The sequence below is a fragment of the Hippopotamus amphibius genome, chromosome 4, assembly GCF_030028045.1.
Source record: "Hippopotamus amphibius kiboko isolate mHipAmp2 chromosome 4, mHipAmp2.hap2, whole genome shotgun sequence".
In the NCBI taxonomy this organism is placed as follows: Eukaryota; Metazoa; Chordata; class Mammalia; order Artiodactyla; family Hippopotamidae; genus Hippopotamus; species Hippopotamus amphibius.
The window spans coordinates 175,474,062-175,596,504 of NC_080189.1; the positions used below are offsets into that span (position 1 = coordinate 175,474,062).

Sequence of the window (122,443 nt, forward strand, 5' to 3'; positions counted from 1 at the left end):
TCTCTTGCTCTGCAGACCAAAATGTTCAACTCCTTATGGGGTATCTCCCCAAGTCCATTTCCTCTCCTGTCCTAACACCAAGATAGAGTAATTAGTTCACTCCCTGTGAACTAATAAAAAAGTCAAAAGGATTCCACTCTAGTGGTGGTTTTGGTTTGGGGTTTTAAAGGGTGCTGGTTTGTGGTTCCTTTTTTTAATAGAAATAGTTCATTATGTTTGATGGTAAAATGTGTTCTCATACTATGCTCTGTAGGTTGGCGGTCTAGGGCTAACTAGAATGGCAGCTCTCTCTTTAACGTACCAGAGATTCAAGCTCCTTCCATCTTGTTGCTTGGCAATCTCTAGACTTTCCTCTGCCTGGTCCAAAATGGCACGCCACAACCACACCCACAATTCAGGAAGTGGGATAGAAATTGAAAGCCACACCTAGATGCAAGGGGTGCTGGGAGATGTAGTCTATGTTCTGAGAGATCACAAACCTACTTACCTAAAAATCTGGAGTTCTCAGGCTTTCCTGGTGGCACAGTGGTTAAGAATCCACCTGTCAATGCAGAGGACACGGGTTCAAGCCCTGGTCCGCGAAGATCCCACATGCCACGGAGCAGTTAAGCCTGCGCACCAGGCCTGTGCTCTAGAGCCCGTTCTCTGCCTCAACAATGAGAAGCCTGTGCACTGCAGTGAAGAGTAATCCCTGCAATGAAGAGTAATCCCCGCTCCCCGCAGCTAGAGAAAGCCAGCGCACAGCAATGAAGACCCAATGTAGCCAATAAATTAATTTAAAAAATAAAATAAAAATAAACATCTGGAGTTCTCTTCCTGTGAAAGCAGGGAATGGACATCAGAGGACAAGCGGCAACCTCTGCCAGAAACCCTTAGGAACATCAACTGAATGCTCCATTTCTCTACTTTCTTTTCCCATCTTTACTTCCACAGTGAAGATATTTCTGCATTGCCATTTATGCTGCAAATATTTTCCTCAGTTTGTCTTTTGCCTTTTAATCTTGTTTATGACACTTTTGGAAACACATACATTTTTGCATTCTTACCTATTTAGGTGACTTAATCCCATCCTTCACGGTTTCTGCCCTCATTGTCACGCTTACGTTAAACATATAATGAGCTTTAAAAGTATTGGTTCTGTTTCTCTGGAGAAGCCTGACAAATACAGGACCCTCAGCAAGTTTTGAACCTTGCTGAGCTTCAAGTTGTCAGCTATAGAATAGGAGCAAAAATGTATCATGGGGTTGTAAAGGAGATGGTATTTATAAAGCACCTAGCAGGTGCCAAGGCACAGTAAGCTCTCAGCAAAGGTTAGCTCCCTCGCTCTCTGCTCTCTCGCCCTCTCTTTACATTGAGGCACTGATTGGTCAACAGTGCAAGTAGGTGGGCATGAGCCAAGGAAGGGCATAACACTGGTCAATTACCAGAGCCCCAAATGGCTGTTTTTGACCATCTTGTTTTATACTTGTTTTTTGTAGGGAGGATTGGCTGACCTCTTCACACTGCCCTGGCCAGAGGTCCCTCCTAATATTCTTATTGTCTATTCTTAAATGTTTAAAATATTTCACACACACACACACACACACACACACACACACACACTAAAGGATGACTGCAGGGGTCAAATTACTTTTCATCAACTGAAACTAATGTCTGAGGGGAAAAAAAAGTGAAAAGACATAAAAATGGAAGTATTAATTTCTCAAGTAGCAATTCTGTGGAGAATGGATGTTTACCATCATCAATATTTTTCAATACAGGAGCTGCAGTTGGCAAGTGCAGTCCTAGAGGGAGCGACACAGTTTGAATGCCTGTATTCGGACTACTCTAGTAGTAAATTTGCATGAGGCCCTGCAAATGCCTTAGAGAGATGACTGAAATGATTCCACAAGTTTTCAAAGACTATACATTTCATATAAGTTTTCAAAAATAAAAAATTACCTCATTAGTCTACAACTTGTAACTTTATCACCACCATCCCCTTTTTATTCGGGGAGAGTGCCTGAAAACCCCTTTTATAATGGGATTAACGTGTTAACTCCCAGATAACACCGTGGTTCTTTAAATACAGCTAAAGAGAAGGAGCTGCATGGGAAACCTGAGCAAATGTATGTTACTTTCTTTCCAACTCTTTTCTTTAAATGAAATCACGACTGTCTTCACCACCTGGAATGGCCCTTGCCCTTTGGGAAATGTATGCACTTTAAATTCACACCCATTTACCCATGGGTCCAGAAGGGCTTGGGACTGATTCATGAAAACTTCTCACAATATGATGTCCTTCATCATCTAAAATGCCTCATATTTTACAAAATAGAACAATGTATCTTACATTTTTAACAGTCCAAGTATATCTAGAAAACTTCACCAAACGCTTAAGTTACATGAAGTTCACAAATATTTTCAATCACTGAGATTTAATTTTTGAGGGTCACAAACAGTTCACTGAAGTCTAAGAATGCCTGAGGTGAAAAGGAGAGTACTCTTGTAAAAAAAAAGTCACAGCTGAAAATGATCATGGTCAAAATATCATAATAGTGCAAATTATTAATGTCTTAACCCAAGAAGGGCTAAGAGACGGATGCACATTAATAGCCAAGGCAGAAAACCAACTAAGGGTTCAAATGTTTGCCTTAAGTGATCCATTTTTAACATTCTTAATTTTTCTCTATCTCCAAAACAAATACTGTTGTAATTACAATGGATTAATAATTTACTGGATGTATTAAATTATGATAATAACATGCTGTAAAACTCTCAGATATATCATATGTTCACATGACCTAAATCCCAAGGACAGGAAAACAAGGTTCAGGTTAGTAATAATTTGTATTCCACTAGAATTGGTTAGGGCAAGAACAGTTTTTTATGTGACATTTAATTTGCTAGCTGCCTTCCTTCTAGGATGCTCCAATGTTACTTCCCTTGAGATGTGTTTAACAATCACTGCCCCCCCTACCCCGCCCATCTGTCTGCCAGGCCCAAGTCAGGGCCTTCAAGCACTTGGCATGTGCCCACATGCACTGCTCTAGTATCTGGACAAGCATCTCTCTCTCCCATTTGACTGAATCCCTCAAGCCTTAGACCCTCCTCTCCCTCATTTGTAGCAGATAAAGCTCCCTGCCAACCTCACAGAAGAAAACTCTGTTTTCCTCCACCTAAATCCACCTGCTACCTGCATCTCCCCCCTCGTCTATCACTCCTGTCCTAGTAGGAGTCCTCCCTGAGGCCAATCCCTCCATCTGTGTTTGGACTCTATCAGCAACCCGTCTCAGGAACTCCACTCTTCAGCCTCCATCTAAATTGTCCTTCCCACAAGCATTCACACGTGCTCAAGTCTCCTAGCTTACAACTCCCTCCACCCGACTTTCCTCTCCTACTATCCTTTTTCCCCTTCACAACCTGATTTCTCAGAAGAGTTCTCTATAAGCACCATCACCACTTGCTCAGCACCTACTTCACATGGCTTTTGCTCCCACCATTCCACCAACACTTCTCTAAGTCAAAGCCAACAACTTCCTGAGCCAGTTCCTAAATCCAACCGATTCTTCTTAAAACTCATCCCACCAGAGCAGCAAGTACTTCATGCACTTGACCTCTCCTTACCTTCTTGAAACAACACTTGGATTCAGTAACAGCCCCAACCCTGACATTCTTATTTACTTTTTGGCAGTAATTATCACAACTTCTAGCATCTGTGTAGAACAACAGACTTTATAAAGCATTTCTGCAAGTGGTACATTTATTCATTTAATAAATACTATGATTGAATGGGTCATTTGATCCTTATAACCCATAGGTTTAATAGGTGTGAGTTATTTCAAAGGCAAGAAAAATCAATCCCATAGTCAAAGTAATTTTGCTAAAGGTCATATCAAAAGGTTCAAAATCTGTGCTCCAATCCATCTCTCAACTTTAAAACCCACGTTCCTTCCAGTCCTACCACGCAAACAGTTAAAAATACATAAGTTCCAATCTAAGAAAAAGTAAATATATAACTGATTGTTTTGCAGAAAAACCAAGAGCCCAATGATGCATACTGTCACCTCTGCAGAAAAAAAGTGCTGGCTAAAACCTCTCAGATCTTCTTTTCACACATAATCTTGAGCACCTATTAAACTGTTCATACTTGACATTTCCAAGGCTCAAACAGTATCCTAACAGCAGACATCCGGTGAACACTTGAAGATATTAGGTTCAGTAGTTCATCAACTGCTGCTATAAACAACATGTGTAAGTCATTTCTCCCCCTTCTAAAGAAAAAGTCAGCAGCTGTTTGCTAAAAAAAATTTTTTTTTTATTGTGGATGAAGACATTGCCAACTTAAATATATCATTTTTATTTGGAATAGTTTTTTGCCTTGCAGTACTCCTGAGAAAATCAGAAATGCATCCACTTTAGCTCTATAAAACACAACCCAATGTTAAGTTTGGGCTGCAAATATCCCACAATATATTTCCCTAAAAGTCAAAAGACAACTTATTGGTTTTAAGTAGAGAAAACCTTAATAAGTTAAAAAGTAAAGACTGGCAAAATAATCACAAAAGTCAGATCATTAAAAGTACCATTATTTTTTCCATAGGAATATATGTTATACTTACTTGATATTTACAAAATTAAAGATAAATTTTTGTTAAGGGAAGACGTTTTAAATACCTTGATGCATGAAAAACTTCACTAGCCTTAAAAATCAAATTTAAATGCCTTAAGTTTGACACATAATAGCTCTTTATCAATAATTCTTATTACTCTCTTGTCCCTGAAGCATAGTTGGGTTTTTTCCCACCTACTGATCAGAGAAGTATTTTGACTCTTTTTCCCCCCTTTCAATTACCCATTAAAAGGTTAAAATAAACTAGAGGCTTTATTTGGGGGTGATATTTAATATTTAATTGGATGGTTTTAAGAAAGTCATTCCTCATTCCCCATGTTTTTGTTGTCTAGTTTTGTTTTTGTTTTTTCTTCTAACACAATAATGGCAGGAACTAAAACTCAACCATCAGATACAGTATTATACTAAAATCAAATCCAATGGCTAGATGAATTTTCTACAATATAGCAGTTGAAAATCATTAGGTGAAAAACTGTGGCAGCTATGGCAAAATACAATCACAGTTTTAGTTAGTTTACAGGGAAGTAAACAGTAAAATTACTGTAGTTAAAATACTGCAGTAAAAATTAGTGTTTGCAATGTCCAACTGCTAACATTAGAATTACACGCTTCATCACTGTATGGTTACTAAGAAGATTTCCTTGAGCAGATGGTTCATCTCTGACACAACTTAGTTTCAGAAAAGTAGAGGAGTTACGTCTGGCCTAGATCAACAAACACTTAGTATGCATACCAGTGAGCTATAGTTTCGATGATGATACAGCTGAAACATTAGTTACTACAGCTTTAGGACAAGGTCACATACTTTCTAAAATAGCAGCCATGTAGGGTCATGTTGGGATGTTTAGGTATGCAATCCACTCCTAACAGCTTTCTAACTTAGGTTAAACTATGGGGTGAGGGGGGACAGGCTGTTTGGAGCAGGGAAGAAAATACTGAAAATGTCATAAAAGGCATTTAAAATATGATGACATGCTACTTATAGCCACTATGCAACTCCTTTTCAGATTAAAAGAGGAATTTCCTTTCCCTGTTATATTTCTTCAAAATGAAGGATCACGTTGTCTTTTTTTTTTTTAACTCATAAACTTTTATTTCAGGTGCTCCACACTGAAATGAAAATTCAATGGCAAGCAGCAGAAAATTTAGGATGGTCAGTGAAAGTATCTATGAAAGAATCTTATAAAACCTAAAAGTAATAATTTCATAGAGAAACAATAATAACGGGCAAAACAGACAGAAGGCAGTATGATAGTTCTAACATAGAACTTGTATGACAACTGCCTTCAAAGTACACTAAATAAAGAATGGCAATATAAATAAATTAGCTAAGGAGACGGGGTGTTCTGAAGCAGCAATGTCTAAGTTTCTCAATTTTTAAGAAAAACAAGTTTACCCATCAACACATAAAGATTTCCACTATTCTAAATACAGTACAAAGTACACAGTTAATCACAGCAAAATTTATAAACAACCAAATTTAGCCCCGATCAGAGCTGGACCTATTTACATATTTTGATTAGTATCATTTGCACGTTTCCTTATTATACAGATGTTTCTATTTTAAAAGCATACTGAAATTTACAAAATTTGCAAAGAAATGTCTTTAAATGTACAACTTCAACAACTAATACAAACATGAACATCCTGATGTAATTAAATTCCAAGTCAGGATTTTTATGAGGGGTTTATAAAAAAAAATTAAAGGAATACTCCCTTACCGTTAAGTTCCAAACACCTGGTGCTGGTGTTGCTGAAGTGATTTCACTACCCTCAATGACTGTGAGGATGAGGACAGACAACTCTGGGGTGGCCGTACCTCTCATGCCAATACCCCAGACAGAGGCAGGCGGTGTCGTGTCTAGTGATATTGCTAATTGTAGTTATGTAAATGCAGTTGTACAATTTAACACTTAGATGAAAGTTGTGAGTAGATGTGTGGAAACATTCAGTTTTAAGATGATGTCTTTAAAGAGACATCCTAGCTCTTAAAATGAAACCATATAGTCACAGTATGTACTCAACAGTAAAAAGGAACAAGTGTCTGATATACTCAGCGACTCAGAAGGATCTCAAGGGAATTATGCTGAGGGAAAAAAGCCAATCTCGAAAGGTTACATACTGTGTACTGTAATGGCACTCTTGAAATGACAAAACTGTAGAGAAGGAGTGTAGTGAGGGGTTGCCAGAGGTTAAGGAGCAGGTAGGGAAGGAGGTGGCTATGACTGTGAAAGGGGAGCATGAGGGGTCCTTGATGAAACCGTTCTGTCTCTGTGCTTTCATCAAATGAATCTGCACACATGATGAAACTGCACAGAACCAAATACACACACCTTCTACCTCAGGACACCTGTGACCTCCCAGGGACAACCTTGTTCGTTGCCTGTCTACACCATATCCTCCTAAAGATGATTAATATATGCTTTAGATCAATTTTTGCACTATGCAGATAAGCCACCACTATTTTCTTCTTCCCTTTTTTTTGGGTAAATCTGTTGATTATCTTTAAAAGATAAACTACATATCTCTAGCTTAAATGAGCTTGAAAAGGAAATAAAGAGCTGATATACAGCTACTAGTATTTTTGTGTTTCTTTTTATTTTTCTTATTTTTGTAAATTAAAAGATTGAATGTTTCTAGCTTAAGTTAGGTCAAATCAGACAGGGGAAAAAAGCAGATGATATAGCAAACACTTTCTCCTTTAACACCTGCAATTTCTAAAAGCATTAAGAATATGTTTATTAAATTTAGATAAAGTACAACTGCAAACAAATACATGACTTTTTCCAAAAGGCCACTTTGTGATAAAGTACATACACATAGTGTTCATGGTTTTTTTAAAGTGCTATATACGTTGTCTCTGGCTTGAGAATCATCTATTGCTTTAAAAGGTTTTTCAACACAACTCCGGCACTGTTGTCAGGTAACACTGGCAAAGGTGTGAATGTGGGCAGCACATCTGCGATGGGTTTCAAAAGGAGATGGCCAGGCCCACCAGGTCCAAGTCCAGCTGGGTTAATGAGAGGCACAGCCGCAGAGCGGGGGGCCAGGAATGGATTCACATCTGTTCTTCTACCAGACCTGGAGTCTGTTGTATCTAAATGACAAAATATGAATGATTTAGTCTCCCATATGCTACTTGGTCACTGTTATACATGTGTTTTAGGTTCCTGGATTTGGCCCCCAAATAAATTTAATTCATAAGCTGCTGGGTTCTGGATCCCATAGGCAGGGTCTATGAAACTAGAAGGTGAAAGAGGATAAGGCAATAAATAAGAGAAAAGAATGGGGGAGAGAAATATTGGTATGTAGAGCTAATACATTATTAGACACATTAATATTGTTGTCTTACACTTAATACCAGTTATATAACTGATTAACGTGATTTACTGTAACAACAGTTTTTTAAAAGGTGTTCTCTATGTTACCAGGCAAACTCTATCTAACCACCTGAAAGATGGGAGGACTTGAGAACTTGTTTTGCCCAAATAATTCTAATGGTCATGAAAAAAACTGGATCCATATTACAATGATAAAAATCAGATTTAATATTAATTTACCAAAAGAAAAAACAATTTACGCATTACATTAAATGATCATCTTTTAGACATTCAAAGGTTTGAAAACAATTCTCATTATTTTTCTGTAAAGTCAGGCTGAACAATTAAGTTTTTACTGAAACAGGCATTTGGTTTATGCCCTAATGTCTCAGTGGCCAGAATTCTGCTTTATTACCCAAGACCATTAACAACTTCACTGTTGAGAGACAAGCAACCCCTCCGAAGGCATCCACTTCAGCAGGGGGAAATTCAAATAAAAAAGGCCTCTAAAACAAAAGGAGCACTGAGACAAATTCATCAAATCTACTTATCACTGAGCACCCTTGGGTCCCCAAGCTGTACTTTCCTGACAATTTTCCAAACTCTGAAAAAGCTTCTGGTGCTACATGGTAAGCTCTGGCTTTTGTCTCTAATCAGTACAAATCAAGCGGGGTGACCTGATAACTGAAGAGGGGGAGGCGTTCGGAAGAGGTGGCGAAGGGGAAGGGATGGAGACGGGGGAAGGAGGGAAAAGGAAGGGGAGACCCTGCGAAAATAAATTTTGGAATCTGCTTCAAGATGCTAAAATCTAGAATAATAAGAAAAAAGTGTTTTCAGTATAGTCTACACATGTTAAAGTTAAGACTTCTCTAAAGGCTAAATTTAGTAGACAAATCTTTTATCTAAAATAATTTTACCACTTTCTCTTTCTATAAAAGTTCAGGAAAATTGAAATATTTGTCAAAATGAAGACTAAGCAAGTTTTCTAAATTTCAGAATATAAATTCAGTATTTTATCCAAATTTAAGATCTGGCATGTGACATAAACTTGAGAGTATAGAATAGTATGTACTTTTACAGTCCAACTAGCAAACGTTATTCTGTACTAAAGTATGAAGATATCAGATAAAAGACAGCCCTTCCAATAAAGAATCTATATATAGTCTAATGGATTATACTTTAATTTGAACTCAAGAAACTTTACTGCATGCCAATAAAGGGGATATGAATAGCATAAATAAGATCCTTACAACCTAGTGGGGTAGAAAACTACGTCCACATGTTGTAGAACCACCATACCGTTTGCTTCCAGGCAGTCCTTTCAACATATAAGAACTCTTCATAATGTTCTTGGATGTCTAAGCCAGTTTATTAAACTGCTCTTGTAAATATTATTAACACACTAACTTTGGTTATTGAGTGTAACACTGAGATTACTACAGGGGAAAAAAAACCTTTCTCTAACTATAAACTACAATTCTAACTCTGGTGAGCATCATTAGTGAGAAAGGAAAATGGTTGAACAAGCAAAGGTTTTCCAGTTCAACCACCAGTTCCAAGAATAATTCAAGGTGGCTTATGCAGAGAGAGAAGAATTATTCCAACACATAGAAGGAAAATATTTCATATTGCTTAAATTAATCTAAGCTAATTAAATATCAGATTGCTATAAGAATATATAAAACCAAAATCTAATGCCTTCCTGGAATTCTGGAAGAAGTCATTGCACATTTTCAAAAACACTAAAAATTTAGTTAGTATCACTGTAAAACATAATTATAAATAATCAATTTTTTTAAATTATAGAAGAAACAAGTATCTGATTTTACCTTTAAAACTTTCTGGTACACTTGTATCTAGTTTTCTCCTTCCTGGTGAATCTAGAGGTTTCATATCATGAACAGAAAGCTTGGGTGGTGGAACAGATGGATGAGATTCTGTTTCTAGAAATTTAACAAAAAGTTCTGAAAAAGACTAAGAAAAAATATTTTGGATATATTAGGCAGATAATAAAATTACATTCACTACAACTAAGAAACTGTACCAGCTATTCTAATTAAATATTAAAAACTAGTCATGCTATCTGCTGTCAGTTTTTCAATATCAAAGCTCCTTTTCTAAGGTGGTTATTGTTCTCACAGCCATTTGTGCTGCCATTTTTTAGTCCACCATTTAAAAAACACAAGTTTAATTTAAAAAAAAAGAATGATTCATTTGAAAATAAAGAGAAATGGCTACAATGATTAAAAAAAAAAAAAAGTCGTGCTACCTGAATCATTTCTTTATAAACAAGCCTTATGAACAGTGAAAAGTGCTAGCACTCTGATCCACAGGTATCAATTAAAAACTTTAAGAATTTAATCAATAATCTTTGATGACAACACTCGTTACAAACCTCATAACGAGAATTAGCGACCAGATAACAGATTTCTCGCCATCCATGGCACTTAAGACATCAAGTCTTAAATCATTTTAATAACTGTTTACATAAACATAAAAATTATATCAACAGAAACAAGCATTAGTCATGTCTTTCTACAATTACACGCAATCAATGAGTACAGCAAAAGCTCACCAGTAATATTATCAGATTAAAAAAATGTAGTGTAGAACTTTTCTTTAAAATAAATGTTTTGCCATCCAATTTGAGTTCTATCTTTCACCAGCTTTGGGTAAGTCACCTATCCTCAGTTCCCTCTTTAGTAAAAAAATAAAATAAAATAAAGAAGTAAACTCCACATCCTAACTCACAGTGCTACTCAATTCAATTAATACTAATCTTAAGCCTACTATATACCAGGCATCATGTTTTCATGTTTATTAATTGCCTTCTCCTACCAGAGTGTTAAGTTTGCTGAGGGAAAGCACTTTATCTGTTTGGTTTGCACCTGCATCCTCAATGCTCAGAACAGTTGGTACACAGCAGGTGCTCAATAAATATTCACTGGCTCAATGACTAGGTAGATACATACAGCCATAAAATAGAGCCTCTGTCTTTAGGAATCTGGTAGCTTAGTAGTAAGAGATAAACGACCTTGTGCTGATAGCAGCATGATCAAAAACAAAGGAAGGAACAGTTAATGCTTTGAAAAATAAAAGTACTACATAAACAAAATGTTAAAATAAAACCTACTGATAAATGCGATACAATTATTAAAACTGGCTTAATATCCTTACGCTAATCACCTCTCTGGATCTCAGTTTCCACAACTCCAAAATAAAAGGGCTGTATAAGATAATCTGAAAACGAAGTCTAATTCTCTGCAAATGAATGTGATTACAATCATTTCACCGTTCATATTCAGCAAGAACAAATGGACTCACACTATTAAGCAGCGATTGCTGATTTGGTCTCAAAGGTGTGTTGGGAACACTTTTTGATCCTCCTCTAAGCCACCCAGTCATCCACCTGGTAACACCACCCTGATCTTCATTCAACAACTGCAAGATTATTTTAAAACAGAAAAATATTATCAACACAAGAAAATGAAAGCATTTTTACATGATTTCAGATGGCAGTAAACCATGCTTGCCAAGTCCAATTTCTCATTTCCTACTGACAGAAGCTACATATACACTGAAATGCCATCCCAAGCACTATTTCAAATAAAATTTGAGGACTGTCATGTCTCTAACTTTCAGCATTCTGATATGAATGGTGCCACATAAGTTACAAAACATTTAAACTAATATTATACAAACTGCGCAAATCCGCTTCTTCTTTGTAATATAAAATGATTCCATTTCCACATTACTGAGCAAAAGTTATATACAGAAAAAAAAAACATTTCTATATGATGCCAAGTATTTTAGTTATACACATATTCAGAATGGCATTCGATGTTCGGTTACCTGCTCTATTTCCTCCTTTTTGATACCTAGGATGCTTCCCATCAATCGTAACACTTCATGACGCTGATTTTTTGGTGTGTGGAAGTGTCCAATGAAGAGGTTTCTCATTAGGACTCTATGATCACAGAGGCAGAAACAGCTCAGGCTAACTTACCAGTTGTCTCAATATTTACGTACCCAAACAATAAACACTAAACATACAAATATTTAATTATACTTAAATAATAATTATAAAAAACACTAAACAACAGAACATTTTAAAGTAGCTTAAAAAAAATCTTGACAAGTCTAATTAAGAATATTGCAAACAACCCAAGTTGTGTACCTTTAAAAACATCACCTACTAGCCACCAACTTTCTTCAACCAAATAATCAGCTGAGATGGCGCCTCATTAGTAATTCTCAGTGCCTGTCTGGGCTGACTTCTTAAGGAGACGCTTCAGATTTTTCCCTCCTTACCCTAAATGGTGATGATAGTTCTTGTGCTTAATGGTTATGCTTATATTTCCCCATTCATTCACATTTATTAAGAGTTTGCTAATAATGTCTAAATCTTTAAAATGTTAAAGATATACTACATGTATACCTAGGTTTCACACCTAATGCATTTGAGCAAGATATGTCTACTCAAGGAGAGTAAAGAGAACAAAAAAGAATGGTAAGAATAAACTTTATATTTTCTAAACACTTTGTATTGCGGTGATGTTTTAACTCTTCCATATGGTTGTAAGAAAAAGAATCTGAGTTGGGAAAATCTATTTAAAAACCAAGAGAAGCCAAGTTACTGACCCCTCATTAAAACTACCTGCAGTTCATCCCTATATAAGAAAAAGAAAAGGTTTTTAAAAAAGTTAACCACATTTACATGTAGAAATTTTTTACCATAAAAGTGATCCCCACAAAATACATAAAAGTAAAAGGCAGAGCATACTTGTCCACTTTTCCTTCTGTGCTATTTACTAAATTCATCAATTTCTTTTGTACATCATCCAGCATTTCTTGTCGGAGTTCATCTGTTTAAAAATATGTGAATAAAGATAGTCATTAACTGATTAAAATAGTCTGTATGAATATATAATGAGATTTATGACATCTTTACTGAGAATTTTGAATATATGTACTTATTCTAATTAGAAATATTCAATTATGTCCATCTCGTCTTTGGTTTGGGGAATTAGGCTCTTGTACAGAAATTAAGCAGAAGCCAGAGTATGCATTAATTTACATTGTTTACTCCCAATAAAATAATCAATTCTTTAACAGAAAATTTAAAAACCAAAGGTTTTCATTTTCTTCAGAAACTTAACAGCAAAGAAGAAATTTTTCACCAATGCTTCCTTGCCTGAAACATTTCCAGAGCCACTCTTTAATGGGAAAAAAATGGAAAGGACAATTTTAGATTTTCCTTTTTCTATTTTCCTGGCTGGACTCTCTTTTGGTGAGCTGACTAAGAAGAGCAGCTAACACAACAAAGACCATGGCTCAGAAGGCAGCTGATAGGGCGAAGTATCCTGGGGTAAATAAACAGCAAAAAATAATTCAGATTACTGATTCTAACATACTAGACAGGATACTATAGCTTATGACAAATTTAGAAAGATGTTTGGACTGTTTTATTTTTAAATTCTTATTTATTTAAAAAGGAAGCAAAATTTGTAAAGTCTTAGCAGAATACTGGGAATCTGAACGGTATTAAAAGCAAAGTCTAGAATTACAACAGGAGAGACCCTATTCATAATCAACCCTACCATGCCATGGGATCCTGGATTCCCAGACTAAGGAACTCTCAGCAAACCCATGGAGCTTACACCTGTTTCCTCAGAAATGGACAGTCTGAGCTGAAGGAGATGCTTATTAACATCAAGCTAGATTACAAATTTCATTCTGAAAGAAATCAAGAGGAGAATGCTCTGCAGTAGAGCTCAACTCTTCAAATCGAGAAACACTCACGTCCAAACACTAGACTTTGACCTCTTTCCACAACCAACTCTCTGAGTTAACGCAGCATTTTCCTAGCAGCAGCAGGATACAAGATTCCTTATCCAGTGTACGACTTGCAAATATTTTCTCCCACTCTGTGGGTTGTCATTTCACTTTCTCAATAGTATCCTTTGAAGCACAAAAGTTTTTAATTTTGATGAAGTCCGATTCAGTTTTTCTTTTGTTGCTTGGCACTTCAGTGTTGCATCTAAGCCACCGCTTAATTCAACAACACAAAGATTGCTCTTATGTTTTCTTCTAAGAGTTTCACAGTTTTAACTCTAAAATGTAGGTCTGTGATCCACTTTAAGTTACTTTTTGTGCATAGTGTTAGGTCCAACTTCGTTCTTGTATACGTGGATATCCAGTTTTTGCAGTACCATGTGTTGAAAAAAACTATTCTTTTGGAATCCTTGTTGAAAATCAATTGCCCAGAAATGTATGGTTTATTTCTGAACTTTAAATTCCCACTACAAGACCTCTGCAAACATTTTTCCCTCTGCCTGGAAAGCTCTTTTCCGTCGGCACTGCCTAGTTTAACTCCTCTTCACCCTTCACATCTCAGTTCCCAGGTTCCTTCCACAAAGAAGTTTCCTCTGAATCTTACGGAGTAGGCTGGATTCATCTGCTTTATGCTTTCATTCTGTCTGTACAATGTCTAAAATTCTAATCTACAATATTAAACGTATATAAAAATGTCCAGTATGCTTGCAATAGCTTGTGATTTTTCCAAATTGCAAAAATCTAAACTGCAAAATGTAATAGGCTAACTTTTACCAAAACAGTGATGGTTGTCATAACCATATTATAAAAGCAAGGTTTGTGTTTGGAAAATCTACTACAAGCGTTTCCTTTCCTGTCTTTCCAGGGAGGAATTTAGGCTTGGACATTAAGAAAGAGACAGACAGAAAGACAGAGACAGAGAGAACAAGACTATTATTAAAGTCTGAGTGAGTAAACGACATTTTAGATTCTTAATGGGCACATACATACTATGAACCATGGTGCCACATGGGCCTTTTCTAATACTACCTGCTAAGTTAAGCAGAACCCTCAACTATTCAGAGGAAGAACAGCAAGTAAGATAATCTCTCGTTGATGTTCTGAATTAACCATCCCACTCATGAACTAAAGTAAGAGCCAGAGTAAATATGGGCACAGTCTTCTCTTTCATCCTCCTCCACTTCTCCCCAAGGCTACAGAAATGTAGCAGAAGAGGTCAAACTTACCCTACCCCCATCTTTCCTTTCTCTGAGACTTCCCTTCTCCTATCAACTTTCTTCTAAAATTAATGATTTTTATATTGACTACATGTCAAAATGATAATATTCTAGATACACTGGGTTATATAAATTATTAAAATTAATCTCACTATATCTTTTTACATTTTAAACGTGGCTACTAAAATTTTTTTAATTATAAATGTGGCCTGCATTGTATTTTTATTGAGTAGCACTGCTTTGGAGTATAACCAGGATATAACCACTACACTACACTGTCTCTTATTAAAAAAAGAAAAGGTAAAACTGAATGATAGACATCTTCAGAGTAAAATTCACAGAGCTGATTCTGATAAAAATGATTTTAGTAAAATAAATTAGAAAACTTTAACTTTGTTCTATGAAAAACTGATCAAGAAATTCATCTTATTAAAGTTCAAGCAGAAAATATTTTCTTGATGAAAACTCATTAATGCTGGTATAACTTTTACTAAAATCTGTGTTCTGAAAGCTATGATCAAAACATCCTTAAGGCCAAAATAATAGGGTAAAATTTCTTAAAACTCATTATCAGAATACAAGTTGGTCCTGAGCTAATGAGAAAGAGAATTGACAATGTGTATACCCTTGCAGACATGTAGAGGACTGTTTCAAATTCAAGTAGTAGTTTAAATGGATTCTGATATCTGAGTCTAGAAAACAACCTCAGAATTGGGGGGAAGGGACTAGAAGGATGGTATTAACTAGGAAAGATTTAGAAAAGAAAAGAAAGTCAAACACTGACTTCAAAGGTCCCTACAGATTTCTTTCTCCCCAGGCACACCTATTCTCCTCCCATCAAAGATTCTCAATATTTCTCCACAAAAACTGCACACTAATTCAAACCACAATTTGAAATCAGAATTATATTTATATGGGCAGGCAAAACATAGTTATTCAGAAACGTGTTTTTAGCCAAATACTATATCCCTGTGAAAAAACCTAAAAACTTGCCAAAATAATTCTTTGGAAGTAGGGGGGAAAAAGATCGGCATTGGCGGGGGGGGGGGGGGGGGGGGGTTACACTTTACAGCTGAGCAATAAAGCAACTGAGATTGGTCTAGTCTAGGGAAGCGTTACTCTGAATATTGAACATCCCTGAACCCATATTCAGAGCCTCTTCTCTGTAATACCTAAAGATGGTGCCATGGTCTTCAACACTTGATTTAAAATCAAAATTTAACATAAAATATAAGTGACTACAACAAATCAGTACACCATAATTTTACATTTTATCTGTGATTAGTAACACTGAACTGTAATACTGTCTTCAGAGAGGATCGTAAAATTAGGTCACACTCCTTACAAAATCATTGCCTATTTTATGACTAAGCTCCCTTGGACAAGACTCAAGTTTATTTAACAGTCACCTGACTGAGAAAAGAAAGGTGGCTGGAGCAGGACTTGAGACTCAGAAGACCTGCGTGTGAAATACAGTTCTGTCACAAGACCTTGATGTGAATCATGGTCCTGTCACCAGGGCCAGACTTTATTGCCTGTTTTATAAAATGAGCATACTTATCTCAAAGGATTTTGAGAGAATCTACTGAGTGATTAAATGTGACCTTTCTAAACAGTAAAGGGCTATATACAGCATTAGTACTCATTCATCTGATTTCTTAAAATACCACCTTTCCACCTAGCCCTAACCATTACCAATAATATTATATCACTTTGGTTAACATTAACACTGATAACTTTTCCTCCATTTTGTCTTGTCATCTTTACAAACTATGACAAAGAAGTCAATACAAGGAAGAAAAGAATGTTGGAAATATGATTTTATTACAGATATGTCAGTAAGTAAACTGGGTCTGGTGTCTTGACTGGCTACCTAAAAAATAAATTTAAATCTGATATATTAAATCTCATATAAGGAAATTTAGCCTCTTCAATCAATTAAATATAATCAAAGCAAAAGCTAGAAATTTGATGGTATTTTTTTTTACAGAATTTCAACTTATACAAAATCACTTTCATTATAACATCAATCGATATTTTTTAAAGGCAACTTTTATTTATTTATATTTGAAGTTAAGACATATTAGCATATGCTTTGTCTTTCAACTCAATTCCTTTCAACCATTTCAACAGAATTTTAAGGTCCAGAGTATATAGTGAATGCTTTCTTGTTCCATAATTATAATTATTAATTGCAGAGTGAAAAGTTATTTTTGAAACTCCACTTCCTAGCAATGAACTCACAGAAAAAATTTTTATCAATACAGTATAACTTCATTAACTTGAATTTCAATAGATTAGAATCTGTGATTAAACTGAAATACTAATGTTGACGTCTACTGGATTATTTGTACAGTTAAATTAGAGTTACTATGCGCATCTGAAAGAGATTTTATGTAGGGACTTCCCTGGTGGTGCAGTGATTAAGAATCCACCTGCCAATGAAGGGGACATGGGTTCGATCCCTGGTCTGGGAAGATCCCACATGCCACAGAGCAACTAAGCCCGTGAGCCACAACTACTGAGCCCTCATGCTGCAACTACTGAAGCCTGTGTGCTTAGAGCCGGTGCTCCACAACAAGAAGCCACCACAATGAGAAGCCCACACACCGCGACAAAGAGTAGCACCCACTTGACGCAACTAGAGAAAGCCCATGAGCAGCAACGAAGACCCAATGCAGCCAATAAATAAATAAAATTATTAAAAAGAAAATGAGATTTTATGTAAATATTTTTAATGTAACCAGATTAAATTTATTTTCCCTCTCCACCCTCTTCCCTCAATCCTTTAAAACATTAGAATTCAGATCATTTGTATTGCATATCAAAACAAACAAATTTTTTAAAGACTGAATATTATGAGTCAAATTATGTATTTAATTTTTACAGGTTCACACAGACCTGCCATATCACAAAAGAAAGGGCCGCAACTGGGTCTGTGAGCAGTAAAGTCATTATAATAATTTTGCCACTTACTGAATATCATCATCACTATATATTAATATATACTGATATATATTAATGACAAATGGGTTTCTAGGCTACAGACTAAACCTCAACCCATTCCTGAAAGCTCACTGTTGCACATCAATGGGGACCAAAACTGATACAAAGAAATGTTTTGTTCAGCCCACACATGGTTTTTTGAAAAACTTAAATTACATGTCACATTAAAAAATTGGAACATTTCACCTAAGTCTGTATTTCCGGTATCTCTTGAAAGATCTGAGGATTTGGCAACCCTGGACCCACATTCCCACACAGCAACAGTTGGGTGGAGCTGAGAATTTGTTGCCCCCTGTAAGAAGCTGTCCAATTCACCACAGTCTCTACTTAGTCCCATTTGCTCCTTTATATTGTAATTTAGGCCCCAGTTTACAATTTGTGTTTGTGATCCATACTTATAGTTTCATTTCTGCACATGGCAGCTCACTCCCACGTCTGCCTTCTCGGCACTCCCCACCAACACAACAACACAGCACGTGCCCACACACACACACACACACACACACTCCACCAGATCTTCAGCCAGTTTCCAGATTATGACACATAGTTTCATATGAATTCCTCCCTCTGACTAGAATGTTCTTACCCAACTCTCTGCCTGTTTCACTGTACGTATTTACCATTCAAGCGAGGGCAAGTATACCCTTCACTAACCTTTTCTACCTTTCCACACCACCACTATGAAGTAGAAGGGACTGCTTCTTCCTTTTGAAATAGCTTGTTGCATGTATGTGACCACATGTGTCTTCCCCCATTCTTGCTTGACTATAAACCTCCTGAAGGTAGAACTCTTGTCCCCTATCTTTGTGTCTTTAGTACTTATTTTAGCGCTTGGTACACAGCTGAAAACAATGATTTGTGATAAATGAAAGAATGACAGATTTTTCTCTGGGAAGGGAGACTGAGAATAGAACACAGGACAAAAAGAATATATGATTTATGTTATGAATTACTCATATTATTCATGAGGAAAAAAATACACAAAACGTATTGTCAAAAAATTCTCATATCTAAATAATTTGCTTTTCCCTTTATAAAGTAATAAAACATACATTAAAAAATATAACCATTAAGTTGAAAAGGGCCTAATTATTTATCTAACTGACGTAAGCTTTTTCTTAACTAAAATGTTATTTTCTAGTATACCCAGATGTTTATATTGTCACAAATAATTTTTTAACTATTTATGGCAATTCAAAAGACTGCATCTGGTATTTCTTATATGTTTCCTCTAAAATCATCACTTCTGCCAAAAACATCTATAAAGAAATCCCTCAAAAGGTTTGGGTAACAAAGCGTCTGGGAATGTATCTGGCCTATGTTCAACAGGACATTATATGTTTTCTTGTATAAATCATTTCCTGGAAAACGGAATGTCTTTATTTAACACAAAAAACTACCATCCAGCACCATAACGGTGGTTCCATGAAAAACATTTTAAACTTCTTTTATATGTGTAGTTTTAAAATATATTTTTTATGCTTCATATTACAGTTGGTTTACTGGGGCTCATTTTATACATTCTTCTAGATTCTCTTTAAAAAAAACACTGTAAGGAAATTTTCCATTCTCAACTCATTGAAGACATTTTTTAAAAGCAGTCACCAAACCTTTTTAAAAAAAGAAAAAATCAGTGATGGGGCCCTTTAAGATATGGCTATAAAATTGACACACAGACCAAGAGACTTCCCCAGTGCTGGAATCTAAACTTGTATTGCTTATGAAAACTTATTTTTCTTGGTGTACCATAAAATTCACCACCCTTTTGAATAACAGTTATCAAAACAATAACTCTTTTGTGCTTCCTATTTTAATTTTATCCAATCATTTTCACTTACACAGGAATTTATCTCAAGGATAATGGTAGAGAATAACAAGCGAAAGCACGAAAACATTAAATTTGGCCATGACTATAGCAAGATAACACAGCTTTTCATGGTTCAGCTGTAGTTTAGCTGTATATTCTCCCATGAATGACAATTTCATAGAAATTCTGAACTCTGATCAACTCAGAATATTTAAAGAAAGACACTGTCCTATCTGCTTCATAGAGGACTAATGTCTTAAGTTTGAAAAAAATCAATAAAATAAAGGATTGCATGTGAAATAAGTCTTTGGAACTACACTGAAAAAGAACACTTTCAGGTAAAATGTTGAAATAACTTCTCAAAGTAAGGAAAAAAGTAATTCTTCTACCAGCCAACATTATCTATTAAAATATAGCACCTATAGGATCTTAGGGTTTCTTTTCATTGTTACTTTCCTGTGGTGAGTGGGGCAGGGGGGTGAGGGGGAGAAGACAAAGAACTTTTTACATTTTGGGAGTAAAATCTACTACTAGTTTAGAGCTCTGTCTGCTCAAGTTTCTTGCCTCCGTGGAATGTCCTTAACCCTTCATGGGATTCTTGGAGAACTAAATATGCACTGTGACCAGAGCTGAGCACCACTGTCAAACTTAGCACCACTGTCTTAAACTATGAATCTATGGTATATCTATGCCACGTGTCACTTCCTTAACTAAGCTCCTTGAAAAAATAAAGGGATTCTATCTAGTATCTCACACAGCATCTAACATGAAACCAAGTAGTTGGTTCTCACTAAGTGTTTAGTGCCTGATTAAGGCATCGTCATACTTTCCATACAAAGCCTGTAAATACTCGGAACTCATAACCACAACTGCATATACACGGCAGCGACAATTATGGACTCTAAAAATGACTGAAATCATCAACAATCTACTGTTCTAATATTGGTGTTATAAGCAATAGCTCCCTTTTCATATGTTTGACCAGACTGAGTCACCTCATCTCTGGTGGCAATGACATAATCAAGCATTTCAAATAAAATACCACTTCTTAAAATGTTTCCTAATATTGTTTAAATGTTGAAACTGCATATCAACTAATCATCAACAGTCTACAGATGCTCAGAAATAAAACAATACTTTGCCTCTACAATTCAAGTCTCTATGTACTTTCTTGTAACAAAAGCCAATCTGTCTTTTTCAAAATTGTTTCTCCTGGCAAATATTTTTGCTGTCTGGCCAAGTTTTGCGTTAAAAATAAAGTACAGTATTACAACATCAATCAACATTTAAAGTACTTAATGATCTATGAAAGAAAATATACAGTGATTCTTTTGAAACAACCAAGCCAATCAAACTTTTATTTATATTATCAAATCAAGAGTGCAGCTTTGAGAAAATCACATTGGTGTTTAGAGATCTAAAAGTAATATTAAGCACTTAGGTAATAAAAGAAAACAGACTGTTAAGAAGAGCTTAAATGGCAAGAATGACTTAAAGACATAACAGAACTAACTGTCTGTCCCTGTACCCCCCTTCCTGTCTGTGCAACACTGGCCTCTCGCCTGCCCTTGCAAATACCAGTTGTATAAGCATAATTAGAGCTTTTTCTGTGGCTAATATTAACTTCACAGAATGAATCCAAAGTTCCTATATATTTACATGAATATTACTGGTAATTTTTTACAATAATAGGGACCTAGGCCACCTAAGCCTTGTCCTTTACAATAAAATCTAAAAATATTCTGCTACTGAGGATTTAAATAGGTGCCTGAACAAACTACTAAGTAGTGCAGGGACTCTGATAATATTTAGCAACTACAGTAAGTCACAGAATTTTTTATCTTACCATCACCTACTGGGAATGATGGTAAGATAAAAAATGATAGGTAGTTGTCTAAAAGGGGATGTGAACTTAAATATTACAGTAGCATGACATACAGCAACTGAGTTGTTCAGAATACTGCCTTTTACCTGCATCAGTCCAGCCCTGCCCTAAGATACCAATTCTTTGGCTAAACCCTTGGGTGCTCAGTATGTCTCCTCCAGGTTGCCCATATGTCTTCCAGATAATGCTGGCCTTCAACCTAACTAGAATGTTTTCCCAACAAACAGTGCCTCTGGGTAAGTGCAACCATTTCAATATTTAGGGCACAACACAGAAGACATTGTCCTATCTTCAAAGGAGAGAGAGATAAACAGAACAAAATACAAGTCAGACTATAAACAACTATTTTCCTGACAAGAAGAAATACAGTAACATGGAAAGATTATGAACTTTGGTCAAGGATAAAAGATCAGAGTTTAAATCTCAGTTTCTTTAACTTATAAAATGGAACTAATACTACCTACTCTAGAGAGTTTCTTGTAAAGAGTAAATAAAATATGAGAAGACTAAATAATATAGTATATGTTATATAAAATGCCCATGATACTCAATATATAATTGTTTCCTTATTGTCCATTTCCAGCCCCTCTATTACATTTAGAGTTCTAAGGCTGGCCAAATCCTACAAAGTAAACAGAGGACTTTTAGTTGGGAACTAATCTGCCTCAGAATCAACTTATCTTGAGGACAATACCTCATATGATCTTTTTTTTTTTTTTTAATTCCTAACAATCTGTCATCTCCTGTCTCCTGCTGTTTTAGGCCAACTTACTCTGGCTTGTCCTTTGGTATCCAAGCTTCAGTGATTTGTCTGCCTGCCTCCATAACGTCCAAGTCACTGTTTCTGTTGCCTGATAGTATTTGTACCGTGCCATCTCCTACTTTTTCCTATTTCCAATTCTATTTCATGTAAGAGGGTACTTCTTAATTCCTTAATTAAATGCCTGGGTACTACTGTGCCTAGCTAACCCAGACACCTAAAGCTGACACATTTCTAGGTTCCCATCACCCTTCCGATAACCTTTCATCATTATCTACTAAATGCAGCCCTAGAATAGCTTCAGCTTCCTGGGAACCGTTAAATCAGAGGTTAAATGAGAGCACGCCATCCTTCCCAGCAGTGAGAGTTAACAAAGCACTATGAGCCACCTGATTATCTGAGGCCAACCGATACTCCTAAACACAGGACTCACCGTAGGGAACTGACCGGGCGTATGAGATAATTTACAAGAATCAAAAAATACATGATGAGTGCCTACATGTAAAGCACCATCTATAATCATAAAAAGCTAGTTATATATATGGAATCTAAAAAAAATGGTACTGATGAACCCAGTGACAGGGAAAGAATAAGGATGCAGATGCAGAGAATGGACTGGAGGACACGGGGTTGGCAGGGGTGAAGGGGAAGCTGGGACGAAGTGAGAGAGTAGCATAGATATATTTACACTACCAACCATAAAATAGATAGCTAGTGGGAAGTTGCTGTATAACAAAGGGAGATCAACTCGATGATGGGTGATGCCTTAGAGGGCGAGGACAGGGAGGGTGGGAGGGAGTCGCGGGAGGGAGGGCATGTGGGGATATATGTATAAATACAGCTGATTGACTCTGGTGTACCTCAAAAGCTGGTGCAAGAGTGTAAAGCAATTATATTCCAATAAAGAGCTTAAAAAAAAAAAGCTAGTTATAGCCAGACATTCATTCCACAAAAAGTTAATCTTTTACTTGAGAATATTGCCTTCTCTAACACAACAGACAGCTTTAGGCAGGATGACCATGGATTGAACAGGGAAAACAATAAGTCGAGTTAGTCAAATCAATCTCTTTGATGGTCAACACGGTGACAGCCAGCACAGCTGGACTGCCTCAATATTCAGAAAAACTAACTGGACAGCCAGGGTCAACTTACGGCTCTGGTTTCACTAGGACCATATTCAAATCAAAGCAGACTGGTCATGGGAGATGGAAATGGAAGTCACACACTAATGGAAGCTGGTCTCACTTGACTGTACCAATGCATGGGGGAAAACTACTGATTCAATACTAGTGTTGTACGGGAAAAAAGGAAAAGGAAGAAAACCTACTTTGCTTTTTAAGTTCTTCAATTTGTTCTTCCTTTAAATCTAACTGTTCTGTAAGTCTTGATGCTGAATCCAAAGCAGCATTTGCTTCATCCAAACGCTCCTGAGGAAGAAAAGTTCATTAAAAAGTAGCATGCATACCATATGCTAACTCATATATATGGAATCTAAAAAAATGGTACTGATGAACCCAGTGGCAGGGCAAGAATAAAGATGCAGATGTAGAGAACGGACTTGAGGACATGGGGTGGGGGGCAAAGGGGAAGCTGGGACGAAGCGAGAGAGTAGCATTGACATATACACGCTACCAAATGTAAAACAGATAGCTAGTAGAAAGCTGCTGCATAAAACAGGGAGATCAACTTGATGATGGGTGATGACAGAGGGGTGGGAGGGAGCTGCGGGAGGGAGGGGATATGGGGATATATGTATAAATACAGCTGATTCACTTTGTTGTACAGCAGAAACTGGTACAACAGTGTAAAGCAATTACATTCCAATAAAGAGCTTAAAAAAAAAAGCAGCATGCAAAAACTATTTCACAAACTTTAGGGCTGGAAGACCTTAAAGTCAATCAACCCCTTTCAGCTGATGAAGCTTTATGTTTGTGACCTTGGGCAAGTTCATTTGATACTAACAAGTATCAAAGATAGAACCCACACTTCACAACACAATAATGTCTCTTTCAGAGGAACTAAATAAAAAAGAGAATGCTATTAAAAGACAACACAGTGACAATTAGGAAGTGACAATAATAAGAATTAAGAACTACAAAAAAAGATACGAAAAGTCAAGAAATATAACAACAAATGTTTTTAATTTTTGCAAGTCTGATGGGTATAAAGTGATGTTTCATTATTACTTTAATTTTTATTTCTCTAACTATAATATATACTAGTGAATTTGACCATTTTTTTCATGTTTATAGGACAGCTCTGACCTGCTCTTGTGCAAAAATCTCTGCATACCTTGCCCATGTTTCCACTGAGCTATTGTTCTCTTATCAGTTAGTTTATAAGAGCACCTTATATAGTCGATATGAAACTTTTGTCATCAAATGTAGTCAAATGTTCTACTTTGCTTTCTGAGTTTTGGTCTAGGTTAGGCTCCTCCCTGCTCCTGGACTACATGTGGTCTTCTAGATTTTCTTGCAAGATGTTTTTCTTTTTCAACATCTATATCTTTAAAATACTGTTTCTCAATGGGAGTGCTTTTGACATTCCTGGCCCCTGCCTACTAAATGCCAGAACACAGTCACTGCAACAGCCAAAAATACCCCCGGAATTCCAGCACCACTCCCAGTTGAGAATCCTTGCTTTAATACAGTTGGAATTTACTTTTGTATATAATGTAAGATAGGGGTCCAATTTTATTTTCTTCTTTTATAGACAGCCAGTTGTATCTATTGTTTATTAGATAATCTACCGTTTCCCCCACTGAACTGAAAGTAGAGTTTAATTTTAAATTCTCAAATATAACCTGGGTGCCATTTCCGGATTCTCCTTCTGTTCCACTAATCTACTCAACATGATATTGATTTATGGCTCTATTTTGACATTTAGTAGGCAAGTCCCTCCTCCCCATTGTTCTTTCACACAATTTTATTGGCTATTCTAGAGGATTCACCCATCATCTAGAGGATGATGTCTGGTCAAGTCTCATCATCTTGAATCAGAGTGTGATAGCTTTTTTGATGTATCATCTTGGATAGGCTAGTCCCCAGTTATCCAATCAAACGTAATGTAGATATTGTTATGAAAATATTTTGCAAATGTAATCAAAGCCCTAATAAGCTGAATTTAAGGAAGGCACATGATCCTGGATAATCAGGGTGGGCCTGATTGAACCAGCTGAAATTCCCTGAAATCAGGACTGAGGTTTCTCCATAAAGGAGAAGAAATTCCACCTGTGGACAGCAACTTCAGCCCATGCCCACTGAGTCCATCCTGCTTGTGATTTTCTTTCCTGACCACCTGTGGACATTAGCTTTGGCCCACACCTATGAGTTCCAGCCTGCCTATGATGTGATCTTCCCATGTTGACCGCCAAACCTATAAATTTCAGACTTGCTTAACCAGGCCCCACAATAATGCTGCCAAATCCTTTAAATAAATCCCATAGGTATCCACATATAGTATATACATCAATGTATATACATATGTGTACACACATACACATCCTACTGCTTCTGCTTCTCCAGTTGAACACTGACTGATACAAAGAGAGATTGAAACAAAAAATTTTAAATTAACAAAAAAAAATCTAACATTCAAAATCCACGAGATTAAATTTAGTGTAAAGGAAATTTAAATAAACTTTCAAATGACTCTGTTAACCTCATACCATTTATATTTAAGAAATTATTAAAGTTTAAAAAACTACACTAAGATGTTTCTGAAAATCAACATTTAGATTTCATCATTTTCGACCATCTTATATTTTTAATTTCATTAATTTCAACTTTTATCTTTACTAATTCCCTCTCAGTTTCTTCTGATTTATTTTGTTATTTTCCTAAATACATATTACATTTTAAATTTTTAAAAATAGAGCTAGTTTAAAAAGAAGATCTGGACTTCTAACAGTATGGCAGACTGGATAGTTTGGACTCACTGAAAACAATTAAAATTATCAGATAAAATATCTTTTCAATGTGTTAGTGAGTTGACCAGAACGTAAGCATAAATGGTGAATAAACACGTTAAAAAATGCTTGGCCTCATTACTAGAAATGCAAATTAAAACCATAAGATAGCCCTTCCCACCTAGCCCACTGGCAAAAACTTAAACATTCTGTTAATACTAGCGTTGCCGAGGATGCAGAACAAGAACGCTTAGTACCACTGGTAGGAGAAAATTAGCACAAGTGCTTTAGAAAACAATTTGCCACCAAATCTGATAAAGTTGAAATTGCCATATATATCCCATGACTTGGCAATTCCAATTGAGATACACACCTGAAACTCTTGTACATGTGCTCTAGGAGATATACACAAGGAACTTCTTAACCACACTGTTTGCATAGCAAATAATGGAAATGCCCTTTATCAGTAAAATGGGTAAATTATATATTCATGCAATGAATACAGCAGTGAAAATAATGAATCTTCTAACACAGTAACTACACAATTACATGGCTGAAACTCATGAACATAAAACTAAGCAAAAAAAGCAAGTCTCAGAAGAATTCAGTTTACATACAGTTCAGAATTCCATTTACACAGAGTTTAAAAATATGCAAAACCAAACAATGTATTGTAAAAAAATTCAAATCTATGTGATAAAACCATAAAGAAAAGCAAGCGGCTAATACACATAAAAGGTGGTAAGAAGCAGAGGAGATGTGGAAGGGTGCTTATGGAACTTCAGACGGCGACATTCTATTTCTTATACTGGGTGGTGAGTACGTGGGTATTTGCTGTATTGCTATTCTTATATTTTATACATATTATCTATTGTTTTGCAGTCACTCAAGATTTAGTAAAAATTTCAAAACATTAAAGGAAATGTCTTCAATTATTTAGAATATTAATACGCCTAAACAACATATTCACCACTGACAGATAAATAAATTTATTATTTTCCACCAGCTATCACCAGAGTCTACTTATGACTCAGAAAAGTTTATCCTGCATCTAAAAGCAAGTCACTTTGGTGTCTCTTCATGAGGGTTCATTTTATTTCTTATATATAATTTTTATAGGTATGAAATACAGCATAATAATAAAAAGAAAAATAGTTTAAAGAATTATGCTGCAAAAGAAAAAGGTCTAAAGGGATAACATATATTATTTTAATCCATGTGAAATAAAGTGCCCAATATATTTTGTTGAAAAGAGAAAATTATACAGTTAAAATTGTACATTAATTTTTTTTAATGATCTCTAAAATGCCCATCTGTGCTAAAAATTTAAACCTCATATTTGCTGTGTCTATTCTAAACTATAAGCCACATGAGGGAAATTCTGAGTATCTTGTTCACTGTTATGCCCCAGCAACAACATTTACTAAATTAATTGTTTAGGAGATTATTTCCAAGACAAAAATTTGACACGAAATTGTTTTGTGAATAATAAAATTTACAAGAGCAAATTATTTCAACCAACCTGTAATGACACGAGTTTTCCTTCCAGATTTTCTGACTTTTTCTTCCATTTAGCAACAAGCTGTTTGTGTTTTTCTAGTTCAGCAGAATACATAGCTTTTTCCTCTAAAGAGGAAAAAACATTACATTAGTATTATGTAACTGTATGATAAAATGAGAATTTTAAACAACTTGAAATTTTAATAATTCAACAAAAATAGGTCAAATGTCTCAACAAGAAAATTATATATGCCTTAGTTATGACATTAACTGGAATTAAACTAATGAGATCAGTCTCCTCTGCCTAGATCCATCTCCATCTTATCCATCTTGCAAACTTCCCTCCCTTCAGAACTCTACTCAAATATTTCCTCTTCAGCAAAGCTTTCTCTACGGCCTCAGTGCCATACTATTTTGTACACGTGTCCACTCTAGTATATAGAGTAGACCTAGAGAATTCTTACTTTTAAAATTCAAAATTTCAACCACAGGAATAACCCTTATATGTACTTATGTACAAATGTAAAGTTTTGCTCAGGCACAAAATTATAACTTCTATTACTTCATTAGCCTCACATCCTCTAACTGCCTGCCCCGCACTAGTAGTTCATTCATTGCCAGTAATTACCAAATGTATGAACTGACAAATGGATGAGTGAATGATCTAAAGGGGGTAAATCCAAGGATGGAAGGTAGATGTGATAAAGCATATTTGGTTATCGGAGTACAAGTGCTCTGGTCACTATACTATGTGCCTAGAAAAGTACTTTCCACCTGAAATAGAAAATGCAGTTACCTTAAAGTATAGATGAACAGCTAAGAACAAATTAATCAATATTTCAAAAGACAGCAATCACTGATGATTAACTCTTTGAAGTGGATTCAACCTCCAACCAATATCTCAAAACCTAACTATCTTTTCTACATGTGTGCCTCTCTCTTCCTTTGTACTCCCCTTGATCATGTGATCCTCCTTACTATGTTACCCTCACACTTTCCTCAAGTCTCCCCTTAACTAAAGTATCATAAGATGACACTAAAACAAATTTGTAATAACTACTTATGTACAGTTTATGTTCTCTAGTCTTAACTGTATAAAAAGTCTAATTTGTTGATGGGTACTTCTCCTTCCCTCCACCCCCAACCAGTGGATAACCTTTCAAAGATTTCCCTATGCCTAATCTAAAATATCACCCAAGCCAAAATTTCCAAAACTACAGCTGATCCGTGAACAACACAGGTATGGGTCCACCATATGTAGATTTTTTCAGTAAACATACTGGAAAAATTTTTTGGAAACTTATAACAATTTGAAAAAACATATGAACCACATAGACTAGAAATATCAAAAAAATTAAGAAAAAGGTTACATCATGAATGCTTGAAATATATGTAGATACTAGCCTATCCTAACATAGGCAGAAGAAGCGATAATATAAATTTAATATGTTAGTTTTCTTACTGTTTTATAACTCTGCTTCCAAAGAATCACGTTACCATAAGGTATGCCTCTCTCTCGTAATTGGAGAAACTGCATATCAGCCGATATCACAAGTGTTGTTTTTTTTAACAGTGTTTCCAGTACTATATTAAAAATATGACTGTATTACTGTATACCATAAAAATGTTATACTCATTCATTAGTGTAAAGGCTAGGCTATCATAAAGCAATAATATTGCTACTTCTTTATTATCAATCATAAATCATTATGCCTAAATACAAATTTCTCCTTTTACACATTTCACTTTTGATGTCTAGTGTTAGTAACATGTATGACATCTACAGCATTTTCTATCATGTAAGAGAATACTGATGTAGGTACTAACAGACAAACAATTCATCTTGTAAACAGGTGATATAAACTTACAGTATCAATAAATACAGTACAGTAACTATATTTTCTCTTCCTCATGATTTTCTTAATAGTATTTTCTTTTCTCTAGCTTCCTTTATTGTAAGACTATAGTATACAGGACACACAACATACAAAAAATGTGTTAATCGACTATTTATGTTGTTAGTAAGGCTTCTGGTCAACAGTAGGAGATTAGAAGTTAAGTTTGGGGGGACTCAAGTTACACGTGGATCTTCAACTGCATGGGGGTGTCGGCACCCCTAACGCATGTACTGTTCAAGAGTCAACCATACAATAACTTTTCTTCACTGAAAGACTGGCCATACAACTGACCTTGCTGGAAATGCTCCAGGACCATCTGCAGGTTGGAGAGTGACAGAGCATACTGCTTTACTTGTTCCTGAGACATGGAAAGCTGTAGTGCAGTTTCATCTCTTTGCTTGGATACCACATTCAACTGCTCCTGCAATGACTCTACCTGTAAACTGGCTTGATGGCTTTAAACAAAAAGAATAACAGTCAAACTGCTTCTATCTATTTAGATACTTTAAGAAGATGAAATACCTTCCCTACCTTTCATTGCCCTAAGTGCAAGTTATATTCAAAGTATTTAGATACTTTAACAAGATGAAATGTCTTCCCTTTCTTTTTTCTTGTGGTAAAATATACATAACATTTACCATTTTAACCATTTTTATGTGTACAGTACAGCAGTAGTAAGTACATTCACATGGTTGTACAACCATCATGACCATCCATCTCTAGAACTTTTTTCATCTTCCCAAGCCAAAACTCCACATCCATTAAATAATAACCTCCCTTCCGCGCAGCAACCACCAATCTACTTTCTGTCTCTATGAATCTGACCTTCCCTAGATTTTATTGCATTAAATTCAAGTTAGATTCCAAAGAAACTTAAAGAGTCCTCTGATCTTTGTTCTCCTTGTTTTTGTTAATTCAATCATCCTTCCTGTGAAGGTGACTTTGAACAAATGGCAGTCATTTTAAACACAGAATTGGGCTAAACAAGAAATGTCAGCTTGAGAAAAGTTTACAAATAGCCTGCAACTTCTGTGTTTACAGGCTAAAACTCGAAGATGTAATTTTTCATAAACTTGTAAGCTATAAAGGACTTCGGAAATCATTTTGTCCAGAATCCAACCCAACAAGCAATGGATTCCATGATACCCCCTTGCTTTTGGCACTCACAATCCTGGTGAACTCACAACTTTCCAAAGACTATCCCATTGATTAACTGCTCTGATTACTAGTTAATTATCTTTTACTGTCATCTTTCTTTCTGCTTAAATATAATAACCCCTATACCTGTTCCAAATAATAAATCAGAGATCCCTAAGAGATTTATAGAACACCTATCCAGGCTTATGTCATTAAGGTACTTCCTTAATGTATAATTATTACATACAAAAAATTGCAATAGGCTTTCCTGGGTTTTTAAAACCCAGTTAAATTCTTATTCAGAGCAGCCCAATAAAGCCCTTTAAGAGCAGCTCACTTTGAAGAAACTTTACCCAATAGCACCCTCTTGTGGAAAAGGCAGTAAACTGATAACCAGAGGACTTAACTCTCCCCTCTTATGTCCCTGGACTTCATTCAGCTTTGCTGATTAGCAAATCACTCAAAGGGTGATTGTAAGGATGAAATGACCTGTGATGTCATTCAGAAAGTTAATGAATACAAGATGTTACTATTGTTAAGGGCTCAAAACACCATAATCTGATTTTGTAGATGTGAGTTACTTATACACCAAATATTTAACTAAACATCTATGAAACTATGTATAAGAATGTGTACTGCAGGAAGAGTGTAAAATAAATGGCATCATTCCTACCCCCTGGTGACCTTACACTTCCCTGGGTGGGAGAAAGTATAAAACAGGTCAACAACTACCAATACCTGTAAGTAAAATACAAGTGCCCTACCAAAGACTCAAAATATTATGCAGGTTCAAAGGAAAAACATCACACTAGGGTTTGATTTTGGATTTGAGGACTGGGGTGCTCAACAAATAATGCATCATGAAGTGCTATTTGAAGAAAAGGCAGGATTAACAGAAAAACAGCTGGGGATCAGGCCCACTCTTCAAGAAGAAAGAATATGAAATGAAGAGTGGGAAAATATTAGCTCTATCTGAAGAACTGAGTAATACAGTTTGGTTGGATGTAGATGACAGAAATACGGCCAAGGAGGTAGACAGCCTGGGCCCAAATCATGAGAGTCTACCCTGGTTTTGAAAAAAGGAGCAATAAGACCACAGCTCTACCTAATGAAGGTTATTCTGGCAGTTACTATGAATGGTAAACGAAAAAAGGCAGAGACTAGAAACTCTTTTAATTAGAGAAAATAAGGGCCTGAAAATTGAAAGATGATCAGTTTTATAGACTGAGGATGTTCTGGTATTTGTGCCAACGTGAAACACACACACACAACTGTTCACTCACTGTTTTAATTCTCATTTTAAACAAGTTGTTCTTCTGAGTCTGAAGGTATAATATTACATCCTACAAAGGGGGTAGGGAGTTCACCCCCTGAAATACTACCTCCAATGGTCTGTAATCTCTTTGCAGAGATAATATCTACTATATCCTTATATCTCCCTCAGCATCGTACACAGTAAAAAGATAAAAAGATGCACACCCGGCAATATAATAATTAATGGGAATATAAATGGACGTGGCTTTTCTGGAAGATTATTTGGCAGTACATTTCAAATGTTTTAAAAACACCCTTTCCATCAGAATTTCCATTTCTCAAAATTTACACTAAGGAAATAATCTGTCATTAACACAAAAATACCTAAAAACAGCACTCTTAGTAATTCTGAAAAGTTGAAACACTCTAAATGTCCAATAATAAATGAGTGGGTTAAAGAAATTATGGCAAATCCAAACAATGGCATACCATGTAGCCATAAATGATACTGCAGAAACATATGACAACGTGTACTGATGTTATTATTAACTGATAGAAGCAGGTTACAAAACAGTATAAATAGTATGATCTCAATTTTGCTTTAAGAAAATAATATAGGACTTCCTAGGTGGCGCAGTGGTAAAGAATCCGCCTGCCAATGCAGGGGACACGGGTTCGAGCCCTGCCCTGGGAAGATTCCACATGCCACGGAGCAACTAAGCCCGTGCGCCTAAAAAAAAAAAAAAAAAAAAAAAAGAAAGAAAGAAAATAATATATCATATATACACATATACAGAAGCATACAAAGGCACAAAGAAGATTATCTCTGGATGAGTGAGACTGTATTTTTACGTTCCTTTAGTTTATGTGATTTTCCTGAAGTGGAAAATATGTTTTTGTAATAAGGGAAAAAAAGAAAACAACACACATTTTATTGAGAGAAATAAAATTTAAAAATATATAAGCAGGGGCCTAGTCACTCAAAAGTTCTAATAAGCCAGGAGTTAATTCACACTGACCTAGGCCTTTACCTTGGTACCTCCTTTACTGTCTCCTTTCTAATATCCAAACTTTGTTCAACCTTAGATCACTTGCTTAAAATTAAATCACATAAATTAAATTAGTTCTTGGGGAACTTGGCAATGCTAATTAATTAAATCAGCCAGAATTTAAGTCTAGCCTCCTAAAATGATGAGAAGCAATTATCTAAGATAACAATTAAGATGCAGAGAAACCTCAGTTTGAATGCTAGATCTGGATAAAGGTTACAAACCCAACTATGAAACCAACATGGGCATTTTGTATGCCTGACCTTGGGAAGGTTATTAACCCCTTTACCTTTAGTTTCTTAGTCTGTAAAATGGAGATAATGAATTTTGTGAGAATAAAATAAGGTAACATATGAAAAATTCTGAGCCCAACACTCAGGAAGTGTTCAGTTAACGTTAATACTAAAAACAAAACAACACACACACACACACACACACACACATACACACAAAAGGAAAAAGTTACCTTGCATTTTCCATTGCATTAGAGGATGAAACTAGCTTTTCCTCCAATACTGTGACTTTCTTTCTTAGTTTAGCCTCTCTATCTTCTGCAGCCAAAACTTCACGGGTGTAAGAATCTTCTGATTCCAAAAGATGGTTACGCAATCTCTCTAGCTCCTGGTTTAAGCGTAATTCTTTGTCACGTAAATGTTGAACCTAGGTAGAGGACATTCCTTTTATTTTTCTTCTATAAAATGCTCCCCTTTTCCCCCTCCTACAAGCCACTTTGTTATCAAATCTTTCCCCATTATTGAAGTGTATTAATTGTATACTAATTTCTCATACTGCAAGATATATCGATGCTAGGAAAAAAGTCTCCTGAAACCATCTTGAATATTCATATGTAAGGTTTACTTTGTAAGATCTCATTCCCCGTGGCTATAATGGAAAGTGGAATTGTACAAAGTACTAGGCTTTTTGTGACAGGCCACTTTTTCAGTAAATCCCGCTTTTTTTCATATTTCATGGGTGGGAAATTTCTCTCATATCCAAGACATGCCATCTTTTTCTTTTCTTGTGGTATAATTTAATTTCAGGTATGAAACAATGATTAGATCATGGTTTTTGCTTGAAAGCTGAAACAACGCACTTTGGGAGATCAAAATCCTACTAAAGCGCATCATAGTAAGACTAAGAAAAAATCACCTAAGAGAGAAATCCATTTTAATTGATAATCTTTAGTTTTCTTATTTAATAGTTATTAGACTTAGTGTCTGAATTATTATTTCTTTAAAGTGAAAGTATACCTCATTCTGTACAGCAGTGTTTTCCATTTGTTTCTGTTTCAGGGCCAACATGACCTGGTCTCTCTCCTGTTGAAAGATAACTGTCTTCTCCTGCATTGACTTAACTGCATTTAAAAGCTGATTTAACTCCCCAGTCTTGCCCTTTTGAAAAGAAATAACTTTAAAGAAAAATACATTTTTAAAAAGACATTTCTTCATTAAATAATTTAAAAATTCAGTTAACTATGTCAAGGTCATCAAAAACAAGGAACGTCTGAGAAACCATCACAGTCTCAAGGAGCCTAAGGAGACATGACAACTAACTGTAATGTATCCTGGATGAGACCCTCGAACAAGAGAAGGACATTTGCTAAAAAATTAAGAAAATTCAAATAAACTATTAATATATCTATATAGGTTCATTAGCTGTTGCCAATGTACCACAGGCAATAGGGTGTGAGGTATATGGGAACTCTCTACAATCGTTCCAACTTTTCTAATAACCTAAAACTACTCTTAAAGAAAAAGTTTATTTAAAATGCTTTAAAAAGAACTCCAAAGACACAATCTCTTCAAATTTACCCTACATGACAAAGCATACACAAACCCCCAAATCACCCAAAAGTGTGTGTGTGTGTGTGTCTGTGTCTGTGTGTCTGTGTGTATGTCCATTCATCAGGCACTCCATTCACCAGGCATATGCAACTGCTGTTAGGGAAAGTAACAGTGTCAAGTTGCTGACAGAGGAGAAAAAGGGAAGTCATTTCATATGCACAACCTATTTTAAAAGAACATTTTGGCAACAATTTAACGAGAGCAACTCTGGAATGTTATCTTGCTAAGACTGGAAAATTTATTCCTGAATGCATTCCATACAAGTACAATATATTAAAGGCAGCAGGAAAAAAAGATAACTCTTCACTGCAAAAGTAGGGCCATGAATTTAAGATGATAGCTAGAATTCTAAAAAGCACAAAAAAGTGTCAGACTGTTTATAGCTAATTCTTTTCTCTGTTTGAAGTATGCATATCGTCTGAATCTATTTATAGATTGGTATCATTTTTACATTTTCATGTAAACTTTCTATTTCTTTAAGAATATATAACATGTCCCCCAGGACAAGTCACTGAAACCAAAATATAAAACCATCCGTTCCTTTTATCTCAACACACCCTCCTGGAAAGGGAGGCCAATATTTTCCGACAGTTTTTCAGTTAAACATTTTTTTCATATTAGAGAAATGCTTGAAAATTAGAGTTGAAGATCTGCTGTTGAGAACACTCCTGTCTCCCTAGAGAAAAATGTTATTATATTCAAAATAAAGGTATTCTTCAATTAGAGTATTATAGAGAAATCAATTAGTTTATGCTAATTACCCTCAAGAAATACAGTACTTAAGTACAACTCTAACTTAGGAAAGCTTCCTGAAAGGTAGGTGACCCTTAATGAAATCTGCACACTTTGGATCTATAAATGTCAATGAAACAGAATCAGATTGTACAAGATGCTAAAACTACAACAGGAAAACACATATAAAAAGAATACTTTATTGTCCTCCATTCCTCTATTATACTCTTACAAGCCATAAGACGCTACAGCCAATTTTGGCTACTGAGCAGTAGAAAGCTTCTACCCGTCTCTTTCATTCTGATCACAGACCAGTACCGTAAGAAGCTGTTCCTGAAAGGAGAAGCACACCTCAACACGTCAGTGTATCTACTTAGATGACAAAGAAGAGGAAAATGAAGTAAGACTTTTCTTATCAAGTGAAAACTACATCAAGCATTCACAAACTTTAATCTAAGACTCTTAAAAGAGAATTTAATTGGCAAAAGAAGTTAAATCATTTTGTATCTTGTGCCCAGTAGCATGTAAACACTCAAGAAGCAGTTGTTCAATGTTCCATTGTCCTGCCTCATTTCTTTTCTACATTTCTACTACTAAAAGTATAGAAATAAGAGTAAAAAGGCACTAGACCAAAACAAAAGAGCCCATAGCTTTGATCACAGCATGATGTATTAGTTCTTTAATATATTCTTATCCAAATCTAATATCAACTGCATGTAAAAATTTAAGTATATCAGAACTACTGACACTTTTAATCAATACAACCTTCCATTATATCGCTGAGTAAACAAACCAATAAAGTCAAAACACATCCAAAGTCACTCACTGACACAGCTGGGATTAGAATATTTACTCAGTCTACTTTGTGAAAAGTACTATTCATAGCTAACGCTTTTCAATTACCAGGCTGTGAATGATTCATGAAAATCAATTTAATGGGTCATCCAGCATCATATGTACTTAAGGGTAATTTCTGATTCCTGAAACTTTTGTTTCAGTGCTACACACACACACACACACACACACACTTACTGTGTCACAATGTAAAATGTATTTCTTACTTCAGATCATTGTCAAAGATGTAGCATGTATGCCACAGAGCTTCCCTTTACATAAAAGAATCTCTAAAACCAGCAGTTACTGAAATATGCCTAAAGTGTGATTAAACTGCAGCAACCTCAAAATTCTCTCTCGTAACACATTTTTATTTTCTAAAGAAAATCATTAATGGCTTCTAAACTTTTTTTTTTCACTTAGATGGTAAAAAAAATTAATCTAGCACCAAATATATTTGGAAATATCTAGTAATTTGGGGGAGAAACTTCCAAATGCCTCTGAAGAAAATTTACTTAGAATGAATCACAATACCCTGAAATAAGTATTTCTAAATGAACAAATTCATCTTCCCCTTCAAAGATAATATCAATAAAGTGGCACACTAAAAAATCTCCTCCACCCCAAATCAAACTTCCCTCCACAACAGGCCATCCAAAACATACCTGCTCTTTTTCTTTCAGTAGTTGCTCAAGAGCCAGAGCCTTCTCCTTCAATGACTGGCATTCAAACTCTTTTTCTCGAAGCATCATAGAAAACTTCATATTAGTCTCCTGTAATGCTTGATATTCTGTTTCTTTTCCCCTGGATGTTTCTACTATTTTTTCATTTTCCCCTTTTAATTTACAAATGTCCATTTCTAAAATTAATGTTCTCTCCTTCAGGTTTGTTACTGCCTGCCTCAAAAGTTCATTTTCATTCACCTTGTTAGTGAAATTTTCATTCAAAGAAAGTAACTGATCACTTTTGGCTTTGATTAAGAGGTCTTTTTCCTTAAGTGACTTTTGTAAGGTATCTTGTTTCTCCTTTAGCTGCTTAATTTCTGAATCAGTTTGTTCGTGTTCTTTTCTTTCTAGCTCTGAGGAAGCAGCAATCGAATCAGACAATCTGTGATTATTTTCCTGAAGAGTTCTAATTGTTGCATCTTTTTCCTGCAGTGATTTTCTTAGCTCTTCTATTTCTTGTTTAGAAGACTCACTCAATACATCAGACTTAACTGTTCTAAGAGAATCTGCTGACTGGGAAGTAAGCGACGATCCAGAAGAGAGCTGAGGTGAAATAATATCAAGTTTTCCTAAAAGAAGATCTTTGGTATTGCAAAGCTGCCCTATGCTATGCTGAACTTGTGCTAATTCCTGCCCAAAATTTTTGAGTTTGGTTTCGTTCTGCTCATAACTTTGGATCAGGCCAGTATAGTCCACTTGTAATTTCGAGCTGTTGTCACTGTCAACCAAAACTTGTGCCTGAAGCTGATGAAGCTCCTCCTGGAGCTGGGCTGACTCGTGCTGCATATTTTGTACTGTAGTCATAACCTGCTGTTTCCACTCTTCCATTTTCTTTACCTGCTGTTTTAACTTATCACGTTCCTGCAGAAGCTCCTCAAACTGATTACTATTAACACTTCCAACCTCATTTCCAGTGTTAGATGTCTGTAAAACTGTCAGTAAGGTCTGACATTTCTGACTCAATGCATCTATTTCAATGTCTTTTTCTCGGATGATACGGGATAAGTTCTGAACAGTTTCTCTATACATATCTTGGCCACTACTTTCAAATCTCGTGGACAATTTTTTATTTTCATCTTGCAGCTTATTGAGAGCTGCTTCTTTTGCAGCAACTATATCCATCATCTTGTGATATTCTGTTTTTAGATGGCTGTTTTCCCTAGTCTTCTCACTCAAAACAGCTAGTACCTGTTCTCGTTCCATAGCGTAGGCCTGCAGCTGCTGCTGAAGGTAAACCACATCCTGTGGGTAGGAAGCTGAAGAAATTCTGGCATGAAGAGCTTGTATCTCCAAATCTTTCTGCTGGATAATCTGAGTTAGTTTACCAACCTCATCTTTGGACAGCTGATCAATCTGTTTAGTTAGAGATATATTCTTTTCATTTAGAAGTTTAATCTCCAATTCTCGTTCTTTTATTCCTCTTACTAATCTTTCAGTTTCAGCTTTAGATAAATCATGCTTTTCACTTCCATTTTCTATATTAAGGCCCCGAACTTTTGTTTCTTGAAAAATATCAGAATTCTCTGTTTGAACGTCCTGTCTTTCTTCATGCAACTGGGTTTTGATTTGTTTAATTGTTTTTTGCAAATTCTTAATTTCCTCATCTTTCTCAAAAAAGAGCTGGGTGTGTGTGGCGTTCACTTGCTCATGCTGGTATCGAAACTCATCCATTTCCTTCTTCTGCTCCTGTAAAGACTGAAGCAGTTGTATCTGACTCTGGTTTTGATCTTCAATTATCTTTTGATGGTGTTTTATTTCCTCTTCAAGATTATCCTTTATTATATTCAGCTGATTTACTTCAGATTCTAGCTCTGTAACACCATCAAGGGTTTTGGGCTCAGCCACAGGTGCGGCGCGACTCTGCTGTTCCCTGAGTCGTTCCAACTCTTCTTTCAGATGACTGTTTTCTTCTTTCATGGATCCGAGACTTCTGTCTTTCTCCTCTATGGTTTGCCTTAAAATTTCACTTTTTCTTAGGGCCTGAGTACATTTATCTAATTCCTCCTGAAGCTCTGAACTTCTTTCTTTAAGTTTTTCAATAACAATTTCTTTCTCATTTACAAGTTGAGTCAATTGCTTCTGCTCTTCTAAATTAGATGACAAAATGTTCTTAGTTTCCTTATGATCAGTATCCACCTGCACGATATTCTTTTTGAGTTCTGCTATTTCAAAGTCCTTCTCTTGACTGAGTTTAATTAAATGCTCATGGTCCAGTTGTAAAGCAGAGGTGCTCAAATTACATCCACTGGACAGCTCTTTGATGGTTTGCTCATACTTGTTTGCTTCTTCCATCAGCCTCTTTTCAGCCCGACATAATTCTGCTTCTAACTGTTCTTTCTCAATTTTTAGAGCCTCTACAATAGTGTTTTTTTCCAGAGAAATTTGATTGTTACTAGCAATAGATTCTTCCAACTGATGCCTTACGTTTTCACATGCTAAATTCAACTTTTCATTTTCCATTTTGAGATCAAAAGCAACTGTCTTTAAACTTTCATTGAGTTGTTCTATTTCTGAAAGATTTTGCTTTAAGTTTCTGACTTCAGCTTCCCTTTCTTTAAGTAAGTCATCCTTAAAATTACTGTTAGAGTCTTGACTAAGAGACTGCATTACCTCATCCTTGACTCTAGAAAGCTCCTCCTCCTTTCGTTTAACGTGTTCTTGAAGTTCAAAGTTCTCCTTTTGGATGTTTAAATTTTTTGTGTGTGATTCATTTAGCTGATCTACTAAATCGTCTACTTTATCCTCAAGCTTCCGTTTGGTTAAATGTAAATCATTTAGTACCAGTTCACTTTGCATTAACTTTTCTTTCTGTATGTCTAACTCTTTAGTAATGTTCATTTTATCATTTTCAAGTTGATGAACTCTCTTTTTTTCATCATTTAGATCTTTCTTCAGTTTACTAATGACATTATCTCCCTCATTTTGTTGTTTTGATAGCTGATCTTTGATCAAAATCATGTGCTGAAAGAAAAATTAATTTGCATGGTAACTTTAAAACAGTCTCTCATTTTAGTATCTAAAGAAAACTTTATAAAATGTCATACATAACAGAAGAATAACCTCAGACATTTCTAACGCTTCTTAAAACAACTTTTTAAAAATTCCCAACAAAATTATTTACTAATTATCTTACAGCAAATCTATTTTATTACTTTAGAAATTGGTACTTAAAAGCAAAGAAGACAAATGAGATATGTTGCTTATTTTCAACTCAAACAATGAAGCAGGGAGATAAACTACAGCCCATGGGCCAGATCCCACCTGCCACCTGTTTTTGTAAATAAATTCTTATTGGAACAGAGCCAGGCTCATTTGTTTACATGTGACACCAGCAGAGCTGAGTAGCTGCAACTAAGACTACATGGCTTGCAAAGCCAAAAGACATTTACTATCTAACCCTTTCAAAAAAGAGTAGCACAGACATATATATACTACCAACTGTAAAATAGTCAGTGGGAAGTTGTTGTATAACAAAGGGAGTCCAACTCGAGGATGGAAGATGCCTTAGAGGACTGGGGCGGGGAGGGTGGGGGGGACTCGAGGGGGGGGGAGTCAAGGAAGGGAGGGAATATGGGGATACGTGTATAAAAACAGATGATTGAACCTGGCTGTACCCCCCAAAAAATAATAAAAAAAATAAATAAAAAAAAAAAAAAAAAAAAAAACTTTGCCAACCTCTACTCCTAGAGAATCAATTAACTAAAATATTGATTAAATCACAGAAATTAAATCATACCAGTTCTGCTTATTAATCCAGTGTTCGGTCTACTGAGTAGAACATGCTGCTGCACTGTCTTTAATATATTATAAAATATAATTTAATATAACATATTGTTACCTTTGTAGCCTCTTGGTTCTGTTTATCCAATTCTTCTAACTCAGCTACTAGTATTTCCTTTTCAGTAATGCTCTGATTGAGTTCTTGTTCCTTTGCCGCCAAATTGTGTCTTAAATCACATAATTCCGAATCCAAATCCATGTCTCTTGCAGCTGTACTTTTAATTACTTCATATTCATTGTTCAATTTTGAAAGTGATATTTGAAGTTCTTCCTTAAATGATAAAAGGGAAAAAAAACAACATATACTATCAATTGGAAGAAGAGACACCAAAAGATTAAAAATATACACATACAAGCAAAACTTGGGAATCTATTTTTAGATGCACTGTGTTGGAAACATTATTGAATAACACCTCAGCAATAATACATAAAATTCAACAAGCCACAGCCTTCATTCATGTACAATTTTATTTGCAGCTTCAAGCAAAACACTTCCATAATCCCAGACAAGATGCAACTACTGTACGTTCATCCAGCTTCAACTTCTTTACATAAAAACTTTCTCCCTTGAGAGCCTCCCCAATCCCACTCCCACTGCTGTTTCCCTTCAGTCTCCTCCGTCCCTTCCACTTCCTCCTTCCCTCCCACAACATACACACTTTTCAAAACGTCCCAAGCCTTCCAGCTCTCTGTACTTTCATTTCCTAACAGTGCCACCAACAGCCACAAACAAAAATGTAAAATATCAATACTCATTCACTCTGAAGTTTGTCCTCTCTAAATAGAAAACAAAAGGCTTCTTTTCCCTCATCAAAGTAACTTCCCTTATTACTGGCTTCTGTCAGAACATGAAACCTTTTCTTGACGCAAGAAAGAACACTTCTTTCCCTCTACCGTCTAACCTGAGCACAGACTAGGTGCCCCTCTCTCAAACCTAACATTCCTAAAGATATACCTGTATGTGATTCTTAAAAGCACATTTTATGTTCTGTTCTATTTGTATTTAATGCTTTTCCTCCCAAATCCCAGACATGGGACAGTTCTCTATGCTTCAACATTATTTTAACCTCTGAATATGATGTTTGTGATAAACCCTCGATCACTCTAAAGACGTCTTTCACTGATAAAGATTTTTAAAAGCAAACTCCTTGGAATCTACTTTAAAGTAAACAAGAATCTCAAATTTCCATAAAAAGGTCTAACATATACCTTACAAAAGAGACCAATTAAAACTATATTAGAACATCTGCCTTATAATTCTCATTCTCTTCTCAAATATTTATTCTCAACTATAATTGAAAGATGGAAATAGCACTCTCTTAAGCCTTTCTAGAGTTATCTGTTCACTTAAGAGAACCACAAAAGGGACTTCCCTGGTGGTCCAATGGTTAAGACTCCGTGCTCCCACTACAGGGGGTGTGGGTTTGATCCCTGGTCAGGAAACTAAGATCCCACATGCCGCGCAACGTGGCCGAAAAAAACAAACAAAAAAACAAACAAAAAAATGTCTAAGAAGAGAACCACGAAATTTGTTGTCATATGGATCTTAAGAATACACATGACCTTGCAGGTATTTCTGGCATTCTTAACCAATGAGCAGACCCACAGCAGACACAATGCAAGCATGAGTTGCAATGGATTACCTAACACCAAAGAAAGGAGAAATAGCTATCAGGAACAGCTACAGAATCCAAAATTATCATGAGAAAGTTACAGGCCCTATCAGATACATGCAGAGATTTGCAAACTACAAAATACACCTAGGCCACTTAGAGAAAAGAATAAGTGAATGAGCAGAATGCAACAGAAGCAGAAGAGAACAGAGAAAACATGTTGATTAAAAAGTGAATGGAAGACACTACTGGCATTTAGTGGGTAGAAAAAGTGGGGGCAAGGAACCTACATGCAGAGGACAGTGTACACAACTAAGAATTCTCCCACCTGAATGCCAATAGTGCCCCTTTGAGAAACACTGCCTATACACTAATATGCAAGGATATTGAAAATATATTAAGGTATGAATGAACAGTATATATTGGATGCTAATATTTGTAATTTTTTAAAAAGATATTTATACATATAAAGTCATATATGCATAGATATAGTCTGGAAAGATATCAAGAAACTGATAAGAAAGAACGGCTCTAAGGAAGAGGCCAACCAACAGAAGTGTGAAGGATACTCTAGTCGTACTGTCTGAAGTTTTTCAGGATGTATTACTGAATACATACAGCAGGAAAGATGTGTTACTTTTTCAAAAATTAAGATTTTAAATTGAGACGCTGGTCTGTAATAATAAAAAATAATACCAGCTTACAACTGCCCTATATTTAAGAAGCTGCCTTAACCAAGGACTCACCCCCAAATAGTACAAAATAAAAATACCTTTCCTAATTCCCAACATTGCATTACAGAACCTTGCTCCATCCTTGCTACCAGTATACATATTTATGCCACTGAGAATGTCCCTCTTTACCTGTCACCGCTAAGAAATTCCTGTCCATCACCCCAGACACATGCTGGGGCATATAAGTAGTATACAGTTACTATAGTATGCCACTCCAGGCTCTCGACCCACCTGTGTATGTTGCTGCTGTCAGGACCGCATATGAAACCAAAACAGCCTTTACCTGTCCTTCCTTCTCATATCTGTACGCCTACTGGCTTATCTCTAAACGTAAACTCTGGCCAGCCTCTCATACTGTGAACCTTGCCCAAGTACTTCAACCTGGCCTGATCAGCATCAATGAGATCAGCTTTATCCTCAGGACTCTCACGAACTAAATACTCCACTTTGATATAAACTGGCCCTTAGCTATGACCTATAATTTTAATTCTGCCCCCATATTTATTGCACCCACCTTTTCTTCATTTAGTAATGAATTCTCTTTTTCTAAAACTTGGACATGCATTTGAAGTTTCAGATTGTCTTCAGCGAGATTGTTATCCTATAAAAATGTTAAAATAGAGTGTTTTCAAATAACAAGAAATTTCAAGTTTACAAAAAAGCAGGCAAGCTATAAATTGTGCATTTCTACTCTTCAGTGATATATAACAATTATAAGCATACAACACTGGATGCCATCTAAATAAAGCCAGTCATTTCGTAGCCATCCTTAAAGAGGATTTATTACATTTGAAAAAAAAATGTAAATACATTTATAAAATAACTTGTAATCATTAAAAAAAAAAACTTGAATTCTTTAAGGGAAATCAAAATGCATTCCTCACTTTGGTATAGGATCTGCTTCCACCGTCTATACACATATAACATTTGTCAAATTACTCTTCAAAGAGATAATACTTGCATTTTCTAATTATGTAACTTTTAAAATTATGTCAATTTATGATGCAAAAATTTCTGTTACTAATCAGCAAACATAAAATTACTAAGATGAAAGTTCCTAGAGTAAGTTCACATGAATCTGTAAAAAATACAAAATAAGTTATTATAAACAATCAAAATCCTTTTTCTTGGTAAACCAAAGACAGAAGCTTTCTCTCTTAAAAATGAGTTTACCTGGTTTAAATTACTCAGTCTCTTTATTTCATTTTCAGCATCTGTAAAAACAACAATGAATCTGACATTAAAATTCTTTAAAATAACTTAAAAATTATCTCCTATATTAAACTCACAAATGAAATTCAATTAAAATAAAATGTTATTTATAAGCATAATTAGCAAGCCCTAACAGTGAAATATATTTTTGTTATTTTGTATTTCTATTTGATTATACAAAGAAGTTATAATATAAACGCCAGTCAGAAACTATGTTAAAATCCAATTCTATGGAACAGCATAAGAGAATTTATAATTGTATTCTGGATGAATCATAAGTTATTGCCTTGATAAAAACATTAACAGAATAGAAATGAAAAAGGAGAAGTAACAACCAACACCAAAGAAATACAAAAGATCATGACAAACTACTACAAGCAATTATATGCCAATAAATTGGATAACCTGGAAGAAATGGATAAAGTCTTAGAAAAGTACAATCTTCCAAGACTGAACCAGGAAGACACAGAAAATATGAACAGACCAATCACAAGTACGGAAATTGAGACAGTGATTAAAAATCTCCCAACAAACAAGAGCCCAGGGCCAGATGGCTTCACAGGCAAATTCTATCAAACATTTAGAGAAGAGCTAACACCTATCCTTCTCAAACTCTTCCAAATTATAGCAGAAGGAGGAACACTCCCAAACTCATTCTACAAGGCCAGCATCACCCTAATACCAAAACCAGGCAAAGATATCACAAAAAAAAAGAAAATTACAGACCAATATCACTGATGAATATAGATGCAAAAATCCTCAACAAAATACTAGCTAACAGAATCCAACAGCACATTAAAAAGATCATACACCATGATCAAGTGGGGTTTATCCCTGGAATGCAAGGATTCTTCAATATATGCAAATCAATCAATGTGATACATCATATTAATAAATTGAAAGATAAAAACCATATGATAATCTCAACAGATGCAGGAAAAGCTTTTGACAAAATTCAACATCCATTTATGATTAAAAACTCTCCAGAAAAAGGGCACAGAAGGAAATTGCCTGAGCATAATAAAAACCATATATGACAAACCAAGAGCCAACATCATTCTAAATGGTGAAAAACTGAAAACATTCCAAGAATAGGAACAAGACAAGGGTGCCCACTCTCAGCACTATTATTCAACATAGTTTTAGAAGTTTTAGCCACAGCAATCAGAGAAGAAAACAAAATAAAAGGAATGTAAATTGGAAAAGAAGTAAAATTGTCACTCTTTGCAGATGACATGATATTATACATAGAAAACCCTAAAGACGCTACTGGAAAACTGCTAGCACTAATTGATGAATTTAGTAAAGTAGCAGGATACAAAATTAATGCACAGAAATCTCTTGCATTCCTATACACTAACAACAAAAGAGCAGAAAGAGAAATTAAGGAAACACTTCCATTTACCAATGCAACCAAAAGAATAAAATACCCAGGAATAAACCTGCTTAAAGAGGCAAAAGACCTGTACGCAGAAAACTATAAGACACTGATGAAAGAAATCAGACAATACAAACAGACGGAGGGAGGTACCATGTTCTTGGATTGGAAGAATTAATATTGTGAAAATGACTATACTACCCAAAGCAATTTACAGATTCAACGCAATCCCTATCAAATTACCAATGGCATTTTTCACAGAACTAAAACAAGAAATTTTACGATTTGTACAGAAACACAAAAGACCCTGAATAGCCAAAGCAATCTTGAGAAGGAAAGATGGAGTTGGTGGAATCAGGCTCCCTGACTTCAAACTATACTACAAGGCTACAGTGATCAAGACACTATGGTACTGGCACAAAAACAGAAATATAGATCAATGGAACAGAGCAGAGACCCCGGAGATAAAGCCATGCACATATGGGCCCCTTATCTTTGACAAAGGAGGCAAGAATATACAATGGAAAGAAGACAGCCTCTTCAATAAGTGGTGCTGGGAAAACTTGACAGCTACACGTAAAAGAATGAAATTAGAACACTTCCTAACACCACAAAAATAAACTCAAAATGGATTAAAGAGCTAAACGTAAGGCCAGAGACTATAAAACTCTTAGAGGAAAACATAGGCAGAACACTCTATGACATACATCAAAGCAAGATCCTGTTTGACCCACCTCCTAGAATAATGGAAATAAAATCAAAAATAAACAAATGGGACCTAAAGAAACTTAAAGGCTTTTGCACAGCAAAAGAAACTATAAACAAGAAGACAACCCTCAGAATGTGAGAAAATATTTGCCAACGAAGCAACAGATAAAGGATTAATCTCCAAAATATACAAGCAGCTCATGCAGCTTAATACCAAAAAAGCAAATAACCCAATCCAAAAATGGGCAGAAGACCTAAACAGACATTTCTCCAAAGAAGACATACAGATGGCCAACAAACACATGAAAAGATGCTCAACATCACTAATCATTAGAGAAATGCAAGTCAAAGCCACAATGAGGTATCACCTCACACCGGTCAGAATGGCCATCAACCAAAAATCTAGAAAAAACAAATGTTGGAGAGGGTGTGGAGAAAAGGGAACTCTCCTGAACTGTTGGTGGGAATGTAAATTGGTACAGCCACTATGGAAAACAGTATGGAGGTTCCTTAAAAAACTGAAAATGGAACCACCATATGACCCAGCAATCCCACTCCTGGGCATATACCCTGAGAAAACCATAATCCAAAAAGAAACATGTACCACAATGTTCACTGCAGCACTATTTACAATAGCCAGGACATGGAAGCTACCTAAATGCCCAACAACAGAAGAATGAATAAAGAAGATGTGGGACTTCCTAGGTGGCACAGTGGTAAAGAATCCACCTGCCAACGCAGGAGACACGGGTTCAAGCCCTGCTCTGGGAAGATTCCACATGCCACGGAGCAACTAAGCTCGTGCACCACAACTACTGAGCCTGTGCTCTGGAGCCCGTGAGCCACAACTACTGAGCCCATGTGCCAAAACCATTGAAGCCCACACGCCTAGGGCCTGTGCTCCACAACAAGAGAAGCCACTACGATGAGGAGCCTGCGCACCACAATGAAGAGTAGCCCCAGCTCACAGCAACTAGAAAAAGCCCATGTGCAGCAATGAAGACCCAACACAGCCAATAAATAAATTAATAAATAAATAAATTTATAAGGAAAAAAAAAAGATGTGGCACATATATAGAATGGGTATTACTCAGCCATAAGAAGGAATGAAATTGAGTTACTTGTAGTGAGGTGGATGGACCTAGAGTCTGTCATACAGAGCAAAGTAAGCCAGAAAGAGAAAAATACGGTATGCTAACTCATATATATGGAATCTAAAAAAATGGTACAGAGGAAACCAGTGACAGGGTGAGAATAAACATGCAGATGTAGAGAATAGACTTGAGGACACAGGGCGAGGGTAGGGTGGGGGCGAAGGGGAAGCTGGGACGAAGTGAGAGAGTAGCACTGACACATATACACTACAAAGTGTAAAACAGTGGGAAGCCGCTGCATAACACAGGGAGATCAACTTGATGATGGGTAATGACTTAGAGGGCTGGGGTAGGGAAGGTGGGAAGGAGCTGTGGGAGGGAGGGCATATGGAGATATATGTATAAATATAGTTGATTCACTTTGTTGTACAGCAAAAACTGGCACAACAGCAATTATATTCCACTAAAGCTTAAAAGAAAACAAAAACAAAAAGCATTAACTACTACATTTCAAAATGAGTTGATTAGTCTATATAGCAGAAAATAGTATAAGGATTAAGATCAGAGAAAAGAAAAAATAATGTATATTTATTCCATGATAATAAAATAATCTCTCAACTTTCTAAAGTGCCTTAGACATGACTACTAATAAAAAGACCATTCAATCTGGTATTACAGATAGATCCACAAATAGAAGTAGTTCTAGAAGAAGAACACATAGACAAAAATACCATGAGTTCAGCTGAAGTAATGCATTCAATGTTCATTCAAGAAATACTGAGCATTTACTATGATGTGAGTTGCTAAACAAGATGGAAAATTTTAGTCCATGCTTGCTCTCAAGGAGCTTACAATTTAGAGGGGAAGATAAAAAAGGAAACACATGATTACAGTACAGTGTGATACAGGGAGCACAGGTGCTAGAGCAAAAGGGGCAAACACCTCATCCAGACTGGGAGGGCCGGGGAGAGTGGGGTGAATGGGGTCAGGGAAGCAGCAGCACTAGGTACCTCCCAGTGGATGCAACACCTGTGTTGAATCTTAATATACTAGGAGTTAGTGAAAAGAAGCAGAGACACTCTGCATGGAAAAAGCAACAAATGCAAAGGCAGCAGAGCTTAGACACAACATTGCTGGCTTAAGGAGCTATACAGAAAGTTCAATACGGCTAAAGCTTAGAATGTTAGGAGAATGGGAAGAGTTGAAACTGCAGAGGTAGACAGAGACCAGATCATGAAAGACATCATGTGTCCAACTAAGATGTTCAGACTGTATCCTGAAGTTCACAGGGAGCCACAAAGTACTAAAATCAGGGGAGTGACCTGCTTTACATTTCTGAAAAATCATTCTGGCTGCAGAAAGAAAACATATTGATTGAAGAAGGAATCATGGAGACCAGAGAATAACAGGTAACACTTTCATAATGCTTATGATGGGCTAGACACTGTTCTAGAGAGAACTCTAGCAGCTAGTAACTCATAAAATTCTACTACTACAACCACGAATGAGACAGTATTATTATCCCAACCATAGAGATGAAAAAAACCAAAGCATAGGGATGTTAATTAACTTGCCCGAGGTCAGTTATTAGCGATGGAGCTGGATTCCAACCAAGTCAAGTTCTTAACCACTATGCTATTCTGCTCTACTAAGAGACCGCTACAGTTAAACAGGCAAAAAGAAATTATGATTGGCTGAAGTTATTCAGTGGCAGTGGAAATGGAGAAAAGGGAAGGACTAGGGCAGCAGGTTTGTTTTTAAAGCAAATAAACTCATATGGATCACCCAATATATTAAGTAAATAAATTTATTTTGAGAGCAGAACTACTCTGAAGTCAAATGAGAAAGAAGTCCAGAACCCCACCATATAGCCTTCCCTTTGCCTTCATGGCAGTCCCAAGACTGAGGCACCTATGAGAAACCCTGAGCTCCTCTTGGACACAATCCTGAAATAGCACTGAGCCAGAGAGGAGTCAAGGAAGTAGAACCTACAGGACTTGCAAGGTGATGACTTCAAGTTTTCTGTTTTGGGAGAGTGGTAAATGCTACCAATCACCAAGGTAGAGAAAGGAAGAGGGGAGGAGGAAACTCTACTTTGAGCTTAACTTTCAATTTATTCCAGGTTGGAGCTCATGATAAACAATTAAGTAAGGAATACACAAGGGGCGGGGGGGGGAGCATGCAGCTGCCGCAGGGTATGCCGCAAGCATACAAGGGCTAGAAACCTCCAGAGCAGGTTACAGTTCATATTGTGAGAAGAGGACAGAGTAAAAAATAAAATGCATCTTTTCACTGTAAGTGCTCCCATTATGTTTTCCTGGCATAAACAGATACTGGTGTTTGGCCTATTTCATTCAATATTTTTTGTAACCTAGAACACTAGTACGGTAACTAAATATAATCTTGAGCATGGTAAGTGGTGGAAGACCTATGGCTCTTATTGTTCTTAGGCTTACTTAGATACAGATCATTTTGAAAGGTAATACAGACTTTTGTAGAAGATAGGCTGCATTATCTAACTGGAGGGTCTGGGCCCTGATGAGTTACAGGAAGTATTTGGTAACCTCCTCCCAACAAATGTCTACATAAACATTTCTCAGAAATCTACATGGCTTCCTAAGTCAATGAGTTCCATGTAAATACTTAAAGGATGAGGAAGGGAGGCTGAAAGAAACCTAGCCAATCGTAACCCTTTTTAGTAGAAATATCCTATTTGTGATCTATTAATTACAGCACTGAATCCAAAGCAAATAATTCTATTCAAATTCCACAGTCATTTCCATTAACACTTCATTTCCATAAAGTGTTCAAGTATTCAAGTGTGTGTCTCTAAAACAACTAATATGAAGTGAAACACCAATCAGAAACAGTTCTGAACATTTTATACCAGACAGCGCTTGCTGCAGTCTGAACACTTCTGCTGATAAACTCTGGGGGAGGATTCTTTCTTTCTCTGTCACAGTGTCACTCTGCTCTGTGGCAGGAGGCTGCAGTTTACCACACTCCTGTTTCAAGCTTTCACATTCTTCAAGTATCTGTCTGTTTTCCACACTTAGTCGCTCTTGTTCCTTCTTGAAAACATCTCTGTCATTTTCTGCAGAAGATAATTTTTTATTTACATCTTTTATTTTATCCTCAAGTTCTTCCATTTTTTTTGTAGATTCTACTTTTTCAGCTTGTAGAACTTGAATAGCCTTTTGCATCTCATGGATTTTAGAGTGATCAGTTATTGCAGTTCCTGAGCCACCTAGAACACAAACATAAAATCAGGGACACGTCAAATGTCAAATACCAAGAGACAAACAGCTTGCTATATACAACTAAAGATTTAACAGACTTCAGAACTTAGCAGGCTGAAAAAGAAAAGTTAAAATAACAATGAGGTAATACTACTCCTATTACAATGACCAAAATCCAAACAATAACACCACCAAACGCTGGTAAGGATATGGAGCAACAGGCACTCTCATTCACTGCTGGTGGGAATGAAAAATGGTACAGCCGGTTTGGAAGAGTAATGATTTCTTACAAAACTAAGAGATATGATATTCTTATCATATGATCCAGCAATCATACTCCTTGGTATTTAGCCAAAGGAGCTGAAAACTTATATCCACACAAAAACCTGAACAAGAATGTTTATAGCAGCTTTATTCATAATTGCCAAAATTTCAAAACAACCAAGAGGTCCTTCAGTAGGTGAATGGATAGAAAAACTGTGGCATATCCTAACAATGCAATATTATTCAGTACTAAATAAGAAATGAGCCATCAAGCCATGAAAAAAACATGGAGGAAATCTACACCTGAAACATATAATATTGTACATCAACTACATCTCAAAAAAAAATAAAATAAATTTTTTTTAAATGGAGGAAACAAACTCATATTACTAAGTGAAAGACGTCCATCTGAAAAGGCTACATACTGTATGATTCCAACTATATGACAATTTTGGAAAAGGCAAAATAATGAATAGAAAGATCAGTGGTTGTAAGGGTAGGATGGGGGGAGCAAATAGGGCTGAGCAGAGAGGATTTTTAGGGCAGTGAAAATACTCTGTATGATATACACTTGTCCAAATCCACAGAATGCACAACACCAAATGTAAACCCTAAGATAAATATGGACTTTGGGTGACTATGATGCACCTTGGTAAAAAAACGTGCTATTCTGATGAGTGATGTAGATATTGGGGAGGTTATGCATGTGGAGGAATGGGGTGTGAGGGAGACCTCTGTACCGCCTCAGTTTTGTTCTAAATTTAAAACTGCTCTAAAAAAATTAAAGTCTTTTTTAAAAAGTTAAATTACTATAATAAACAAAGCATTTTAAAATAAATAGTTGAGGAAAGATATTATTTGAGTCAAATACTAAAAAAAGCCTTTGTATCTGAGTTTGAAAGAAGGTGCAAGCACACCAAACAATGCAAAGAAATCTCTGTATTATAACTATTTACCACAAAGGCAAAAGGACTTTTCGATTTTTGCAGAATCTTGACAATAGTGGTGCCACTGCAAACTTCTGGCAGATAAGCAGAACTCGTCATTTACTCATTCCTTAGAACTCAGACCAAGTTTACATCAGCAAGGCTTGTCATTTAATATGTTAAACTAACAAAATTAATAACCTTGTAACAGATTTTCCAGTTCTTCAATCCGTTCTTCATAATCACTTAATTCTTCGTGGTGCCGACGAGTTATTTCTGTCAGTTTCTGTTGATGCCTATTCTGCAATACTGACATTTCATGTTGATGGTTATCAATTTCCTGACTCCGGTTCTGTTTAAGTTCCTTAAAAGTAAAAGCAAAGTGAACCACATTTATAATAAATGAATTTAACTAAACTATTTCATTGTTGTCCAAAAGCCCATACTATTAAAAATAATTCTCTGAACATGCTAACACTGCAAAAAATTTAAACACAGGCCCCAAATTTGGACAATTCTAAAAGACCCTTTCATTTCTTGGGCCTTAAAATCAGTTTTTCTACTTTTAATGAGGGAACGCCAGCAAGAAATAACTGAAACAAAAAGCAAGCAAAAATATCTTTTTTTCATTTGTATCTGTGACCATGAACTTCTCCTGCTAATGACATATTACACCAATATCTGTGTCCACCTTCTGGCCAATCTATTCCTGTTGTCCTATTACACATATCTTTTTGCTCAGCTTTTCCTTCTCTCAGTTTTGATGGGACACCTAAACTGTCAACCAAGGTGTCTCGCTACCCAAGTTGAGGCCACTATCTCTCTCCTAGGAACCCGGATCTTGAGCTGCCTCTTTCAGAAAGGGAAACTGGTGAGACCAGAAGCATGGTAACAGCTGCACCCTGGAGAGCCTATCCACTGTGTCCTGCTACCTACATCTCTGATACTGGTCCATTTTCTACCCTTCCTGAGGCCAAAATGCTCAATTTTTCCTTCAGTCCTGCGGACAGACTGCCCAGGCTCCTTCTAAGAAAGCGTCTTATGCTTTACTTAGCCAGAGATGGTTTTGTTGCTCGTAGTCAAGAATCCTAATCTATAAATTAGCTTCTATTTCCTGAGAAGACAAGTGAAGTTATGCTTTAGTCCTATGCACTTATGTGCCAGTACTTGACAAGGAACCTTACATTTAAACCTCAAAAACAATACTACAAGAGAGGTATGATGATGATATCTACTTTACTGATGTTTAAAACAGAAGCTTGAAAAGGTTAAGTAACTTGCCCAAAGCAGCACAGCTGGTAAATAATACAGCCAGGATTCAAACCCAGGTCTGACTGAGGAATCCATCCATACTGGTATTGTAATAACAATAACACCAAAAACTAAAAAAATTCTATACATGACAATAATTTACATACTAAAAACAATTCACTACCATGATAAGTATATGTAACTGAGACTTCCCATGAAGGAAATGACTGATGCAAACTAGCAAAATTCCATCATGAAGGGAAAATAATCATTTACAATAAATAATATTAACACTGTATTTTGTCAGTATTCTTTATCCCCAACCCTTGAAATTTCAGTAACTCTGGAATTGTTTTAATAAAGACTGTTTTAAGAGATACAGTAGAAAAAAAGAGACTTATGAAATATAAACTACCTAATAAATAAACGTTCAAAACCAAATGATTTTGGAAAGACAGATATTTTTATATATTAAGGTGTCATAAAGAATAGAGAAGATACAAAAGCAGCAAAATAACCCTGAATATCAAAATCTATAAAACACTTTTATAACTGAGCCTTTTATTAATTTAGGCTTATACTTTTAATAAGCAAATTTTAGATGTAAAACAGCCATTGTTTCAACAATCCACCTTACCTTAATGATATTTTGTAGTTTGCAGATTTCACTTTGATCCGAGCTATCTGATCCTTGTACTTTAGAAGTCTAGGTCAGAAAAACAGAAAATAATGATATTGATTTTCTTATAAAAGAGAAAGTCAAAAACTAACTTTATTAAAAGATTTTTTTTTTAAAAAGGGGCATTTGCACAGGGAATGTAGCCAATACTTTGTAATAACTTTAAACAGAGTATAATCTATAAAATACTGAATCACTATGTTGTACACCTGAAACTAATACATTATAAATCAACTATGTTTCAATAAAAAAAAAATTAAAAAAAACAAATGTAAGTAAGAAAAAATGGGGGGCATTTCCCAGACAAATTCTTACTAAAGAATGCCACGCACCTTTTAAAGAACCTAGTCCAACAGTGAGTAAGACACAATAGATAAAAGATACCATTCAAGAGTCTGTTAACTGGACTTCCCTGGTGGCGCAGTGGTTAGGAATCCGTCTGCCAACGCAGAGGACATGGGTTTGATCCCTGGTCCAGGAAGATCCCACATGCCGCAGAGCAACTAAGCCCAAGAGCCACAACTACCAAAGCCTGTACACCCTAGAGCCCATGCTCTGTAACAAGAGAAACCACCACACTGAGAAGCCTGCACACAGTAACAAAGAGTGGCCCCTGCTCACCACAACTAGAGAAAGCCTGCATGCAGCAATGAAGACCCAATGTAGACCAAAAAAAAAAAAAGTTTGTTAACTAATTGGGAAAGACAATACTTTTACAAAATAAGAAGGAAAACACCACAGAATATTTTTCTTGGCTTAACAAAATGTAAATCTGATGATAATCAAGCATCTTCCTAAAAAGTTAATTTCTAAAATGGAAAGTTACCCAAAATTAATGCTAATACTAACATTGCTAATAATGCTAATATTAATATATTGGGTATTGGATGATTTTCTTCTCATTTAAAGCTGTATGTTGCTTATTTATCTTTATTACCATTTACTATAGCATGTTAAGGAACCAAAAGCTGCTCTCTGGATGAAAGAAGGCACACAGTACATTGGAAAGAACACAGGACTTGGAATCGAAAGATGTGTGTCTGAAGCACAACTTAACCACTGTGACAATGGGTGTATTACTTAAATTTACTTTGCTTATCTGCAAAACATAGGTAATAAGTACCTCTCACAGTTATTAAAGATGATATATTGGATTAGTATATATGGAAACACCTTGTAAAGTATGATACAAATATTAATTTTTATTAGACCTTACCAGAAAATTAAGTTCCCTGAAAGGTCCCAATTATACCTTTCTCACCATAATATCCCAGTACAGGCCTGGCATATAATAGGCATTCAAGATATGCTGAAGTAAATATACCAAAAATCCATCTTTTCCACATGAAATTTTACTTAGGCAATGTTTCTTAAAACGTGTCTCAGATCATCAGAATCACCTGGGTACTTATTTGTTTGAATATATTTTCCAACACCCTAAAACAGGCTACAAAACACTAATCTCTAATTTCTGAAGGTAGGACAGGAGACCTACAATATTACCAAGTTCCTCAGGTTATTCTGACACATACAGATTTTAAGAACTACCACCTTTCAGGAATAAGATGGACAAGCAGATCATCCTAAAATTCATTCTGGGTACTCAGAACATCTAGCAACTTGGGAAGCAAGGAGATTATTTTAATTGGGAGGATTTCTCCTTTACACAGTAAGATTACACTCACAAAAAAGATAGAAAATAATCTCTTTACTTATATACTTTATTTTTCTCCACATTGATGAAATAAAGTCCACATGAACAATGTTCTAGTTTATTTCAGGTCTCGTGTATATTGGCAACTGCAGTAATACACAAAATCTGATACATAAGACAAAAAAAAGGGAATCTTGGAAGAAAGTTTACAGCCCAAAACAGGAAGGACTTAATTTCTATTCTAATGTGTGAGCAACAACACAAGTTTATGTGTTTTATAATACCAATCAATTACCATATTTTTCATTTTACATATAATTAATGCAAACAAGAACCTCAGACAACATCTAAGTCAATAGTTTCAAATCTGGTGCCTTGGAGCCCTGTGTTCCACCATAGAAGTCTCAGGGACTCCCGGGGAAAAGGTGCTGGTTCAACCACAGTAACTCCATTTTTGTCTCCTTTAAGTGCTGGACCTGTAACTTTTAATTTTATTTTAAAGCATGGTTTTCTGCTTTAAATTTTTTTGAAAATTTCTTCCTAATATTGTACAGAAGGGGAAACTAAGGCTGAGAGAGAAAGATGACCTGACTAAAACCACTTAAAAAGTCACTGACAGGACTTCCTAGGTGGCGCAGTGGTAAAGAATCCGCCTGCCAATGCAGGGGACACGGGTTGGAGCCCTGCTCTGGGAAGACTCCACATGCCGCGGAGCAACTAAGCCCATGTGCCACAACTGTTGAGCCTGTGCTCTAGAGCCCGTGAGCCACAACTATTGAGCCCATGTGCCGCAACTACTGAAGCCCACGCGCCTAGAGACCATGCTCCACAACAAGAAAAGCCACTAAAATGAGGAGCCCACGCACCACAATGAAGAGTAGCCCCAGCTCTCAGCAACTAGAGAAAGCGCGTGTGCAGCAGTGAAGACCCAACACAGCCAATAAATAAATTAAATAAATTAATTAATTTTAAAAAAAAGTCACTGACAGAAGTAGAATACAGGTTTCTGATTTCCTAGTCCAGGGTTCTTGGTGATACCAAGACTTCTACAGATGGCATCAGTATTTTTACTCACTCGTAGTTTTCAAAAACTCGAAAATTCTACCTACCTGAGCAATATGCCTCCAATGGCTAACTTCAGACTCAAGTCTTGAAACTTCATTTGACAATCTGTTTATTTCTCGTTGTGATGAAATTATGTCACCAAAATCCATGTCGTCGTCGTGGAAAGCTGAAGCATGATGACTTAAACCATAACCAAATGAAGAAGATGCAGTGGTTGCTGGTACACCACCAGCTCCTGAATTCATTGACTGAGCAGCTGACTGCAGCTTCAGCAACTGATCCTGCAGTGCAATCTGTCTTGCTTTAAGATGGCTGATTTCTACCTATATTTATAATCCATATATTAGAGAAGGTACTTTGAAATAACCATATTGACCCTTTTATAGATTCATAATGTTAAAGGTTATAATAGTTTAAGATTACCCAACGATGGTACTCTATCAACTGAATCCAAGTTGTCTATAACATCCCAACATAACATTTCTATTTCAAAAACAAACACGATTACTGTAGTTAAAGCACAGATAATGTTCCGATTAACATGAGGAACAGAATCCCACTCATATGTTAACTAAAGCAACAAAATTCTCACTTAAACAACTGTCTTCTACATATCAGGTAGTATAGTATAGGCAATTTCTTAGGGTTCTGTTTGTGATTATCAAGCCTCAAGAGATAAGAAAATAAAAGCTGCAGCAGTCTATGCACTGGTAAGTTTCCTCAGAACACCTGTTGGAAGAGTCTTTTGTAACTGATTATTTAGGGCCGGATTTAGGCTTAAAATGCACCAAGAACCAAGTAACTTTGTACTGGCCTGCACAACACAGCTGGAAAAAAGCTTTGATTTATGAATCCAATCTTCACAGTCAGCCTGTGATTATTAGCCCATTGGTCTTAGAAGGAAATCATGCACTGAAAGAGCCCTCGGCTTCAGCCTTGGCAAAGAGAGGCCGGTGAAAATCTGACTCCACTCAGGGAGACCACAGTATAAAAACTGTGAAACCCCGAGTGGAGTTTTGACTGAAGGCTGGCAATATCAAGTCAATGTCCAAAATAAGTTATAAACATAAGACTTACCATAATGCCAAATCCATTCCAAAAGAGAGATTACTCAAAACATCAAAGTGAGTAAGCTAGAGAAAACTGAAATAAGCTTTCTGTAAAATACTCAAGCTAGTCCAAAAGACACCCCCTGCGACCACAACTGAGGAAAATTTGATACTGAGGAGACAGGCAACAAGTAACAGTATTTCTACATGTATAATGTCAAGCAATTAGACAAACAGAAACCAAATACAATTATGTCAAAGGTCATAGTAAACAGACATTTTTTCACATCAGAGCCCCTCCTCTAATAGAGATTTACAGTAACGTACACACATTATTTTCCCATAAATGATATGAGGCAAACTGCATCTTTGAGCAATATGAACATCACAACGAGGGCAACAAATAGATTCAGAAAACAGCGGAGGTAAAGTACATGTTATCTTTCATTCTAGTAAAAAGTACTGAAGTCGACAAATTCTTTTCAAACAGATATAACTCAAAAAAAGATCTCATTATACCACAGACGTTTATACCAAATTGTAGTTAAAAAGTACAAACTCTACTAACAAAGACATATTCCTAAACTTGAATTCTTAATTTGCCCTCTATTATCAATAGTCAAGTAGAAAATAAAATGCCAAAATTTTCCACAGCAGTTTTTTCAATGAGGATGTAAGCATCAGAATCAGCTATGGGGTTTTTGAAAAATACCAATACCAGAGCCCCTTCCCAGTACAATAAATCAGAATCTGCCAGAGGACCTAACAATGTATATTTTTTATGATTCAGCTGTAACCCCTGGGTGGGAGCTACTGCTCTATTGGAGTATCTGTAAGTCAGTGCTACTCAAAGTACGGTCTGTGGACCAATGCCACAAATGTTTGCTACCAGTCCATGACAAGATAAGTACAGAAATTGAAAGAGTAACGCTTAAAGACTTTTAAAACAATGTGACAGAGTAATTTTACATCTGTTGAATCTTTAAAAAAAAAAGTGGGCTAACTTTAATTTGAACTTGTAACTTTGCTTTTTTTATTTTTTTTGTTTTTTTTTTGTAACTGCTTTTTTACATTCATTTTTATTTTTGTAGTAATTCATTTTTATTGCATTTTATGAAATCAATTCCAAACAGATTGGAAATTTAAGTTCTTCTTTAAATGTTTATATTTATCTTCCATGTGGTATACTTTTATTTTTCATCTTAGTATGTCACCATAAGAACTAGATATCAATGCATCTAAATTTTAAAAACCCAAATATAAAGTGATGGTAGAAATGAACATTTAATCAACAAACTGAAGAACAACCCAATAACCTGAATAATTAAACAAGAAATGGCTCAATTCCATAGAATCATTTACTGAATTCCACTTACGTACTAAACACTAAAGAGAAATCAACAACAGAATGAAGCACAGGGACAGTCTATATTTTAAAGATTCATAGTAACATTGGTTAAATTATACAATATTATCAGCACTGCAAAGGAAAGATAAGCTACCTCCAAAATAACCATTTCTATCAAACTAGAGGGGAAAAAAAATTGTAGAACAGTAAATCAACTTTAAAATACCTAATATTCTGTTTTACCATGGAAAATCAAGTAAACACTAATAAACATATGTTAAACTTGCAGTTAAAATCATTAAAATAATGTTATTAGCAATCACAATGATTTAAAACAAATTTAGGTAAATAGATGAGAAATAAGTTTCATAAAATCAGAAATTATAAGTAACAAATGCCTGAAGATAATTTACACAAAGACTTTTCTTCTTTTGGAAAGCAGAAATTAAACTCTACGAAGGTTAGTTTATGTAACATAAATGTAAAAATGTTATGTAATATAAACATAATTTAAGAAGAGCGCTTATTAAATTAGTGATATCACACTGAGTTGGGAATTAACTTGAACATCCTTTTGATATTTTGATCTAAATAGAGCTTGATTTATATTATAACTCTTAGAAACCACCCTAAATACATTACAGTGAAATAAATATGAAGTAACTGTAATAACCTTTACCTCTTTCTGTTGCAGTTGATTTCGATAATTCATAGATTGCTGCTTTATTTGAAGCTCTGATGCTTCATGCTTCTCTTCCAGATCAGTACAAAGTTTTTTGAGTCTCTCATTCTAGAAGCAAAGAATAAAGTGTCTTCAACAAAAAGACTAAAAGTAAAACATGTTAGTAACAGTTACGCGCAGGGCATTATGAAAAACATATTGCTTCATGCAGAAAAAAGATGTACTACAGTAGGTCTCAGGATTCTGGCCTTTAAAACACAATTTCAATTACAGTTACAAGTGCAATAAGCATGTTTATAGAGATTATACATAATTCTGAACCAAAGTTTTTTAAAAATCTTGCTCAGTTTGATTTTCTGCTAAGAAAAGTCACTGACCAGTGTCTCTGGCATCTTTGTACACCCAGTGTCTAGCATACAGTAGGCAATAAATGTCTGATAAATGAATGACCTAGATTACATGTTTAAACTTTTGTTTTCTCCCTGAACAGTAGAATTTTTGCAAAGAAACCTTTTTTAAAATGACTTATGGCTAAAGAATAGGTAGGTGGCCAAAGCCTCACATTGCTTGTCTGACTGAACCCCAGGCCCCCGAGTGAGGCACCTCTGAAAAATCCATTTTGAAAACCACTACTCGAACTCAGTTTGGAAAACTACAGATAGAAATACAAAAAATATTCTAAATATAATTCAATGAATCTAGACACCACGGCCTTTTGTTTTAAGCTGTTGGAAAATACGAAAAAAATTACTTAAATTTTATGTACCTAAATATTAAATTATGTTAACCTAATATCATTCTTTGACATTTGAATGAATAAGGATATAATGGAGCAAGCGAAATGGACACTAAGACTTTCTGCAAAAAGGAATTTACAAATTACTACAGGTAATAATGTACTAAGAACTCTACTAATTCATCTGCAATGATACATTAATAGTTTAACAATGATAACTGAGAACAAGGAGACTGATGGTTGGAAACAAAGCTCCCGCTAGAAGGTGAAGACTTTTTCATTTTGATAATGTCATCTGTTTTCTTCTTAGATTCTAGGAATTTCTTATACCAGGAGATGTGAAAATAATGATCCAGGGAGATTATATGAATTCCCAGAGAAAATCAATGGTGAAAAATAAAGTTAAAGGAAAAATTATAACATACTCAAATCCTAGTTTGGGAGGCTATCTCCAGAAATCTAACAGACCTTGGTTATCTTGGAGAAATATGGATAAGAAACAGGACCAATGGTCACACAACTTTCAATCTACTGGCTGCTTTTGCACAATTTTCTGTGAGTTGTTCACATGAAAACACCACACATAACTGAAGCAGGAGAATATACTAAAGTCAAAACATAGTTATAAAGTCCACTCTAGGCTTTTTCACATAAAAAAACCTAAGGCTATTTGTTTAACTCTGATGACTAACTAGAACTGGAAAACTTTCAATCTGGCCAATAACTAATTGGTTGTCTTTCCTCACCTCCCCAGCCACATGGGAGTCAGAAAGGTTGATAAAGCATATGAAGGGCAGAGTCTCTTCATGTGGCTGACCCAAAACATACCAGGAGTTGTCCGTGGTCATATTTTCTATTATACAAAACATGAAGCAGAGGGGGCTGGTCTGAAAGGGAAAAAGGAATAAACACACAGAAAGAACAGAGAGGAATAAAAATGAGAGATGGATTCCTGATGGCATCCAGTTCCGGTTGAAGCCCTTTCCTAAAGGCTAAAATTTCTGCCCTTGGATTCCATGAGATACTCATATCCTTAAATTATTCCATCATGCCTAACCCTTGTTACATCATCAAGTTCTACTGGAACCAGTTTTAGTTTGTGAGTTTCTTTTTTGAGCAGTCTTAAGGACTGATATTTATAACATTTTTTTCTTTCTCAGTAGTCTTCCAATAAACAAAGAGAAAATATACTTAAAAAAAAACTCTATCTTGCAATTACCATATGGGTACACTGGGCCCTTTTGCAATATAAATCTAGGAATAATCATGAGGCCAAAATGATCTTGTTTTTTCTGTACCTTGAAACATTTTGCTCTTTTAACATCCTAAGAATTAATCATTATTCATCAATTACAACTATATTAAGAAAAGACTTAAGAAAACAAGAGACTGATGGAATCACCTAGAAGAATGATGCAACAGTGAAATAACCAGTTTTCTGACTGCATTACCCAAAGTACTGATTGAATCATCTTTTAAAAAGGAAAAAGCAATCTGGAGACACCATCTTTGCAATGGTTTTTTTGGTTTGTTTTGGGGGTTATTTTCTTTTTTTCACTTTCACTGACCACAGCTGAAAATTCAGAATTTTCACTTTTCAACAAAGAGAAGAAAACTGACAGAGGAAAATATTCCACAATTAGACAACTAAGTAGATAAATGCAAAGAGACAGAAAACAGCACTCAGAATCTAATGGTTACGGTGAAAATGAGTGTAGAAGCAAAATCTCAGACAACTCTTCGAATAATAGTATCCTAGATGAATTTCTCAAACTCAAGAACTGAGTGAACAACACATTTCTAAGAACAAAAAGGAGATACAGTGTTCTCATTCAATAAGAAATTTTACCTCACAATATTCTGTGACAAAAACCTGAACCATCCATCCCACTTTGCTAAATGGATATGTAACAGCATTCTTTCATTACCTACGATATTTGTAAACCAGCATTTACTTGACACAGTCCCTACATGGACAAATGCTGAAGGCAGGTGTATACATAGGTGACTAGGAAGAAACAGATGACATAAAAATGAAAAAACTCAGTGGATTGATCACTCTAACTGGTATTCACAAATCTAAAAATAAAAATGCTTTGTAATTATGGAGCAAACAGCCATGCCTTTAACAAAATCATAAGCCAACAAAGTTTTCATAAGCACTGGTTTTAATGACAGAAGTCAGGAAGAAGAACCAGAAGTAATAATAAGCTAAAATCTATTAGAGATGTAACTGAAATCTGGAATCAGTATTTATAAGATACATTCCAGTTCACAGAAAGAGTTAATAAGCAGTTAACTGCATCCAAAGAACATTGCCTATTTTGAGTATATATATTTTCAAAAGCAGAAACATATGGAATAAAAATCTGAATTTGCTATATATGTTATTAAAATTTCTAATAAAGTTTTTCACTATCACTTTATTATTACTTCTGTTAAGTTATAAAATAATTCAATACAAAAAAATTAAGAGTCCATTGGATCCAGATGGTAACTGTGAAGACTTTTTCTTGGCACAGAGAGTTAAATTAGCTTAGGTTGGTTGCTATTACTTGCACCTGAGGAAACCTAACTAATTCAGTCAATTTCAAATATTAACATCTGTAGGCAAATCTGATTTCCTCTAGAAAACATACTGCCCTCTGTCTACACTAAAACTTCCTAAATAAATACAACTGTCTATTGTAATTTCCTAGTGGTTTCAATCATATGTTCACCTTCTCTTATTGCAGTCACTTAGGCGTTCTTTATGAACTGCTTATGTGCTGACAGAAGGCAAGAATCACATATAGTCAAAATCATCTTAGAATAGAAAATAAAGCCATTGGGAAGTCCAATGGTCTGTCTTCCTCTAGCATTGGGTTGGCCAAAAAGTTCGTTCAGGTTCGGAAAATCCCAAACGTACTTTTTGGGCAACCCAATATTTGAGCAGATCACAGTACTCTAAGCACCAAACAAGGAAGCTGGCTTTCACTGGGGGATGTGTTATACCAAAAATAAATATTTTTGAACACTAGACTCATACTTGCCACAGCCCAAGGATAAAATTACGAGAGAGACTAGAGTTGAAACCAACAAAGGGACAGAAGATTTCTACCTTCCTTCTCAAGTTCAATATAGAGCAGTCATTCATTAATCAGGTTAACCCCATTTACTCTCCCCGCCTCCAAATGTATACTGGCAAATTTGTCTTAATTAATGCCACTACACACCTCTGCCGTCTAATTTTTCCAGGTGGGCCCATCCTGACTGCTTTCTCAAGGATTTCTTTAGGGACTACAGGGACTATTTCCTATCTCTGCCTTACAAAGAAAGAAGCTATTAAGTTCATCTGTCACTAAAGCGCCTACTAATTAGGTAATTAAAGCTAAGGTCTCTTAAGTGCCACCAAATTGCCATCTTCTATTTGAGGCAGAACACTTCAGTAGTCCCTTGAGAGATCTCTCCACTTTCAAATTCCACAATCTGAACTTGGTAACCTTGACCAGAGTTCAATAATGCTTGTTGTCAGAAAGTATTTTCTTATATTTAAATTCCATTTTCTCTTTTACGGGCTTACTAAGGGAAAACATGCTTACCACAGTCCTCTAAGAATATTGTTTGCTGAAATACTATTAAGTGTTCCCTCACTATTCTTATCCAAAGGCTAAATAGTTAGGTGTCTTCAGTACTTTACAAGAGATTCGACTTTAAAACCTTTCATTTTCTTTAAGGCTTTCCTTTGAACCCTTTCCAAGTTTTCCTCATTCCTATTAAGTACAATGTCCAGAACTAGTTACCACGAGGCACTGACTAATAATGGTAAAATTAATTTGCTATTCCTATATTCTACATTCTCTGCATACAAATATCACACTTTTTTAATGTTAGGGGCTTAAAAAGCTCTAGGTTAAACAGATTTGCATTCTTCACATTTATACTTAAAAAAACTACTGCAGTTTAGGATGCTAATAAAACACAGTAAATCTCTGATGACACATTGTTGCCACTGTTATTTCTATATTTGGCACATTTCCTTCTTCCAGCATTCAGAAGCAGAGGTAGGATATTTAACAGCAAAGTGCAGTAATTAACATGTAAATATATCCTTCATCAAAGAAAGATGATAGGGCTTAAAAGAAAAAATGAAGATAAGGGAAAGAGAAAAGGTGCATTAAAAAGAGAGGACTGAAATAAAGTATGAATAACTTTTATGGCTTCAAAAAAGAAAAAATCTAAATCTTTAACTTTCCTTACCTCTGATCTTAAGATTGTATGAATGGCTTCAACTTCCCTTCTCCTAGCATTAGGTAATTCTGCTATGAAAGAAACAGCATATACTGAATACACAGTCAACATCATGTAAACAGGCATTTTAAGAAAAACATATTTCACTGAGCTTTACAGACAATGGTATGCTGAGCTGAGAATAAATTCAGAAGACAAACATCACTTGATTGTCATCACAACTTTCTATTGTCACAAATGTTCCTTATTGTCATATAAGTCATTCTTTGCCTATCTTCTACACCCTACGGCATCTACCGCTACCCCTTGGAAGTGTCCACTAAAATTCTGTTATGTAAAATTAATCTCTCTCTGTTGGCTTAGTATAAATTTTGATGAAGCTTATTTATGCAACTGGGGTTTTCAGGACGTATTTCTTTCTTTTATTTATTTATTTTTGGTTGTGCCATGTGGCTTATGGGATCTTAGTTCCCCCACCAGGGACTGAACCCAGGGCCTCAGCAAAGAAAGCACCGAGTCCTAACCACTTGACCGCCAGGGAATTCCCAAGGACGTTATTTCTAACTTCTTATGCAACTGGGGCCTTACTTTAAAATTTTTCTGCTCCCAATACTACCAAAAAAATTAATGACCTATAAACAAAGAATAAAAATGCATCAAAAGGACACTTATTTCAAGTAACATGGACACAAGTTGTTTAAAATGGGAATGAGCTCAGTCTTGTTTTGTACATTTTCATTCAAAAGGAAAGTGAGGCCCACAGTACCAAAATGGCACACCTGATGCTGCCAGATAATCATTGTCCACAGAGTTAGATTTCTTTTCTAAGTACTAGTATTTTTCATTACAGCCCTTTAATACTATAAAAATAACTTCCCTGAATTACAGTCTAAATCATAAGAAAATACAAGTAGCATCCAATAAATAACAGTGACAAACCCACTCTTGTTTTGAAAATCACCAGGTGGGGATGCTTGTGTGGCTGTTTATACATCTTGCTTGAAACTCTGACAGGACTGTCTAATTGCTACTCAGAAAAGAACAAGTTACAATCTAATCTGTTTAGGAAGGTCACTGTTACAAGCAACAACTGATTCAAAGAGGGATTAAAAAAAAAAAGTCATGAAGACTCCCCCTCCCCCCCCTCCAAATCCTGGTCTTCTTAAGAATAAAGGGGAGATGTTATGCAGACCAAAAAAGTTTTCCTCAATGAGGGAAAACAAAAATAACAACTATCATTTATTAATGCTTACTATTTACTAGGCACAATGCTAGGCATTTTACACTCATGGTTTCATTTAATCCTCCCAACTTCATGACAGGTATAATTATCCCTATTTAACAGATAAGAACACTCTGCTTTTTAAAGGTTAAGTATTTAATAATTTGCCAAAGATCCCACAATCTGTAATGCATGGAAGTGGAATTTCAATCCATGTCTGATTTAAAAGCCCAAGCTCCTAAATCAGTACAGTGTTTGGTAGAATAGCAATTTTCTAATATTGTAAAGATGAATAATTTTCAAGTTACATCAACAGTGCTATTTTGGAACTGTTCTTATTCACTGCTGGCACAGGGTAGACACCCAATAAATACCTGTTGAATGAATAAATTGAATCTGCACTCTGACCCTATTTTTAAATGATACACAAAATCAATAAATTGGGTGTTAAGCAAGTCCTATTTTAATACAAAAGGAAAACAATGAAAGCAGATTTTTAATCACTCAGCAAAATTTTTACTGAGCATCTACTATGTACCAAGGAAGGTACCACATACTGGTAATATAAGGATAAATAAAACAGAGCTGTCAGAGATCCACAAAGTTCTGTTAGATACAATCAACTCAACCTGCCATGAAGTGAGAATGGTTTCACCAGGTACCTGACATGTGTGAACAGGGTCGTAGAGGAAAAATTGTTTTCCAGGCAAAGGAGGGTAGTGGAGGAGGTAGAAAGGAAGGGCTTTCCATGCCAAGGCTTGAAGCTATGTGGGTACCTCACAAAGTCACCTGTGCAGAAGCTCTGGGTGTAAAAGCATGCTTGTGTAAATGAGTGTGCAAATGTGTGGCTACTGGGAGAGAAGGGGAGGGAATAAGAGGTAAGACTGGAAGAGGCAGGTTGAACCCAGGTAGGATACGTTTCTGGTCTCCCAAAATTAAGAGGTTTGGATTTTATCCCGTAACAGAGTCAAGAGATTTTAAACCACACTTGTTTTTAGAAAAGTAACTAGCAACACAACGGAAAATGGAGTAAAGTAGGGAGAAACAAGTGACAGGATGTGAAAGAGAAATAGTGCGAGGGAGAGATAATGGGGATCTGAACTCAGGAAGTAGGAATAATAAAGGAAAGGACAAATATAAAAAACAGTTCAGGCACAGGATGAACCAATTAGTGACCAACTGGAATAGGAGAGAAAAAAGAAAACGGGGAAACAAAGTGATGAAGATTTCTAAGTTTAGGAGAATGGGTAGATGGTGAAACCATTAAAATTGAGAACACAGGAGCACGTTTGGTAGGAAGAACAAAATGAATTCCACCTTAAGCCTGTAGGACATCCAAGTTGGAGGAGGAGGTATGCCTATTCTCCAGCTTAAGATCAAAGGAATAGTCAACTGTTTTTGCCCATCTAGGAAATAACGAGAGGCTAGGCATTTCCCATGTTATCTAGCCCTTCTCTGCTTCTGACTGCCCTCAAGGTCACATGACCCTTTCCTGAACATAGGAAGAATCCCTTTAACTCCTATCGGCAACCTGTCCCACCTGATATACCTCCCACCCCAGGGGTACCCCCAAGCAGTTAAATGGATTTTGGCGCCTCCCCAGTCTTCGTCCCTTCTAAATAGACCCCACAGAAATTCTAGATATAGATATTATCTTTCTAAGTCAAACCCTCTTTCTCTATTTCAACCAAATAAACATGAAGACGCAATTAAATCAGTATTAAAAAATTAAACCAACGGGGATATGTGTATAAAAACAGATGATTGAACTTGGTGTACCCCCCCAAAAATAAAAAAAAATAAAAAAAAATTAAACCAGAATGCGAACTTATTTACAACAAACAAAACTGCCAAAGGAACTGCTCTCATCCAAAAGACGACCCCATTATCTCTCTGGAGGCAGACCTAGATTGAAATTAAAGAACTTTTGATCTAAATACTACTTGCTGAAAGGAGTATCAAGAAATCAAAGGAGTAGTTAACTTAATCATCGATTTCCATGTAACTCTGGGTCACTATTCATTAGTAAAACAAAATGAGGATTTCAAAAATGAGTGAAGGTTGCCAAGGGTACCCAAAGAACAGGGTTATGTTGCTTGTTCTACTGTACCAATATAGGGGGCAATGGACAATTAGGCACAAAAGTACACTTTCAGCTGGAACGCTGTAATGTGTCACCAGCATAAGCAAAACTATAAAATAACTAAGGAAAACCACACCCATGTTTCATTAACAATATATTCACGGAAGAAGGGTAAGAGTCAATAAATATTTTAATTATCAGTTACTTCAACTGTTACGAAAATCGAAGAAAACCCCCCAAAAGTTACTACGTGTCATACACAACTTTTTAAACTGTGTCAGTATAAAGGAAGAGGATCAAATCAGTTCCGCCCCCCAGTTAAACGCAAAGTAAGCGGTGGGTGTGCATGAACCAAGCAAAAATAAACTCTACGCGAGGTAGGGGCAGTTTCGCTCGGCTCTGAGCTACCCAGAGTACTCAAAGGAGAAAAACCAGAACTCTCCCCCACCCCCACGCCCACCCCAGTGGTCTCTCCTTAGAGAAAATCAGTTAAGAGGCAAAAGGACTAATGTAAAGAAAAAAGGGAGGAATGACACTCCTCTGGACCTGTCTGCGTCTCATGACAGATGGACCTGGGGACCAAACGGACGCTCCCAGGGTCCCAGTAAACTCCTCCCTCCCATCGCCCCAGCTGTTACCTTCCACTTCCTCCGTGCCCTCCATCAGCATATCCTTCGTAAAGTTTGAAATCTGGCCGGTGAGGGAAGCCAGGCTGCCCCCGACTTGACCCAGGGACTGCCCCAAGCCGGAGCCGAGGCCCCCAAGCCAAGACGACATCGCTGCGGGTTAGAGAACAACCTGCTCCGCTTGGAGAAAAACGGCCAGCGTCGTCGGACGACCCCGCCAAATGTCCTCGAACCGCTGCCCCCGCGGGACTGGTCCAAATCACAACCCTCAGGATTTGATAAGACAGTGAGGGGTTCCCAGGCAACACCGGCTTCGGGGGCTCCCACCACCCGCCGGGCTCTGGCTAGAAACGCAGAGGCCTGGCCGGGGACTTTACCAGGGGCCCGCCTCCAGTGACATGGCCACCCCCGCGGGGCCTCCGCTCATTCCCGCGACTTCCCACCGTCCGGGGTTGTGCCACTTCTTCCTCTGTTTTAGTGACTTTCCCCAGTTCCGCGCGCAACTCCTGCCAACTCGACGCCGGCCGCCATGACACCCACTATGAACGCGGCAACGGATCATAGAGAGGCGTCGCGACGGCGTAGAAAGGCCCTGCAGAGCCACCGGACGTGTCCTTGTCGCAAGGGAGCATGGGATCACGGAGGACCGAGTGCGGCCGCGGTGGCCGAGGCTGCCAGCCCAGGGCAAGGTCATCTTCCACGTGGCCTTCCCGCTTTGGCCGCAGGTGGAATAGCGACCGGAACCCGCGGCGACGCGGCGCTCTTGGCCGACCGCGGCTGGATTTCAGGCAGAGCCGACCCTCGGTGGGTGCCCCCCGAAGCCGGCGTGGCCTGGGAAGGGAACCCCGTGCACTCTTCTTATTCTGTTGGTGAAGAGTGTTTTAATTCTGACTACACTCGCGAAGGCAGCGGTGCAAGGAGACTGGGCGGGGACCCTCCACCGGACAGGAAGTGGATTTTACATAACTTATCACGCGTGTACTGTAACGATTATTCTACACCTTGTCAAGGGCCGCTCTGTGCCCGGCACTACAGTATGATACACAGAAGGGATGGGTTGCAAACTCAAGTGTCCAGGTAGCAAACATACTTGTATTGATTACCTTCATAGTGGAAATTTTCTCTGCTGGCTTTCCAGCTCACGGTTGGTACCCTGCCTTCTTTAATACACGAAGAACTTTGTTCATGAAGCGGACGTAACCCATGAAGTTAAAAATACAGACCGCCTCTTTTCAAAATAACGTTTTGGAGGACAGTATGCCAACTTAATACAGAAGAAAAGCTCTTCTAACGTGAACTCTCCTAAGGTATTGGTGGCTCTAGCCCTGCAATACTCCACCCCTCCCACGATCCTCAGCTAACACAAGTTGGTGCACACACCTGGGTTCCGACTGGCTTGGTTTCCTCCCTAAAAGAAAAAAAGGTCACGTGACTTACAGGCATTTGCTGCAGCGGTACGTGGACACACGCTACCTGGCCAGAGAGACTGCCACAATTTTTACTTTTCAAAGAATAGGATAGGTCTGCAGGTCTTCTAAGCATAGCACCAAATATACCGGCATCTCTCTCTTTGATTTTGTTCACAGCAGGGGCCGCCACAGATTTCATTATTTGTGAATGGAACATTGGGAATGCCTCCAGTATTTGAAATCCGATGGCACCAAGGAATAGTAGCTCTCCCTGAAAAATGAATGCTTTTTGAATAAAACTTGCATCTTGTTCTGGAAGTTTTTATTAAATGTTTTCCGTGTGTTTTTTTTTGAAAGGCATCATTGCCCAGGGGTTAAATGTGCAGACTCTGGGGCCTTACTGCCTACATCTCTTATTTATTAGCTGTATGATCTTGTATAGGTTACTTAACCTCTCTGTGTACCAGTTTCTCATTTGTAACATGGGAATGATAAAAGTAGTGCCTACTGAGTGGAGTTGTTTGGAGGATTAAATAGGTAATTTTTTAAAATATTTATTTGTTTTATTGGCTGTGTTGGGTCTGTTGTGTGCGGGCTTTCTCTAGTTGCAGAGAGTGTGGGGTGGGGGGCTGCTCTTTGTTGCAGTGTGTGGGCTTCTCATTGAGGTGGCTTCTCTTGTTGTGGAGCATGGGCTTTAGGGGCAGGGGCTTCAGTAATTGTGGCACACAGGCCTAGTTGCTCTGTGGGATCTTCCTGGACGAAGGATCGAACCTGTGTCCCCTGCATTGGCAGGCAGATTCTTAACCACTGCACCACAAGGCAAGTCCCTGCTAAATAGGTAATTTTTTAAGTGCTTGGAACAGTGCCTGGTATGTGGTGAGTTCTATTTAAGTGTAAAGTTTTAAAATTGTGACATAAAGATGACCTGGAAGTCATATGGGAATGTCTCCCATAATGCTGGGCACCAGGCATACGGCAGGAGAAAAAAAAACACAAAGTCCCTGATCTCATGGAGCTTGCATTCTACTGGGAAGGGACAGGTGAGAAATAAAATGTAATAAATATAAGACAGGTGATGATGGCTGCTATGGGGAAAACATAAAACAGGGTAACAATGATATGGAAGGGATGTTCGGAGAAATGGCACTTGTAATGTTGTAGGAGGTGGTCAGGCAAAGCCTCACTAGTAAAGTGGTATTTGAACAGAAACTTGAAGGAAATGAGATAGGCATGCGGATATCTAGGAAAGAGCAGTACAGGCAAAAGAAACAGCTGATGCAAAGGTCCTGAAGTAGGAGAATGCTTGCCAGGTTAGAGGATTAGCAAAAAGGCAAGGACGGCTGGAGCAGAGTGGACTGGGGATGGGTGGTAAGCAATGAGGACCAAGGAGTAAGCATAGGAGAGGGCAGATGACATAGGACATGTAAGCCAGTGTAAGAACTCTAGCTTTTACTCTGAGTAGGATGAGGAATTGCTTTGAGAAAATGAGTCACATGAACTTAGGACCTAACTGGGTTCCTGGATGACAGTGAAAAGTTTAGTGTAAATCAAGATCTTATTTCACATTCTCTGGAGTGCTATTTCTATACATGCATGTCATGCCATAAAGATACTGCAGTTAATGAAGAAAACAAACAAAATATATGTCTTTACATCATGTATTCAGTTATGAACATAAAAGCTATGTCCTAAAGTCCTCCATAAGGGGAATTGTTTTCAGTGCGATAAACTGTGGTCTGAGAGACTTAGTTTGCGTCATATAAATAGCGTGATAATGATGTTTGGATGTGCTTCAAAAAATGGGGACAGGGTAGATGAAACAAGAATTGTTAGGACTTGATCATTGTTGATGCTGGGTGATGGTACATAGGGATTCATTTTACTAGTCTTTTACTTTTCATACGTTTGGAATTTTTTATAATAAAAAGTTAAAAGACATACAAGTTTGATGAAGTTCGGGCTGAAGACACCTCTTCCTTTTCCTACCAGAAATCCCTGTGGTTAATAAGGGTGTTCATCATCACTTAATGAGTCGCAGAATTAGCCCAGCAATATCAAACTGAACACATTGGACAGATCCCGTGAACCTGAATGGCTCCACCTGGTGGGGTCTAGGCTGCCCAGCTGAAATTCTGAACTCAGGATTTTTGTAACCTCAACAGAAGATTTTTTTAAAAAGCTAACCAAAAAAATACTATCAACTGCAAAGTGGTTTCCATGTCTCAAGAGGCAGCATCATCAATACTTCTCTAAGGAGAACAGTTCCTTTGTTCTGAAGAAACCATCCAAATGAGTTTATTTATGCAAATGTGAAGACAAAAGCCATTTTTTAAAGTAGAATTTAAAATATTCATGTGATCTTTCCCTCTGAATTTCTAAATATTATGCTTCTGATTGCCATTTCTCATTAATTTTAGACATTATTCACCTACTCTTTATTACGGAAACTAAAAGATTTAGCACTTGTATTACCACATGCCTCTATTTCTCTTCCTTCTGAGCTCCCAACAGAGTGATATCATAATTATTGGTAACATCACTAATTAAAGTTTACCTTATAGGACTATGTAAGTGTTATTCATTGCTGAGCCACGTGGTATATACTAAGATTACATTTCCTTTATTTTTCAACCTCTGTTCTTCCTGAACAGAAGGTTCCATCTTTTAGATTTGCACAATTTTCTGTTATTACAGAATCACTAATCCTTCTAAAACTTAGCAACAAAATTGTAAAACGTGCTCCTAATTCTATTTTCAAGAAGGCATCAAGAATTCTATTATTTGCTTAGACTCAGTCCTTCCTACCCAGAGTCCTGTGTTTCCCTGCTCCGCTCTCCTCTGACCTAGTCTCTGGGCCTTGTTTTTCTTTCTGGAAGCTTGTAGGCTCTTCCTTTTATCTCTGGTGCTCTAAAATTAATAATGATGTGCCTTGGGGTGGGTTGGTTTGTTGTTTCACCGTTATGCTGGGCACTCAACAAACCCTTTTAAAAACGTCTTTTGTTCTGCAAATTATTGAAATATTTTTTATTGATGAATGTCCCCTCTCTAGGGAACCGGCTGTTTTTCAGATATTTTTAGTCAATCCTCCTGATTTCAGTCCACATCTCACCCCCACCTTCCATGATACTTGTTGCTTCATGTCCTGTGTACTGTTGGACGTCCTTCTCTTTAATACTTAGTATGCAGCTTCTGCAGTTCTGCTCATTCGTGTATCAACTTTCCATCTTCCAAAGGAAAGTTCACATCTGTCTTCTGCTATTGCCTCAACTGGTAGTGACTGTTAATCATTCCCCAAAGTCTGTTCTCCCCTTTGTGCACAGTAATTGAACCCTCACTTATTACCTGGACAAATAGTACAGTAAAAGATACTAGTGCCCCTTCTGATCCCGTCATCCCTTTACCATTTTCATGCACACATGTTCCTGGGATGCTTTTACTCCCAAAAGTCAGCACCCATTTCTTTGGCAGAGGACTGCCTACAGGCTGCCAGAGTCCACATTGCCTATGCCCAAGAGAGCTGAAACACAATCTTGTTCAGTACCATTTTAAAATGATACAACTGCCCTGCCCACGGTGGGACATCTCTAAGATGTGCCTATACTGCCTCTGGACCTGTCTGCAGGGTTGAGGCTCTGTTTACTGTTACACCCTTGCTTGGCTTCCTTTTCTTATCTCACTTTCCCATTCCCCTACACCTGTTCCATTTCTTCCTGGGAGCACTTTTTTAAAAATAGTTTTCACTTATCTCAGGGTCTGCCTCTAGGGTGCTCAAGCTAAGACTCATGACCACCCAGAATGAAAGCCACCTTGTAGCTAAGAGTGGCCGTGCGATTCAGTTCTGATCCATGTCATATAAGTGGAAGTGGTGTGTGCAACTTCAAGGAGGTAACCTTAAAGAAAGGGCACATGGCCTTTTCCCACCCTCCTTTTGCTCTCTGATTGCTGGAATGCAGATGTAATCATGGGCACCACAGAAGCTGTCTTAGATCCATGAGTTGATATTAGCAATGGAAGCCATGTATGTAAAGCAAGAATACAGAAAGCAGATTCCTGACTCTGTGTGATGCCCTATCAGCTCTGGATTGGCAACCTCTACATTTCCTGAAGATGAGAGAGAAAAAAGCTTGTAGCATGTAAAGTCACTGTTATATTAGGTTTTTCTATAACGATCAAATCTAATCCCACGAATTCATCTCTTCTGCTGGTCTCTGTACTTATGAGTTTATATTTTTTTCTTTACTTTCATTTAGGTGGGATTTTGGAAGGGGAGTAAATACAGTGATTAGTTCTATGTATTTTTTATTGTGATAAAATATACACAAAATTTACTGTTTTTAAGTATAGTTCAGTGGCATTAAGTACATGCACATTGTTTCACAATCACCATCCATCTCCAGAACTTTTTTCACCTTCCTAAACTGAAACTCTGTATCCATTAAATAACAACTCCTATTCCCTGCTCTACCCAGCCCCAGCAACCACCATTCTAGTTCCTGTCTCTATGGATTTGACCAGTCTAAGCACCTCATGTAAGTGGAATCACACAGTAATCCTCTGCAATTAACAGGAAGCCCCTAGGAGAGGATGGAGATGATTGTTCAAAAAAGCTAAACCTGCCTTGGGCCTGAGTATGTTTTCAGTGTTGGAGACAGAGCTGCCCCTATGCAGAACAGAAACACAGCTTTTGGAGAAAATGTATCTTATTTGGAGAAGACAGGAAAGCATGAAAGGTGTGGGATCAGCTCCCTTCCTGGCCTTTAGCACTGGATTTGAACCACTTTAGAGGGGTGAATACCAGAACCCAACTGAACTATTTTCTTTTTTTTTTTTTTAAGATTTATTATTTACTTTATTTATTTTATTTTTGGCTGTATTGGGTCTTCATTGCTGCTCCCGGGCTTTCTCTAGTTGTGGCGACCAGGAGCTACTCTTCGCTGTGGCACAGGGGTTTCTCATTCCAGTGGCTTCTCTTGTTGCAGAGCACGGGCTCTAGGCTCTAGGCACGCGGGGTTCAGTAGTTGCAGCACGTGGGCTCAGTAGTTGTGGCTCACAGGCTCTAGAGTGCAGGCTCAGTACTTGCGGCGCACGGGCTTAGTTGCTCCGTGGCATGTGGGATCTTCCCATCCCAGGGCTCGAACCCGTGTTCCCTGCATTGGCAGGTTGATTCTTAACCACTGCACCACCAGAGAAGCCTTGAACTATTTTCTGAGAGACTCAGCAGGACTCTGGGTACCAGCAGAGCTGCTTGGGGCCTCTGTGACAATGTGTGGCTTGGGGCTGAGACAAGGGCCATTCCACTCACCTTTGCTTGGAGCTTATGACCCGTCTGGTGCTCCAAGGATTAGACATTGTTGAACTTGGTACTTTTGCGTCTTATTGTCTACCAGGTTATTGCTGGTATACGAACAAACTACTGGTTTTTCCTTGACTTACTGACCTCCTTCGTTAGTTCCTCTAGCTTTTCAGTTAATTTCCTTGTGTTCTCTAGGTGTACAATCACATCAGCAAATAATTAGGCATCATCCTTTCCAATATTTACACATTATCATTCCCTATAATAACACGTTGACAGTAATGAAAGTTCACTTAAAGGTAATTGGAGTGACAAGGCTAAACAGCTTGGGGAAGGCTGGTTTCAAAAACAGAGGGGCCAAAGGCCAAGTGAACAGGTAAGATGTTACAGCATGTGCGTATACGTGATACGATGATGTCCTAGACTAGAAGCAGCTGAGAAAGACCAAAGGGAGCTACTCAGATATTAATCACTACAATTGATGATGTGGACTGACAAGCAAAATATCAATACGATACTAAGTTTTCAAAATTGAATTGTAGTTTCTGATAGTGATGAAAAATATTGCATAAATATAACAGGAAGGAGAACAAAACGTAAGAGTGGGAAGTGGGAGCCTTGCCTAAAATTCCGATCTGAGGTAGGTTAAGCAATATACCTTTAGTGTTAAAAATTTAGTTTTGGGGGTTGCTTAAGGAGAACACTGGCATGTAATGCTCTTTGGTAGAAGATGTAGTTAATGGGCATATTAAAAGTTTTTTTTTTAAAAGGCTTGGGATAGTCTAGAGGAGAGAATATTCTAGAAAGTGGAGCCAGATCATTTGGTGTAATAAAACATAAATACAGTGCAAACTTATCTTTATAAAACTGTACATGATAAGATTTTGCCTATATTCCAATTCCAGCTTTTGTTCATTACCTGCTAGTCTCTCCAGCCTTCTCTGCTCTTCTGAGCCAAGCATCCGCCCCCACATCAGAGTCACTGTGCTTGCTGTTTCCTCAGGCAGGTATAGTGGCACCACACCTACGCATGGCTGCCTCCTCATTTCCCAGGTGTCTGAGAGGGACCTCTGCAAAGGCCATCCCTGAACCCAGCCTGAAGCAGCACTCCTTCCCAGTCACATACTATCCCATCATCCTGTTTTGGCTCCCTGTCTCACAGAACAAGCATAGCTCTTAACATGTTATGAAGTCATGCTCAGTAATTCTGATATTTCCTCTGCCTAATGGCCAATCAGAATGCATGCACCAGCAGAGCAGAGTATCTTATTCATGGCTCCGTTCCAAGAACCCAGAACAATGCCAGGCACATGGTGAATCCACACAGGCCTTGCTGAGTAAGTGAATGAATGATAAGGAATTGTTTTTCTCTTGTGGCTGGTGACACAAAAGGCTGTTGGGGTTCCTGACCCAGGGAGAACTAGAACAATCTTGAGAGAACAAGGTCCAGCAAAGAGTGGTAGTTCAGTTGAAAGAGAAAGTCCTCATAGCAGGGGGTGACCAATGACCTTTAGGGACACGGATATCCAAGGGGCAAAGGCAAAGGGGCAACAGAGTGTTAGAGTGCCTGGGGGTGAGAAAGAACTTGGCTTCTTTGAAGACCTATTAGGAGGCCTGCTAGGACCACAGTGTAAAAAGGGGAAATGTCAAGAGTACTGCCTGAAGAGGTCAGCTGGACCCAAGTTACCTATAAAATTAAACAATGAGCATTGGCGATGCAGACACAAAATGGTTAAAAGGATCCTAAAATATGCAAGTCTTCAGGATAAGGACAACCCAAAATTTGCCTAACCTTTATAAAAGTCCTTAGCTGAGACTACAATGGGCATTCAAATCAACTTGTATTTTTCATAGGGCCCACAGGTGGTGATGATGAGATCGGAGCCATTTGGCGGCATCCAAATTCAATGGAGTGGTCCTTCTGAGGACTGAACTATGAAGTTATGCTCAAAAGATGCATGTGATCAATTTGAAATTTTTGTTTCAAAATTTGTGCCCAACCCTAATTAAGGCTCAAATGGATATACAACCCTCATTATAAAACCTGAGGATTCTATAACCCTCAATGAGTCCAGGTGGACTGTTAGAGTCTGGTGTCTAGAGTTAGATGAAATGAGGGAAAACAGCACTCTTAAAAACTGTTACTAATGTGCTTTGTTTGGCTTTCAGGGTTAAAAACAAAACAAAACAGAACAATTGAGCCAACATTTTAAAATCAGATTTCAAATAAAAATATGGGATTCTTAGCCTTTCTTAGAAAAGATCAGAGGATCCAGTAACAACGGGCCCTCTGGCAGCAGTTAGTTGGAACAGAGATATCACTGGGCCCCGCTGGCTGCTTCATTCATCACCACATCCATAAAACAATGCTTCTCAAATTCACTCTGCATGTGAATCCCCTGGGGAGCTTGTTAAAAATGCAGGTTCTGATCCAGTAGGTGGGAGTGCAGCCTGAAACTCTGCATTTCTGCAAAGCTCTCAGTGATGCAGATGCTCCAACGACCCTCTGAATGCAAAGCTATGAGTTAACAATAAACACAAATAAAAACAGATGTAAAAAAGCAAACATTATCTTTATTTAATAATCTTTGATATTTAAAATACAACTCATCGAACATCCACATTAACAACCGTATCCTCAGTGTTCAACAGTGCTTTGGAAGCCCGGCTTTTCTAAGGACCAGACAGGAAGGCCTGTGTGTGTATTAACGGCAAAACAATTCAGACAGAGGAGCACACACAGAAGGGCTGCAGAGTTGGGTCCTGAGCAAATGGCACTGCCACAGTGCACTTGTGTCATGGCCAAAAGACTGCTTTTTATTTCAGATGTTTTTTTGTAATTGAATTGCAAAGTTTATTTGTACAGAACAGTAATTTTTAAAAAGTTATTCCTAGTAGTCCAGTGTTGTAGAAATTAATCACATTCAAATGTATGTTTTCCTCTTAAAAAAAAATACTAAAAAATATTCCTGAAAACATTCACCATTGAACTATGAAGGATACAAGTGAAGTGCTTCCTAAATGAACCAGGAATTTCCACATATATTTCACTAATGCTTCCCACTCCTTGTCTATGAAGCCATAGTCTTAAAATATTTATTGATACACTATTGTAAACATGCCAATTGCTATAAATTTAGAAGTGGTTACTAGCATTAATTCTTAAAATGCCAGACAATTTTGCAAAAAAATTAAAATAGCAGAGGTTTTCTTCAAATTAAAAAAAAAGATCAAAATTCAAGAATTAACCATGTCAACCATCTTTTCATCCATGAAAGCAAGATGGAACAAAAATATTTCATGTATAAGACTTTAAAAGACAAGTCAGGTCATCTCTTTAGCAAAAGATGCTGGTTATAAATGGACCAGAAATGAAGCAAAGTTTTTATTTTGAAAATATGGAAAACTACTTATACTGCTGAAACTACTTAATCCAATCTGATTTTTCTTAATTAAGATCACATCTGTAACATCTCCATACTTGTTAGGGCCCAGCTGCAACAAACAATTTACCTTGGAAGTAGTGGCCATAGGCCTACCCAATTGCAGATAAAGTTTTTAATAGGAAGCTATCAATATTAATAATTAAGTCCCCTTAAGAATTTAAAACATCAAGATTTATTTTCAACCTAGGCTATTTCAATTATTATCATTATATTTTGCTTATGCAGTGAGAATCAATCTGTTTTGAATTTGTACAGGTCCAACGGGCCAATTTTAAGACATTCAGTAAATGTTGGCACTAGCATGATACTATTTCAAAACAGTATCAAACATGCAGACATTAAAAGTGTGACTTAGGCTCTTATTGGCATAAAATTTACTTTATTTGACTTAATATTAAATGAAACAATGTAGACGTAAACTATGGGTAGTTTTGCCTATAATGATCTTCAACTAGTTTTGAGTTTTTCCTCATTAACTTTGGCATGAATAAAGTCTTAATTAAGAAAAATTAAGTTTTATAGAAAAAAAGCACCTCTTTAAATATTCTGTGAATTGTAAATTATTTGGCCAAGATGTTAGAGCTGAAATACAGTTTACCTGCAGCAACCTTTTCCAACAATTTACATTACTGAAATATTCATGTTAATTACTGTAAAAATGTATATTGATGGTTTAGATGTTAACTACCCTGAATTTTTAAAACATAAATAACTACTTATTAAATCCATGACAGCTATAAGTATGAAAGTGTTATTTCCAAAGCTTATTTAAACTTTACTTATAACACTAGCATTGCCATGGTACGTATTTTATCCTGGTAATACAAATTATACATTAGAAAAATGATACCAATAGTTTAAATATTAAACATTAAGGTGTTCCCAATTGGTAAAACAGAATGGAAATCTTTATATAAATAAAGTTCTTAGCAGGACAGTTATTGTGAATTCATTGTTCCTGACTTGCAGGTGGTTTAAAGTAAACAGCACTTTCTGATGGGTGAACTATAGCTTTGTGTAACTTTAAAATTTTCCTACTGTGGTTATGAGCATTGGCATCTTTTCATACTGGCCAATCAATTAAATGGAATCTAAATATTCAATTAAATTTACACCAATCCACACAAGATGGCAGTTCACTAGTGATTCTGAATCTGCCTGCCAAATGTAACAATTTCACAACTTAACAAACACATTCAAATATATCCAGTGTGTGCTCAGCCCTGCTTTAAAAAAAATCCCTAACAAATGAAGGTCAACATGCCACATTACTTTAAGTGCTTTAACAAGGGTGTGTAATATAAGAACTTTATAAACTCTTAAGGTTAAAACTTTTAAATGCATATTCGTTTTCTCGTTTTTATATTAGGTAGCTCATCAATTCATATGTATGAAAAGTTTAACCTAATTTTTTAATAGGGAAAGATACAGGCCAAATGTCCATGGAAAATATGACTAGCATACTTGGGATAAATACAGAAATGTCCAGTTTTAAAATACTTTGGTTTGTAAATCTTAGAGAGCAGTACCAAACTCCAATATCCCTTGCAGTTCTAAGGTTTTGTAATTCTTCTGAAACATTTTCAATCATCAAAAGAAAACTTTAGGTTTTAAAATAAAACCATCTAATTTTACATAAGGGAAACTTCAGAAAACTTACTTGGCACAAAATAATGACTATAAAAGAAATCTGCCTCTATCCAAGAAAAAGTTATTTCATAATCATAAATAAAAGGCATTTTTCATCTCTTTTCACTTAGCAATAAATCCTACATCAAAAAATTTTCCCTGATAAAATGTGTGTAGCCATACATCAGGGTATGGCAACATATCATACTTTAATTTTCTAAGTTGTCAGCTGAAATTTCTTCTTAAATTTTAGCTTATGAACAATTCAACATTCAAAAGGGCTTCAAAAGGGGATGGAGAATGAGGGGATGGGAGTAGGTGACAGAATTTAAAAGGCTCATTTCAGAGAGACATGGTTACTTTTCACCAAAATCATCCCACTGCATTGACCCAGCAAGAAACTCTGCATCCCAATTAAAGAATGTTTATCAAAACTAAAGACTTTTTTATTTACAGACCCATTAAGTACTGTGACCTGTAATTCTAAGCTATTTAAACATGATGCAAGTGTCAGATCACAGTATAAATTTAAACGCAGTTTTGTTGGTAAATTATTTTCCTATTCTAGATTGTTATCTCCAGCAAGCTATACCTACTAAAAGATGTACAGCAGAAGCAGACATCTACACTTCATGACTCAACTGTAAACAGAACAGACAGCTCCAGTCACAAGAGGAAAAATAAAATGAAACCGCTACTAAAACTGAAGGCTGCAGTTTATCTATCATACATTCATGGTGGGCATTGTATGTTGTTTTGCAACAGAAGGAAACTTGCACATTATGCTTCTCCTATTTTTCTCAATTGGAAAAGAAAAGGAAATAACCAGGTGCAGGGAAGAGGGTTACAGCAAACCTGTAAAGTTCTGACACAACTGAGAAGACATTCACAAAGCATCTGGGAAAGGATGTACTCACACATTAACAAAATTCTCATTTATTCTCAAATACTTGTGCAGGGCTGATTTCAGAGTTTAGGAATGCACCAGAATCACGAAATAATGATCCCATCTTAGAGTGCTTAAAAAGCAAAAGCTCAAGAAACATTACCATCTTTCAAAAGAGTTGTAGAAAGTAATGAAAACCATGTACATAGCAGAGAAATTGTGATCAGAGAAAATAAGAGAAAACACCCAAGTGCACAACACAGTTTATCCTTCTGGAACCGTTACTATTATCAACACAGAGGAGAGACACTGTCCTAACAGGTTAATTTGGTTAAAGAGAAGTAAGAGCAAGTATTAGATGAAGAAAGTGAGCCAAATTCCCTATGCAGAAGGGAGGGAAAGATGATAAAATGTATGGGAAAAGTTCTGTGGCAAGAGCTAGTTATAATTAGTTGGCCTGCAAAAAGACCCAAGAAAAATGCCCTAATTTTAGACATGTTAGATATTGCACACTCAAAAAAGAAAAAAGAACATTTAGAAAACTATTTTAAATTTCTTTAATTGCTGAATGCCTCTTTGGCTAATGTTTGGAGGATCATTATTTAGTCCTACAACCGATGGATTTTTCCACCCTCTCATCTTTTTGTTTGTAAACCACCTAAGTCTTATTTCCTCTGTTGAAAATTGTTCTCTTTGACACATTACCAAAATGGACCCTATGCTGTGATCACACAGGACAATATTGGAAAGACTGAATATCTAAATGATTTGTGAAAGATATTATTTTTTTCCTTCTGTTTTGAAATTACTTCTAACAGTTTCTAAAGACATGGTCACAGCTGCCTGAAGCATGTCTTCCTCACTCACAGCATCACCTGTTGGGGATAAAACACATATTTCTTAGAAGTTTCTGGAAAATTTCCAAAGTCATCCAAAGGTAAGCTCTTAGAAACTGTTTGACTCCTATAGTTTCCTTGGTTGATTTTGAAAGTTTACATACAGTCAAATTCACTCTCTTATAGTTTTATAGTTTTGACAAATACATAAGAGTGGTAGAACCATCATCACCACCCAGATACAGAACCATTCCACTGACTAAAAATATCCCCGCACGCTGCCCCTCGGTGTTCAATCCCCAAGCCCTAAGTCTAGGCCACCACTGATATGCTCTCTGCCCTAAAGTTCTGCCTTTTCCTGCATGTCAACACAAACGTTATCATGCATTACGTATACAGCCTTTGAGTACAGCATCTCTCAAACAAAAGTTTGTTTTGAGAAATAATTATTTACTCACAGGACGGTACAAAGATAGTCCAGAGAGGTCCTGTGTACACTCTGGCTAAATTTCACCTAATAATTAAATCTTACTTAACTACAGCTCAAACCTAAATCTGAATATTGACACTGGTACAATGTTGTGCAAAGTTCTATGGTATTTTGTCATATGTGTGGATTTGTGTAACCACCACCACCACAATCAAGACAGAGGACTATTATGGTAACATCAAGATCTCCCTTCTACCATCCCTTTTTATTCACACCCACTTCTCTTCCCCTCACCCCCCAACTGCAGGCAACCACTAATTTCTTTCCATCTCTATAAATCTGTCATTTTTAGAATGTTACACACATAAAATCATACAGTATGAGATCTTCTGAGATTTTTTTTTTTTGCATTCAGCATAATGCCCTTGAGATGCATCCAAGGTGTTGTAGGTATCCACAGCTGGTTTCTTTTTAATCCTGAGTAGTATCCATGGTGTGGCTGTACCACACCTTGTTTAACCCTTCACCCACTGCAGGATATTTGCTTTTTTCCAGTTTCTGGTCACGACAAATAAAGCTGCTATGAGCATTTGCACACAGGTTTTTGCGTGGATGAAAGTTTTCATTTCTTTGGGATTAAATGGGAATATAACTGCCAGTTGCATGGTCAGTGTATGTTCAGTTTCTATAGAAATTACCAAATTATTTTCCAGAGTGGCTATACCAGTTCAAATGAAAGTTACGTATCTTACCTCCCTTTACCTTCCCCTGTTTATAAATGCCTTAAGTACTTCCTGGATTTTACACGAAAGGCCAGATCAATGTCATAATTCTTCCTTCAGTCAAATGTAATTCAGAAAACTGAAAAGGAGAGGAAAGCCTATTGTGTTTACCCATATTTTTATTCTTTCTACTGTTCTTTTTTCCTTCTTGAGGTTTCAAAATTACTTCATCATTTCTGTTTAGAGGACTTCCTTTAGCCATTATTTTCCCCTTCATTCCTGAAGAAAATTTTCATGAATTCTGGGTTAAGACTTTTCTTTTAGCACTTGAAAAATGGGTGTCACTTCCTTCTGACCTCCACGATTTCAAATGAGAAATCTGCTGTCATGCAAACTGCTGTAGGCAAGGTGTTTCTAGCTGGTTTTAAGATTTTTTTTTTCGTCTTCAGTTTTCAGAAGTTAGACAATGATGTGTCTTGGCATGGATTTCTTTGGGTTTATTCTGTTTGAGGTTCACTCAGCTTCTAGAATCTGTAGGTTGATATCTTTTGCCAAATTTGGGGGATTTCCAGCCATTATTTCTTTAAATACTTTTTCAGCTATACCCGCTTTCTCATCTTTTTCTGGAACTCCCATGGCACAAATGTTAGATCTTCCCCACAGGTCTCAGGCTCTGTTAATTTTTTCCAGTCTAATTCTCTTTGTTGCTCAGAATGGGTAACATCTACTGCTGTGTCTTCAAGTTCACACTGATTTTCTCCTCTGTCCTTCCATCTACCTGCTGGGTCTGTCCACTGCATTTCAATCAGCTATTGTTACCTTTCAGTTCTAAAACTTTCATTTAGTTTTTCTTTACATCTTTTCTTCCTTTCCTAAGGCCTTCTATTTTTTGCATTTGTTTCAAGCACGTTCATCATTGCTCACTGCAGCGTTTTATGACGGTTGCTAATTTAGAATTCTTGTCAGATAATTCTAACATCAGTGCCATTTTGGTGATGGTGTCTACTGATTGTCTTTTCTCATTCAAGTTGAAATTTTCCAGGCTCTTGATATGACAAGTGATTTTTGAGTGAATCCTGGATATTTTGGGTATTATGTTACAAGGATGTGAATCTTATTTCAACCTCCTCTTTCAGCAGGCCTCCTCTGACACGAGTACCAGTGGCAGGAACGGGGTGCTGCCCTGAGGCTGCCAGATGGGGGAGGGTGTGTGTGACCACTCCTGCTGAACACCTGTGGGAGTTCCAGCTTCCCACTGACACCTCCCTGACTGGGAGGGGTGGGAATGCCTCATTACTGCTTCTCACTGACCCTGTTGAGGGTGGCCTTATTAAATCAGTGACGGTCCTGATTCTCCATGAGATTTCTTTTGACATCACCCAGGTGAGAAGCCAGGATGCCTCTTTATGGCCCGGTGTTAAGTCTAGGCTCCCTAGGACCACTGACACCATGGGAAAGGGGGCCTCATCGTCTCCCGAAGGAAAAGAAAATCCCAGCTCCCCACTTGACTTTTTCTGACACCAATCTGGCCAGGAGAAGGGGGAGATGTGCCTCACTACGTTACCTGGCCTTTGCCAATGGGGCAGGGTGGCAGTAGGACCAGTTTATTTACCTGGTCCAGGCTGGCTCGACTATGTTCATTATTTAGAAGTTTTTGTCTTGCCAAGTAGTCCCTTTTGGCTCCACAGAGCAAGCTTTTCTTGGGGGCAGAAAGAAGATCCAGGATACTGACCACTATGTCTTCCTCTGGTCCTGAGCTTCCCAGCCAGTCTGCCTTCTTTGTACCTTTCAGATTCTTCTTATATTTGTTTTATACAAATGTCCAGGGTTCTGAGCTATACTTAGCAGAATAAGTAGGAAGAAGTACCAGTTCATTCCTTTTTATTGCTAACAGTAGTCCATTGTTGGGATGTAGCAAAGTTTGTGTGTCTATTCACCAGCTGAAGGACAACATTTAAGCAGTTTCCAGTTTGGGGCTATTATGAACAAAGATGCTATACGCATTCATATACAAGTCTTTGTGTGAACCTAAATTTTCTTTTCTCTTGGTTATATACCTAGGAATGGGACTACTGGATCACATGGTTAACTGTACATTTAAATTTATAAGAAAATACTAAACTGTCTTCCAAAGCTGCTGTACCATTTTATGTTCCTAATAACAATGTATGAGAGTCAGTCCCAGTTGCTCTGATTCTTGCCCGCGTTTGGTATTCTCAATTTAATTTTTTCACTAAGCCACTCTTGTAGGTGTGTGATGGTATCTCATTGTGGGTCTAATTTGCATTTTCCTAACGACTAGTGATGTTGAGCATATTTTCATGTGCTATTTGTCATGTATATATTTGGTGAAGTGCCTGTTCAAATCCTCTACCCATCTTTTCAAGTTGTTTTCTTATTTTAGTTTTGAGGGTTCTTTACATATTCTACTTAGAAGTTCTTTGTCGTGTAGTTTCTTTTTCACTCAATTTCTACCACCAATAATTGGCCAAAGTTTAAGACCTATTATTAAACCAAGGCCTGAGAAGTAACTCTAGACTTCTTTGTTGTAATTTAGACCACCCTCAGGTGTTTTCAGTTTCCCAAGTGGTAAAATGAACTTATTTTCCACCTATTAATATTCATTATCTCTGAGAAACTTTTGGAGAATGTACTAGTGACTGTGAAGTTGTAAGTTCTGCTTATAATTTTAAAGCAAAACATTCATTGAGTGCTTCAAGGGCACTTAAGTACACATTAAGGAGTCAGCCTGCCCCTTAATCCAAGATAGTTTAGTAGATTACAAATTCATTCAAGAGTTTCAATACAATGCAAGCAAGGAGAAAAAAAGTATATAAAGCCAAAAATCACATGGAGTCTGGGTGTCAGAGCGTGCGGGTAACAAATGTGATATACGGTCAGAGAGGCGTACCTAGGTCACTGTCAAGTGCTCCTGAACTTGCGGTCGGCTTTTCACACGGATGCGTGAGCTGTCCTGGTGGATCCTGCTGCTGCTGCTGCTCTTGCTGCTGCTGCTGCTGCCTGAAACATCAAGAGTGATTCTACGTTTAAAAAACAAAACCTAAGAATAAATGTGCCAGGAGAAAAAATATTCACGCGGAAAATAAATGGTTCCGCAAAACAAGAGTCACTGGCATGAACGCCACAAAAGGAGGCAAGAGCAATCGGTCTGATAGGAAACAAACTCATGGTTACCAAAGAGGAAAGGGGAGGCAGGTAGATCAGGAGGCCGGGATTAACAGATACACACTACTATATATAAAATATACAAAAAAGGTCCTACTGGATAGCACAGGGAACTATACTCAATATCTTGTAGTATTCTACGATGGAAAAGAATCTGGAAAAGAACATATATATCCATAATGCAATCACTTTGCTGTACACCTGAAGTTAACACAACACTGTAAATCAAGTATACTTCAATTCAAAAAAAAAGAGCAATCGGTCTGATAGAAATTACTGAAAAGCATCACAGTGCTGACCCTAGGAAACCTAGACAGAAAATTTAAATTTATCAGACAAATTAATAGGTATTTTCAGCACACAAATAACGCACTGTACAAGAGGAGTCACTGGTAGCTATTTTTATGCAAATGTGTTGGTTTACAGTTCCCTAATATTATTGGAAGTCACTGAAAATAAGTACCTTTGAGAAGACAAAGCATCTCAAAGTACCATGTGAGTTAACACGATCTTTCCATGGCTGGCTCCTTCCTGTCGTTCAGATCTGGGCTTCAATATCTCCTCAGAGATCCCCTTCCTACCACCCCACCCAAAGCAGCCACCTGGCATTCTCATGCTCTCACCACTCCATTTTAATATTCAGCATAAACTTATCACCATCTGATATTCTTCTGCCTGTCTCCCTTTTCAGAGTGTCAACTAACAAGAGCACAAAGCTTATCCTGTTTGTTTCCCCAGTGCCTAAAATTGTGCCTGTCACCAAATACTTGGGTGAAAGAAATGAAAACAACTATTTAACCTGAATTATCAAGTTTCAGTAATACCTGTTGCGTTAAAGTAAATTCTCCCTGTATTTTTTTTCAAAAGGAAAATCAATGTCATAAAAATTCTAATATTAAAACATTTAAACATGATAGTTATGATGTATAATAAATATGTAGAATGTCCATGTACTTAGAAAACATACACTGAAGTACTGAGAGATATAGTGGGAAATTGTGTCTGCAAGTTATTCTCAAGCGATTCAGAAATATCAACAACTGGGGAATCTGGGTGGAGAGTATAAGGAGCTCTGTAAACTATTTCTGCTTTTACATAAATTTAAAATTATTTCATATATATATATATACACACACACGTACGTGTATGTTAAAAATTTAAAAACCAAAACTTCTAAACAGCTGACAAACTAAGCAAGAAGCTACAGCTTTCAAAAAATGCATAAAAGGATTTTTAAAGGAAGCAGAATTTTAAAATGACCAGTAACATGAATAGAATAGCACATTTTTTTCTAGGGTCCCTCTAATCTTGTGTTTTAAATATGAGCAACAAAGCAAATTCAGCCACGGGACCAGCAGTTTCTCCTTGCTGGCCTTTGAGCCAGACACTGACGTCTGCATGGGTTTATGACTGGTGAGCATGGCTAACGAGGGACACATAGGCAGTGGGCTCCCACTAACATACCCTGATTCCGGAACGTGGCACGAGAAAGGCCGTGAGGAGAGGAATTCCTGGCACATCCTCTCCATGCCCTCCTCCCCCTCCATTCAAGAAAGTATGTCAGAATGCAAGGGAGTGATAGGTGAGACAGCGACTTTAGAGGGATAATCTTTATACTACTTTAAAGTGAGAAGTAAATCAACTGCCAACACTGAAACAATTTTGATGCCTCTCGTATGTGATGACACTGTAAGATGGAACATGTTCAAGTAGCAAATCAGCATCCCTTCCCACTGTGCCTTCTAACGTGCCTTCAGTATGACAGAGGCTGGGACACTCAAAACTATATGTCTTAGAATGTTTTACAGCTAGGATTCCTGTTACCAACTAAAACATTTGCATGAGGTTTACAAGGCAGATGAGGCACAGCCATCTTCCTGTCACTATGGTTGTTCTCTACTGGCAAGTAAAGCCATGGAAATGCCAGTTCCAGCATTCTGCTTCCTGGCAGTTGTAGTGGGGGCCAGACTTCAGGTTCTCACATCTAAGCAACTGTGATGGCTGCTTCCTGATTCTAGAATCACAGCTAAAGCAGTATGTTCTTAAACTCAATATCCTGATTCCCCATCGTCCAAATGGGGCAGCAATGCAGCTCTTCCAGCATGTTGGCCTGTGGTGTTCTGGAAGCCTGGCCTATAGAGTGCCCCTCTAGCTCTTCCTAAGATTGTGAAAGCCCTTAATTTCTGTATTAAATATTTTCCTGCTTAAAACATCTCTAAGTAGTTTCTGTTTGTTAAACTGGACACTGATAAACTATGCCAGCCCACTGAAGTCACAGTTCAAATATTAAGTGATCAAAAAATCATAGCAATTCATGGCTATGAAAACAACATTTGTTTCCCTCCTTGTTGGGAAACACTTTGTTAGTGACAGAAAGAAAGAATCTGTATCATTTCAGAGCTACACCAGGAGAAAGCATTAATAACAGTAACATATATCTGTAGGCTACTTCACAGTTTACAGAACAGATTTTCCACACATTGTCTCATTTGATGCTCATAACATGTGAGTTAAGGTTTCTTGCAATGACAGCTGATGTAGTAGAGTTTTGCTTGGGGTTTTATGATGGGTACCACGGATTTGGAGATTACCACTTGGAAAAAATATCATGGCTACAAAAATATCAGTTAAAAACTCTTACTCATAAACTATGAATTTGTAACAGGTAGGCTTTCAACAGCATTTTCACGCTTAATGCATGAACACTGCGGCTACTACAGTAAGTGTGAAGCTTCAAATATTCAACAGGAAAAAAGAAACAACAAACCTATAAATTTCAGTGAATAACAAATTAGCACCAGGGGAAGTGTGGGAAGGATCAGAGGAAAGAAATGGCTCCATAACCTTAGAGCCAAGTTCTCCAAAACAGAAGCTATTGAGACAAGGACCAATCCAGGTTTAGTGCTCAGGAATTCCAGTGAAAGGCAAAAATTAGTTTCTCAGCTCCTTCACTTATGAGTCCTCCAAGATTCTGAATGCTAGCCAAAGTTAAAAAGAAACCCCAAAAAGTTAGCTCTTAACTCTTCTCAGGAACAAGTAACTGTGTAAAAATTTCTCTAGTTCTACTCAGGTTCCCACCAGTATTTTCAAGGTCAAACCAGGAGGCAGAGGACAGTAAGCTGAAGCTGGAAACCATCACTGTACTTGCTTACCCAATCAACCACCCCCAATCAGAAAGAAGACTCAAACATTTCAAAAAGAGTGCAACATTGAATAAAACATCTGCATTGGTTATAGCTGGCACTGTGCTTGTTATAACTTACTTAGTCATTATGGAATGTTATTGCATTATCCTTTGAACCACAAAAAGTTTAATTTACTGGAATTGGAATAAATATTCTTAATCCAAAAAATCTAAGCTTTTTTTTTAATAAAAGAGAGATTTGTTTTTATACTTTAAAGATGTTTTCCTTTTCTTAGATGTACTTGTGAATTTTATAGTTTCTCTGTAAAGTATGTCTGGACCATTTTATTCTGGAAAAAATTGAAGTCTGAAAAAGGCATGGTAGAAGTATCACTTGGAAACTGTTCTGGAGAGCAGTTTAGAAATCTGTACCAAGGCCTTAAAAATGTTCACATCCTTTAACTTAGTAATGTGGCATTCTCAGAATAATTAGAAGAAATGATGAGAGATTTGAAGCATAAAGTCAACACAAGGATTGTTCACTGCATTATTAATTATAATAGCAAAAATCAAAAGGTTCATAAATTGTGATACATACATTCATTTTATGAAGTATAACAGAGCCTATGAGAAAGAATACTTACTATCATGGGAAAATGGGTCTAACTGATATCAACATATGTGCATTTGTGTGACTAGAAGTATATTACTGACAAAACACTAACAACCGTTACTGAAGGTAGAAGTTTTTTTTTTTAATTGAGATATCTCTTAAAATAAATTTTCCAAAATATTATTTTTTATCTAATTTAAAGCTATTTTTAGCACTAACTAGTTGATGACATTATAGAACTACCATTAATAACTATCATGTAGTAATTATTCCATTATTGTGTGACAAGAGCATTTGACTATATTAAAATAAAACATATTTTAGAGACACACATGAAAATTAGTACAGATGAAATATTATGATTTAAATTTATTACAAAATAATCCCACTCTGGGGGTGGAAGAGTAGAAAGCATGGGAGGATGGGGGCAAAGGAAAACAAGATGGCCCATGTGCTGATATTTGTTAAATCTGGGCAACAGATCAATATGGGTCCCTTATGCTGATTTCTCTACTTTTATATAAACTTGAAGTTTATCATAATTAAAAAATTAAAAGTTAATTTTAAAATTTAAAAGGGAGTGACAAGCACTAATAAGCACTATTTTGAGATTTTATACATAATTAAATCCATTAATCTATCACTGAATAAAGACTAGAAATATCTCACATTAAGAGGATGTCAGTTGATCAGAACTTTCCTTCATATACTTCTGAGTTGTGACTTAAAAAAAAAACAAACAGAAAACAAGGTAAATATTATCTTCATCATACCATCAAATGTAAAATGCTCCAACATTGTAGATACTACTAAAGTACTACCAACTAGAATGTGTAAGAGTCTTCTGAATTGCAGAGATGTTGAAGTGTGAAAATATGTGCATCTTAGAATGCATGAAATATAGTAAATAATAGGCCAGACTCAGCCACTGGCCTTTGCTTTCTGCTCTGGGATCAGAGGATCTGAATATCTATCAAAGATCTCGTGATCTTGTGAATGACAGTTACTGGAAAGGATAATTTTATCCTTTCTATTTTGAGAGCACTTACAAAGCTGGGCACAAAGTTAGGTTTTAGGAGCTGTTGATTCAGGTTTATGGTTACCCTCACGTCCCTGATGCTGATGGGCCTGTGCTACCTGCTACTGTGACAATGAGCAGAGCAATCAACCACCACCTCTCTTTGGGGGTGTGTTCCTCTACCACAAATGCTGTTTTTCCTATTAAGTGACAGGAAAACTTTCTGCAGGGTTGGTCAGGCAACCAAGAAGTACATTTAAAGGATCATTAGGCTTTGTTCTTGCCTTGACCCAATTCCATTTTCCTTTTAACGACTGAAATTTTACAGGGTTTCCTTCACCCTATTTCATGTAAATTTAATTAGTACCGGGGCAAAGTTTTCCCCTAAAACTATATTTGATTTCACAGTTTATTAGCTATACATTAAAAGAAAAATACATTCAAATGTTCATAGGGTCAGGCAGTAACCAGTATTTTAAAAAAGGAGAGAATCCTAAATAAAATAAATGGTTTAAGTCAAAGCCATATGTTTACAAACAGACAAAATAGCCAAGGTAAATATTAAATATGCAATTTTAATATTGTACCAACTACTTTACTTTTCAAAGTAGGCTTCTCTTCTCTTTCGCAGCTCTTCTGAAGTAAGATGTGTACCTGAAGGCTGTGGAATATCTTGACATATATTTCTGGAAGTACCTGAAAACAAATAAAATAGAACAAGAACCAATTTCATTTACCAATTCAAGCAATGACATGTTTATACTTATGTGAAGGAGCTTCTGACAAGTTTTATTCTCAAAAATATTCTGTACCATTCTGTAAATATAAGAAAGGCTCTGAAAGTCTCAGGGAAAATCTGAATAAGACAGTTCAAATCTAACCTGTGTCCACTTCAACCAACTCTGTTACTCATCTGTGATGTAGTGGATGTGAGGAGGTAAGCCCAACGACCAACTTGGTAGGAGAAATAACACTGCAGTCTTTACTTATTAGAAATGAATCTACATTTTCAAAGGCATAGAATTCCTAGAAGCAACTTGCAGTGGATGACCATAAAACAAACCTATGCTCTGTATTCCTCTGCCCTCAAACATTTGGGTATGACAACAACTTAAGTATATTTCCATGTTCTTAATTAGTGCACCAATCAGAGATTCTGCACAAATTGTGAAATAAAGTGGAAAGAAGAGTGAAGTACACAAAAATATCTAAATCTATTAAAGCTGGTGTCTGTCCTTTACTGGGCTAATCTAGCACGGCTCTAGTAACTAATCCAAAACTGGCCTGCACACCATACGGAGTACTCAGAGGCGTGACAGGAGGCATGAGAGTTCAGGATAAAATACAGCACAAAAAGGATAATCTTCACGTATACAGAAACTCAATTTTATTTAGATATTTAAGGAAGTCAATTGATGAGTAATTTCATTAGAAAGTAGAAGGCAAATTCACGTTAATTAGATAAAAACAAAACTACCAAAAAAAAAAAGAAAAAGAAAAAGAAAAGAAAACCCCTCACACTTTTAAGTAAGCCCCTTTGAGCAACGTCCCAGACATTCCCTCAGCTTGGATTCCCTGGGGGATGCATCTTCACTCTCAGCTGATGGGCTTATATCACTAAAAAAATGGGCCCACCAAAGTGGGCTTAAGCTGTAAGTTGCACAGCCATTAAGTGTTAGAGTTTCATAATATCAGTTTGTATTCTCTGTCCAGGCCTTCCTTCGTGTCCACTAGCATACATTTTTAAAACAGCGGGTCTGGGTAAGGGCCTAGATGATTAACCTCACAGTGGTTAACCTCAGTTTACTATTGTGTTAGCACAGTACTATAAGCAAATGGAACAAACAGAAATAAAAATATAACTAGTCCCAACATAACACAAGTCATAAAGAGTTATTTGTATTAAAAGAAATCTAAAAAACAAGAACTGATTGTGCATAGCTATTGCTTCTGCAGTGACTGTCCACTTCTACCAACAGTACGTTCACTTCCAGATGATCTGAATCAATTCTTCAACAACAAATAAAGTTCGCATCAGAATGCCCATACCTTGCATACTGAGCTGAATGGCCCTGCGGAGATCTGCTTCTTCATCTTCCATGTCGATTTCTTGCCGACTTAGTGCCAGAGCCCTCTGCAAATCCTCCTCATCTTCATCTAACATTCCTGAACCATCATTTGCTTCTAAGACGCGTTCTAGATCTGTTTTCTGGACTCTAAAGAATAAAAGCACTAATAATAACTGCAGACCACTCTTCTATTTTAGATATAACATAGAGACACTTATAAACCAAAGCTTTTTACGTGAGTCAGAACTTACATATTTTCTGGCAGATAAGGTCTAATAAGATAAAGGTTGTATTGTGATGTGAATCTAAGCTATAAGTTAGTATGCTAAATAATTCAAAGAGTTGATCCAAGGTTAAACCAATGAACTTCACTAAAACATAAAGGTCTAAAAAACATCACCAACACTAAAAGGACCACATCCTCAATGTAAGCATGAAAATTTAATGCTTGTAATGAAACACTATCATATATTCCATACTGCAGCTCCATTTTACCTCTGTTCTTTGAGTTGTGCTAATTCTTCTCCAATAAGTTTTGGTCGATGCATCTGTTGGACCCTGATCATCTGCAGGAGCTGGTCAGCTTCGCAGTCTGGCAGGTCACCCTTAACAACAAATATAGAATAACCTAAAAAAAAAAGGCAAAAATAAACTAAAACAGCCAGCAAGTGATTCAAAATTCATTCAAAATGATAGAGAGGCAGCACAGAACAGTAGGAAGAACACAAACTGAGGAGTGAGGAAAACCTTGGTTCAAATAACGATTCTTACACTTACTAGTGGGGTGATCTAGGACAAATTACTTAATCTGAGCCTAACTTTCTTCACCTGTCAAATTGAAGTAGCCATCTCACAGAGTGACTATGAGAAGTAATCAAATCTGTAAAGGGATCTACTAAAACAGTGCTTGACCAAGTAGGCTACTCACTACATGATAACAGATAGGTAAGGAAAGGAGAGAGGAAGGGCAAGGAATCCAGAATCAGACAGCCTGGGTTTTAATCCCCTAGCCCTTCTACCTCCTAGCTGCCTGGCCTCTGGTAAGTCACTTTACCCATCTGTGTCTTGGTTTCTTCAACTGTTAAACAGATTATACTGTACCTTCCTCAGAGGGCTGTCTGAGGACACAGTCAGAGAATGTGTGTAATAGTGTGTAATACGGGTAAAATGAGTCATCTGTGGGAATAGCTGCCCCTGTCCCTGCCCTGGACACACACATCCCTCCAAACTGAAAACAGAGGCTGGAAAGCTAATACCCAAAATCTAATCTAGGTGCTGAAGATGTGGCTCATATTTTGAAAAAATCATACTGGCCCAGTATAATTTTTTATACATACGATTCTAGAAAGCCATGGTTACTCCCAGCTGGATACGCCACACAATAGCTGAATAACGGTAGGTTACACCTAAGTCATTCTAATCAATTTTCATTTCTTATTTTTGGCCATACCACATGGCATCCAGGAACTTAGGGCCCTGACCAGGGATCAAACCTGTGCCCCCTGCATTGCAAGCGCAGAGTCCTAACCACTGGACCACCAGGGAATTCCCTCAATTTAAGTTTTTATACCATAAATTTTCTTCAACTTTGGTGCTTGTTATGGATATTCTCTGTGAGCATTAACAGATTATGAAACAAATGAACAAAGATGAAAAGGACTGTTAACGGAAAAACTCAAAAGAGTAAATCATAATACACTTAACATTTGCTTTTCACAAGGACAAGCATGCTCAGAGTTCAGACAGTTTAACGTGTTTTATGCCAGCAAGACTGTTTCTGGATTCTAGAATAAACTATGTCGGGCCACCATGCTATTCCATGGAGACCACCAGGAAGGGTAGAAACTGCCTTACAGAAGTGACACTGTGAAGATCTTGGGTTTTATTCAAGGTCAGATTTCATTCTAAGTGTGTTAGGAAGGCACTGAAGGGCTGAAGAGTGAAGGCTGCCATAACGTGCATCACACTCGAAAAAGAGTACTCCAGGCTGCCTTATCAACATAACATACAGGAACCAGCGTGCAAGAGTTGGTCTTACTAAAATGGAAAACCTGAGAGATAGCATGTATGGGGAGGAAAAAAATGAGTCTTTTGTAGACATGTCCAGTTCGAAATGTTTTCTGGACTTCTGAGCGGAGATGTCAAAGTTAGGAGTTCGGTGTTCAGAGTAGATGTCTAGGCAGAAGACAAAAATCTAAGAAATTGCTGGTAGATAGACTCTACTTAGAGATGATATTTAAAATAATGGGACAGAACACAGTCAAGAAGTTGTCTAAGGACTGAACTCTGGGTCACTTCATTAGAGATTGAAAAGAGTAAGATCCACAAAAGGAATCTGAATGCAGCAGCCAGTGACATAAGCACAGTGGCCTGGAAGCCTAGTGGAGACAGTACTTCCAGAAGGGAGGATATACTTAGGAACAAAGGGTTTAGGCATAAAAGAAAAGAGATACAAGTATATAAAACCAAAGAAGTTACAATGCTGTGATCCTACATGTAAACTGGAGAGAAGTACATGACAACCAACCTAGTAGTAATAAGCTCGCCAGTGCCCAGACTGTGATCTCTAACCACCACTACTAAAAGGGCAGGAAATATACAAGATAAGACTGAAAATTCTTATTATATCAGAAAGAAGGGCTTCGAAAGTCTGGAGTGGTCATTTCAGAAGCTTGGGAATCAAATTCAAAAGGTTCCCACTCATCCAAGATGGGACAATTTTGAGTATAAATATGAATAATAATTTCAATGGACTAAACTATATGAACTATGGTTTTAATGGATTAGTTTACGATGATACTTCAGAAACAAACCAATTTGTTACCCTTGCAGGAAGGATACTATGAAACCCACTCATTTAAAAAACTGATAAAAGGAAAGAAATACTTACCCTGCTTTTTCTATATGAACTGTACTTCAGGATAACCAAATAGCTGACGAGGGAAAGTTTGTTTGCACAGAAGTCCTCCAACTAATAAATGAAGGAATGACAGGAATCTAATATCACCATTTCACAGTCTTTAATGAAATAATGGGCTAGGCATTGACCATCAATAGCTACCCAAATCATAAAAGGAGAGACAGCTAGACACCAAGTGCCAAACCATCTGTGAAGAGAATTCTGTCCTCCCCAAATTAACCTGAATCTGATTGAGCCTCTCGATATAAGGACCACTCTACTGGGCATCCAGGGCTCAGAGGAAAAAATGGATGCAACCAGCAAAATCCAGAACGTGGGAAAGAGAACAAATGACCCATTTTCTTCAACAGAATAAATCAAGGAAAAAATTAAGAGGAGAAGAAACCTAGAGATAGATTTTAGAGACACAGCAATCCAATGGAATCAATGAACCTTATTTCAATCTGCTTTAATTGTAAAAAAAAAAAAGAAGAAGAATCAACCAAGGAGATTTTAGATTTGAACACTGGCTGGCTAGGTGATGTTATTAAAGAACTGTAATTAAATTTTTATGTGTCATTATAGTATTGTGACTATATATATTTTTAGAGTCCTTGCTTTTTAAAGAATCAAAAAAAAAAAAAAACCCACCTACAAAGAAGATAAGATGATTAGTATTTTCTCAAAATAAACTGGAAAAGGAAGTGAGTAGGGTATAGGTAAAACAAGACTAGCCATGAGGTATTTGTTGAGGCTGGGCAAAAGGTATACGAGATATAAGGGTCTACCACGTTATTTTCTATACTTTTATACTTGTTTGAAATTTTAGATAAGAAAGTTCTGTTCTGTACTGTTTAAAGGAAGATATAATCAACTATACCCTCAAAAAAGATGAGGTCAAAGGAAGACTGAGAATTGAATACTGGCAGTGGCAAATGTGGAGGTCACTGCTGACACTGAGAAGAGGGTTTTCAGTGACATGTTGGTTATGATAGTGTAACTGGAATGAGTTTGTGAATAGAAGACAACACACTAAAGGTGATTCTAAGGGGAAAATAAAAATGGAAGACAGCTGGAGTTGACTGGCATTAAAGAGGCTTTTTCTATTTAATCAATGGAGAGAAAAAGCTTATTTCTTTGTTGGTAGGAATAATACAGAAAAGAGTGGGGAAACTAATCACACAGGAGAGTGGAGCAACGAAAGCAGAAGCAAAGATCCTGAGTAGGTGAGAGGAGCTGGGATCTAGCCCCAAAGTGGAGAGGTTGGTCTTGGAACAATTGAACAGGGGACAATTCATCTATTTTAATAGACTTGAAGCACAGGTAGAGATGGAAGCAAGGTGAGAGATTGCTGGTAGAAAAATGAGGACGTTCTCTTTTAATTGCTCCCGTTTTCGTAGTAGAATATAAAGGAAGGCCATAACCTGGGAGTCAGGAAGGGGGAGGGGAGTGGTCAGAGGTTTGAAGGCAGAAGCTGTGACATCATCATCTTGGATAGTGGTAAGTGAACTTACCAAGAGAACGTAGTAGGGATATCAAGTAGCACTAAGGCTCATTTGAAATTTGTGATCATATGAACATTAAAAAAGAAAAAGAAACTTGTGATCATAAATTTAAAGCAAAATAAATCATATTCTATATCTTAGCCATGTTCAGCTGCTCTGATGGAGGACTATACAAGCCCAAGACTGGGTTTTAGTCAGGGCTGGGATTTTGCCATAAAGGTATGATGGAGGGAGAGAAGGAGAAAGGAGTTCAGAAATGTAACAGAGTTATTATAATGATGGATTACAGGAAATAAGCGGGGTAATTCAGGATTTAAGGATGTAAGGGGACTAGTTAGGCTTGTAGTAGGGTTTAAAGAATTAAAAATTAAAGAAATTAAAAAAATAGAAAAATGTGGTATAAAGATAGGAGGCAACAGTCAAAGAGTAGGATGCTTATGGTTGGGATTTGGAGGTAGTACAGTTATTAGTAATGCAAGGAGAGAGTGAAGAAAATGATCTTTGACAGTAAGAAGGAAGAGATTGAACTGGATTGATTTTTGATGTAGAAATCACCAAGAATGATGGAAGGAGTTGAAGTAGAGAGACGACAGTGCGTCAGATCCTAAAGTCTTCAGTGGAAAAGGAGGACGATCACAGACTTCAAAAGACCGCAAAAGAGCAGGGGGTAGAGCTTAATCTAGTGACATATTTCAAAGGAGCTGGAGTTTCTAGGGAAGAAGAGTGGCCTAGAAGGGGTATGGAGAAACAAGAAGAATACCTACCCCTCCTTTGGCTCTGTGGTATGTGGCCGGAGGAACAAGAAGAATATCTACCCCTCCTTTGGCTCTGTGGTATATGGCGTATAGAAGACCAAAGAGCCATTACGTAGAGGTGCTGGAAAGGATCAGCCTCCCCAGGGGAGGGCCAAGTGTCAGTGTGATCACTAAATCACAGCCTAAATCATCCAAATCATAGCCTAAAGCTCACCGCGTAAAACACAAGATTATTTCCCTGCCACTGCCATGAAAACAGTATTGTGACACACTTCTTATGAGTTTTATTTAGCTACTTCAAAAGATAACATAAAATGTTATCTTTACTTACCTTCCTGTTGTAACTGAGCCAAGAAAAGTGCAAGGTATGTGTCTGATATTAATTCTGGACCCGTCAAGAGAGAATTCAAGTTGAACCACTGGAAAAAAAATTGTCAATATTTAAAGAAGAGAATTTATAATCGCCAACTCAGTTTAGAAAGATCACTAAGCCACTACTGCATGTAATTAAAATCACTTGATCACTACCTCATGGGCATCCTAATTTAACCCACAAGATACAAAAGTTTCAGAAGTTATTGTCAGCATTATGGCCAACTACTTTTCCTGGATTTTCACAGAAATAATATTTTTCTCAGTCATCTCTTTCTTTACACAGGGACCTCAGCAAAAGTCTATAATGAAAAATACAATTTTAAACAAAAATACAAATTAGAACCAAAGATCATAAACCATAATTTGACATTACCTATATTTGTCAAAGATAATTTGAAATGTGTAAATTCAATTTTGAAGAACTAAAGTTTTAAAAATTTTCTCAAATTAGAGGATTTCCCTGGTGGTCCAGCAGGTAAGACTTCGAACTCCCAGTGCGGGGGGGCCCAGGTTCAATCCCTGGTTGGGGACCTGGATCCCACAGGCCGCAACTAAGAGACCACATGCTGCAACTAAGAAGTCCGCCTGCTGCAACTAAAAGATCCCAAGTGCCACAACTAAGACCCGGCACAGCCAAAATAAATGAAGAAATAAAGAAATTTAAAAAACTTTTTCAAAATAATAATATAAGTTTACATGCAAATCAATACAAAGGAATTCCTAGAATCTAAGTCTTCAGATAATGAAAGTGAAGAACACTTGATCATATTTTTAAAGATCTAAATAAAACCGAGAGGTTAAACATCCTTGGCAGTGTCCTGCCCTGGTTTTTTCCCAGAGTTGATTCCCACCTGGGTCAGTCTCTCCTGCACAACAACACACCTCCTTACTTGCTCTTTGCCCCCCAGGCGGGACCTTAAGAAATAACCATTTAAGATGAAGCTACTTCTAGGAAACAGACTTAAAAGATAATAGCAGGGCTTTTGTTTTTGAATTATCTTGTGTTGACTTAATCCAATGTACTCTTTCTTGATTTCATTTTCTTTTTGTTTTGTATTCATTTATTTTTTAAAACAGCTTTATTAAGGCATAATTGACATGCAGTAAACGGCACATATTTAAAGTGTACAATTTGAAAAGTTTTAACATATGTATATGCCCATGAGACAATCACCACAACCAAAAGAGTGAACATATTCATCACTGCCAAGTGTCCTGTGCCCCTTGTAATCCTCTTCTTTCACTGCTCCTTGCTCTCCTCCTCCCTAGGCAAAACCACTGGTCAGTCTGCTTTGTCACTAGAGATTAGTTTGCATTTTCTATGCTTCTATATAAATGGAGCAATACGGTATGTAGTATTTTGTGTCTGGCTTCTTTTACACGGCACAATTATTTTGAGATTTACCCATGTTGTTACATGTATCAGTAACTCATTCCTTTCTCTTACATTAGCCTGTTTTCAATAATCCTCTTTCAAAGAGTCAAAATTCTAAGATAAAGGACTTTAACTCTTTCAAAATGGTATCGTGTCTACCAAATCACTGGTAATTATTTTAAAAAATAATACTTAAGGTACTTTTCTTGATCTTATAAAAAGTCTTGCTCAAGATCAAGACACATTCCATGTTCTTTTTAAAAAAAAAATAGAAATGATTTATGTAGATACATATATTACATGGCATTCTGGAATGTGAATAATCTTGTTAAGCTAAAGCAAACATGATTGCAAATTTTTATTCATGCAAGACACTATTTCAGGCTTTGTGACACTGCTATGCTTCATACAAACCTATGAAAACAATAGTTAACTGACAGAGCATCTTTGTCACATAAAAACTCATAAACACATTAAAAGTAACCATGCCTATATTGTCTTAAATAGAGAATTTTACTTATGTTCTCTCTCTCTAGGTTGAAACCAGGCCATATACACACATTTTTGGTGAGTTTCACTTGCAACTCAAGTGTAGGGGACTAGTGCTTTAAAGATGAAGGCACCAATCCCCTACACTTCAGTTGCAAATGAGGTACAGAATGAGAAAAAAGACAGGGAAAGAGGAGAAGCATTACCTGTTTTCCTAATTTTCTAACTGTAAACCAGTGTTCTTTATAATTGCATATAAATGATCTTTCATTTCTAAAAACAGGAAAAAAAACACATACACAATATTAAGTTGAAATATTAGAGTTCATATTCATTTAGTTTGTCTATTGGAAAGTATTATACAAAACCTATGGTGATTTAGGATTATATTTACAGTTTTAAATATCACTGATTTTTAAAAAATTACAGAACAGTATGAATCTCTGTGCAGATCAGTGATGCCATGCAAAATCGAGGCACCACACCCCATTCAAGGATCAGCTCTGCACTGCCAGACACTGAGGGGTCAGGAAGGCTCAGGGGGCAGATGTTCACACATGCCCCAAAAGGTGAACTAGGAAAACCTGAGGGAATGAAACAGGGAATATCAAAGCAAAAGCATGCAAGATGTATTTTTCTCCTTTAAGAAAGTATAAATTTAAAAATCAAATGTAGGAAAAGCAAAATAAAATCTTACATGGGATCGATCCCGAGCCTCTGATACTCTGGACTGTTAAACAGGATTAATTCTAAACCCCAAACTTTCAAGGCATTGCTTATAACCTGTTTAAAAAAAATAGCAACTTTTTAAAATTCCAAATTTAAGTAGTGTAGCCATGTTAGTTGTGTAGACAACTGTAGTTCACACATAAATTTCCCCAGAAGAGACATTTCTCCAAAGAAGACATACAGATGGCCAACAAACACATGAAAAGATGCTCAACATCACTATTCATCAGAGAAATGCAAGTCAAAGCCACAATGAGGTATCACCTCACACCGATCAGAATGGCCATCATCACAAAATCTGGAAACAACAAATGTTGGAGAGGGTGTGGAGAAAAGGGAACTCTCCTGCACTGTTGGTGGGACTGTAAGTTGGTACAGCCACTATGGAAAACAATTTGGAGGTTCCTTAAAAAACTACAAATAGAACTACCATATGATCCAGTAATCCCACTACTGGCATATACCCAAAGAAAACCATAATCCCAAAAGAAACTTGTACCGTAATGTTTATTGCAGCACTATTTACAATAGCCAGGACATGGAAGCAACCTAAATGCCCATCAACAAATGAATGGACAAAGAAGATGTGGCATATATATACAATGGAATATTACTCAGCTATAAAAAGGGATGAGATGGAGCTATATGTAATGAGGTGGATAGAACTACAATCTGTCATACAGAGTGAAGTAAGTCAGAAAGAGAAGGACAAATATTGTATGCTAACTCACATATACGGAATCTAAAAATGGTACTGATGAACACAGTGACAAGAACAAGGATGCAGATACAGAGAATGGACTGGAGAACTCAAGGTATGGGAGGGGGCGGGGAGTGAAGGGGAAACTGAGAAAAAGTGAGAGAGTAGCACAGACATATATATACTACCAACTGTAAAATAGATAGTCAGTGGGAAGTTGTTGTATAACAAAGGGAGTCCAACTCGAGGATGGAAGATGCCTTAGAGGACTGGGGCGGGGAGGGTGGGGGGGACTCGAGGTGGGGGGAGTCAAGGAAGGGAGGGAATACGGGGATATGTGTATAAAAACAGATGATTGAAATTGGTGTACCCCCCAAAAAAAAATAAAAAAAAAATAAAAAAAAAAGAATGACAGGAGAAAATGTTCACCATGTGTGTTTTACGACACTGTTGCCAACTAGAAAAAAAAAAAAAAAAAATTTTCCCCAGAAGGCTGTGGTTTTTAAAGTGTGTGTGTGTGTGTGTAGATCTATCACTGAGTCCATAAGTAATATACAAACATAACATTATAAAAGTACTTTTTATACTAAGTTTCTGGAATGTTCCAGAGAACCACACAATTCCTAGATAAAACTGCCTCAAAAATCCAGATGTATATTCTACCTAGTAAGTGCTGTTCTTCAAATGAGTCCACTGCATGCATGTGATAACTTGGCTGCCATGGGTCCTGCTTTAGAAAACTGACAGCCAACTCACCTCCTGATACGTAATAATGATAATTTTATGTCTATTAAAATGAGTTATTTCTGGGGATTAAACTGAAACCTTCACAAATTTTAAACTTCTATTATGGGTTTGTGATCTGTAGGAAAAAAACAAAAGATAAACCTGATTATTTCAAACTGAGAAAAACAAGAGAAATTTCTGAAAATTCACGACCTACCTTTCAAGGTAGCCAACAAAGTAGCAAGTGAACCAGGCACAAACACAGACAAAAAGTGAATGCTATAAGGTGGGCAAATGTGAACTGGCACCAAGAGCCGTGCTGCAGGGACTCCCCTGGAGGTCCAGTGGTTAAGAATCCATGCTTCCACTGCAGGGGGTGCAGATTTGATCCCTGGTTGGTGAAGTTATAATAAGATCCCACTTGCCTTGGCCAAGAGGAGCAGGCAAAAAAAAAAAAAAAAAAAAGAGCAGCCCTGCACAAGCAGGAAATGGCAGGCACTGGGCCTGCTAAGGCCTCTGCTCTGAGCCCTGCAGTAGCTGCTACCTGTAACTGTCCACAATAAAGCACTGGCTGGAAATGCTGGTGAGTGCGACGTCCAGGAGGACTGCACAGGGACATACAAGCAGAGAAAAAGGTCCCCCAAGAGAGGTTCTAAAGAACCCTGGATATGCCCCACAGGTGTTAGAAATAGAATGAAAGATCCAGGCATGAAAGAATCAATCTCACAGGTACGTACATATTCACCCATAGAATTCAAGGGGAGCGATAAGTTTAAAAAAAGAAAAAAGGCAAATGCCATAATGAAGGAATCCAATCCTGGTAGGCTGATTTAAATGCAAGGTAGCAAAGTGCTGCATTTTCTCAAATTTACACAAGAGACAGTAAGTTTGAAATACTGTGACTCATTGGAATTATGGCTATTAGCATCCAGATGCAAATTAACAACCTCCTTTGAAAAAGCTCTACTCTAGGATGAAGAGTCTACTGTCCTAATTTTCATGTTTATCTACATAAAAATCTAGTACTCTAGAGTATAATTTTATACTCTTAGACACAATCTATTGAAGGTAGACGGTCACATTAGTCTAGTGGAGGACTGAAGGTCACATCATTATAGTGACTATGAAAGGCTGTGAAAAGCACACCCTGAGCTTAAACAGTGCCTGGGACATAAACAACACTTAACAGATGCCTGAGACTACTTACTTGAATAGAGAAAAAGCCACTGTCATCCATATTTCCAGAAGGCTGCTGTTTAATTTGGATAGGTAGTTGGGGTGGGGATTGAGGGTGGGGAGAGAAGGATAAAGTGTCATTAGTGTGCATATTTAAAATAACATCTTGTGCATTCCTATCTACAAAGTTGAGAGTCGAGTTATAATTAACAACTCAGATCCCCATAGGAAGAGTGGTTCATCCTTCTCTAAACAGTACCCACATTTTCTAAAGAAACATGATTTTGCGAGTTTAAAATCAGTACCTGCAAAAATGTGCGATAGTCTTCGCTAGTAACTCCTCCTTCTGCCATTCTCATCCTCTCTTCCTCATCTAGCTGGTGTGCAATGGAAGATAATTCCACAGGGCTGAAGTATTCTCCTTGCAATAGGTTATTCAAGCAATGTTGAGCACAAAGTGAGCCTTCTTGCTAACATTTTCAAAAGAAAAAATTCAAATGTGATTTGTAAAACAGATTTGTACAGTGTCTTCCCCTAAAGAGAAATGTAATCATCAACTTGTTAACACAGCCAGCTGAACATTTTTAGCTTTAGACAAGCATGATTAACACAGGTACATGCATTTTCATTTGTTAACATTTACTTCATAATTTTACCATTAATGACACTAGTATACCATTATTTAGCTATATGATTAAAAACAATGATTTATAGTAAATAAACATCATGTATCAAATACACCAAACCTGAAATTTTACTAAAAACTACTCTATAATAAACATTTAGCCTCCCTCATTTTCAGTGGCTAAAATAAATACATTTGGGGGGATTTCATGATAAATTACTAATGCTAACAGGGAATTTTAATCTCTAGAACATTTGTTCTTTTAACAAGATAATCTCTGCTCCATCTAAATGTTCCTTCATGGAATTTTAAATCCATGAACAGATGCAGACTCTCAAGAATTTACATAGTAAGAAAATTCTGTTCCATGTTTTTGAAGACTTGTAGCTACAAAGCTGAGGTTCTCTTCAAGAATTCCGCAGATAATGTACACACTGTGGTGCAATGAGCAAAACTGTCCAAAAACCACTCTTGGAGCTCACTTCTAGACAAGCCAGCAAGGGGGCTGCATCCAAGCTCAGTTCTCCATGAGATCACTGGCTTCCTGTTATGGGGGTGGAGAGAAAACAACTTCCCACTGGCCCCAGAATCTTTGGGGTCTGGGCAGCTGGATTTCTCACACAGCTGGCAACCCAAACCTAAATCCAGGCTGCCTGCAACTAAGCCACCTGTGTATCACCCCTCTCCCCTCAACAATGCTGCTCTTTCCCTATAAGAAGGGAGACTCCTGGGTGGATGAGGTCCCTCCCTGTGAATCCAGCCCCGGGTTGGTCTCTCAGTGGGATGAGAGCAGAGGGGAAAACACCTTCTTCTCCTGCTAACCCTGGCCTTCTAAATTCTCCATTTCCCCAGTGATGAGGAAATTGAAACTTCCATACTTTTAATTGCTTACTCTCCTCTACCTTGCAAAGGCCTGCTCGCCACTCTCAGTTAAACAGTAAAATGAATTACTAAGAGTGATCAGATAAGGGAAGACTGTCTCGCTCTCAGGCACCCACCCCAAGCCTTTGTTTGAGACCCTTTGCACATAGACTTGTTAAGTGACCATTAACTTCAACCTGCAACCAATGTGAGAATGCAAATTGTGACCTTAGTCCTGATAGGAATGGAATGTCCGGCTCCTACAAGTTCCTGTTAGGACCCCCTACTATGTGTGTAACCCATGGCAACTCCAGAGCTCTGTAACTGCCCGTGACCTATAGTAATTTGTAGCCAAACAGTTTGTACCAATTATAGCTGTATGTTTTAACCTATATAAGGAGAAGACTCCCCTGAAACGGGGCCCCAGAATTTTGGAGCGTTAGCTTGCCTGGGTCCACCGGCTCAATAAACCTGAGTTTTCCAACTCTCCGAGTGTTGTGCTTGGTTTCTCGTGGGATCAGTTTTTTTTCTGCAACACCAGTAAAGTCTATTCCTTAACCAAGCCTGTCGGACATCCTGCAATTTGTTCCGAGCTATGTCACACAATGGATCTGACCCCAAAGACCAACTCCTTGCAAGACACATCTTTTTCCTGAGTTAATTTTCTAAAACAAAATTCAGCTGCTGAAAAAGATACAGGATATATGTATATAATGGAATAGGAATGCAGCATTGAGATAGTCTGAGTGTGAGAAAGGGGGCTGAGACAAGTTTATCTTCATATTTTGGTATGGGATAAGGAGCTTGAAGTTAAAGAAGACACTATCTATCCCTCAAGTCATAGCTACGATGGTGAGAGAGGACTTGTCTCCACTTCTTTTTCCTTCTACTGTATTCCTCCTGTCAGAAACCCACTCTCACTCTGAATAATATAATGTGAACTGGAGGGATACACAGATATTCTACTTATATTCTATTGAAAAATGGGCAAGACAAACAAGTACTCACAAGAGGACAGCCAAATGGATAAAAAACACAAAAAGTGGGGCTCAACTTCATTAACCATCAGAGAAATGTATATTAAAACTATCGGGACTTCCCTGGTGGCACAGTGGTTAAGAATCCGCCTGCCAATGCAGGAGACACGGGTTCAGTCCCTGGTCTGGGAAGGTCCCAGATGCTGCGGAGTAACTAAGCCCGTGTGCTACAACTACTGAGCCTGCACTCTAGAGCCCGAGAGCCACAACAATTGAGCCTGCGCGCCACAACGAAGAGCAGCCCCCGCTCGCTGCAACTGGAGAAAGCCTGTGCATAGCAATGAAGACCCAACGCAGCCAATAAATAAATAAATAAATAAATAAATTTATTAAAAAAACAAAACAAAAACACTACCAATGTGTTACTACTACACACTCCAGAATGGCTAAAATGTTGAAGAGGATTCGTTTGACACATCAAAACTATTATATACTGCTGATGGAAGTGTAAATTAGCATAACCACTTTGGAAAACTACTTGGAATATCTACTACAGCTTAACATCTACCTACCCTGTGATCTAGCAATTCCACCACTAGGTACATAACGTAAACAACAGAGATGCAAACATATGTTCATCAAAAGACATGAATAAGAATGTTCATAGAAGCACTATTTGTACTGGCCACCAAACTGGAAAGTGCTCAAATGCACATCAGAGTAGAATGGCTAAATTGTGTCACAGTCACAAAGGAATACCATATAACAATGACTATGAGTTAACTACAATGACTATGGGTTAACTACAGCTACCTGCAACAATATGGATGACTCAATCAATGTCAAACAAAAGACAGACTCAAAAGAGTACACTCTATATGATTCCATTTACAAAACCTCAAAAACAGACAAAACTTATGAATCGATGATGTTAGAAATCAGGATAGTGGTTACCCTTTCAGGGGTGGAGGGAGAGTTAGTATCCCGGAAGAGGACGTAAGGGGGCTTACGGGATGCAGGTATATGTTCTGTTACTTGATCTCCGTATTATTTACACACTTGTGTTCACTTCATGAGAATTCATTGAGCTCTACTTTTATGATCTGTGCGCCCCTACACCTGTTATCCTTAATAAAAAATTCAAACAACAACAAAAAAGTCTCTTCTAAGATACAGCTATTTCACATCAAGAGCTACCTAATACAGTGACCAGACGCTGGATTTTCTGGGAATGTTCTGTCTGCTGTCAGGCTACATGCTCCAGTTTGGGGCTCTCAGACTATGGTCACCATATATAATAATGTATATAGAAATAGTTAATCCAAATATTTGATTTAAAAATTCTCTTTAAAAAAATTAGCTTTAAAATACAAAAAATAAGCCCTTGAAATTAAACCTAGTTGAAGTAAAACTGTATTGCTGTAGGAAATTATATCAAGTTTTGTACTTCTAATATGATTTAATACAAGGAAAGAACAAATTGTTCAGTCAAATTTAAATAAAATTATTTTCTTTAAGTTACAAGATGAGTCAAATTCTACATGGACCAAAAAAAACTGTAAAATGGCCCCATCTAAGATTATGCATTTCCCTGCCTGCTCACCCTACCCCACCCCACCCCACCCCCCAAACTATCCCCAACCACTTCTTTGATTATTTATTTATTTATTTACTTATTTACTTCCTTAGCTAGCTAGTTGCATGCGGTCTTAGTTGCCATGTTGGGGATCTTCACTGCTGCATTGGGGATCTTCATTGCAGCATGCAGGCTCTTAGTTGTGGCATGCAGGATCTAGTTCCTTGGCCAGGGATGGAACCTGGGCCCCCTGCATTGGGAGCGCAGAGTCTTAACTGCTGGACCACCAGGGAAGTCCCCCCAGCCACTTCTCTCTCATCAAGCTTTAAGCAAAGTTGGATAGAAGTTCACTTTGCTATAGTCAAAGTTCAGTGGTATTGAAATTTCATGATTTCAAGCCCAGACTTTATTGTGTTGGGATCTGAAGATGAACAAAATGCATCTTCAGTTTTACCAAGATATCTTACAAAACCACAAAGGGTAACTGCAACCAAATCATTCCCTCGCTGTCCCCAAAGTCTTCAGGACCAACCTAAAAATAGTTCAAATTCCCACAGACACTACTGCCTACAACAGAAACCAGGCATAACCTGCAAGATGCATTGAGAAATGGCCTAACTAGGGTGACACAATCAACCTAGCAGCACTTGCTCATCTCACCTTAGCAAGAATAAGGCCCCACCCCTTACTATGAGGCTCAGCAAACACAAGCATCTGAATAACCACAATGGCCAGCACTTCTCCAGCACTATGTGCCAGGAAGCATTCTAAGCACCTGTAACTCTGAGGTAGACACTTCATAATCCTCAAATACAGAGGAGGAAACACAGAGATAACAAGTAACTCAATCATACAGGTCGTAAATGCAGAGCTGGGATTCGAACCCAGGCAGAGGTTTCAAGTCTGTACTACTACCACTTCCTCAAGCCACTTATTTGGAACTTGGTGATTCTTAAACCTCAAATATCCCGAAGATGGCTAGGAACCAGCAATCACAAAAAAAAAAAAAAAAAAAAAAAAAAAAATGTCATAAAGTCAATGCTCAGCATCTTCCCAGTATTTTCACTGATTTTAAATATAATCCCAACAAGTCTGGTTATCATTCTCAGTTGTAAATGCATAAAAGTGCCAATTCAGATGGCACAGTAACCTCACCAACAGCAGTCAGCAATAGAAGTGATAACAAAAACGACAGAAAGCAGGCACCAGAATTTAAAAAAAAAACCCTAAAAAACAAAAAACCGCAACAGTTGGTAGCCATATAAAATTAGGGTTTAAATCAGGGATTGGCAAACTCTAGTCCTTTGGCCAAATTCAATCTGCTTCAGTAGCTAAGAATGGTTTTTACATTTTTAGATGGTTGGGAACACACACACACACACACACACACACACACACGAGAACATGTGAGGACATAAATGACCTGCAAAGTCAAAAATATCTACAGAAAAAAATGTTTACTTTAGATAAATAGCACCATATGATACTCAAGGAACACTCTTAATTCATTCAAATATTTATTGAGCACCTGCTATGTGCCAGGCACTGGGGATATATCAATACACAACTGTTGAGTTTACATTTTAACTTAATAAAGGGCACTCAAAAGCGACAACTCTGAAGATGGGGAAACCAAAATTCCAAGAGGAAGTGGTTGCAAAGTCCTTTGTACGCAGTATCCATACATGCACAGCTTCCTTAGGGCCAAAGTTGGTTCTCTGGCTCTCCAAATCCAGGACCTAGAGTTAAATATATGTGGAGGAAGAGAAGGGCATGCTCTGGAAAATGCCATCTTGAGCTCAAAGATTCCCAGAATGGACTGTATATGAGATGGACAACAGGCCCTATGGTTACAGGTGCTTTCCATACTATTGAAATATGCCTAAAGAACTTTTAAGTCTTCATTTCTAAGTATCTATAAATTGATGAGGGTAAATGTGTTCTTGAAGTATCTTTAAGTCTACATGCACGCTGATAATTTAGAGGGACTTCTTTCAGGTAAGCAGGTTTTCATTAGGCTAGCATCCAGCTTCTTTTGATCCCACCGTTAAGTAGCTACCTTCACTGAAATCTATCCAAACTAGGTACCAATCATTATTGTTAAAAAGTATATATTGTTAAATTCTCAAGAAGTGATGCGGAAACATTTAAAGTCTTCAGTGTTGACTGGTCTGGTCCTACACCAAAGCTTTTGAAAATTAGTCATAAACCAAAGCTTTTTAAAACCAGTCATAAAAATATGTCCACTCAAGGTTCTCCTCCCCCAGTCTTCTTAGCCAAGCGACTAAATTTCTCTTGTCCAGGATTCATACATCATTGTCAGTCAAGTCAAAAGATTAGTGATAACCATACCACTGAGTTCTTTCTCACCCACACATAAAAACTGGTCTATTCTAGTGCCAAAACCTGAAATATTTTCTATAAAGAAAAGCATTCCATAACAATTTGTTTAGATTTATAATGCACTTCCTTTGTCTTTGATTGCTTTCTTTGATTGCTGTGTATGCTTATTTTTAAATGGATAAATAAGTATTTAACAAAACAAAACCCCTTTGCTTCTACTAAATAACAGCCTCACCAGCAACTCTTGCCAAACATGAAACTATTATGAAACAAGATATGTGCCAAAGTTTTCCTGGGGAAGGTTTCACTCACACCCAAATGTTCTGATAATTGCATGCGAGAAAAGACGAGTTTCTCCACATGCCACAAACATTATCTTCAAGTGCATGGTCATGGAAGAATCAAAGCAGAACAGGCTAGACAGACAACAAGAAAATTATTCCCGCCCACCCTTAATACCTAATAAGAGAGCTGGCCTCCCGACCCGGAAAGATGCCACTACCAAAGGAAACGAAACCCAAACATCTCGTAACAAAAACTCTTGTGATGACTTCCCAGTTCAGGGGCACACGGGGTTTCCTACTTCACTTCCCTAAGTGTCACGCCCTCCATAGGACAAGCCAAGGTCCCTGCCATCGAGAGGCTCACGGACCCAGTGCAGGAGAAGGATCTAAGTGTATGGGAAATTCCATACAGAATTGAGGAGCCCAGAGAAGGAAAAGTTAATTCTTCCAAGGGGTAGGACTGGGAGAGTGGGGTGGAGTTGGCAAGGGTAGAAGGAGGTGTCCAAAACGTGACCAGCTAGAATGTAGGGAGAGTAGGGGAGAGGAACTAGAGAAGGAATCCCACGGAAAGTGGAGAGGAAGCGCAGAAGACATCCCCACTCTCGTGCTGCCGGCCCTACCCTTATTCCCTCCCGGCTTCCCAGACATCCCAGGCCCGGGTCTCCTCCGGCTCCTCCGGCCAAAGGGCCTTAGGGTGCAATGGGGGCATCGGTGAAGCTCCCCTCTCAGTCAAGCTCCTCCCGCCCGACGAGATCGGGATGCGGGCGTCTCCGGTCCCACCCGGCTCCCCGAGAGGTAGCGATGCCGCGCCCCACGCCCGCCACCGCGCTGCAGACAGCTCCGCACCGAACGCGGACACTCACTTTTTCGTGGAAGATGGACTCCATGTTTATTTGTCTGGAGCCAACGGCCCCCGCGCCGAACCACCCCCCTCCAGCTCCGCCCCCCACCCACCCCTCCGCCCCCCCTGCCCCGCCCCTCCTCGGGCCGCCCCTGCCCACGTGCCTCGTGTAGACCAGTCACCCCCAAGAATATGGGTCACGCGGCGCGAAGAGGCGTGAACGCCGGGGCTGTATACCCGAGGGCACGTGACCTTTGTAGCGCGTCCTCCCATCTCCTGTTATCCCCCCGGCTGGGGGATGCTACAGCGACCCCTGCCGTGTGGAGGATCATCTCCGTTTCTCACTCATTGCGATGGATTCTTAGGCTTCTGGGGGATTGGATAAAGACCACCCAGGTTCTATGTTTTTTCGTTTTCCTCTTTACCTTGGACTTTCTTTTTGACATATTTGCATACAGTTATTTAATATCTTTCTCCTCCTCCCCCACAGAAATTCTCATTGCATCCCTCAATACTGAATACTTGTGTAAAAATGAGAGTATTTATGTAGGGCTTACTGTCAGGTGGGCACCCTTGTAAGTGCTTTGCATATATTAACGAATTTAATACAGCGACCTTTGATGTAGGCATTATTATCCCTATTTTACACATAAAGAAACTGAGGCAGGGAAAGATTAAGAACAGCACAGCTAGTAAGTCCAGAACACTGGTATAAGTGTTCTGACCCTGAAGTGGGTCAGAGGGAGGTGAAAAGTCCAATAAAGTCAAGGGGGAAGCTTGAACGAGGAAGATAGGTGCAGGTCTTGCACGCTGAATCCAGGTTAAGGAAGGTGTGCTTTTTAAAGGCAGTGAGGAGCTATATAAAGGACTTAAAAGGAAGGAAGACAGGCTCAGATTTGCGTTTTAGAATGATCGCTATGGCCACAGAAGCGAGCAATTACCGTCAAAGGAATCCTAGGAGAGACGATGGTGTTTGGATTAGGGTCATGACTTGGAGATGGAGAGAGACCATTTTGAGAGATAATTAGCAAGTAGGGAGATTCAACCAAACTTGGTGAGAGAGAGGGGAATGAGAGAGACAGAAATTTTAGGGTCAGACTTCTGGGTTTCTGCCCTAGGCAGCCACTATATCAGGAGGGATATTCACTGAGATAGGGAATAATTGGAGAAGGCTTGGGGAAGAGTAGACAAAAAGTTTACACTTTGCAGATGTTGGTTGCATTTGAAATATCTAATTTCAAATTTGAGATATTCAAGTACTTATGTTGAGTTGGATGGATGGATAGATAGGCAGATACATAGACAGTTTGGCTGTAGAATGGGGAGTTGTTGGCATAAAAAAATGAACTGAAACCACAGGAGTGAATATAATCATCTTGGGGGAAAGGAGGAGACTGAGAGGAGGATCTAGCAGAGCCTTGAGGGTAGAGAAGGAATAGCCAAGGAGGACGGAGGAAAAGCATGAGGGTGTAATGTTATGGAAGTCCTGGGAAGGAAATGTTTCAAGGAGCAGTCAGTGTCAGTTGCTGCCCAGAGGTCCAGCAACATAAGGACTTAGGAGAGCCCACTAAATTGTGCTGCTCTGGAGACCATTGGTGACCTTGGTGAGTGCAGGCCCAGAGGAACAGAAGGGGCAGTGGGAGGGAAGGAAATAAGACTGCCAGCAGGATGAGGTGCTCAAGGGGAGGATTCGGTTACCATTTATCCAATGTCTCTGCATGTACAGTCCACAGTCCTATATTGGAAACAGTCAGTGTTCTTAAGAAATTGTGGCCTAACTGGAGAAATAAATCATAGTCTCATGAAGTTAAAAAATATGCAAACCAGTTTCTCTGATTTTGTTTTTAAAAAAAATGTGTGTCTGTGTAGAGAAACACATATTTATTTTTCTGTGTGTACTGGCATTACAGATCTCTGGAAGAGGATACAGAAAATTCAGAGGTTAAGTGTTTGAATGGGAAGGGAACTAGGCAAATGGGGGAAAGAGTGGGAGGAGACTTTTTCACTGTATGCAATTTTAGTCTTGATTTTTGAGCTAATTCATGTATTACTAATTCAGAAAAAAATGTGATTGTATTCATTTCTTAGCGCTACTGTAGCAAATTACTACAAACCTGGTGGCTTAGAACAACAGAAATTTATTCTTTCATTGTTCTTGGGGCAAGAAGTCTGAAACCAGGGTGTCCGCAGGGCCATTCTCTTTCTGAAGTCTCTAGTGGAGATTCCTTTATTGCTTCTTTCAGCTTCTGGTAACTCCTCGTTCTCCTTAATTTGTGGCAACCTAACTCCAATTTCTGCCTCTGTCTTTACATGGCTTACTTCCTTCTGTATATCTTCATGTCCTCTCCTCTTATAAAACACCAGTCATTGGATTTAGGTTCTACCCTAAGCCAAGGTAATTTCATGTTGAAATCCTTAACTGAATACATTGGCAAAGACTCTATTTCCAAATAAGGTCTTTGGTTCTGGATGGACTTGAATTTTGGAGGGTCATGATTCAACTCTCTACACTGATTAATTGCTTACTAGGATGTAAACTACCCCAAATGACCTTATAGTTTTGTTCACTGTTAAATCCTTAGCATGTAGAACAGTGCCTGGCGATGTTTAGTGATGTTGAATTACTAATAATGGTTTCATTAGGGCTTCCCTACCTATTGAGCATGTGATTAATAGCAAGCATCATAAAATGAAAAGATCAGTGCCAAGAAGTCAGAATGTAGGCTCTGATTTTGGCTTTGCCGCTGAAGCCATGTGTGTTGTGGGTGTTAGATTTGTTGCATTTCCTATTCTGATTACTGCACTTAATATTCGGCACATCCCAAATTTGAACTTCATGAGATAACTCGTATTGGCCATCAAAACTCAATGACCAGGGACTTCCCTGGTGGCACGGTGGTTAAGAATCCTCCTGCCAATGCAGGGAACACAGGTTTGACCCCTGGTCCAGGAAGATCCCACATGCCACAGAGCAACTAAGCCCAGACACCACAACTACCAAGCCTGCGCTCTAGAGCCCATGAGCCACAACTACTGAGCCCATGCCCCTAGAGCCCGTGCTCAGCAACAAGAGAAGCCACCGCAGTGAGAAGCCTGAGCACCACAATGAAGAGTAGCCCCCGCGCACAGGAGCAAAGACCCAATGCAGCCAAAAAATTAATTAATTAATTAATTTATAACAAACAAAAAAACCCTCAATGACCATACTCTCCAGGAACCATCCCTGATCTTCAACTAATTTAGAAGTCCCTGTCCCTGCTCTGAGCTCCTATATGTGCCTTTATCATACATGGTACATTTTACACGGTATCATAATAGTCAGTTTGACCATACATCTTCGCTAGTACCTTGTCTTGATAACAGGGGCCATGTCTTATGTGACTTTGTGTATTTTGTAGTCAATGTCTTTCAAATGAATTAATGAGGCTAGAATCTGGGAATCATTTTTTTAAAGTTCTTTACTGGAATGTAATTGCTTTACAATGTTGTGCCAGTTTTTGCTGTACACCAAAGTGAATCAGCTATATTTATACATATATTCCCACATCTCCCCCCTTCTGTGACTCCTTCCCAGCCTCCCCATCCCATCCCTCTAAGTCATCACCCATCATCAAGTTGATCTCTCTGTGTTATGCAGCAGCTTCTCACTATCTATTTCACATTTGGTAGTGTATATATGTCAGTGCTACTCTTTCACTTCATCCCAGATTCCCCTTCACCCCCCCATCCCGTGTCCTCAAATCTGTTCTTTACATCTGCATCTTCATTCCTGCCCTGTCACTAGGTTCATCAGTACCATTTTTTTAGATTCCATATACATGAGTTAGCATACGGTATTTGTTTGTCTCTTTCTGGCTTACTTTGCTCTGTATGACAGACTCTAGGTCCATCCACCTCACTACAAATAACTCAATTTCATTCCTTTTTATGGCTGAGTAATATTCCATTGTATATATGTGCCACATTTTCTTTATCCACTCATCTGTTGATGGGCATTTAGGTTGCTTCCATGTCCTGGCTATTGTAAATAGTGCTGCAATGAACATTGTGGTACATGTTTCTTTTTGGATTATGGTTTTCTCAGGGTATATGCCCAGTAGTGGGATTGCTGGGTCGTATGGTAGTTCTATATTTAGTTTTTTTTTCTTTAAATTAATTAATTGATTAATTTTATTGGCTGTGTTGGGTCTTTTTTGCTGTGCGCGGGCTTTCTTTTTAGTTGGTGAGTGGGGGCTACTCTTCACTGCGGTGTGTGGGCTCCTCATTGCCGTGGCTTCTCTTGTTGCGGAGCACGGGCTCTAGGCACGTGGGCTTCAGTAGTTGCATTTCATGGGCTCAATAGTTGTGGCTCACGGGCTCTAAAGCACAGGCTCAGTATTTGTGGAGCATGGACTTAGTTGCTCCACGGCACATGGGATCTTCCTGGAGCAGGGATCGAACCCATGTCCCCTGCATTGGCAGGCAGATTCTCAACCACTGCGCCACCTAGGAAGCCCCTATATTTAGTTTTTTAAGGAAACTCCATACTGTTTTTCATAGTGGCTGTATCAATTTACATCCCCACCAACAGTGCAGGAGGGTTCCGTTTTCTCTGCACCCTCTCCAGCATTTATTGTTTCTAGATTTTTTGATGATGGCCATTCTGACCGGTGTGAAGAGATACCTCATTTGGCTGTGACTTGCATTTCTCTAATGATTAGTGACGTTGAGCATCTTTTCATGTTTTTGTTAGGCATCTGCGTGTCTCCTTTGGAGAAATGTCTGTTTAGGTCTTCTGCCCATTTTTGGATTGGGTTATTTGCTTTTTTGGTATTAAGCTGCATGAGCTGCTTGTATATTTTGGAGATTAATCCTTTGTCAGTTGCTTCATTGGCAAATATTTTCTCCCATTCTGAGGGTTGTCTTCCTGTCTTGTTTATGGTTTCTTTTTGGAAATCATTCTTGATTCTCCCCCCCGCCATTCTTCCACCTCAACTTTTGTCCAGTCAGTCCTCAAATGCTGTGTGTTCATGGCTTTCTTTCCTCTCTGTCTGCATTGCTACTGCTTAGCCCTCTTGGTGTCTTTTGTAGTCCAGTCCCAGGATTTCTGAATTGGTCTTCTGATTCCAGTTTCCATATGTTCAATTCAGTGATCTTTCAAAAATGCAAACCTCACCAGTTTTTCTTTGTCTTAACAAATGGAATGTTACTATGTATTGGGCACTGGGACTATAACCATTAGAGAGACAGACAGTCCCACTTTCACAGAGTTTATATTGGGAGAGATCTTTAAATAATTACACAATATTACTCTATTTGAAATCTTTCAGTGGCTTCCTTTTGCTGGCTTAATAAGTCCTTTGTGATCTGGACCAACCACTTGTCTGGCTTTATCTCCCAGAATTCCCTCTGCTCCAGCCACACCAGCTTCCCTTGACTTCCGGAAAGTCCTCTGAAGAAAAGTCCTTTGTGCCACCACTATACCTTGCACCTGCCTACATTAAAACCCTCATTATAACATACCAGACTTTCTACTTTTTATGCCACTGGACTATCAGCTTTTGAGAGTCAGAGGAGTCTTACTCCTTATAACAAGGGTTGGTGCAAAGCAATGAATAAATGCATGAATTTGGGGGGCAGTGATTTAGTAGGAGACGGAGTGATTACTGAGCCAATCAAGAAACAGTTCCTGGAGACCGAGGAGATGAAATAGATGCACTGCCAGGAGACTTCTATGTCACCTTGGACAGCTCAACTTCTCTCTAAATCTACCTCATTGAAATTTTATGTTAACAAGCAAGATTGCACAAAAATATATCTATCTTCTTGAACACTGTCTCTTTTAAAGTGGCTTAAATTTTGTTACCCCAAACCAAATAGTTTAATAGAATTTCAAACAGTTGACATTTAAAAATTTATGTGTCAGCTTAAACGTCCTGAGTTCTGAAAAGAATCAGTGATAAGGGATAATCATTTCATTGTAATTTCACTTTTCCTAAATTCAGTCATACCTAAAACAAATAAAACTTGCTTTTCAAGAAGAGGTAGTTGAATATAACTGATGACATATGTATATACCCAAGAAACCATCACCACAATCAAGAAAATGATTCCTCATGCCCCTATATAATCCTTTCTTCCTACCCCTTCCTGGACCCCACCCCTTCCCTGGCAACCATTGATCTGCTTTGTTACTATAGATTAGCTTGCAGTTTCTAATGTTATATATAAATGGAATCATATAGTGTGTGCTTTTTGTCTGGCTTCTTTCAATTTGAAATTCATATTTTATCAGTAAATCATTTCTTTTTATTGCTGAGTTGTAATATTTCATTATGTGGACTTAACACAATTTATCTATCCCTTTGTTGATGGACATTTGGGTTATCTCTAATTTGGGGCTATTACAAATAGAGCTGTTGTGAACATTCATGTAGATGTCTTTGTGCGGATATTTGCTCTCTTTTGGCGTATCTGCATTTCTTCTGGGTTAATACCTCAGAATGGAATGGCTGGGTCATATGGTAGGTGTATGTTTAACTTGCAACTGCTAAACTTATTTCCAAAGCGGTACAACTCCTGGCAGCTACAGTTTTCCATTCCTGCCAGCAGCGTGTGGGTTCCAGTTGCTCCACACCCTTGTCAGCACTTGGTAATATCAGTCTCCTTAATTTTAACCATTCTGATAAGGTGGGTAGTGGTTTCTCATTTTGGTTTTAACTTGCATTTCTCTACTGACTACTGATTTGAGCATCTCTTCACATGCTTGTATGCCATTCTCATATGCCTTTTTGGGTGAAGTGTCTGTTAAAATCTTTTGCTTTTGAAAAATTGGGTTGTTGTACGTTCATGTTCTAAATGTAAGTTCTTTGTTGTGTGTATGTTTTGCAAATATTTTTGCCTAGTCTGTGGCTGCATTTTCATTTTCTTAACAGAGTTTTTTGAAGAGCAAAACTTTTTAATTTTGATAAAGTACAATGTCTTGGTTTTTAAAACTGGTTCATGCTTTATGTATTGTATTTAAGAAATCTCTGCTAAATTCAAGGTCACTAACATTTTCAGCTATTGATTTTTACCAAATAAAATCCTGGCATCATCCTTTTAGAGCTCCTTTGAAGCACATGGTTTGAAAAAATTTTTCTGAAAAATTGAGCCATATGAATCAGTGATTTTTTAATTACTAAGTGTGTCTGTTACTTGAAATGGGAAAGATTATTTCAGCACAAAAAGAATCACACTTCAAATTCTTCAAATTAAACAATGAATGTGTTTTTATTTCTCTTATAATTTAAAAATGTGAACATTCTGTAATTCAGCCACAGCCTTTACTTCCAGGTGACTTCTTCACTGGGTCTCAATTCCCTGTGTGGAAAGAAAAAAAGGTAGGAAAAGCCAAAGTGTAAATATAACTTTACAAGAGGATAAAAGGGAAAATCAGAAGAATATAAATCTAACTAAATTGACCCATTTAAAAATTTTTATTAGATTCAATGTACTCATTCTAGTCTCTCATAACTTTAAACTTTTACCATCTCTTCAATTTCATTTTTCCAGATTAAAGAACTGTAATTTCTTAGTCTACCTTTATATGAAAGCAATTATCCTCTCAATGAGTTCATTTAATGTTTTCTAGACTCCTTCCAGCTCATTTTATCTTTCTTGAAACCCCTGCCTGTGAACCTCCTCTACACACCGCCTGTGGCTGCTGCTTGGTTTTCCTCTCCCTTGAGCTTCCTCCTCCCCGGCTGCACAGTCTGTGGCAGACACCCTGTCTTGCTAACTCTAATTCTGGTGCCATCTCCAGAGACACAAAGGGACCAGGCAGCTGCCAGTTGCTTTGGCAAGCTAGTTTGAAATTGTTTCTACATTAAAATGTACCCTGATTTAAGGGGGGGAAAAAGACTTTCAAGACTTTCAAAGATCTGAAATAGCCTGTCCAGAAACTAAAGACCTGTTTACATTCCAAAAGTAATCGTACAATTTTATCCAAGGATTAAGCAACAAACAAGACTACAAAATAACATCACTTAAATCTAAAATCTCAGGGGGAAAAATTACCCTTTCTGTTTATTAAGAAGAATACTTCGAAAAGCTAACTGTTGGTTTAAAAAATACAAAAACTAACCTTTTATATAACAGACTCTTGTTCCGGAAGGCAGTCAGCTTTTCATCATTCTTTCTGTCTAGATAACATCCAACGACAAATCCCATAGGGACAAGTATGTGTACCCAGTGGTCACGAACAATCTGAAGTAAGTTCATCATGAATGCTATAAAAAAAAATTATGAGAAATATAACTGCCTTTGAAATATCTTTTAAATCACATCTGAAAAAGGAAGACAGCTCTAAATATAGGACATAGATGTTAAAAGCATAATAAGCCTCTTCAAATTTGTTTGGCATCAGAAGGTAGTATACTACTTAAAATCTACTTGATGAAGATTATATACGTACAGTGATTAGTATAAAAATTACACTGCACTAAAGTCAATTTATTACCTTTTATTTCTAGCTCCACTAGTGATCTAACACAGGGGTGGAGAGAGCATTTAAAAAATTCTATCTGCAAAAGCTGAGTGTTTGCACCCTCCTAGTATTAGTTTAGAAACTTTACATTTGTAAAATATTTTTAGAACCTCTCACAATGTTAAACCAAATATAATAATATTTTGTCAGAAGCAGAATTCTTTAAAACTATAATTACTGAAAACCATTTTTTAAAAACTAATTTTTGAAAGGAAATGAAAACATCCGAGAAATTTTTTAAAAATCATATTGAATAATGTCACAATAGATCTGAATATCAATTAAATGACTCTACAAAACATATGGGGAAAAAGGAACTTACTTTTGTAGAATGACTACTAGGTACCAGAGCCATCATATAGTCCAATATATAACAAAAATAATATTATCCTTTTTTTACAGGTAAGAAAACAGTTTAACCCAAATAGGTATTACATGTAGATCTAGAATTCAAACTCAGGTTCGTTCCAAAGCTCTAGCTCCTTCTATTATATCAAAATGCCTCTCATAGAGACCCTTCCCCAAACTGATATTTATGGTACTTAAGACTTTTTAAAGTTTCAAGAGTTTCCAAAAGGCAGAAGAGGAGGACTTCATAGAAGAACTAGAAGTCATCATATGGAAAATGAATTTGCAGTAATTCAATAAAAACACAGCTGAATCATCAATCTTCTGTAAAAATTTGTATCTAAAGATGAACTCAAAATACATATGTATGCACATGAATCTATAACGAATAAATTCTATATAACGGCTGAGAAGACACGACAATGTCCTAGAAAGAGAACACATTACTGCTAACAAAAGGGTTTAGCACTAATCTGGATTAGTGCTAGGATTATATATAGCCTGGATTCCTGCCTCTCCTACACAATGGTTCTCACACACATTCTAATTCTTTATTTCTCACACTTTACTATCTAAAGGCACTGGGTTAGGAAATGGACATGAAGTTAAAAGTCACACAATTACTATATACTGTCTTTCATAGAGTGTAATACTACACATAGCAGATTCCAGTGTGAATATCACCCATCTAGAAAATTATGATGTAAGTAAATGAGATGTTTGAAACAACTTCCCAGCTGATTTGCTGCAAATAGCTCTTGGACATATAAAAGTAAATGTAACCAGCCTTACCTTATTCCTAGAAGATGGTGGTTCTCTTAGCATTGTACCAACCCTAAGTAACATTATTTGCATTTAGATCCTTAAATATTGTTTGATAAACACTTAGGTACTTTTTGTGATTCTGATGAAGTCAGCCACTTGTTTTATAAACTTGAGCCAGTCAAGTATGGGAATAGCAATGTGTGCCTTAAATGATGTTACCTGGAAAGCACTAACTTACAAAACACTAGACAACCTAGGTCCCTAGAGAAGTCTGGGGTCATCTATTCTCCCACCTGCCCTTATTAGATTCCTCAAGTTTCTTAAGAGGCATCAATTCTAACATTCAGCATCGCTGACTGTTAGATAACTGTATTTAACCAAACAAAAAAGTAATTGCTGACTCTCAGCCCAAGACTTTTTAAAGAAGCCCATGGCCACCTGTGAGCTATAAGCCATTACAGTTGGCACTGCTCGAACAGGGCCAGAAGGCTATTCTGTCTGGCTTTAGTCTGAGCAGAAGAAATGAGCCAAGCCCTTGAGACTCCTGCTGCATACAGGTTCTCAGAGACTCTACAGGTAAAGATAGAGGGACTGATAGATCAAAGGATTCTGTACGTTGAGAATCCAGAGTTAGATTCAACCATGATAGAAGCCTGATTCCATCCCTAAGAGGTAAATGGCAAATCTTAGCCCCATAGGCATTTTGTATTAAAATTGTACAATATACTACTAAATGGACTTTAGGAGCAGTGAGACTCAGCATAATTTGTCCTGTATATGTCACTGTGAGTGGATGACCAGGGAAAACAAAGATTGATGGACATAAAAAGTGAGCAAGAGTGATTCCCTAGAGAAAGGATAGGAGGGGGGATGTAGACGGGCCCTTGGTCACGGGTCCAAGACCATAAGATGGCCTGATCTGATGGGCAAAGGGCAGCAAGCGCCTGGGACAGTCTCTAATGAGGTGAATTTGGGCTTGGATAGAGTGACATCCACATGGGTGCCCTCAAGGGCACCGGACATATTATTAGT

The 122,443-nt window shown here is 37.4% G+C and overlaps 2 protein-coding genes across 11 annotated transcripts; both read right to left on the bottom strand.

The window, feature by feature from the left end:
- Positions 1-7,191: 7,191 nt before the first annotated feature.
- On the bottom strand, positions 7,192-69,046 carry TRIP11 (thyroid hormone receptor interactor 11). 4 transcript variants are annotated; one of them, XM_057730955.1, is made up of 21 exons: positions 68,908-69,046; positions 64,974-65,032; positions 59,996-60,106; positions 56,964-57,242; positions 54,159-54,227; positions 52,472-52,634; positions 50,729-51,088; positions 44,623-44,663; positions 43,964-44,050; positions 41,161-41,373; positions 37,263-40,283; positions 34,438-34,578; positions 33,654-33,847; positions 30,039-30,202; positions 27,872-27,975; positions 23,770-23,869; positions 12,716-12,797; positions 11,785-11,899; positions 11,257-11,373; positions 9,762-9,906; positions 7,192-7,709 (listed from the first exon to the last, which is right to left on the bottom strand). In XM_057730955.1, exons 1-21 carry the CDS (start codon positions 69,044-69,046, stop codon positions 7,489-7,491), a joined length of 5,925 nt encoding a protein of 1,974 aa, XP_057586938.1. In that variant the 3' UTR covers positions 7,192-7,488. The 4 variants fall into 4 exon arrangements, 2 of the variants coding, with proteins under 2 accessions (XP_057586938.1, XP_057586937.1); XM_057730954.1 differs by having other exon boundaries at positions 64,974-65,035; XR_009053124.1 differs by lacking the exons at positions 7,192-7,709; positions 9,762-9,906; positions 11,257-11,373 and adding an exon at positions 12,110-12,244 and having other exon boundaries at positions 64,974-65,035.
- Positions 69,047-82,091: 13,045 nt separating this feature from the next.
- ATXN3 (ataxin 3) lies at positions 82,092-111,878 on the bottom strand. Of its 7 annotated transcripts, XR_009053080.1 has the most exons (12): positions 111,815-111,878; positions 104,591-104,755; positions 104,317-104,361; positions 101,652-101,737; positions 101,161-101,227; positions 99,047-99,134; positions 94,052-94,184; positions 93,537-93,703; positions 92,087-92,183; positions 91,139-91,192; positions 86,458-86,567; positions 82,404-82,433 (listed from the first exon to the last, which is right to left on the bottom strand). XR_009053080.1 is itself a non-coding variant. In XM_057730487.1 (11 exons), the coding sequence occupies exons 1-11, from the start codon at positions 111,836-111,838 to the stop codon at positions 82,339-82,341; spliced, it is 1,074 nt and encodes a 357-aa protein (XP_057586470.1). In that variant the 5' UTR covers positions 111,839-111,878; the 3' UTR covers positions 82,092-82,338. The 7 variants fall into 7 exon arrangements, 6 of the variants coding, with proteins under 6 accessions (XP_057586470.1, XP_057586469.1, XP_057586471.1 ...); XM_057730487.1 differs by lacking the exon at positions 91,139-91,192 and having other exon boundaries at positions 82,092-82,433; positions 104,317-104,358; XM_057730486.1 differs by lacking the exon at positions 91,139-91,192 and having other exon boundaries at positions 82,092-82,433.
- Between the last annotated feature and the right edge of the window lie 10,565 nt (positions 111,879-122,443).

Excerpts from the sequence above, each read along its gene's own strand:
- TRIP11 (XM_057730954.1), bottom strand. The coding sequence starts at position 69,046 with ATGTCGTCTTGGCTTGGGGGCCTCGGCTCCGGCTTGGGGCAGTCCCTG. Across the intron at positions 52,635-54,158 it reads AACTACAAAATATCATTAAG|GAACTTAAACAGAACCGGAG; the intron begins GTAAGGTGGATT and ends TTTACTTTTAAG. Across the intron at positions 44,664-50,728 it reads ACTGCAGCAAGCGCTGTCTG|ATGCTGAAAATGAAATAAAG; the intron begins GTATAAAATGTT and ends TTGTTTTTACAG.
- ATXN3 (XM_057730486.1), bottom strand. The coding sequence starts at position 111,838 with ATGGAGTCCATCTTCCACGAAAAA. Across the intron at positions 101,228-101,651 it reads AGGCTCGGGATCGATCCCAT|AAATGAAAGATCATTTATAT; the intron begins GTAAGATTTTAT and ends TCCTGTTTTTAG. Across the intron at positions 93,704-94,051 it reads GCACAACTCAAAGAACAGAG|AGTCCAGAAAACAGATCTAG; the intron begins GTAAAATGGAGC and ends TTTATTCTTTAG.